We start from the raw sequence: 136,401 nt of genomic DNA, 5'->3' as shown, positions 1-136,401 counted from the left end.
TTACCATAGGTGTTCCACCTCTACTGTAATTGTCTTTTCTTAGTCTGCCCCTCCTGTTAGACTGTGAGCTCTTAGAGGGAAGGGCTGTTGGACTGTGACTTAGTCATCTTTGTCTCCCCAGCCACTGCCTCAATAAATGTGGAGTGAAAAATACTAGTGATCATTTATGACCATTCAGTGCATGTCCAAGGGGTTTGTGGTTTTTTTTTTTTAAGGTTTTATTTACTTACTCATGAGAGACACAGAGAGAGACAGAGACATAGACAGAGGGAGAAGCCTGCTCCCTGTGGGGAGCCCAGATTCAGAATTCGATCCCTGGGATCACGCCCTGAGCCAAAGGCAACCACTGAGCCACCCAGGCGTCGGTCCCAGGGTATTTTATACGCATAGTCTTTAATCCTTCCAACAGCCCTTTGAGGGAGGTGTCTTCCCTCATTTTTACAGGAAAGGAAACAAATTCTAGAGCTCAGTCAGTATTCAGACTTGAGATTCAAACCCACCTCCAAGCTGCCCTTGGGGAGCTGGTCAGATATGAGGATGCATGCTGCACAGAGCACCTGCCCATAAGGAGTCTGTGCCCACAGAAAAACTAGGTTACTTCCTTATTTGCCCAGATGAAATATACTTTTTTAACAGCCCACTTTTTCTCAAACTTCAAACACTGGTAACACAGACTCAACTCACTTTCACACACACACAAAACAGGAGTGTTCCTCCTTATGATGTCCTCTTACCTACTTAAGTGCTTACTTCGCTGCTTTGAACTCAGGTTGTTTTATGTATGTTTATTTGCTTCCATCAACCCCAGCTAGATGGTAAGAGGTGGGGCCCCATCTTCCATTGCCTTATTTCCAAGCACACTCACACTTCAGTAGCCCTCGTGACATTCATTGACCGCCTGGAAGAAAATCTGTCCCTTTCCCCCATGTTCATCCATCCTGTAATCTTGCTATAATATCTCTTGTATCGGTCCACCACCCGCTTCTTATCTCACTCCTGACTATCTTGTCCACATGTATCATTCACTTAGTAAAAGACTATGACCCCTAAAAGGCCTGCTTGGAAACAGCTTGCATTAAAATTTCAAAAAAACAGTTTACACTATAATTACAATAACACTTTATCGTTCTTAACCACTACCTAAAGAATCAACTGCTTCTTACAACCAGGCGGCACGTAAAGACAATGAATGAGTGAATATTTATTTTCCAAGAATCTCAAGTATCTCTGTCAACAAAGTTACAACACTAAAGAAACCAAAAACATATTAGGTGAGCTGCTACTTATAGGTAAAGTTAGGAAACCTTTAGTAAAGCATGATGGCGATGCATTTGTTACTGGATCCCAAAATGAAGAAGCCCTTTTTGTCAAACAGTCATCCCTTTCTGACAGATACACACACAATGGCCCAAGCTGGGTGTTGAGAGCTGCCAGGCCCCTGCCCTGGTCCCCACCCCATCTGCCTGCTTCCCTGGGGCTCCTGTCAGTGGAGCTGAATGGGCACAGTGCCAGGCCAGATGGCAAAGATGGGGAAAACTGCCAAAAAGGAGGCAAACAGGAAATGGAAGGAGGGCACTAGCTTGAGGGGGGGGGGTGGCGGTGAGGGGGAGGGACAGCCCAGGATCTCTCCCCAGTCCTGCCTTGAGAAAGAGGTCAGGTTGTAGAAAAGATGTTGGAAGAAAGAAACAGCAGCTGTCCCAGAAAAGAACCAACACCAGGGCTTCGTTTCACCAGAGAGGAGTGACATGGAGGTCCCATAATCTTTTTTTTTTAGGTCCCCATAATCTTAGCAGCCTCGAGCCCCATGTTTGTGGTAATGAGCACGCCACTACACACACATGCATGTGCAAAGACACACAGAGGTGTAGGTACACTGAGAGACATGCACACAAGATCCCTGGTAACGTACAATCACTATACATACACACCCACCAACGCACAAGTATGTGCACGCACGGAGGTGCAGACAGCTAAGGCCAGAGGAGGAAGAGAAGGCACAGCCCTTGCCTTAGGGACAATATTCTTGCACAGACAGAGTCATGCAGCCTCAGGAGCACATAGCCATACGGAGGGGTCGCACACACACTCGGGGGAAAGGAAGCACCCTGCTTATGGGGATGGCCCTGGGGACTGCCCAGTTCACACCGCCCGCCCCACCACCACCACTCACACACAGAGCAGGAGGGACATCATTTTCCTCTCCTCCCTCCAGTCTCTTCCAGCTTTCCATGCTCACATCTGAGGCCCGGGTTCCTGACAGACTCAGGGCCTATCGGACCTGTCCCATTGCCCTCTGAGCTGGGCTGGGCACTGCTCTTTGCTGAGATAAGCCAGAGGGGCAGAGCTATTTTCCGCCAGGCAGGAAGTGAAAATTGAGTAAAAATGAGCAGGAGGCTAGGTCATGGCCATCCCTCCCTCTCCTCCACACAACCTGCCCGTGATATCTACCCTTCTGGCGGCTGACCAGCAGTGCAGAGGGCTGGAGAGAAAGGAATAGGTGATTCAGGAGAATGGTGGGGGCAGTGAGGGGATAGAAATAACTTTTGTCCACCCTCCTCCTGTCTGTCACACTCTCCATGGACACCACTGTCCCCCCTCCACCGGCCGCTCTCGTGCGTCTACCAAATGCCTTGCTCTGTCTCCTCTCTTTCGTAATTCATATTCTCCAGGAGTTTGAAAAGGAGGGATCTCAGATTTCATCCTCCTTGCCCCAGAAGATCTGTTCTAGAACAGCTCCAAACTTCATTTTAGATTCTGGAGGCCACAGCTGAGAGTCATGGCCAGTCAGCCTGTCCCACACTTACACGGTATGGATTCTAACCACCACGTTAGCTGAGCCCACTTCTGCTGCTGTGCGTGGGTGGCTGTGGGAGGATACATCCTTGACCCCCAGACAGGCTTAATTCTCAATTATACCTCTTAATACGTGTATGTTCCAACTCCCCAAACAGATCCAAACTAGGCTGGAGCATCCAGCGGAAGCTTAACGAAGTCTGAAGGCTTTGTGAAAAGCTCTTAGAGCTGCTCTGAGGACACGGATGAACCCACTCATTGGAGGGGTCTTGGCGTGGGGATAGTACAATGTCACCATGGTGAGTGGATGGCCTCTTCCTAAAGGGGCCACAGTCCTCCCAAGGAGAGGAGCATCTGACACAGGCCCCTGGGGGGTGTTGTGTCCTAACTCCCTGTCCCTCTTCCTGTCCCAGGCTTGCTCTGCTTCCCCAGCCAGAATTCCTGCTCCAGCCTTTCTCCACCCTTCCCCACCTCAGCCTGTCTCTTCTTTCATTTCCAGTATCATCCTCAGCCATGTCTTCTCCCTCCCTGGGTATTCTGATCTCATCTCTCCCATTTTTCCCCCCAGGCAAAAGCAGAAAGTAAAGGTGGCCTACAGCTCAGTGATTTGTTTCCCCTATGTGTGGATGTCACCTTGCACCACCTGCCCATGTCCCTCCACCCTGCTTTCAAGAGCTTGAAAAACAGGAAATAAAGTCACAATCCAGAGAAGTCGCTTGGGCTGGACTAGCCCTCTGCTGCAGCCCTGTACTCTGCGTAGTCTGTGTGCCTCTTACCCTTGCTTTGGGGCCTGGATGGGTCCTGCCCCCGCAGAGAAGCCCGGAGGCTTTTGGCCTCTTTGACCTTGCTCTGAACTCGGGCAGCACTTCTTGCACACCCTGACTTCACCCTCACCCTTTCTGCTGCCCCTTTTCTTGTGGGCCTGGGCACACAAGGGGTCTGTGCTGCTGGGGTATACTCTGGGGGCAGCAGGCTGTGGAAGGCCAAGAACATCAGCCAGACAAGGAGCTGGGCCTTAGGGTCTCTGAATGGCCAGGAGGTAAGGCTTACGGGTACAGGCAAGTTCCTATTTTTCCCTCACTCCTTGCCTCTGTCTCCCTCTGGGGCTACAATTTTCTTACCCTAAAAGAAGCTGGAGATACAACCTGGTGGGAGTTCCCCTTCTTGTCACAGGGGCGACCCTAAACATAAGGGATGGGTAGGCAGCTGCCCTTAGTATTGTGATCTAAAGTTATCATAAGGCCTTGCTGACCCTCAAATATTTCCCCCACCTGCACTCAATATCGGAAATTTCATCCCCTTCATGCCACTCATGAGCCACATTCTATCAGAGTTATAGGGACATTAGAGACCATCTCGTCTAATCTCCTATAGAAGATGAATGCACTGGGTTTAAGCAGTATTTCTCAAAGACCCCATTAAAATACATCTTGGTTAGCTGGGAAGGATAACCGGAAGAACACATCTGTGCCACTAAACTCATTCGTAGAGTTTAATCGGGTTAGTTCATTGTCATCTAGCAGAGGGTTTGGCCTGGGGGAAGAGGGTGAGTGGGTCCAGGATTAAGTTTTATCTGAGAGTGGGAAAAGAGATACCATCCCCACAGAGCCCTCCTAAGTGGCTGTAGGAAGCCTAGGGTTCAGCATAACAGTGGGGGCCCAAGGGGTGAAGGGGAAGACATCTCCCCAAGGTGGTCCACTGTGGGGGCTTTGGGCTTCAGAGGGGCACTCCTGGGTGTGCCAAGTGTGGTGCCTCCCCTGGCTGGGTCTGAAAAGGTCTGTCTGCCGGAGGCAGCCCCTTACAGTTTTTTTCCCCTAAGATTTATGAAAGAGAGAGAGAGCACACATGAGTAGGGGGAGGGGCAGAGGGAGAGAAACAAGCAGACCCCCAGCTGAGCAGGGAGCCCAATGTGGGACTCATCCCAGGACTTGAGATCATGACCCAAGCCAAAGGCAGACGCTTAACCGACTGAGCCACCCAGGCACCTCCCACCCCCCTTTAGCTTTTTACTCTATTCAAAAAGATTTTCCAGGGCCCGTGGCCCTCCTCATCTCCATCCCCACCCACAGACCCCATTCTAAAAGAAGGCCACTGCCTCTTATGCCCCCTGCAAGGTTCAACCCCACCTGTGACAGCCCCATACCTGTGTTCTCTGTGGCTTCCGCTGCCTGCTCTGGGCTGGGCTAGGCTGGTAGGACCTGCTCCTGAGGTGGGTGGGGACACACTCTCCTGGCAGATCTCAGCGTGTCCCAGCTCCCTGCACTCACCCAACCCCACATAGGGCAGGGAGAGAGAGGAAGCAGTGCCCTCAGTGGCCTTCACCGCCGGCTAGGGAAGAAACCCCAGCAGAGAATGGCACTTAATCCAACCCCAACTCTTGCCTACTAATGCCTGCTCCCACCCATGGCTCACACACTCCCCAGCTTCCGGGAAGTTCAACTGACACACCCACTCACCGATGCTAGATGACTAACCCACTCACCTCTAGCTGTACTATACCAGTTCCCCCTGGGTGTCTCTCTTTGGGTTCCAGCAGGTGGTTTCATTCCTGCCACTCATAGCCCCATGCCACACCCTGTCCAGAGCCATTCCTCCTTGCTTCTGTCTGGCTCCCCTAGGCTGTGGGCTCTAGGGAACGGGGGACTCAGATGGTAGCCCCTCTGGCTGAGCCCGTCACCTCCTGCCTCAACAAGGCTAGGTGTATCATGCCCAATACACAAAAGCAACTTAAAGTTTTTGAGCATAGAGGAAAAAGGATATTGTGGTCAAGTAAGTCTGAGAAACACTAGGCTGAACAGGTTTCTCTATGACAGGGTTTCTCAGAGCGTTTACCCTGCCATTAGAAGATTGACCGTGTGTTCATAATTGAAGCTGGGTGAACGGTGCATGGGGTGCATCATACTATTCTATTTTTGTGCATGTTTGAATTTTTCCATAATAAACAGGTTTTTTTTTAATGCTGTTAATCACCATGAACCTGTAGAAGGAGAGACTACAGTTTCCCAAATATATGTGTCCTAGAACACATTTCTGGAGCTCCCAAGTTATTAAAGGCCAATGCTGGAGGCAGACCTGAATGTATGTTGTCAAGATAGGACCACCTCAACCTTCAGATCATCTGGCCCATCACTGGATGTTAAATCAAGGGTTTCCTGAGCTCTGGGTCCCAGGTTTCCCCTCCCTCCTGATAAAGTGTAAGTTTTGCCCTACTTTCCTGGGGTTGTTCCCCCTAGGACATAATCTCAGTCACATTCCAGCCTTGATCCTCCTGAGGGACAATCTTATACCTGTCTGAGGGCATAGGCTTTAGAAATGAAGACACACACCCTCATGACCCACACAATCCCTAAGACCCCAGCCATGGCATCCTTCAATCCAACTTCCTGATTCCTTAGGTATTTTCCTGGCAGGTGTCTACTTCCTTGAGTACAATTCATGAGGTTCTTTCATCTTCAGATGGATCCATAAATCCCAGGGGTTGAAGTGTTGATTCCCATGGGGTAGGATGGCAGTGCTGAGGATGGAATCATCACCAAAGTAGGCCACACAGATTGAAAATAAACACTTTATGTAAAGACATCCTTTAAGGCGAGTGGAGTGCCCATCATGGACCTCTCTGGGACTGCTGCCCCAACCCAAGGCAAATGTGAGTCAGGGCAAGGTGAGAGACCCACAAGTGGCAGCCAGGAAAGCAAACTGACAGATGGGGTCTAAAGGCAATGGAGAATGTGGGAAGGTAGGGCTGGGGTGGAGGTAGCATGGACCTGAGTTCATCCAGCTTGGCCTAGAGTCAAGGTGCTGAATTCCTGGCTCCATCGAAGTACAAGGTCCTCGCTTTTGGCCTGGCTTAAGACACTGTAAGTCTCATTCTGCAGACATCTCATACGGGACACCTACACAGGGGTTGGGGACACGGAGTCTGCATCACAGAGCCCAAGAGGCAAAGGTGTGGCAGAAGGGAAGTGTCAGAAGTCCCGCAAGAACCAGAGATGAGCAGGGATGGGCACAGGGCAGTAGAAGGAAGGAGGAAACAGATGTAGGTTTTTAAGGCTGCAAGAGACGCCAAGTAGCCCAATCTCTCTTTCAAGAAGTGAGGAGGCTGAGGATGGAAGAGGAAGTAACTTATTCTAGACTATTGGGTGAGTAAGAGTAAGAGGCAAGAAGGACACTTCAATATCCAATGCCTAACCCAGCTAGGGAGTCTTGCTGTGGTGCCTCTTATTTGTAGCATGCCTCCTAGACTCCCCTTTGTCCCTGCCTGGGAGGGCCTCACTTACTCCAAGACAGGAGGAGTGGGAGAGGAGGCTTTGGTGGAAGCTTCTGCCCAGAGATACAATTTGGGAACTCGTTCTCACCCCAGTAGACCCCCTGTGGTGACCAAAGGGAGGAGGAGGAGGGGGCAGGGTGAGGGGCTCACCTTCCGGTCCCGGCTTCTCATCAGGCACTGTTGGCTTTTGAAGGCACAGTAGTTTGGATACTGTACATAGTCTGTGTCACAAATCTAAGCCAGGATCCAGGAATTGGGAGGTGGGGAGATATCAGAAGCCTTCTAAGACACCCATCCTCCAGAGAGCCCATGATGGCAGAACCAGGGCCAGGGGCAGAGCCCTTGAGACCCAGCCCTTCCACACCTGGGGTGCCCCCTCTCTGAGGAATAGGCCTCTGTCGCCTCTGCTTTTCTTGCCCCACCCTCAGTCACAGCTTGGTGCTGAAAAGACGCCAGGAGCCAGAGAATGAAGTGGCTGCCTTGCTGGTCAGCTTGCTGGGAAAGTAGCCAAGGAAGAGGGAATGGGGAAGGGGGCCCAATTAATGGCCCAATCTCAGGGAGTCTTCTAGTGATGGTTAAGTGAGGGAGACGGTAGAAGAATCTCTAATGTGTGACCTTGGGTGCACCACTTCCCTCTGTGGATCTTGCCTCCCCATCTATAAATCCAGGGGAGAGGGAGGGATGACCTCTGAGACCCTTTTCAGGTCTAGGGGCCCGGGGATAAGAGCTAGGCAGGGGCCCTACCAGCCCTTTAAGCTGTCCTGGCTTTTCCTGGCCTTGATTTTTTCCTGTTAAACCACAGAAAAGAGGGATCTGGCTATTAGTGAACAACTGGTAGCTCCAGAAGGGAGGTAACTTTGGGCAGAGAGGGAGCAAAGTCGATCCCGCTGAGCAGGGGAAGGCCTGGAACCATAGGGCAAGGAGCCCTGCCAGACTGAAGCAGGCCAGCACTGGGTCACAGGTCAGTGACACCTCAGGCATTACCTAGTCATCAGTTGAGAGGTGAGTCTCACTTTGGGCCAGTGTGGGAAGTGACTTGACAGAAGCCCCACAGCAGGTAACAGGCAGAGCAGGGATCAGAACCTTGGTCTCCTGCCTCCCAGTCCCTGGCTCTCCCACCCCTCTGCCCCTCTGATTCCTCCTCCTTTGACCAACACAATCCTGCTCTTTTCTTTGAGAGGGGGTGGCAGGGTGTCTGTTGGAAAGAAGCAGGAGGGCTCAATGAGGGCCAGTTCCCTAGCCCCCCCGTACATCCTAGGGCTACTGGAGCAAGGAATTGGAAGGAACTGGAATAACTGGGGCGGGGTTGAGCTTTGGGGAAAGGCTCCAACCTTGGTGGGGAAATCCCCATCCTGGAAGCTAAGGAATTCTGTCTGGAGCCAGCCGGACACTCGAACATCTTCACAGCCCTTGGTGGCTAGTCGGGCACACCAGAAGTCCATGCGGAGTCCGCCATACATATCCAGCCCGTAGAAGCGGCCTGATGTTGGGGTCCCTACCTGTGGCACAAGGGACGGGGGAGAGGTGCACGCCCCTTTCCCCCCTACAGACCTCCCTTCCCACTGTCCAGTCCTGCCTGGAGCCTCAGGCCTCCCCACTGCAGGCTGCCCGGCTAGGTACCTGGGTACCGATGGACATGCTCTGGGCTATGAGCAAGGGGCTGATGAAGGGTGTTTTGTGGGAGCTGTCACACAGCTGCCGCTGCAGGATGGCCTCTGAGTGGCACTGTTCCAGCTTCAGGGAGCAGAAGTCACAGAGGTCACAGGTGGCTGAGTGTCGCCGCCCAAGGCTATCACAGACCTGGGGCAGGAGTGTGGTTGATAGAATGAGGCTGAAACACTTTGAGCCCCTGCAGAAAGTCTTTGTGTTAAGGCTCCTCCCAAGGCTTCTCCGGCTTTCCTCCCCGCCCCCTCCCCAAAGGCTCCTCCAGGACCTTTGCTCAGTGCTCTAACTCTTCACCCTCTTCTTCAATGATGTGCCTACTCCCGGCTAACCTTCACTTTCCTGTGGGCCACACCCAAATCTTTATCATCAGTTCCAATCTCTTTCCTGAGCTCCAAATCCTCATCGCCAAGTATCTGACAGACGTACGTCCTTAGACTCTGACAAGGACTCATGCCAGTCCCTTTCTCTCACTCTGTTAATGATAATACTAGTATTTACAGAGTCGACACAGTGCTAGGCACCACGGCCACAAATGCTCGCAGTCCAGCTAGCCTTCACCAGAGCCCTGTACTAGCCTAGGCACTAGAAACATCTCCATTTGACTGATGAGGAAACGGGGCTCAGTTGAGGCTGAGTAATCCACTCAGAACAGGAGCCTGATGACGGTGGAGCTCTCTCCCAGCTAACCCCCAAACCTACACTCTACTCAAGAACCCAAGTCTAAAACCTCCAAGTCCTCGGAAGATGTTCTTCAGAGTGGAGTTACCCATCTCCTAGCTGGGGTCCGTGCCCTGACTGGGCCTCCTCAGCATTCTCGGGTGCGTCTTGCTAACCAGCAAGTCCAGTCCACACCATCCTCCCCCTTGGTCACAGCACATGAAATCTCTATGTCACCTGTTTATTCCTCACATGTAAGAGATCATCATCATGTCCCTGACTCAAAATCGTTATTGGATTAGCTTTTCCTACCAAGTTAAATACAAATACTTCAGACAGCTGATTGAGATTTTTCACCTTGTGATCCTTCCTATCTCTCCATCTCCTGCCACCCTGCTCCCAGTAAAATGGGCTTCTGACTGTTCCCTTAACCAAAACCAGATATCCAGGGAGCTCTCCATGACTCCTGAACTTGCTACACTAGGGGAAAAAAAAAAGTCTCAGGGGCATCTGGGCGGCTCAGTCAGTTAGGCATCTGCCTTTGGCTCAGGTCATGATCCCAGGGTCCTGGATCAAGCCCCATGTTGGGCTTCCTGCTGAGCAGGGAGTCTGCTTCTCCCTCTCCCTCTGGTCCCCCCTCTGTTCCCCACTCACACCCTCCCACATTCATGCTTTCTCTCTCCCAAATAAATAAAATCTCAAAACAAAACAAACAAAACAAACCCTTGGGATGCCTCGGTGGCTCAGCGGTTGAGTGTTTGCCTTTGGCTCAGGGCGTGATCCCAGAGTCCCAGGATCAAGTCCCATATTGGGCTTCCTGCAGGAAGCCTGCTTCTCCCTCTGCCTATGTCTCTGCCTCTCTGTGTCTCTCATCAATTAACAAATAAAATTTTTTTCAACAAATAAAATCTTAAAAAAGAATCTCTCTCCAATGCCTACCACACACTTCTTTTACAATGCTATTGAATCCTTCATGGCTCTTGGACCCCTTAAGGCCAGGAGCAGTATGTTCATTCTGGGTCCCCTACTATTCCCTCTAGCAGGTATGTCCACCAAGCCCCTTCTTTTGCCTGCTTAACTTCTTTTATTTTCAGGTCTCTGTTCCTTCCCAAATGTGGACCATAGGGTCCCGCATCTGCTGCCTCTAGACTTTGTACTTATCCATGGCTGCAATTACCCATCATACTCTTCTGTCTCCTCATCTGTCTCTCCTACCAGACTCTAAGAAGATTTTACTCATCACCAACATCTCAAGTACCTAGCACAGAGTTGGTATGCTGTACTAAAAAAAATCAATTATTTGTTGAGCAAATGGATGAATGGATGGCATGTTCACTCTTAACACATATTTGCTAACTTGTCTTATCTGGAAACCTATAGAATACCTTCCTGGGAATAGGACTCACTGGGTGCTGAGGGCATATTGAGACTAGGATCTCTCTACAGATTGTTGGAATGGGTTCTGTGACCCCTTTGGAAAGGATCACTGCATCTAAGGCAATGCTAAGTATTGAAGATGGTGAACTAGATCAGGAGATAGCTCAAGCCTAACAGCTTAGAAAAGTGAAGAATGAACTCTGGACTGGAATGGGTTCCAGACTAGGTCTTGAGCCTTCTTCCTTTAAGGTGAACTGGAGATGTCCTTCCAAAGAAGGGATTCTCACTCATTGGAGAGACCAGCCTTTCCCCACACTCTCAAGTCCCAGTATAGCGCCAGGCCCAAAGGATAGCTATCACTGAGCATGTATCCATTAAACAGCATTGCAGTCGTACCGGCTTCCCAAAACCAAGGATCTCCTCCTCCACGTACTGCCAGGCCTTGGCTGTGGGGGTTATGGTGCAGGTGTTCTCCACAATCGAATAGCACAGCACCAGCAAAGCCTCTACGTGGGGCATCTGCAGGAGGCTGCAAGAAGACAGCACTGGCTGGTGAGGATGGGCCAGAGGGCTGGGACAGAAAGCCACATCCACTCTTTGCCCCTCCCCTTGGTGTCTGGATTTGGTCACACACATTCAGCATGCTGATGGGGCTTTAGAGGCCTCCAAACCAACTGCCTCCTTTTACAAATGAGGAACTGAGGTCCAGAAAGGGGAAGTAATCTTCCCCAAAGTTGCAATGCTAATCTGAGACAGAGACAAGAGCAGAAACCAAGACTGGTGGCTGCAGGTATAGGGCTCTTTGCCACTACATCACACAGAGAATGAGCATCTAGGACAGTGCTTAAGCCAGCGATGGTGACAGAACAGCTGAGGCAGACAGTTGCTAGACACACATGAAGCCCAAGCAGGTCTGAGTGGGTCTGGGAAGCCAAAGCTGGGAAATGGAGCTTCTCCTTCCCATAAAAGGCAGCATCAGGGATAGGGCTGGTGGTGGCGGGAAGGGAGTCAGGACTGCCTGTACCTGTCACGGGTTGGCTTTTTCCAGACGGGTTCTTCATCATACAGATCATTCATTTCATCCATCTCCTGGGCTGATCGAATGAGCTCCTGGATGTTCTCTATCATCATAGGCGTGGACTCCACTTCCCGCACCCGGGGAGTGAAGGAGAAAGGGTTGGAAGACACAAATTCTGACTGGAACTTGAGCTCTGGGTCTGTCTGCAGCCCTGCCATTGACTCCAGTCCCTCCTCTGCCCCCTGTCCTTCCTCTTGCTTTTCCTCCTCCAGCTCCTCCTCTTGCTCTTCTTGCTCTTGCCCTTCCTCCTGCTTATGTTCTTGCCCTTGTTCTTGCTTGTGCTCTTGTCCTTGTTCCTGCTTGCGCTCTGAACCTTGCTCCTGGCCCCCCAGGGACAAGGACGATTGCAGCAGTTCCTCCACATTGTTGTTAAGCCTCTCAGGCCACGGCTGGAAGGCCTGTCGTTCTGTGGCTGCACAAGGGTTTGGGAAAGGATCGAGAAAGAAAATGGAAAGGAACAGTCAGGCTTCTGCTCCCTGAGCATCTCTGCAGCAAGAGGGACATGCACAGAAACACAAAGGCACAGGAAAGCCGCCCAGACACTGATTCACACAGTCAAGCACAAAAAAGCATGGGAGATTAATACGACCATCAAAATAAAAGAAAAATTGCCAAAGCAATTGTGGTTCTTCTTTCCACCTCCCTTACATGTGCTCCTCTGCCCTAATTCCCACCTCAAATACTACCTGTTGGCCCTCTCACTTATGAAACCCCCAAGATTCTGAATAGCTAGCAACTGATCGTTCCTGGAGTGAAGATGTTAAGCCAGAGGACTTCCAGATGCAGGAATGTTTTGGGGAGCTGGGAAAAGTGAATTTTTCCTAGCCTTGGAAGTAATGTCAGAAAAATACCCTGAAGCCCCAACTTGTATTCATAAAAAGCAGTCTCCTGCCTTATGTAAATAGCTGCCTGCTGCCAGCCACCCCCCCACCCTGCTCAACATTCTTCCCCACTCCCTACACTGGTGCCTTAACTCCTGGGCTCTGGGATTTGTGCAACAGCTTGCAGGTAGCCTCCCAGGTACTGGGAGGGTCTCACCTGTGACGTGAGATGAGAGGGGGGAGGTCATCGTGGTGGGAGGGACATCGGAGGAAGCATCAATCTCCTTGAGAGTGTTAGGTGAGAGGATTGAGACTGGCTGGGAGCACCGGACCCTCTGCAAGAAGAGAAGGACAGTGGGCATGCCTTTCCCATGGGGCAGACTTTTACTCCAGTGCATGGCTCAGTCCTTTTCTGGCATGTCTCCTCTCTAACAGTTCCTGGGCAGGGATGAGGAGATATGGTCCCTGGTGGAACCCTCTAGACCTGAGAAAGGGTTCCCTTGTGAGATAAGACTCTGGGCCACACTTCTGCCCTCACTCTTGTGTTTGACTTGAAATCACTTGAGAGTTAGAGAAGAAATAGGAGGGCTTGTCCCTTTGCCCCTTCACTTCCCTCTTCCCTGATTTTCTTGTGGTAACAAGGTTGTTCCCGAAGGTCTGAATGCCCAAGGTGAGACTGACTCAGGTTACTCTTATCCCCGCATTGCAGATGACAAAACCAGGGCTTGGAGAGACAATCTAACCCAGGGGGTGGTGGCACCTTGGTGGGAACATTGGCCGGGTTCTGGGGCAGGCAGGGATGGAGTGGAGGAGCAAAGTTGGGGCCTACCTCATATGTAATCTCAGTAAACAACTGGCCAAGTGGCAGGCAGGGAGGGAGGATCTCAGGACAGCCCTCCTGGAGCCCATCCTCATTTCCTCACCCCTTCCACCTCTCCCCTGGTCCTGGGACACTGAATCCAACCTTTGTCTGGAGCCTCACCTTGGCGTAGTAGACGTGGTTGGAGCAACGATACTGAGTAAACTGGCAGAAGGATTCAAACCAGGAGGCATAAGGGAGGTCTGAGCAGACAGCGCCTGAGAATGGGCAGGGGTGGAGAAGGTGAACACAGACAAGGGGGCGTCGCCCTCCCTGACCGGGAGGGGCCGGTGGGCTCCTCGGGTCTGCAGAGTGGAGACTCTGGCTTCGGGGTGAGGAGCAGGTCATCCCCTCCGGTCTCAGGCGAGCACAGGCCCGCCCCCCTAGTCTGGCCCTCACCATCGGGCACCAAGCCGTGATTTTCATACTGGTCCAGCTGCACGAGGGTGGGGTTCCGGCAGCCGTGCGTTGCACGGAGACGGCAGGTAGTCTCTGCTTTCCAGGTTGGGGTTAGCAGCGCGAAGAAGCGTTCATACTCGGTGGAAGACAGAGGGCTGCCTGGCGTGGAGGCCGAAATTGAATCCTGGGCTGGGGCGGGTGTCGGAAGTAGGAGCAGCACTGCGGGGCCAGGAGACACACGGATGGATGGATGGACCAAACCCCGAAACCCGCTCGGGGCGCTGGACTGACCGACTGGCAAGCGGGCCGGTGGAAGGCAGCAGCTGGGGGCGTATGCCGGGACCTCGGCTGATGGAGTGACACACTCCGGGGACACAGGCTGAGGTCTGACCCCAGAAGCTAGGGAGCAAACCCAACGCGACCACCCAGGAAGGTGGTTCAGGACCACACAGCAAGGGCTTTGGGAGGCGGAGGCTGAACCCCGGGACAGAGCCGGCTCCGGTCGGCGGGGGCAGCTCACCCTCGAGGAGTGAGAGAAGGAAGCCCGCAGCTAGCTTCCTCATGGCCCCAGTGGATCTGCCCGCGTTTCCCGGACGGAAGCGGCCTCTAACGGGCCAAGCCAGGGAGCCGGCGGCGGGCGCGGGTCGCCCTCGGGGGAGAAGGTGCGGCCCCCACGTCACAAAGGGCGGGGCGGGGCCTCGGGCACTGACGCGCGCTCAGGGTTCACCCCCCCCCCCAACCCGGGGCGTAGGGGTCCCGCCTCTCGCGGATCAGAGGGCACGGACTCCGTACCTTCCATGGACTAGGCCCTGCGGTGTTCTGTGTATCAGAAAGGTACTCCCAGAGGTATTCCCAGAAAGGGGTTACTCTTATCCCTGCATTGCAGATGACAAAACCGGGGCCTGGAGAAACAATCTAACCCACGGGTAGTGGGGCCTTGGGAACGTAGGCCGGGTCCTGGGGCAGGCAGGGATGGAGCTGAGGAACAAAGTCAGGGCCTACCTGGGTGGGTACTAGAGGGAGCCTCCAGTAAGAAATGAGCCCAAAGGGGAAACAAGCAGGGTTCAGGTGAGGAAGTGGTTCCCAAGCAGGAGGTGAGCAAGACAATCCATCCAATTCGGAGAGAAATATTTTTGTTTTGTGTTTAAAATAAGAAATCAGGGATCCCTGGGTGGCGCAGCGGTTTGGCGCCTGCCTTTGGCCCAGGGCACGATCCTGGAGACCTGGGATCGAATCCCACGTCGGGCTCCCGGTGCATGGAGCCTGCTTCTCCCTCTGCCTGTGTCTCTGCCTCTCTCTCTCTGTGTGTGTGACTATCATAAATAAATAAAAAATTAAAAAAAAATAAGAAATCAAGCTAATAGTATGATAGTACATGCAGAAAACACAAATACATGTTTATTGGAAATTAAGTGAAAGATGTTTTATGGGGAAAAGATGCATGATCTTAAACGTTTTGGAAACCCCTGGTCTGAGGCCCATCCCCTAGCCGGCTCCATCCTTCCCAGGTTGAGAAGTTGTGAATTCTGGTGCAGAGGTACCACGTCTGGTTCCAGGTCTCATTCTACTTCTGGCATGTTACCCTCCCACCTCTAATCCAACCCAGAGGATGAAAAAAAAAAAAATAAAAGTTTAGCACATGTACTAAAATATGGTCTGTACAATAAACACAGCAGGCCAACATGTATAGCTTTTATTCACCTACTCAAATTCCTTTACACGTGAGTTCTGTGCATTCCACCTTGCCCCCTCTCCCATTCACAAGGCCAGGATGAATCCTCTTGGCACAGAGGAAGGGGTGCCCTTCTACTAAGGCCACAGCCCAGATGCTGTGGGAGAGCCCCTACCAGGGACAAAGTGGGAAGAGAACAAAGAGAGTTTATCACACCGTAGCCCACCCCCCCACAGGGGGAGGGAGTCAGGAGGGCTGGGGAGCACCCCCATGCTACTGCCCTAGTCCTTAATACAGAGCGAGGGGGGGTGAAGAGGACCATCCCTTGGAAATACAGCACCAACCTCAGCATGGAGGCAAAAGGACAGTGGGCAAGACCGCTTCCCTCTGAGGGGGGCAGGCTGAATGAGAGCACAGCCAGTTAGCGGCTGTGGCACCCCTCCCTCCTAGGGTTGGGGTGCAGCCTCAGCACCAGGAGCAAGAGGAGGGGAGGAGAAGAGATGACAGCAGTTGTGCCATCCACCCTCCCCGAGCCCCCAGGCCCCAGCACAGGCTCTCCTCTCCCCACTAGCCCGGGTCCAGGGATGTGGAAGAAACCGTGGGAATCCAAGGTCCCTATCTATTTCTTCTTGCGTTCCTGGGAGCAGCGTGGGCAGAACCTAGAGGGGGACGCGATAGAGAGGCGGGAGGGAGAACATGAGTGAGAGGGAGTGCCCTCCTCCATGCAGCTCAGGGGCAGCCCGGCGCCTGCCGCAACTCTCTCACTCACCACTTCCCCCGAGGCTTGGTCGTCAGCCCCACACAGGCAAAGTGGAACCACTCAATGGAACACTGAAAAGGAGGAAGATGGAAGAAGCGGAAGTCAGGGGCCCGGATGGAGCAGAGGAAAGAAAAGAAGTGTCCTCCACAGATTCTTAGAAGAGTTCCTATATTCCGTCCCTTTGGAGAAATCTTAAGAGGTCCCAAGGTCAACCAACTCCACCTTCCTCTTATTCTGGAGTCCCGCTATTCAAGCATTTCTTCCCCTCTCGTACCCACACCCTCATGGCCCCCAGAACCCCATCTGGAGGCAAAACGGTTGGTTCTCACATCAGGGTTGTCACAGCCAATCATCTCTCCATAGGAGACCTGGTGACAAAGGCAATAGGTGGGTTCGTTGGGATCCACAGGCATATCCAACACATCAGAGGGGTGGACACTGCCAAAGGTCACTGAGGGCATCCCATACTCAGGACTTCTGCATGCCGAGAGGAAGAGAACGTGTCATCTGCAAAAAGGGAAGCTACAGAGGTGGTAGAAAGACATCCTGGTGGGGCAAGTGATTTGTGCCTTCTCTTCTCTATCCAGCAAAGACTGCAACGATAAGGAGAAGTTGCTGGCACAGAAGACGGAGAGGGTGGCAAGGGGCAATGTGTGCAGTGTCTGTGTGTGTGTCTGTGTGTGTGTGTGTGGTAGGGTGCAGGGCAAGGGGAAAAACTAATTTGGCAAAATGCTCCCTTGTACACTCACGTGCGCACAAGCTTTAACTTCTTTTGGGTGGCTTTGGGAGCTTCTTCATCTGAGTTTTTCCCTTTGGAACGAGCACGGGCAGCTTTCTTCTCCTTTTGAGTCCGGCCTTCTAGGAAAGAGGGGGAAAGCCAGGAGGCAGGGAGACAGAAAGATATGGTTAAGTCTTCCTGCTTCCCCCTCCTTCCAAGCTGCTGCCCCTCCCTCTGGGCTGAAGAGCAGTAGCTGCTTCTCCCTTGGAGTCCTGGCCCACCTCTCAAGCCCCGCCCCCCTCCTCACTCTTTTTGCCTTTGCTGGACGAGCTGTCATAGTCACTTGATTCAATCTGCTTCTCCTTTAAATCAGCCTCAAAACGGGCCAGGTCTGTGTCCAGTCGCCGAATGTGTTTATCCACCTAGGGGCAAAGGAAGGAAAAGAAAGAGGTACACAGCTGGTTCCAGAAAAAGAAAATAAGGCTAAGGCATACTCTGTGTCTCTCCCAGACCCAGAACAGATCCCAACACAGCTGAAGGAGGGTTCTAGGACCCCGAGGATTAGACAGGAGGTAGGTGGGGAGCCATGAACAGGGCCATACCATCTCATAGGTCTGCATGGCAAGCTGCACCTTGTCGTCACCAAATTCCTTGCATTTGCCATAGGCTTCCTGGATCTGTTTGAGAAGAGCCAATTTTTCCTCGGAGCTCAGGCTGCGGGCGCTACTCATATACTCAGTGGCCAACTTGTCAATTTCAGCCTTCAGGTCTACAACAGAGACAGAGGCCTGGTCACAAAGGCCCCGGAGTGGCTAGGTGAAACACACTTCTTCCTCTTGTTTCTTGGACCTTTGCCATTGACCATCATCATAACCTTCGAACCAAAACGCCCCGAGAGTTCACAGGTACTGTGCCACTTACTCAAGAAACGCAACACATTGACAGTATTTGTTTTAGAGGTGCCTCCAGGTGCTGAAAACATTGCTATCAGAGTTGGAACTAAAATTCCTGAAAACCACGGAGGGGGTCTCTGCCCGTTGCACTAATCCGAAGGCTATTTTTGTTATGTCTGAGGATGCTTCTTCGCAGGGCTTGCTGCTTCTTGAACCATGAGTCTTGTCTAACAGGCTTCCTGATTTCTTGTCTCAAAAACATTCTGTGGCAGCTCTGAGTGCGGCAAAGCTGGCTGGGTCATCTGTTGCTGCTGCTGCCTTCCAGGTCTGTACATCTGTGACTCATCGTTTAAAACTAGGCCCTAGTTCATTTATGTAACAGTTCTTCTACCCTATTTTGCTCATCGTCTGCAACCTGCTTGTATTTCCCATCACTTTCTTTTCCTGTTTGTTCATCTTAGATGTTGCTCCAAACATTTTAATAGCGGAAGGCTGGCGACGTCCCCAGACACTGAGGCTGTAGATGTCTACTGCCTCCTATTTGGTAGGACTCATAAAAAATGTTGATGAAAAGAGGCAAAAGAATGACTATAACAAGGTGCCATGACAGACAACCAGAAGGCTCTGTGTACACACTATATTTGTGTCCCGTTTCATGTGATGCCTTGGGAGGAAGCTGAAAATGCATGTAGTTCAATAATCTCCCAACCGGTCTTCCTATGCATGAACTCAAGAGTAGGGACTGTGTTATACAAAGGAAGCAAGCTGGTTCTCAGCATTCAGCAGGCAGTTCTCGGGGGTCTAGACCCAGGATTTTCCATGATGTTCACCTTTTCATGAGTAAACTTACCCAGAGTAGCTGAAATCACAGCTTTAGGTATTATAACACCAGCCTGTCATATCCTTAAGCATGGCTACATAAGGACGGAAGATAAGACATAGGTCTTATATATAGATATCCTTTAGCAGGTATGGGGGACGGCTCCAAAAGATGATATCTTTGCCCCTGAAGAGACCAATCTGACCACTGTAGTGTAGTCTTAGGCTCTAAGTGAATGCCTCAACGCAGCCAGATTTGCTCAACATCCAAGGAAGGCCACAGATGGTATCTAGTGCTTCTATAAGGTTGAAGAATACAGCGTAGAGATCCTGTTGTTAATTGCTACTTTTTCTTCGTTTTTTCTTTCTCTCTTTCTTTCTTTCTTTTTTTTTTTTTTTCTCTCTTTCTTTCTTAAGAGCTTCTCTACCAACATGACTTGTGGTCTACAGCCACACTGAATTTTTTTTTTTCCACACTGAATTTTTTTTATAGTAACATTAACAATCCAGTGGGGTAGAAACATCCCAGTCTTCCTATAGATATATTGAATATAGAGAATAGAAATGATTCTAGAGTTGACTTCTTTTTTAATTCCTCTCGCAGATACAAAGAACATAGCATCCTTGAATTCTTGAGGCATCATCACAATACTCTACTTATTATGGAAAAGCTGATCTAGAAGTGCAAATCTTCACCGTTCTCCTTTTAAGAATATAAGAGAGTAAAAAAAGAGGAGCCACAGTTCCCCAGTTCAGACCAGATGATACAGTAACATCAAAGAGAAAAAGAAGTGATCGTACAATCTCATTATACACTCAAAATCCCTACTCTATACATACCCTCTGTTCTTTGGTCCAGGTCCCTCATGAGCTGAAAGTTTCTCTGCAGTTCGAAGGGAAGGTTTTCGATACCTAGGGAGAAGAAAAATTGAGAATCATGGCACTTCATAGGCCTGATAGCTGATTTTATTTTATTTTATTTTTCTTTTTTTTTTTAAACATATTTTTTTTAATTTTTATTTATTTATGATAGTCACAGAGAGAGAGAGAGAGAGAGAGAGAGAGAGGCAGAGACACAGGCAGAGGGAGAAGCAGCCTCCATGCACCGGGAGCCCGACACGGGATTCGATCCCGGGTCTCCAGGATCGCGCCCTGGACCAAAGGCAGGCGCCAAACCGCTGCGCCACCCAGGGATCCCCTATTTTTAAAAGATTTTATTTATTTATTCATGAGAGACACACAGAGAGAGAGGCAGAGACACAGGCAGAGGGAGAAGCAGGCTCCATGCAGGGAGCCTGACGTGGGGCTTGATCTGGGGACTCCAAGATCACACCCTGGGCCGAAGGCAGGCGCCAAACTGCTGAGCCACCCAGGGATCCTGGGATAGCTGCTTTTAAAGTACAGGTCCAGTGGGACTCAGTTTCCCTTCCTTGGAACAGTTGGATTTATCTGGAACAGCACCCATCATTGCTTTGTCAGTGGAGGCTGTGTTTGCATCTCTGCACAATTAACTCTGCCACCTCTTTACAGCTTTCCCATCACTTGCCCCTTCAGTGACCTTACTTTACCAATCAGTCCCTCCTTTTCTTGTACTCCTCCAAGCTCCTTGCCCTCAATCTTGTATTCCTCCAAGCTCCTTCCCCTCAATCCAGATACCTACCTGGTATCTGATGAGTGGAACCTTCCACTCATCACACACGCATACTTCTAATCTCTTTTCTATATAGTAGTCAGAATGTTCTCTTAAAAAAATGCAAATCTCACCAAGTCCCCCTCTTTGCTTTTATAACTAATAACTTCTATCACACATTTCCTGTTCCTATTTTGTACTTTCTGCCCCATGCTCACCTTACTCCAGCCTTGATTCAGGTCAATCCCCCTGTGTGCCGTCTGCTCTAATCATGCTGGCCTTCTCTGAGTGCCCTCAACCTGCCAGGGCTCATCCTGCTCCCCAGCTTTCCAAGCACTGCCTTCTCTGTCCAGAATGCACTGCTTGGTGTTCTTCATCCCACCTCCACCATACCTCTTTTCCTACTGAATTCCTGTTCATTCTTCAAAGTTCAGCTCAACTCTGACTTCTCCAGACTCCAAGTGCCCTGGATTATGCTGTCAAGTTATTCTAGCTCTACCCTTTTGGGCACTTATCCAGCTGTGGTTAAGGAATTAGTTGTGTAACCGGTTATTTGGTATCTATCTCCCTAACCCTCCAGAAGGACTGCTGGTTATTTGGTATCTATCTCCCTGACCCTCCAAAAGGACTGGACACATCTAGCTTCTCTCTCATTTTACTATGACTCGAGTACAGAGGGTCTTCAATAAATACCTGAATAAAGACATATATACTTAAGTCTCTCCATAAAAGAAAAAATCTCTTCCCATGACAGCATTTCAAACTTCTAAAATAGTTCCAGGGATCCCTGGGTGGCGCAGCGGTTTGGCGCCTGCCTTTGGCCCAGGGCGCGATCCTGGAGACCCGGGATCGAATCCCACGTCAGGCTCCCGGTGCATGGAGCCTGCTTCTCCCTCTGCTTATGTCTCTGCCTCTCTCTCTCTCTCTCTCTCTCTCTCTCTCTCTATGTGACTATCATAAATAAATAAAAAAATAAAAAATAAAAAAAAAGATAAAAAAATAAAAATAAAATAGCTCCAAAACAAATGATCTTTTATATGTCCTATCTTAAAAAATACATCTGCAGCAGTTGGCACCATCTTCTGTCCTTCAGTAACTTTCTTCCTCTTAGGATTCCAAATCTCACCCTATACTTTCTGATAATTCCAACAGTGACGTTTTGCTAGCCTGTCCCTTAAATGCTAATGTTTTCTTGGGCCTATACTTTAACCCTCTCATTTCCCACTTTGCTTGTATTCCCTGAATGATCTCGATCTCATTCACTCTCATACAATCACCATGCCTGTGCTTAAGTTTAAATTGAGTTAGGTGTATTGCTGTTACTCCTGAATTCCCTATCTTGCTGAAAGTATCCTATCTACCTCACCTCCCAAGCAGGAAATCAAGGAGGCACTTTGTATTCTTCCTTCTCTCTCAACTACCCAGCCATTTCATCTGTCCCTTTAGCTCCTAAAGACTTCGGTCACTCTCTGAGACCTGAACTTACCATACATCAGTTATTTTCCTTTATTGAAACCTGTTTTTAAAATCTGTTGGTTCCTGACTATCTACAGTGTGCAAGCCTCTTAGCTTGGCTTAAAAGACCTTGCACAACCTAGCTCCCACCTCCTTCTCCAGGCTCACTTGCCAATCGTCCACCGTAAGAGTCCTATACAGCAAGCACTGACTTCACTATTCCTTGACCTGCCACAAACCCACCACAATACCTTTGCTGATGCTTTCCCCAACCAGCAGTTTCCTTTCTTTCTTCACACTGGCAAACACTCGATCTTCAAAACTCTATTCAAACATCACATCCTCTGGTAAAGTTTTACCTACGTCCCCAAGTAATTTGCCCCTCTTTCTCCAGTGCTACCAACTGTCCTTGTAATGTACTTCTATTATTTCACTTGTCAGTTTTATAATTATTGATTAGCAGAATCTGTTTCCTCCTAAACTATAAGCACTGGAGGGCAGGGTCTGTGTCATCATTTTGGTATCTCCGCAGTACTTGCCATTATGTCTGACCCAGAGCAAGGCCTCAATAAATGAATGAATGAATGACTCTCAATACTAAGACAAATGTAAGCGCATAAGGGTGACAGGCTTTGTGAAGGGGTGGGTTACACAAATGGCATAAGCGTAGCACCAGATTTCCATTTGGTAGGAATTGGAAGAAGAGAAGCGTTCCAGTTTATCATCTGACAGTAGTCACTAACCACCCCCGATCCCCACTGAAAAACCGTTTCTGAGAAAGAACAGAGCAGAGAAGCTGCGAGCAAGTCTTTGGCACTGCTCCAAATGGCAGTGGGTGATACACTAAAACGACCGATCCTGAAGGATTGGGGGGGGGGGGGGTTTGGGGGATGGATATCCTGAGGCTGGAGACCCTGGAGATGGGGTCGGCAAATACCTTCCCGGCTCTGCCCATTAGCCCCTCAAGAGACACCCCCCTCAGCCCTACCGCGCAGCCCCTCCCTCGTCTACACCCAAAAGCCAGGCCTCGACCCTGCTGCCCCGCCCCCTCTTTCTTCACACCCTTCAATATTTTCTTTCACGGAACCCCTTCACAATTGGGACTTTCTGACCACCGGGACTTCGGGGCCGTACAGCAGCTCAGCCCCGACCCCCCCCCACCACTCTATGACCCCTGACCCCCTCCTCCAGCCTGCTCTTACTGTCCAGATAATGTTCCAAATACATCCCCGCAGCCATCTTGAAGCAAAACAAAGCAACTTCCGATCCGCCCCGGAAGTGACTGAAACGCAACAGGCGCTGAAGCTATTATCCGTGGGTTGGAGCCTTTCCGCCCTTAAAAGGAGAGCTTCCGCCCTCAGTCAATTATCCGCGGGGACACATCCGCCCGACGTTAAAACTTTCCCTTTTGCGTAGGTAGCCGGGGCTGCGGGTGCCGAGGCGCCCTGAGGTGGCTCTAGCCCGCTTCCGCCCTTACTGAGGCCCCGGTACGCGACCGAGGCAGGCATGACGTCACTGCGGGTCGCCATTTTGCATTCCCTATCAAACTTTTTTTTTTTTTCCCTCCAAAACAGAGATGTGGGGTTATGATGGGAAACCAACCCTCATCCCACCCACCCCCACCGCCCCCACCCCCGTCTCTTTAGGATTGTGGTCCAGAAATACCGCTTTTCAGCGAATGGGGACTCTTCTCCTTTTTACAGGATATTAATCTAATGACCACAGCAGGTCCTGGCTGAGCCAAGACTTCCTTCAAGGTAGCTAGTATCTTAACGAAGTTGGAGAGGCCTAGCTGGTGCTGCGAGATTGAAACCATTCGCATTTCTGTTCACTCGACTGAGCGTCAGCTCACCGGGATAATTTTTTTAACATGGAAAAAAAATAATTGTTTATAAAATCTACATACTAAGCCTTACACAATAAAGCTGTAATTCTCCAAGACTCTTGTCAGGGTTCCTGGCCTTTTATCTTTGATTACATTCTCGTATAAAGTGACATAGTACTTCCAGCCTTGCCCTCTTCTTTTCTTATACTTCCACCACCACCACCACCCCCCACCCCCCGCCACCCTTCCGCTGTTTTTGTTTTCCAGTTTATATCTGATGTTAACTAGCACCATGGCTGTCACAACCGGGCCAGCTCCCATCCTGGTACTAGGATGGGTACCAGGATGGGCTCCACTAGGGTACAGTGAGGAGGTCTCTATATGGGGACGGAAACCAGTCCAGAGCCTGACAGGCTGCCACCACACTGGAGAAGCAGCTCAAAGCCCATAGCCTAATAGTGGTATTAGTAAGAAAGCTTTTGGAGGCTGTTGTCCTTCCTAACTCACATATTCGTGACTGTTGTCAATGCCACAAGGCAACGTTTTAATGAAAGATTTTTCAGCCACCTGATTTGGGCCAAAAGTGTGAAGAAGGATAAGATGAAATCTCAGGTTTAGTGGTAGGATGCAGTAGTTGGATCTAGAAGACTTCACTCCAAGTGTCTTGACCCCGGATATGGTAAACTTCTGTGCTTATGTCCTGCTCTGTAAAATGGAGACTAGTAGTACCTACCTCATAGAGTTCTTGCAATGATTGTGAGTGAATCCTTTAGTAGATTCTGGTTCTATTACCTGTGGTGAAGACAGGGCTGTCAGGGCATTTTCAGTGATTGATGAAGAGCAGGGGGAAAAAAGTATTCAGAAGCTAGCAGACATTGACAGATTTCGTCTCAGGTAATACATTCATTAGACTCACACTGCAGATTGAGAGGTATTGGATGCCTCAATACCCAAGAGACCAGCTGAGCCCAAAACTTAAGTAGGCATGATTTCATGGACTATCCACATTCTTCTTGGTAATGGGCATGGTTGCCCAGCAGTATACAGAAGACAGCCATGTGAGTCAATGTTAGAGCTTTGTCAACCTTTTCAGTGCTTAATGGCTTTTAATATCCCAAAATGAACCTTGGAGGCTATCTAGTCTTGGACGCCTCTCAGTGACCACTGGTTGGCAGTAGAGCCAGGGCTGAAAAGTTGAGGTTTCCTGACTACTTCTACTTCTCAGCACGACTGTCCTGCATTGTTACTCAGTTCTGGTTATGGCTTCCATCATTGCAAACCTATGGATATGGATAACAAATGTATGCACACTGTGCCAGCTGGAATTAGCACTGAGCCTGGTGATGCTCAGGCAGGAGTATAGGCCCTTTCAAGAGAGCACGCTTCCGTTTCTTTAATGGGGAGCTTAGTGGTTTATTAACACGATTGAAATCTTGCTCTCATAATATGTAGGCATTGCAGGCCACAAACAAGATTTTAGAAACCCTCATAAACTGGGAATTCCTGGGTGGCTCAGCGGTTTAGCGCCTGCATTCAGCCCAGGGCATGATCATGGAGTCCCACATCAGGCTCCCTGCATGGAGCCTGCTTCCCCCTCTGCCTGTGTCTCTGCCTCTCATGAATATATAAAATCTTTAAAAAGAAAGAAAGAAATCCTCATAAACCAAGATCTCACTTGGAAGTACCAAAGCTTTCCCTTCCACATTTGGGGATACACACATAGAGCCTCATCAAACAGCATTCATTCTTCACATACACACATTCTAGTGTAAATCCTTGAACATCTCCCCAGGTATCTTCTTCCCATGCTCGCTCACATCAGCAGCTCCACTGCCTCTGATCCTTTTACACGAATTTATTTCTATACAAGGTTCTAAAAACACCCCTTGGTTTGTACATAAGTTTTTTTTTCTTCATTTTAAATTGCTTTATAACAACTGGTTTCCTGATTTTTTTTTTCATTTTCTCTTTTCTCTGAAATCTGCCATGATTTAAAAATAAGGACAAAAGGAAATAAAAATGCTGTTGGCCAGAAGACAGGGTGGAGAAAAACAAAAAGGACAAAAAAAAATAAAACATCAAATATGAAAATTCTGAGATAATGCATTTATAAACACAGAAATGGTTACAACAAAGATGGCCGTGATGAGTGGGTATATATATATATATTTATATATATATTTATATATAAATCCGTGTCCGGCAACTGACCGTGGCACCTAGGGAGCTAAGTCCAGTCCTTGTGTTTGCCCTGAACTCTCCCTTCTCTGCAACACCCCTTGTTTTGGGCTTTCATAAAGAACACAAAGCTCCCATAGCTCCTCTGGCTTTGGGATTGGGAGACTGAGTATAGGGTTTTGGCTGGCAGAGAAGGGGAGAGGCTCCAAGGAAAACGATAACCCACATTTCTAAGCCACCCTTGACCATTTTGGGGATCTCCGGCCCCTTGGGGACCACATCTCAGCCCTTGCCCCTTTACAAATAAAGGGGGTCTGACCCCCACCCCGATCTCCCTCTTCCAGCAGTAGGTAGGAAGTGAAGTGAGACCACAAGGGGAAGACAGCTCCCGGGGGTCGGGGCATTTGAAAAACCTCTGTTCTTTTGCAGGCAAGAAAAGAATGGGAGGCCGGTTGCATCTAGGGCTCCCTTCTCTCAGAGATCAGGGAGGTCGAGCCTCTACTCTTCCACCAGCCCCAACTTTGAGGATTATGAGGGTAACGAGAGGGTAAGTGCCCACACTGGAAAAGTTTCTATGAGGTCATAGCAAATCCCTCCCTTGAGCACCAACCCCCAATTTTGAAAAGCTATGCTTGGAAGGGGAGGCTGCTGGACTACACTAGCAGCTCATTATTCCTTTGCCAATCAGGAGGGCTGATGTTCCTTTTGAAGAAGAGGTGAGAATAAGCATGGTATCCTGTGTAGGAAGGCCGTGCTTGAGGCCCAAGGAGATGGAGCCGAGGCCTGTCAAGGAAGAAGACTTTTCCCACCGAGAGAAGTTGGAGAAAGAAGGGACCAGAACTTCTTTCCCCTCTTCCCAGTGGGTGGCAGCACAGGTCTCTACGAGCTGGCCAGGTGCTCCACCTGGATGGTGCTGGTGGTGACAGTGAGGCAGATGTCCTTATGATGCTCCGCCGTCTTATAGGGTGTCAGGTCAAAGGAACACTGGGGTGGAGGGTTGGGGTTGCTGTCCCCGCCACCCCCACCCTGGGGGGCTGCCCCAGGGGACTGGAAGTGTGGTGGCTGTGGCTGTTGCTGCTGCTGCTGCTGTGATGCTTGGGAGGCCTGGGCCTGGGCCTGAGCTTGAGCCTGAGCCTGAGCCTGGGCCTGGGCCTGGGCCTGGGCCTGGGCCTGAGCCTGGGCCTGGGCCTGGGCCTGGGCCTGGGCCACTGCTGCCGCTGCTGCCGCTGCCTGCACTTGTTGCTGGAGATCGGGAGGGTTGTGTTTGCGCATATGTTTCATAAGGTACGTTTCCTGAGGGAGATGTTGAAAAAGAGGTGAAGGATGAAAGAGAAGCAGAGGTTACTTATAATACACCTTTAAATACAACCATACTCCTTTCTACAAGGACATTGCGGAGCCGTGGGCAAGTTCTCCCCGGGAGCCTCTATCAGTGCTCACTATCGGGCAGGAAGGTGAAGGAGACTGTTAGGGACACGGTGGGCATTCACCGGCATGGGGAAAGCGGTCAGTGCCTCAAAGATCTTTGAATAAGTGGTTTTACCGCCTTTTCCTGGAGTCTATTGGAAAACTTCTAACTGAAATCCTTCTCCCCAAATTGCAAGTCACTCTATTTTACCTCATGTTTAAGTAAAATTAAAAATCCTTGCTTAGCAATCTTTCTCTGTGGGCTTGAGGGATCAGGCACCCCCTAAATTCCTCAGCTACAGATCTAGTTAACTTCTTCATTGATGCTGGGAAGTTGGCGCAAGGGCACTCGCATGTTCAAGGCGACAGCTCTTTATCTGAGATGACGGGGCAAAGACTGTAGTCTTACAGGCCCATGGGGGAAGTAAAGGGAAGCACTGAGCACTCACCGATGTATATGCCCGACTACAGATAGTACAGGTGTACACCTTGGCATGCTTCACCGTATGCGTAGACAGGTGCACCTCTAGGGAGGCTGCGTCCGTGTACGCCCGGTGACAGTTGTGGCACTTGAAGGGTTTATCTTTGTTGTGCTGCCGTCTGTGGGACTGGAAAAATGAGGAGAAATCAGGATGAGTGCATTGGATTCATCCTTCCTGCCTCTGTGACCTTAATGCCAGAGCCCTGAACTGGGTGTCAGCCTCCCAGGTTCTCTTTCCATCCGGAGGCTTTCCATAAAACTGGAGGAGGTACAGGCTATCTCCTGCAGCACACTCCAGGATCATGAAAAGTGAGAAGGAGGGGATCCCTGGGTGGCGCAGCGGTTTAGCGCCTGCCTTTGGCCCAAGGCGCGATCCTGGAGACCAGGGATCGAATCCCACATCGGGCTCCCGGTGCATGGAGCCTGCTTCTCCCTCTGCCTGTGTCTCTGCCTCTTTCTTTCTATCATAAAAAATAATAATAATAATAATAATAATAATAAAATAAAATAAAATAAAATAAAATAAAATAAAATAAAATAAAATAAAATAAACCTCACACATCCTGCACAGCCTGTATATTAAAAAAAAAAAAAAAGAAAAGTGAGAAGGATGGACATGCTGGCCCCACTAGCCCATGGTTCCCAAAGTAAAGCCTGGGGACACACTAGAGAATACCAAGACTTTTCCACAGGGCCCCCAAAGTCAAAATGGTTCCCCAAATGAGAGTAATAAGACCATGTTTGCCTTTTTGTTCTCACTCTCTCACATCTCTACAGAGATTACATGACATGTAATGTCGCAAAGACTGAGCGCAGCAGGTAGGAGCATCTAGCTGTCTTCTCGCAGGCTAAACATTAAAAATGTTAAATGTGCAACATGTAAAATGATGCCAGGGCGCCTGGGTGGCACAGTCAGTTGACCAATCTGCCCTGATTTCAGTTCAGGTCATGATCTCAGGGTTGTGAGACAGAGCCCGGTGAAATTGAGCCCTCCTTTGGGCTCCTCACTGAGCATGGAGCCAGCTTAAGAGTTTCTCTCTGCCCCTCCTCAACCCTGCTTGTGCACACAGTCCCTTAAAAACAAAACAAAACAAAACAGAACAAAACAAAACAAAACAAAACAGCCATTCTTTCAATTTTTTAGGTGAGGAGTATATTAGGAAATATGTTATACACGTTAGTGTGCAATGGGTTATTTTTAATTGAATTACTAAATATTTTTTTCAAGTTTTTCAGTTTCACGTTCTCTGTGTAGACAGACATTATACACATCAACAAAAACTCTCTGCGTTTCCCAGTAATTATTAAGAGTGTAAAAGGGTCCTGAAAAAGTTTGGGAACCACTGTGCTGGTCAAATGGTACTTTGACCCAAATCTTTGATACGAGGCCCCAGTGTGGAAGGTGAAACATTTACCTGCAGATTGGACAGCTGTGTGAAGGCTTTCTCACAGCCTGGATGTGCACATTTGTATGGTCTGTCACCGGTGTGGATTCTGCAGGGGATGAGAACAGAAGAAAGGGAAAGGATGTCAGCAAGGCCACTCAGGGATTAGTTCCTTAACAGACCTCCTCCAGGTCATGCCTGCCCTCCTACAGGAGTACAAGCTGGCTTTCCAGGAGGTCCCAGCCTCAGCATCTTTCTCAAGAGGATCATGCCATGGGGCCTGATCCCTGCTCACTGCCTCCATCACTCAGCTCGAGCTGGGCTCCTCTGCTCGGGGAGGAGGGACTGGTGGCTTGGCAGCCAAGAGACAGGCAGTCCAAACTATGGCAGACAAGTCAACTCCTATAGTAGCTGTCCTTAATGATGTTCAAAAACATTAGGTAAACACATGGGTAAGGAAAAAGAAACACAGAACACTTCTTCCTTGGCCCCCACCATACAACGGAAACCTCTTCCCTCAGCCTTGAACACCGCTCCCAGAGAAAGTTCTGGTATCAAAGAACAGAGTTATGCTAATTATGGAGAGTAGCAGTGATATTAATACTCATGGAAACTCCTTGGGGGATTTTCCCAGTCCAGCCTCCTAATGCCTAGTTTAGTACTAGTTTGACCTCTTTCCCAAACACGACAGGGCCCTCCACTGAGATGAGCCAAGGACTTGAGGGTCTGCAGACACCTGTTCCTCATCAGGGACACTTCAGAACCATTTTTGCAACCAGGTGCTTTTCTGGACCTCCAGTACAAAATCTTGGAAACCTCACGGGATGCATCTCTTTGTGAGGAAAGCCCGACTTCTCCTCTTCGCAAAGCAAGATGTCTGGCCACTTTGAGGGGAATCACCACATCCAGAAGCAACCACGTGAGAAGGCTTCTGACCAGTAGTAAGTCTAGACTCCAGCTCAACTTGAGCTACCGTTGAAGGACATCATCAACTCTTCCAGTTGTCTAGTGCACTTCCTCCTAGTCACTCCAGATTCGTGGGACAAGCAGTGCGCATCCTTATGGAGCGTGAGCCTTTTCATTTTGTTTGCCAGTTCCCTGTGACCGTTTCAGATGTGTTTTGTTTTATTCTCTACTCCTGTCATCCTTGGAGCCTTGCTTGATCCTGTTGGTGTCACCAGGCCGGTACCCAGCTAAAGTCTGATTGTATCTCCTATTTATAACTGGCGCCCTAAGGGCCAGAGGTATGGTCTTCTCCAATCAAATGCCCTTGCTTTGTTTGGCGTAAAGGAGAAACTCTTGCCAAGATGTGTGTGTTGGTATTTTCAGGGAGAGTAATGAAGGCAGAAGTTGCCTCTGCTCCAGGTGAGCTGAGTCTCTTCCTCCCATGGATCAGGGAATGTCATACAGTCATTGTATCTCCCCTGTGCTGCTTATGCCCCAGAAAGGTTCTCTCTGAGCGTCCGCTTGTGTCTCCAGGGTGGTTGTTGCTTCTTCTTCTCCCAGATGCCAGTCGTATTCTCCTCCAGCCAGGTCTCTCCCCCGCCCCCCGCATGCGGGTTGTTGTGTATGTCCGGGGCGGGGGGTGGGGAGGGCATGCCAGCGGGGGCGGGGGCAGTAGCCCGCCACTCTCCCTTACCGTGTGTGCTGCTGGAGGTGGGAGAGCTGGCGGAAGGCCTTCTGGCAGTAGGAACAGTTGTAGGGCTTGGCCCCCGAGTGGATTCGGAGGTGCTGGGCCAGGTAGGAGGTGTTGGCGAAGGTCTTGGAGCAGTGCGGGCACTTGTGGGGCTTGATGGTCTCCGTGTGCATCTTGGAGTGGATCCTGCCGGAGAGGAGAGGAGAGGAGGGAAGGGGGGAGGAGGAAGCGGTTCGACACCATGGGCTCAGCTCTCTGCTGGGTGAAATGATGTTGCTTGACGGATGAGAGCACCCCCTCCTCCCTCCTCCCAAACACACTCCGGCCTGGAGAGGCTAATGACGAGGACACCCAGATCTAGGTTGCTGCTGCTCTTGTCGGTGGCTAGGATGGCAGTGAGATGGTGAAGAACTGCGACCCCTGGCTCCTGGTAACCTTAACGATTCCAGTCTTGTCAACCCTCGGCTTTGTCCTAAGGTCACACAAACTCACCACAGATACCCTGCTTCCAAATAGTAATTTGAACAAAGGCCAATACCGCCTGCTCCCCATGGACCTGAGGTTGAATGCACACCTTGGCTCTGACCTGAAGCAGAGAGTATAAGCAGGGCCTGCTCTGCAGAAGATTTCCAAACACAGACACAGAGAGAAACCACAAAAACCGTTCCAGACCTTGGGATTGGAGACCACACTTTCCCAGGCCCCCGCAAGCTGCTAAAATACACACAGTTTATTTCTCACAGACAGTAACAAGAGTGGACTGAGGCTCCCCGAGGGCAAAGTCAAAAGGGAAAAAAGAAACCAGGAGGAGAGAAGAGTAGGCTCAGGTGACGTGGCCTCGGGGGCAGGGGCTCGCAGCTGGGTGGCAGGGCAAAACCAAGAGCAGCCTTACCGGGTGTGCTGCTGGAGGTGGGAGAGCTGGCGGAAGGATTTCTCACAGAAGTTACAGCTGTAGGGCTTGGCCCCTGAGTGGATTCGGATGTGCTGGGCCAGATAGGAGCTGTTGGCGAAGGTCTTGGAGCAGTGCGGGCACTTGTGGGGCTTGGTCTCGGTGTGTGACTTGGAGTGGATCTGCATCTCCGACTTTGAGTAGAATGTCAGGGAGCACATCCGGCACCTGGGCCAAGTGAGGGCAGCGGTTAGAACCTTCCCACTGGCAGTCAGCTGCTGCACCCGCCCCTCCACTTCCACAGAAGCCAGCCTATCTGATCTCTCTCTTACTGCAACAATGCCGTAAGGCCCCTAACAGGAGCATCTGTTCTACTTCTCTTTATAGTCTAAGTGTCTAATATAGACCTACACAATACAAATATTCAATACACATTTGAATGATCTGACTCCCTCAGTGTGTACAGAAACAAAACTCCAACCAGAAAAGACAGCTAAATCTTATTATCGGCTCTAGGCTCAGGCGGATTTTGTCAGGCCAGGAATATCAACTAACTTCTGCTTTCCTTCTGCCTAGAACTTGATTTCAGACTTTGAAAAGGCTCCTTTCCCCGACTTCCTGTGTATAAAGTACATCCCTTGGGTAGTTCTCAAGTTCCTGAGATGATAATGAGGACAAACTGACTATATTCCCCAGAAGAACTTCTCTTTCACGTAATTATCCTCTTAGATTCTCTCTTACTTCCTTTCTGCCAGCGATTTCTAGAGGTATGGGGGTACAGGATAGGAATTATTTGGAGGGCCTTTTCCAAATCATGTGTGTGTGGCCTCCACCCTAGATCCGGTGTTCCACTGACCACCTCCACCCTCGAGTCCCTTGGTTATCAACCACTACCGCAAAGAGCCGAGGTAAGTGTTGGGAGTGGGCCATAGCCCTCAAACATTTAGAAGGAAAAGACTTGTGAAACACTGAGCTTCCATGCTGAACCTTTCCTCTTTCCTAGCACATGGAGCCAAAGGCAGCGCTCTGGGTTGACATCCACAGCAGCTGATACACTTTCACCCATCACCTGAGTGGGCAATCCTTCCTGTTCTGACATTGCCCAAGAATATCAAATAAGGAGGCCTCTAAGCGAGATAAGCCACAACTATTCAGACTTTATCAAGTAGGAGTTATCTGTGTTGAAGCTGGAATGCTCTCGTTCCTGAACAACTCTGCAGTGCACCGTGTGAGCTAGTAGGAAGGGCAACACCTGGAAGCCAGGCAACTGGGGAAAAAGTCCCTCTGCTCTGGTTCCTCCCCAACTTCTTTCTAGAATCGGGGCTGGGGACAGTGGGGGTGATGATTTCGGCTTTTTCTTGGTCCCAGGAGAATTTTTAGAGGATAACGGAGATTATCCTCTGGACTAAAAAGAACTCTGTGCTTCTCAAAGAAAAAAAGACTACATTATTCAGGGGTATGATCTCTATATTAATGTCATGAAAATTCTAGTCATGGAGGTCAATTTCTATTTCTCTGGGTACTTGAAAACTCTGAAAGAAATCTGATTCCCAGTTACCAATTCCTGGCTGTTGTCTGGCATGCCCAACCATTATATGGGAGGTCAGAGGTTCTGTTTATAGTCAGTAAAGTCCAAAGGACACAGCCAATGGAAGTTCCGACACCTGGGCTCTACTCAGGGCTCAGTGGCAAGCTTGCTCCTCAATCTAGACCTCAATTTTCTGGTCTGTAAAATGGAGAGATAAATAAATATCTGCCCCTAGAAGGGACAACACAAACACCCAGCACAGTCAAAGGGAAGCCAAACGTTCTCTAATAAGAAAACTGCACTAATATTAACAGTACCAGTGCCAATGGATGAGCTCAGGCTACTATACGTTCCACTGAGGTTAGAAACTGGACACATTGTCACTAGGAGGGGAACATTACTAAAGTTACAAAATAATTTCCCTCAGTTGCTAAAATTTCTCCCACAAGTGGAACATTCATTTTAACTGGAACAAAAGCTCATAGTTTGTGTGTAAGTGTGGAACACACAACTGTACCTTTAACGTGAAATTAACAACACAAGAAAAAATAACTCTCTTTACCCAAGTTTTCAACTAGAGAAGAATCCGCAAAAAACAAATTCACAATGGACAGGAGCTGTCTCACAAGGTAGAAGATTTAACAGTGATGATCATAATAATGATAGTAATAGTTGCCATTTGTTGTGTGGATACTGCCAGCACCCACACGCCAGTTAGGTGCTTTAGACACATTGTTTCCACTCCTCACAACAACCTGGCAAGTATTATCCCTGGCTTACAGAAAGGAACCCCAAGGCTCAGAAAGGTTAAGTAATTTGCCAAAGGGCAAACACTTATTCACTACAAAGCTATGACTCTAACCTAATTTGAGATTCCTCACACTAGAGGCAGTCAAGGAGAGGCAGACTCATCTGTCAGAATGTCCAGAAGACTACAACTAGCGAGAAGGGGATAGCTTAGGTGACTATTAAAGTATTTACAACTCTGAAATCCTATGAAGCCAGATAAAAGAGCAGAGGTCCTTTAATTTGAAGTGTTGGGTGGATGGAAAGAAATCTGATTTAGGAGCACTGTGGCAGTGAGCAGTTAGCAGGACGCAGAAAAGCTACCACCTCATATCACTAGGTGCAAAATGCCAGAGAGCCATTCACATCCAACACAAGAATACGGCCCCTTTGGGGGCACGCAATGCAATGGCCCTGTTTACAATAACAACTGTTTTCCCGAAGATATTAAAAAATAATTTCAGATACTCTGATTTTCCCTCCAAAAAACATTTCCAAATGATAAATTGGGGCCATGACTGATCTTCCCATTTGAAAGATGGGATCAAAGAGCTAGAAATAAGTTACTTGTCTAGACTAATAGAACCCAAGTCCAACGATACCCAGTCAAATGCCACGGACCACAGGAATGGACGTGGTTGACCCAAACGTGCAGAGAAATAGGGTGTTTTTTGTTTGTTTGTTTGTTTGTTTTGTATGTGATTAAAAAGTATCCTTAAGAACTTCAGGGTTTTGAGTTTCTGAAGAAATTCCATTCACCAAGAATATAATGAGGTGCCCTTAATTTCAGAGTTCTCCTTAGTCACCTGGGGTCATGGGGCCAGTCAACAATCCCCAAAACACTGAAGGTATAGAAAATGCTATCAGGGCTTCCTTCCAATCGTATATTCACATTTCTGCCCACAGACACGGTTTGGGAAGTCCAGAGATAGCTTTAATGTGGGTCCAAAAAATATACAACCAAAATAAAAACAAACCCTTGGCAGAATCAGAGGACCCTGATCCATGTGCAAAGCTCCATAGGGGTCAGAGACCTAGCCCATTACTCTTACAAGAAATTTTCTAGAGGTGTATCTCCATGTCACAATGACCTCACTATAAGCAAATACATAAAAAATCCAAATTTCTACAAAGCAAGGGGATTTTCGTTTTATGAAGTGATATATAAAAGGTGCTTTTAAATGAAATCAAACTTGTCAGGTACCTTTATAAAATGGTATGATGTAAACATTTTCCAGGAACACTTTTATTGTATAAAATGGGATATACCTATAATAATAAAGCTGCAATGAACTTTCAGATTAGGAGCTGGAACTCTGTGGTGCTTGATACTTTCTGCATAGCAACACTCCCCTCGTTTTCACTTACAAGTAGGAATTTAAATACTCTGTGGTCTTGGCTACTCTCCACAGTAGAAGTGTATGACACAGAAGTAAACACTAAACGACGATGATTTCTTTTACAGTTCCCAACATTTCAAATCTCAGCTGATAGGTACTCCTACCAAATGGGAGGCATGAACAGAATTCTCCCCATTTTACAGATGAGGAAACTGAGGCCCAGAGAGGGGGGAAAGGACTTGCCCAGGGTCACACAGCAAGTTGGTGGTGGAGCCGGGGACTGAATCCATGAGCCCAAGGCTCTGTCCATTTCCTGTGCCGCAGTTCCCTTCGCTCCTAAAATGGGAACAACATTGCCCATCTCGGTACACTAAGGACAGACCCAGTCTCCCAGCCATGCACCTCTGCCCCTGTCTGCATCACAGCTGTGACCGTGGTTATCCCACTCTCTAACCTGGGACCAGACTTCCCAATCCCACTAGGGCCCTTGATAGTTTTTCAAGGGGATTAAAAGACTTCCAACTTTCAAAGGGCAGGGAGTTTGCTTCTGCAATTCTTTCTGTATCGCACCACATGCAAATATAACACTTTTTGGCAATGGACAACTTAAAGGAAGTGGAGAAACAAAATGACTTTCATGAATTAGAAAGTGAGCAAACAGGAATTTATAAGCATACAGTCCAAGGTGGAGGGGTGATATCCTGTTCCTCCCATCTTTTTATATAGACCCCTCCCATCATACCAACCATGCAGGGTCAGGCAGTCTCACTGCTCAAATATGGCCCAAGACCAGTAGATGGCACACAGGTTAAGGTTAGGGGCTTATCAGAACAGTGTCTTAGAAAAAACAGCAATCGAAAATGTAGAAAGCACAAAGGAGCTGGAGCTAAAACCCAGTCTAAAGCCTTATCATAAGGAAGAAACTCCATTAGGTCATTCAAAAATTAGTCAATGCTGACAACCCCAAAAAGGAAGGTGTAAAATGGGTCTGTATCCTGGGGAAGAGTCACTAGAGAAGTGTTATTCCTACTAGGAATAAGCTCTACCTTCCTACCCCACAACAGAACACTTGACATGCAAGTGGATCTGAGGTGGGAAGCTGTCAGTATAGAGCCTGATTAGGGGTAAGACACAAAGGGGGTAGGTAAGCTGAGACAGTGATCCTCACCCCTTGCTGCCCTGGCTCTGATCCTTACCTATAGGTTTTGCCGTCTTTCTGATGGTCATCATCATCCTCAGGGGAGAGGACATAAGGATCATTCATCTCAGGCAGCCCTGATTCCAGCATCCGCTTCTTCTTCCGGCCCCGAGGGGGCTTAGGAGCCACATTGCCACCTCCACCACCACCTCCGCCTCCTTCCTCTGTTAGGGTTGATGCTACCTTCTTGGAGAGGTCAGGGACCACCTGCAGGGCTTGTGAGCCAGGGGGAAGAGCTGAGACAATCATGGGAGCCGAAATGGGGAAGGTCTGAGCTGATGAAGCTGTGGTCACAAGGGAGCCTGAGGGGGACGTGATTACCAAACCAGGACCTAGGATTGGGAGAAAAAGGAGATGGCGTCATGTTGTCCGGTCCTGATCCTATTTAATTTCCCCCAGATCATTGTCTAATTAACCCCTCACCACCACTCCCCCAGCCCAAAGTATAGAGGAAACCCCAAACCCTGTAGAAAAATAATGGTCTCCTAACCCCTGTCCCCACCCCACCCCCAGTAACAGTGAGATTTACCCCTTGATTGACTCCCTTCTCTTCTCCACCTCTGAGAACAGGAGACTCCTTGATTCAGAGAAGGAAAGAATGTCACCTCCTCAAAGGCAGGGACCGCATCTTCTACTTCTTTGTATCCCCCACAATGCCTAGCGCATTGCTAGGCACACAGTAGGCACTTAATAAAAATGTGATTGAGTAATCAAACACATATCCCACTCCCCATGTCCTTGGAGCCCTCCAGCCTGGGGTACTGATCATGGAAGATCAACACCTCAGATTGGAGAAGAGCAGAGTGGCTCACCAGCAGTCATCAGTCCTGTAGACGGCACAGGGACCACGGTGATATTCTGGGTAACGGACGCCTGGCTATGTGGGGTCAGCTGGTCTGACTTGGACTCTGTGTCCATACTGATGCCTGAGGGCAGGGACACTGAGGCAGGCACTGTCAGCAGGGTGGGGTAGTGGGGTGGAGCCAGCCCACAGCCCTTCTCTGGCAGCAGCTGATCCTTCATCTTGTTGATGAACATCGTGTTCTCAATCTAAAAGAAATGGAAAGGGGAGGCAAGCAACCTCCTAAGAAAGTCTGATTCCGTCTGCTCCCTAAGCACTGTGCATTGTTGGTCCTTCTTGGCAGTCAAGGAGGGAATGGTTAGTATCTCTGTCTTCCAGAGAGAAGCCAAGAGAGAAATGCTATAATTCTCAGTGATGGGGGACCCTGGTGAAACGGCCAGTGATTTATCTTGCTTTAGTGTCCGCAATAATAGAATTTACTACTCAGAATTGAAAAAAAGCGCATGATAGGGAGGAGCAAACACAAACACCACCTACCTGTCCTGAGACTGTGGGGATAGAAGGCCAGAAGTACGGGTTAGAATTGAAGTGAGATTCTTCCATTCTACCTGAAGAAAAAAAGACAGACCACATCATATTCAGGAATAAATCTGAAGGAGCGATGATCTCGGGATCTACCATATTAGTCCTGGAGAGCCACTCAGCCTGAAATCCAACAGAGCCTACTATGTAAGATGCTAGTGAAAGAACTTCTACGCATCTCATTTACCCACAGAATGTCCCCTGTAACCCAAAGAAACAGACTTGGTACTGTTACTTTCCTTTGGTGACAAAAAGAGAAACTAGGGTCAAGAACAGGGAAGGGATATACCCAAGGTCATACAAAGTAAATCACCAGCTGACTTAAAAACAGCCAGGGGACCTATTCTTGCTCTTTTCCTTTATCCTTCAAATCCATCTTCCTTGAAATAAAACATTTTAAGATTTCCAATGGACAAATGTACAGTTCTCGGCAGCAAAAAGGTCCTAGGCCAAGAACACAAAATGCCCAAGAGAACTGAAGAGTGAAATTGGCAGGAATCACAATCAAGGTATTTTTCTGAGTACGAGATGATACCTGGGGACCATGCCCCACCAATCCCATTAAGGTTTAAGAACATCCAGGCAGCCCTGGTGGTGCAGCAGTTTAGCGCCACCTGCAGCCCGGGGTGTGATCCTGGAGACCCGGGATCGAGTCCCGCATCGGGCTCCCTGCATGGAGCCTGCTTCTCCGCCTCCCTGTCTCTATGAATAAATAAAATCTTAAAAAAAAAAAAGGTTTAAGAACATCCATGCTGCTACACTGGATACTATACATGCTGAGCTGAGCAGTGAGAATCTGGAATTACCAATTTAAAAAAGTGTTCTAGCTCCAGGAGTAGCAGCAGCATCCCAGATTTCTACTTACAGGGATTCCGAATAGGGACGAGAGCCGGCCAAAACACATACACAGTACTAGACTCTTGCTTTGTGATTCTCAAACACAATGCTTCTGAAGAGTCCAAGTTCTCCTCTGTTTGTAGATGATAACTAAGCTTACAACTTTGGGAGGGAGGAATAAGCAAGAAAAGTAATCCCTCAGAATCATGTTGTAAGCCACAGATGGGTACAGAATCTAGGCATCCCATCATTTTCCCACTCATTTCTCCTAGCAAGGTCGTATGTTAATTGCAGGTATTCAAGAGTAACGTCCCCAAATCCTGGATCCAGAGAAATCCAGCACAGCAGAAGGCAGGTAAAGAGGGAGCATGAGAGGGAGCAGTGAGGTTGTGCTGGAGGCAGATACCAGAGCCATTAAGTACCAGAGGGTACCCTGGGAAGAGAAACCAGTTTCAAAATAGATTAAGGAAATTAGGAAAGATCTGTAGCAAAGGACTAACAGTAGGGCCATCACTCTAAATGTAACCCTATTCCTTCTTCTCAAGAAATCTCATCTCATTTTTTGCTCTATTAAACAGCATTCTTAATTTTCATAAAGCCTATAAAGGCAAGGAGAACTGAATTGCAGCCTACTCTTTCCTAAAAAGTAACAAAGGGAAAGGAGAGGAATGCACCAAATCTGTGACTACAACGTCACACAAGTAAGACTCAATATTAACTGACTCGAGAATCAGCCACGGGCAAATCCTGCTCCCCAACTTATAAAAAACATCAGAACAGTCTCCAAGACAGGTACTAACCTTTTCTTTCCAGCACTAACTTTATAAAGGGGCCTCAGGTCCTTCTTAGGCAACAGAAATCAAGAGATGATCAGATCGCAGTTTTTAAAGGGGATCCAAACTTGCCAAGCCTTCTGGGAAGCAGGGATCACATCCTGGACCTCCCTATCATCTCTAACACAGAGCTCCTCACCCAGAATGCAATTCCATATTTAATGAACAGAATGACAGTGGGCTGTCTACATGCAGATTTTAAGTACAATGCTAGGGGCTCAACCCATAATCTACAACCCCTATCTGTCTAACCTTCTAGTCAAGAGAAATGACACAGTGGTGGCCTATGGTGGGAATGAAGTAGAGAACTAGGCTGGAGAATAAAGAAAGGAGGGTCTAATTATAATTTCTCCCTAGAGTCAAGGAAGTAAACACGTTAGGGATGTGAAAATTTAGGAGGGAGGAACTGAAAGCCTGAAAACAAGAATGTCTTCAGATAGGGTTCCTAAGCATGATGCCCCTCCCCGCCAATAAAGATTAGATCCATTCATATCGTCCTACAAGTGGCTCAGGTGAAACACTTTCTGAAATAGCCCCCATGGGTTCTTACAAAGGAGGCACACAAAGTGATGTGGAGGACAGGACAATGTCCCCACCACCAACACCATTAACATCTATTAAGTCCTCATTGTGTTCAGGGCACTGTTCTAAGCCCTTCTAAGTATTTCACCACTATTCCATCATTTAATCCCCACAGCAACTCCATGAAGTAGGGACTGGGATCCTCATGTTTCAAAGGAGGAAACTGAAATCCCAGAGTCAAACAGTAAATATCTGAGCATGGATCTGAATGCAGATACCAAAGAGCAAGTTAAGACCGGGGGTTCTACAAGAGACCAAAACCCTACAACTTAAGTATACACTCTCTGATACTGTGGCTTAATGCATCAATTAAAATTACAACATTTCCAGGAATGGACCATATGTTTCTGAGATAGTTCTCAATAAATGTTTCCAAAAAATGAAATTTTGTTAACGGCAAAAGTGCAGTTAAAGATGATACTCTCTGCCCACAACCTGGGAGACCTCACTTGGCCACCAAGGTAATTGATTTTAGAACAACAGAATCGAAGTAAAAAGGCCAGATCATCCAAGGGGGTACACTTAGAATAAAAGGCCCCTCCATTTCCCTGTATATCCAGTTTATCACTCTGCTTTGGTTCTTTTCTTTTTAAGATTTTATTTATTTATTCATGAGACACACACACAGAGAGAGGCAGAGACTTAGGCAGAGAGAGAAGCAGGTTCCATGCAGGGAGCCGGATGTGGGACTCAGTCCCGGGACTCCAGGATCGTGCCCTGGGCAGATGCTTAACCACTGAGCCACCCAGGCTCCCACTCTGCGCTGAAGATCAGAACCACAGCTGGTCTCAAGACACAGTAATAAATGCACCTTGTGGGCGTCCAATAAATATGCCCACCCAAGAGAAGGGGGTACATGGAGAGTTCTGCTCACTCAACTAGAAGCAATTATTTGCCTGCAAAACGACACCTATATGCCAAACTACTGTTCTGCAAAGGCTGACTTCAATCTCTATATCCCTGAAATGAGATCAAATGGAGAGTCAAGAAGGAAGGCTCCTGCCAGCATACAAGGTAAACAGTGCCCCCTGGAGTTGTGCAACAGGGTGCTTCTGGTGCCAGATCTCTTAATACCTCTTTACTGTCCATTAACCTTGTAACTTTCTATGTTTCATGGAGGGATTCTCCTCAAACCATCCCGATGTCCAAGTAGGCACATAACCAATATTCTTAAAACCTGAGCCCAATGACATTATGGGGAAACCTCATTTCTACAGAGTACCGGTTTTGATGATTATGCCAACAGATCAACGATAATAAAAAGAATTGGTTTACCCTGGATTGGGAAGGAAGTAGGTGGCTTTTATTACAGATTCAAAGAGCAGGAAAGATGGAAAAACATAGTAAGTAGAAAGAAGATCGCTGGCAGATTGAAAACCTGGGTTCTAATTTCAACTTTACCATCCCACAGCCATTCTGTTAATAAAAAGGAAAGTTTGCTATAATTAGGTTGAACAGTATTTTTCTCTCAAGAGGGTCAAAGCACTACATATTTATTTCCCAGTCTCAAAAGAAATCTTGGAAGCACTGAGGAGGTGAACAAAAAAGACAATATTAAGTAACACCCACAGAACATTTAGTAGGACTTGAACTCCTGCACCAAAGCTTTGTCCATCTGTCCATCCTTCCATACTGCTACCAGCCATCCAGGAACAAAGTTCTCAGTGCCTGCACCATGTGGTTTTCACAGACATGGCAAAAGACCACAATCTCTTTTCTGGTACTTACTGCATTTTTAAAAATTGTTATTTTTTCAGATAAAGCCCGACTTTTCCTCAGGAAAGCAATATTCTCTTAACGCAACAAGTCTTTAGAAAATCATGAAAGACTTGTGCCAACCAAGTGTAGTAGCTGGAGAATGAACCTAGAAATCAAGACTTCTGGAATCTAATTCTGGGTCCCACATCAGTGGTTGACTCTGAGTAATTTACTATTCTACTAAGTTTCTATTTGAGTAGAGAGAGAATGGAGGAGAATAAACCCCTTAAAACAAATTCATAAGGCATATGGTGATGGGAGGCAGCTCAAAAAAGAAAAAGAATAAAATGCTTCAAGTGCTCCCGAAATGAAGAGAGTTAGGGAAATACTTCCATGTGCCGAGGACTACTAGTGACAATTACTGACAATTACGTAAAGACCACATAATTACAAAGGTACTACCAAAAGTACCAGATCTATAGCCTCCAGCTTAGTAATCATCAACTGGAAGCACTAACAATAAATAAGAGATTCAAAGAACAATCAAGTCAAACTCAACTACAGAAAAGAACTTGACCCACAGACTTCAGACACTCTACAGTGAAAAACTGCTCCAAAATGCACAATTGCAGAAAGGCTGAGATATTAGCTAAGGATTTGAAATGAAGAAACAGAGTGAACCTTTTTTTTTTTTTTTTCTCAGTAAGATAACAAAATCTTCCTCAACTTCTAAGGGTATTCACGAAGGACCATCCCAATACAATCTGTGGCCTTCCTACCATCTGTGAACTCAGAACAGGTTTATCCCAATCCTACTGGGAAAGATCGTCACACCATGCTCAAACACACCCACAGGATCACTGTCACCACACAGTTTGCAATCAGAGCCAGCAACTTCTACCCTGGGTACCACTGGACCATGGTACCCAGTACCTTGTGGGAAGAAGAGCATAGTGGTTCCCCTGTCCTGCCCATTCCACTACAAATGATGGATCTGGAAAATACAAGACCCCCCAAAAAAGTGGGCAGGGGAAAGGGGGTGGGGCAGTTACAGAAGAGGAAATGTGCACTTAATATTTAGTTATCAACTTGGCTCAGAAATCGATGGGGAATAAGTTTTATAAACCAGACTGGAATCAGTTCTTACAAGACACCTCTAGGATTAGAGACTCTGAACTCAAACTCTGGTGGATCTCACATTGTCATTTCTAGACTACCTAAAATTCTACCACCATCAAACTTCATATTTTGAATTCTTCCAGACCTACTTCTGAAGTTCACTCCATACAATTTTATCCACTTGCCTTCAAAGCACCCACAGATGAAATTTGTTTTGTATTCCTTTCCTGAAAACTTCACCCTGACACATCAAACTGAAATAACCCTTTGTCACAGATTTAACTAACTCAACAGGTCCACTTGATACTAAGAATATAAACCCCACTCTAAACTCAACTCTGCTTGTTCCAAACACAGGAAAGCAATTCCATAAGCTAGACCACAAAGACTATACTGGCCACTGGGGCCCATTTGTCCCCAGAGCAGAATAAATTCCTCCTTTGGACACAGTGCAACTCTATTTAGTGACTTCACTTGGGCATTTCATAAATCATTTCTGAATACTAGTGGGAAGGGAAAGTGATGGGGATACAGTGCTAACTTTATACACAAAAACTTCCTGGGTATCTTCAAGAATTAATCTTCCTCTCACAGCAAACACCAGTATCACAATTGTTATTACTAGAAGGACTCTGTCACATTGTCCCCCAAGAAGCCCATTTAATTATGACCCCTTCTCCTCCCAAACCAGAAAAGCCATTAACCCAAAATTGTCTTACCCTCTCTCTCTCTTCCTCCTGTCGTCTTATTCCTTCTCCTTTCCAGGGCTCCTGAACTTTCTGTAAACAAATCGTCTGGGTTACAGGGGCCAGTAAGGGTGCAGCCACCAGAGAACTGCGGAGAACCTCAGGAATTCTTTCCACTGTCAGCAGTCAGTCTGGAAGGCAGGCAGACCCCGAACCAACAATCCAAAGGTGCAATGGTATGGTAAGGAGTGCAGTGCCACCCACTATGTGGATACAAGAGAAATAAATCCAATTCCCAGGAACTAAGGTGAACTCTATCACCCGTGTTTGGGTTCCACTCCTGGGCTGAGATACTGGCTCTTCTTTCTTCCCCAGGGCCACAGGTCACCAGGGGTCAGAGAAGAGAAGAGGTGGAGGAAGAGATGGGCCCCTGCCCTCTGAGGACTGGCTCAGAAGGCAAAGCTGAAGGCCAGGGGGGATGCACAAGCCCTTGTGTCAGGCACAGTGCCAGTTCAGGCCCGGCCACTTCCTCTGGCTTCCCCCCACTTGTGCGAGGACTTCGCCCCTGCCTACCCAAGGCCTTGCGCCAAGAAGTACCTCCCTCAGCCTGCACAGGGGTCTATCTATTGGAGACCCCAGCTGTCCCCCCAAAACCTTCGCTCCCCCGAGACAGCCCCCGGGAGCCTTCCCCTGATGTCGCCCCCCACCCCTTCCTGAAAGACCCTTCTTTGGGACGTCCCTCCTTCCCCTCCAGGGAGCTAAACTCTGCCACCCACCAGACAGACACCCGCCCCCTAAGCCCCCCCATTCCTCCCCATCGCCCGCTCCTCACAACCACTTCCGGTTCCGGGACGGACACACATACAGTCACACCGTGGACCCCCCCCTTCCACGCCCCCCCCCAAGGAAAAGGGGAGGGGGGAGGAGCAGAGAGCTTGGCGCGCGCCGGCTGCAGCGGCGCGAGACTCACCCGGCGGCGACGGCTGCGGCGGCGCCAGAGCCTGAGCCAGAGCGCGGGAGGGGCGGCGTTTGCTGGGAAAGGAGGGAGCCGAGTGGGGCGGGAGGACCAGCAGGGGGCGAGGGGAGGGGGGAGAGCGCGAGGCGGAGCGCGCGGGCACGCACTTTCGGCGCGAGACAGACCCACACACTCACACGCACGGAATGCGCGCGAGACACCCGCAGGGCGGGGGCGCGAGGCAGTGGGTGGCCCCCCTCCCTCCCTCCTCTAACACTCACCCGGAAGTGGTGCTGCAGCTCGTGCTCCCGAGAACCCCGATCCCTCCACGCCCCCTCCCTCCCTCCCTCCCCCCAACAGACTCGGAGTAGAGCTGCGGCGGAGAGAAGGCGGGAGCGCCGGAAACGAAAAGGGGGGGAGGGAGGGAAATGGCAATGCAGGGGGGGCGGTAATGGGGAAAGGGAGGGAGGGAATGCAAAGGTCGAGTCACTTCCGGGAGCGGCAGAGCACATCCGGCGCTGCCAGCGCTCTGGGAGTCTCAGGGCGGAAGTTACGAAAAGTAGGGGCGGAAGTGGCTTCTGCGGGGACGCGAGAGAGCCCTGTGTGGATGTGACGTCACAACGGAAGCGGAGGCGGGTTCCGCTAAGGGCAGAAGCTGAACCTTCAGAAGTGCTGTCCCGGGCTTCCGGAAGGGACTTCTGGGGAAGTGGGAGGGTGGAAGCCGACAGGTTTATGAATTATGCATCAGGTACGGGAGGCGATAGGGAGGTAGGGAGGTAGGGAGGTAGGGGTTCTTAAATGACGGTGGGTCCGTTTCCCTTCTCTCAGTGTAAAATAGACTGAGGTAGGAAGTTGCCACTGTTTTTCGTTTTGTTCTCAAGAATGTCTCAGTGCTTTGAATTGCAGGAAGGGATGAGGATGTGTCAGTTGTTTTCCGTGGTCCCTCAGTAGGGGCTTAGGCCCCCCAGAGTAACTGATGACCTCCCTGAGCACACCAGTGCTCTTGGCCTTCGGTCTCTGTGTTCTTGTTGCCCTCCACCCCCCAATCTCTATCTCCTCACCTTGCTCTACCTTTAAATACAGCACTCATCACCCCCGATAGATCGTTTGCTGTTCACCTCTTCCTGCTGGAATATCGGCTCCATGAGGGCAAGCGCTTTGAGTTGTTCACCCCTGTATCCTCAGAGCCTGGCATTTAGTAAGTGGTCAGGAAACGTTTGTTCCATAAATGAACACGATATGAACTCTTTTCAGGAAGCCTTACGGGATTGCTCGAACGCATAACGATTTCTTTCTCTGAATTTCCACAGCATTTAGTCTGTACCTTTTGTTGCTCTTTTAACTATTTCATATATTTGACTCTTCAGCAAACTTGTCAGTTCCTCAGGGAAGAAACAGTCTCGTACATGGCATCCTTCCCACTGCTTTGCTGAGTGCATAGTAGATGGTGCATAAATACATGCTTTTGAGTAAATGAATGCTGCCTTCACCGTGATCTGGCCAGGATCCCCTGAGCTGAGCTCTATTTTGGCTGAAGCAGAATTGAAGTCCCCCCTACTAACAGTAATAGCCCTTTGCTTAGAAAAGAAAATAAGTCAAAAAAAAAAAAAAGAAAAAAAAAGAAAGAAAGAAAAGAAAATAAGTCAAATAAAAATAAATTTATTTTTAATTATCTACTTTATGGATAATGAAAATTAGACTCTGAAGATTTAAATGGTCCTTTTTTTTTTTTTTTCCAAAATCACAGCAAGGAAGTACCAAGGATGCCTAAAAATAGTTAAGTTAAATGTTTAAATAGAAGATAGGTATCTTTGGTTTGTCATTATAGTTTGTATCTTTTTTTTTTTAGAAAGTGTCTACTGTCTCGATCACACTTTGGGGCTCTGTACTCAGTCTGTGTTAACTGAGGAGCAACAGTTGGCAGGATAAGATCTTAAGGGCTCAGATGTGACCAGACCTAGTTGCTGCATGGGTTAGAATTGCTAATTCCAGAAACGTCAATTTTGGAGGCTGAGATAGAGAAGTGAGAGCAAAATCATAGTAATCACTCTTAAGTCCTGGTTCTCCTCTTGTTCTTTTCCTATTTTCATTAACAGGTACTCGCTGAGCCTCCAAGTCTCCAACTGTCAGCCCTGCTTCTGCCCTTGCTATATAAGAAGCCAGATTTTAAAGTGCTTTGAACTCCTTAGAGAAGAGCTTTAGAGATAAATGTGGGGCGTAGGGGGAGGAGGGCTGTTAATTTTAGCCTGGGGTTTTCCAGCTGGCACACTGTTACCATCTTGAATCACTTCCACACCCTGAGCTCTGCCTGGGAGATCCCTCCTCCTGGGGGCTTCCCCATTTCCTGGTTTGGTCTGAGCCATAATGGTAAGCATTCCAGAAAAATGGGCTGAGTCATTTGATGCACAGCTCAGGAGGCAAAGAAAGCATAGTGATGAGAGATACTGGTCCCAGTGGTGCTTGTGATGTGTGGCTTCCAAGAACCAAAAAGGTCATATGGCCATTGTTTGTGTTCTTGGTCTGTCACTAAGCAGTGACTCTCTGCTCTACCACTTGCTACCTTCAAGGACCTCCAAAGGCCCCATAGTCTGTTTCAACTTCATGAAAGATAAAAGTTAGGATCTGTTCCCCAGGGCCTCCCAACTCATCCTGATTATTCTGACAATGTGATCTAGTTTGGGATAGTTCCTTTAGGACAGCTCAGGAGACTAGGACGTCTCCTTTCTCCTCTGTCTTTCCCTGCCATCTGACTTTCCACGGGGAAGGAGGGCATTTCGGGAGAAGGAACAGGTGAGGATTTCCCAGTGTCTTGCTGGTGTATTTTAATTTATTTAAATTTAGAGAAACAGCAGGCTAATCAGGCAATAATTAATTCCCTCTTCATTAGGGGCCTTCATGCATGCCTTTTGCATATGGATGAGCCTCGGGGTCACACTGTCCCTCTGAAGAACTACAGTTGCAGAGGGTGATAGAGCGGTGGTGTGCTCTCCAGGCACTTGAGCTCCTCCCCACCCCCCACCTGACAAGGACTAGATTCCTGGGGGGAAAGAAGGGAAAGGTTAGTGAGGCTTCTTCTCCCATCCACCTCAGATTCATACCTCACTGCCCCCGACCCATGTCCTCAGCACCTTTTCCTGCACCCTCCCATTCCATCCAGCCCTCTCCCTCTGCCAGCTGCCACTGGGCTCTCTTTAGGCCTCTCTGAGTTGACTCTGAGCCCTCCTCAGCAGTTTGTTGGCTTTACACCTCTGCTTTTGGTTGGCTCATCACTCCTTGCGCCTGCTCTGGCTTTTTCTTCTGTAGCACTGTTTTTCTCAGGGAGTCTGATACCCCAAATGTGCTGCTCTGGTCTTGAGAAATATGCTCCCTCCTCCCCTCGCCATTGTATGCTATATGGATTCACACACACTTCCTTGAGTAGACAGGAAAGTTCCCCAACACCTAAAACATACACCTACCAACACCTATACACTCCTAATTCCAGCTGCAAAATGCTTGGAGGCATTCAGAGTCTGGGATAACCCAGACTGCCCTTGGCTCATAACAGTATCCTCTCCTCCCAGGAGCTCCCCATTTCCAGGGAGCAAGTGGGGCACAGATGGGGGTGGGGGGAGAAATGGGACCTGGGTGGTTACCATGGCAATGGAACTTAGCAACAGCTGAGAGGCTGATATGTGGGCTTAAGCAGGGCTTTCACTAGAGCCAAACCTAGAATGGGGGGCTCAGAGGTGACTGATCCCAGCTGGGCAGCCTGTTCCCTCCCCCAAACATACCCCTTGATCCTGCCCTTGTACCCTAGCAGTTCCTTTCTCTTAGGGCAGAGCGGAGGGGGAGAAAGCTAGTGAGAGTTAACCACAGGGGTTCTAAAGCTGCACAGCTTTTGGAGGGCAGCTGTAGATGGGGACAAGTTCAGGAGCGAGGCTGAAAATACACCAAGAAGAGCAGCCTCCTTGTGGCCCCTCTCACCTCTTCCCCTTTACTCCATTTTTTCTCTTCCTTTCACCCTTTACCCTCCGTCTGTCTTATCAGCTCACTCCTTTTCTTGCTGGCTTCATTGCCTGTTCCTTTTCTCTGTCTCCTTTTTTTTTTTTTTTAAGATTTTATTCATTTATTCATGAGAGACACAGAGAGAGAGAGGCAGAGACACAGGCAGAGGGAGAAGCAGGCTCCATGCCGGGAGCCTGATGTGGGACTCCGGGATCACGCCTTGAGCCAAAGGCAGACGCTCAACCGCTGAGCCACCCAGGTTCTCTGTCTCCTTTCTTATGGTCTCTCTTGACCTTTACTGGCAAGTAACAAGCAAGCCACTCTTCTAGTTTCTCTTGCTCTGGCTGCTCCCTTCAGTTTCTTCTTCCATTCTGTTCCAAGTCAAAGCCCACGGGGCGCCTGGATGGCTCAGTAGTTTAGGCATATGACTCTTGACTTCAGCTCAGGTCAGAATCTCAGAGTCATGAGATCAAGCCCCATATCAGGCTCCCTACTGGGCTGGAAGCCTGCTTAAAATTCTCTTTCTCCATTTCCCTTTGCCCCTCTCCCCCCTTAAAAACAAAACAAAACAAAAACCCAGGAACCCTAATTCCAGGTTGGAGCAGCCCATGTCACACAGAGTCTTAAGGGGTTCCTTTCAAACCCCCATCCTTCTTTTCCTCCCTTCTTGGCTGCCTGTTGCCTGCTCCCTCTCCTCTCTTCAGAGTTCATAAGCAGAACTAACTCCAGTATCTTGCAAAGGCTTTATTTGAAAATTTTGAAACTTACATCCCACAAGAATTCAAGATTATCACCACAAGAAGAAAGATAATACAAAAATATATATCACAGCATAGGAGCCAGGTAAGAGAGGAAGAAGGGAGGAAGGCGGAAAAATGGTGAGAAGTAGGGACAAATATGAGGAGAAGGGAGACAGGCAAAAAGAAGGAGAGTGGAAGAACCAAGGAGGGAGGAGAGGAGGAGTGTGAGGGAGCCCAGGAAAAGGAGGGATAGATTGGGAGGCAGAGCTCCCGATGGCCTTGAACCAGTAGGCCCCAGTCCCTGGCAGCCTAGGTGGAGTTAGGGAGGCCCCCAGGGAGGCTGGGAAGTAGAGGACTGGCTCAGGGACTCTGAATTCCAGTGACCCACACACAGACAGCCAGACAGATAAGACAAAAGGGACTTAGGAGGAAGGGAAGGGCAAATGGGAGCCCCTTTCTTGTGTAGTGCAGCAGGTGACTCCCCAAAACCCATCTTCCAGACAACAGAATTTAGCAGTTGGGGGGGAGAAGCTTGGGGCCTCACTACCCCCATTCCCATGGGGGAGCCCTCAGGGTAATGAGCACGCCCTTGGAGTGGGATGGGGGAGACAACAAAACACATGATATGGAATGGGATGGGACCGTGACAGATGCGGGCAGAGAAGCGCCCAGCTCACCTCCCACCCACCTCTGGGGCAGCATGCAGAGGCCACAGAAACGAGATCAGTGGGTGTTCATGAGGGAGAGTGTGAGCACAACACACAACACCACAACATGGGCCAGGAAATGCTTGTGAGAGGTAACAGGAAAGTCACCCACTGACCACTGAGCAACTGAGCTGAGCATGGAGTGTGAGAGGAAGAGAGTGAAAAGTGTGAAACGAAGGGAGAAATGTGAGGGATTGGAAGGGTGGTGTGGGTGGAGAGAGGGTGCAGAAGACTGGCTGTACAAGAGCACAAGTGTGTGCGATGGCCTGGGAGGGTGGAGGTGAGTGTGCAAGGCTTTCATGTGAGTGTGCAAGGGTAGGGATGGGGGACCAGAAGCCACAAATATGTGAGGCCCCCACCTAGAGGAGGGTGAGCAGCTAGGATCACCTATGGGGCCAGTGAGGGTTCCAGGGTGGTGTGCAAGGGCAGGAGCCAGGAGTACCCGTGGCCCCAGCTCCCACAGCTGTCCCACCCTCAGTGGGATGGGGGCTATGCTGGCCCCTCGGCCTCCTGCTTGGCGGCACCCCAACATTGAGGGGGCATCACAGATTCACCAGGGGGATCCTGAGAGGAAGAGGGAAAGGGCACAGTCAGGAACCACTGGGTAGGCCAGAATCGAAGGGAAGTCCAAGGCAAAGAAAGGGACTCAAGGAGAAGAGGGCAGAGTTGAGTTAAACGACAACGTGAGAACAGGACAGAGATCCACAGAGAGTGGGAGAAGGAAGGGTCCCCTAGAGAGGATCTAGTCCAGTCCTAGGGAGGGCCAGGAGTTGTGAGGGGATGTAGGTCTACCTTCTCCCCGCCCACCCAGGAGGGAGCTCTCCCAACCAAGGCCATGGACCAAAGTTGCCTTACCTCCCAGCCCTCCCAGCCCTTGGCCCCTGCCCTCACCGGTTCAATTGGAAGGCTGGAGCCCCCTTGGGCTGGGGCATCCCAGGCCGGGGTCCCCCTCGGGGCTCCTCATGGTCAGGGGTGGGGGTAGGCGAGTCCCCGAAGGCCCCCAGCACAGTGACCCCAGCTGGGGACAGGTCTGTCAGCGGCTGCTGGCTCTCTTCCTGCCTCAGGGCACCTTGCTGCCCAGAGGGCCTGCGCCGCTTCTGACTTCGGTCCCAGCTGGTACACGGGAAGGAAAGAGGTTCTCTCACACATTTAAGAAACCCCCATCCTGGGCCTGCAGTGCTGGCCACCCCCATCCTCCCTCAGACAATATCCTCCCCCATCCTCCCCCAATATCCTACAGCAGAGAAACTGGCCTCTTAACAGTTCCTTATAAGAAATATCTGGAGACTGAGTGTTCATAAAGCTACTTTCTCTACCTCCAGGCGGCCAGGGGTGTAAACAATCCTCCAGACCTGGTCCAGATCCACAGAATCAGTACCTCCTCCCCACCAACACAGTCTCCCAGAATTGCCCCGTCCCCCATGCATTCCCAGGAGAGCCATTTCTCTCCTTAGCAGGTGCCTGGAAGGTTTGGTTTAGTTCTAGTTCAAAATCAGCTAATGACCTGGACACCTGAGTCTAATGATTCTCAGTAAAGTGTGAAGGACTGAGTGACCCCTTATTAAATGCATGCAAAGAAAGCTCCAGACTTTCTCCCTCCTCTCCAGGCAGCTCCAAAAAGGGGCTCTGCAGAATGGGTCCGTTTTCTCTGTCTTGGAGGAAATGGGGACAAGGGATGCCCGCGTAGGCATCCCTTTGCAAGCCCCCCAGTGCACATAATTCCCCTGCCTCTCCCATTATCCATGTGTTTCCTTGGGAAAAGGAATTTGCCCTAATTTCTGTCTCCCACATCAAATCCTTACCACCTTTTCCCAAGGTCTTCCTTGCCTAAATCCACCACTTTCTCTCCCACCTCCAGCAAATATGTGGCCCTTGCTCCTGCCCTTCTTCCAACCAAACACTACCAAACATTAGATCCCCATCCGCCAGCACCCTCCTCCCCGCAGCTTACCAGAACTTGAAGATGATGCCAGTGGCCACAAGAACAATAATGATGGAGATGGTAATTGTGACATAGAGCTGGGGATCCACACCTGATTGGGGTGGGGAGAAAATTTTAGGAGGCCTGAGGTGGTAGGAGCTGGGGGGTGGGGGGGATTAAGCTTCAAGTTCAATAAACTTGGAGCTGGGGGGTGGGGGGGGAATTAAGCTTCAAGTTCAATAAACTTGCAGAGTTGCTATTCAAATCTACATTGCCCAACTCTTTCTGCTTTCTTGAACCCCACCCTCCCCCCTTTATTCTTAGCATCAGCTTTCACTGAAGTTTTTAGTTCTCCTCTATGTTCCCAAATCTTCTGTATACATGCGGTGAGGAGGAGGCTCCAAGGTCAGAGAGAACCCCTCTATCTGCATAGAAACTAGGGGTAGGGGATCCCTGGGTGGCGGAGCGGTTTGACGCCTGCCTTTGGCCCAGGGCGCGATCCTGGAGACCCGGGATCGAATCCCACATCGGGCTCCCGGTGCATGGAGCCTGCTTCTCCCTCTGCCTGTGTCTCTGTGCCTCTCTCTCTCTGTGACTATCATAAATAAATAAAAATTAAAAAAAAAAAAAAAGAAAAGAAACTAGGGGTAGGAATGTCCATCCCTGTACTAGCCCCACCCCCAAACTAGTGGTCCTATCTTGGCATTCCTTGAGCTGAGATGTCACCCTGAAGATCCCTTTCATTCACAGTGTTCTTCTGCATGGAATACTCCCACTCCATTTTCAAGGTCCAGCTCCAATGTCAGTTCTTGGAAGGTGTCCTGATCCCCAGGCACCAGTAATCTCTCCCTTGCCTCTTTTGCTAAAAACATGCTGTGTGTGCCTCTATTAGAGCATTTATTATATTGACTCTTCCCTGAGCGTTTACACATCTGTCTTCTCCAGCCCTGAGTTCCTCCAGGGCTCAGAGGGCATTTCATCTCCGCCCCCCTGTGCCAGCACAGTGCCTGACACATTTGTAGGAGGAACTAGCAGACAAGATCTCTGTCGTGGCCCTTCAGCCAGCCTCCCTACACCTCGTACCCTCCATCAGCCTCTCCTGCTCCCACTCACCTTCCCCATGGCTCCCGAAAAGGAAAGGCCTCAGGGTGGCAGGTGCTTCTCCAAGGATGAGCCCATCTCCATCACCCCGCATGGAATCTGAGTTGGGGTGTGGGGTTGCCAGCCCATGGGGGGCTGCAAAACCATAGTCCAGGGGCAGAAATCCAGGATTGGCAGAGTTGGGGTCCCCCCCATCCTCTCGAGACACTGTAGGGCCCCATACAATAGCCCAGGGATACTGAGAGGAGGGTGGCCCCTCCTCAAAGCCAGATGGGGTGGCAGGGGGTGCAGTGCCCGGCAGGACTTGCCGACGCGATCTTGGGACCCGAGGGGATCGGCTCGGTGGGGGTGCCCGCTCCCACACGCACACATGGCGTGGGGCAGAGGGGCCTCCCCGGGCACAGGGGGGCCGGGCTGGGGCTGGTGGGGTTCGAGGGGAGGAGGAGGAACCTTGAGCAGGTGGTGGGAGGGGCAGCAAGAGCAGTGGCCAAAGAGGGAGGAGGTAGGACAGCAGCAGTGCAGGCCTGCAAGAAGGGAGAGAAAGGTGGTGAGACACAAGCCTGTCTCAGGCTAATATGTGGGGAGCACAGGCTCATACCAGAGATCCCGCTGCCTCCCTCCAGCGTTCTCTGGAAAAGCAGGTGGGCCTTGGAAAGACTGGCCTCATTTCCTCATTTCCTTCCCTTGGGTCTGGTCCTCAGGAGGGAAGGCCCAGGGCAGACATAGGAGGGAAGGGGCCCCAGACCCCAGGAGCAGTGGCCTCCAGGTTCCATCTGCTGAGCCAGACTTACCACATTTTGGACTGCATGTCCAAGCTCTTCCTCAGCTGTGACCCAGATTTTCAGCCTTTACTGGGGGAGAGAGGGGGTCGTCACATCCCAACTCTGCCCTGAGTGCTTTCCCATTTCATTCAGCCACCAGTCCTACCCGGATCTGTCTCCCAGGCTGCCAGCTGCCACTTTTCATCCTTGGGTGGGTGGGGGGCTCCCAAAGTGTTTCTTATCTAGCCCCCAGCCCCTAACTACAACTGCCCAGAGATCCCTGCAACTTCCCCACCTCGGAGTGTACTCTTATTTCTCTGGCTTCCTTCCTTCTCACTTCCTCTGCCCACAGCTCCAAGCTCTTGTTGGAGCTTAATTTAGAGCCAAGAACCTTGTGATTCCTTGAGCACCTACCGCTAGGGAGGGAGCCTGAGGGTGGGGGAGGGAAGAGGAAGTCAATCAGAGTGTCTGTGAATGTGTGCGTGGCATGCACACAAGGGGAGGACCCCAGTCTGTCCAGCCTGCTTGGAGTCCCCAGCATTTCTCTTATGATGAGCCCTAGGGAATCTACCTCTTCAGCAGTAGGGGAGTAGGGGATGGAGGGATGGAAAGCAAGAGACAGAGAGAGACAGAGGTGGGTGGGAGAGAAACTACAAAGTATAATTTTTGCTCAATGTTAAATCATCCAATGCATAGGTGCTCTCTGAAGGGAAGTGGAGCTGGGGAGAGGTCACCCCCTCAAATGTAGCTCTCCTGGGTAGAGTCCTGGGAAAATCTGGATGTTCGGTTTTTGAAAGAGAAAGGAAATGTTCTCAGAGCTGAGGGGGTTAGACCCAGGGGGGCCAGGCTCCTCAGAGTGGAGGAGGATAGGACACCCTGGATCCTCAAGATTCTGGTCTAAATCTGCACATTAAGTGCTCCCAGAGAAGATCAGGAGAATATGATGGGAAAATCTGGGGAAGGGCAAGGCTAAGAGGGCAGTGGGGAGAGGGGCGAGGGGTTAGAGGCTGAGAGAGGAAGGGCTGGTTAGGAGTGAAGAGAGAAGGAAGGTGAAGAAGTGAGTACAGAGCATGGGGTGAGGGAGAGGAGTCTGCCTGAAAGAGTGGACTGGGAAGGGGGTGGGTACAGAAGCCTGGAAGCCTGGAGGATGCTGCAGGGAGAATAAGAGTACAGGTGAGAGAGGGAAGCATCGAAGGCCAAGGGGTCGAGGGCCAAGGGGTCACAGGATCAGGGGAAGATGGGGGAAGGGCAGGAGGACAAGAAAGGAAAGGTCTAGACAGGATGACAAGTGGAGAGAGTGGAGGGGGAAGACAGAAAAGGAGTGAAGACCAGAGACCGGGAACAAGGGAATGGAAGAGGAGAGAACATCATGCTGAGGATAAAATGAGAAGAGGAAGGGACTGGGGATGACAGCTGAGCAGCAAAGATGGAGGAGTTGGAAAGTGCTTCTTCAGATGTAAAGGGATATGGAGCTCTGGAACGAGATAGGGGTGGGAGCCTGGTGGGCTAAGGGGGCGAGGGCCGGGAAGCTTAGGAAGCTGGAGGGAGGGAAGGAGGGAGGGAGGGAAGGAGGAGGTTAGAGCGAACCAGTGAAGCGGAGAAGGGCTCACGGGGACATCGGTGGCCAGCTGACTCCAGGACTCACTTGCCTCTCAGCGTTGTGCATCACCCCCCCCCCCAACCACCACCCAACGTCAACTCCAGTCCCGGGGCCCCGCACCCCCTTTAGCCACCCCCTCCAGGAAGCCCGCAGTCCCCAGCCTGGCGCGCCACCCCCACCCTCTCCTCGCTTCTCACCGACCTGTTGTGCGCAGGAGACGAGCTGGGGGTGGGGCGGGGCCTCGGGGTGGGGGAACCAGGCCCCATCCCCAGCGCGGCCCCGGGCCCACCCCTCCCACAGGCCCGGCTCCCCCGACAGGCTGGAGAGCGGCGGTGGGGAGGGGGCGGGGGGAGAAACGAGGACCAGGAGGTCAGCGAAGGGACTGCGAGGGAGGCAGCGTCGAGAGCAGAAAGGGAACCCGACACAGAAGGATGCCGGAGCCGACGGCTGAGCCGAAGGCGGGATGGAGGCAGCCGCGGGGACGCGGACCGCTGCGCCAGGAGGGCAGGATGGAGTCGGGACCCGCGGAGGGCTGGAGAGCACCGCGGGGAAGGCGCGCCGAGGGGCAGGCGGCTCGAGCCCGGGCGGGGGGCCGAGGGCGCGGAGTCGGGAAGGGCAGGGCCGGGCTCCCGCGGGCGGGGGCGGGGGGGTCCGGCTCTCGCTCACCTGCATGCCTGGCGCGGCGGCACCACAGCTGCGGGCGCTCGGGGCTGCACGGGGCTGGGGGGTCGCGGGGGCTTGTGGGGCACGGGGCATGGTCGGGGGGCTTGGCCGGCAGCCGGGGCGCTGGAGAGGTTGGGGGGGGCGCCCGGGGCGCGGGGCGGCGGCGGCGGCGGCGGCGGCGGGAGATGCTCGGCTCGGCTCGGCTCGGCTCGGCTCGGGCTGCGCTCGGCTCGGCTGGGCTCGGCGCGGCAGCTCAGAGCGCAAGGTCTCCGCCTCTCCCGCTCCCGCGGTGGGCCACGCACGGTTTAACCCTCCTACTGCCGCGCCGCAGGAGTTGCACTCGGCTGGGTCGCAGGTGGACGGGTGGAGAGGGGAGCAGAGGGTGACCGACAGTCTCATTCCCCGCGTCCTAATAGCAGCTTCTCCACCCCTTTGCCCCAACTCCATGGATACCCAAGGTCACTCCAGTCAGTTACCGAGATTCTGAGTCACCTAAGGCTCTGCATCCCCAACTCCGTTTCGCCCCTGGTGGACATTGCGGAGCGCCGGGGATCTAGGTGGGGCTGGGGCTGCGGCTGGGGGTGAATACCTCGAACCATCCTTGTATTATCCCAAAGGCTTGATATCCCCGTTCCATTCATTCCATGGCCCTGATACAGTGCATTCTCCCAGAAGCAACTCAAATGATCTTTAAAATAAGGAGATTAAGTTGCATTACTCAGCTTTTCTAGCCCAGGAATATCCAAATTCCTTATTGTCTTACAAGGCCCTTTGTGACCTGTCCACGAGATTACTTTCTGATATTCACTCCTAACACTCTTCATGCCCCTGCTTCGTTGGACCTGATCTATGTTCCTAGAACTAGAGGACCTTAATCTGCCACTGGGCCTTGGCACTCACTGTTTCCTCTGCCTGGAATGCCTCCCTCCTTTGCACAATGACTCACTTTTTTTTTTCATTAAAATTTCCCTGAGATCCAATGTCAGCTCCTCTGAGAGGCCTTCCCTAACCTCTATCAAAAGTAGTTCCCCAAACCCCACTCTCTATCCTACACCAACCCTCTCTACCATGTTTTATTTTGATTGCACTTCCAGGACACCACACTCTCCTAGTTTCCCTCCAATCTCACTGGCTTTCCCTCTCAGTCTTCTGCTCGACCTCTAAATGTTAGTGCTTGCTAGGGCTCAGTCCTTGGCTCTCCTCTCTTTCCACATTCTCTCTCCAGTGATGTCATCCAGTCCCAGGGCTTAAATACTATGTAAATGTCAGCGAGTCCTAAATTTATATCCAAAGCTCCAGACTCATTTATCCAACAGCCTGCTTGACATCTCCACTTGGATGTCTAATAGCCATGTGAAGTTAATGTGGCTAAAATAAATGGCTTGAATTCTTCCCCCGCCAATCTATTTCTCTCCTTGTGTCCCATCCTGGGATATGACAACTACTTGTTCAGGCTGAAAACCTAGGAAACATCTCTTTCCTCCTTTCCCTTTTCTCACTGGTTCTTGCCCTGTATCAACTTTGCCAGCAAGGTCTGTGAGCTCTGCATGCAAAATGTATCTTGAATCCATCCACTTCTCTCCACTTTTGTTACTTCCATCCTGGTTCAAGCCATCATCTGTCATCTGAAATAGCGCAATAGATTCTCAGGTGGTCGCTTGCTTCTGCTCTTGCTCTTTGCAAACTAGTCTTCACAATATCTAGTAATATTTTTTTTCTAGTAATATTTTTATAATCTAAATCATATCATGCTCTTCCCTGTGTAAAATATTTGAGTGGCTTTTCATTGTGCTTGGAATAAATCTGAACTCATTGTTAGGAAAGGCCCTTCAACTTGTACTCCTCCCCCATGTTCAAACAATGCTCCTGCCAGGTCAGATCTCTTGATGTTCTAGAATATCTGAAATGATTCCCTTAGCACCCTGGTACTTTTGACTACCTCTTCCTGAAATTCTTTGCCTACCCCTCACTCTCCTCTTCACCTGGTGGGCTCTCTCTTGTCATTCGGTCACCCACTCTGTTTCTTCAATGTTTCATTGTCTTTCCAACTCATCACTCTCTGAAATGATCTTATATTTGTTTACTGTTTATTGCCTCCCTTGCTCCATCCCCTGCTCCCCCATCCCTGCCATCATAACCTAGAGAACAAAGAGTATATTTGTCTTGTTCACCTTGTATCCTCAGAGCCTGGCACATAGTATATGTTCAATATTTATTGCTTGGTAAACTTCATCTGGGTCCCCTGCACATTCTCTTCTCTGCTCTCCACCTGCCTTTCCTCTCTATCTGCCTGCGTTCCCTAATCTCTGCCCTGTGCTGAATGCTTTAGGTTGAGTCTCTGCTCACACCCACATCCCTCCAAACACTTGCCCTTCATCCTTTGCATTATTACTGTGATTAGCCTGGCACTCCTGCCTCCCGGAAGGAAGCCTGCTGTTCTGACCAGCATCTGCAGTGGTTGCCCTTCTGCTTGTCTGTCCCTGACAGCCCTTCATTCACATGTCAGTAATAGTAGTGAGTGAGCCACCCTCCTGGTGTTTCCCAGTGGCCAGGGAAAGACAGTATATGTTGAATCCAAAGGAGGCTATGTGAGGCAGAGTGTGCAAATCATGCCATATCCTGGGCCCTAGTAGGCCCCATATCCTAAGGATATGCTGTAAGAGGACTCATTATGTGATGGGTGTGGGTCAAATTTTCCAAGTAAATATTCACTACCTATGTGAGTGCCTTTTACGCGGAGGACTTTGGATCATTATCAATTATTTCTAGTATTCCTGATTCATTAATTCCTTTGACAACTCTTTTTGGAATGCCTCCTACATCCCAGGCACTGTACTGCTGGCTGGGGATACAGCAGAGAGCAAGACCAAAGTCTTTACTGTCCTCGTGGAACTTAGAATTTAGTAAACGAGACAGTGAAATGCAGAGTGATAAATGTATCTTCAGATGATTTGAGAACCTTCCCACACTCCACCATCTAGAAATTCTCTCCCTGTGTCTGGCTCCACTGGTATCTTTATCATTATCTTTGTGCTCATTGGGGTTTCCCAGCATTTGTCAGAGTAAATTTCTGTCTGTTTCCTGTCCTCAAATTCCAACATCCTTCCAAACCCTTCTCACTCTCAGTTGATGATTTCACTTGCTGCTTCTCTGAGGGAACAGCAGCAGACAGAAGAGAGCTCTCTCAATTCCCCACTACCACCACATCCCAGTCCACCTCTCCTTCTTTTTTTTTTTTCTTAAGATTTTATTTATTTATTCTTGACAGACACAGAGAGAGAGAGAGAGAGAGAGAGGCCACAGGCAGAGGGAGAAGCAGGCTCCATGCAGGGAGCCTGAGGTGGGACTCGATCCTGGGACTCCAGGATCACACCCCGGGGCTGAAGGCGGCACTAAACTGCTGGGCCACCAGGGCTGCCCTCCACCTCTCCTTCTGTGGAGGATCCCTGGTCTTCTCAGCCACGCCAAAGTCATCACTCTGGTGGCTGTCCTCCCTCTTCTGCAGCATCACTCTCCTCTCTACTTGATTATCCCAGCAGCATGTGAGCACACTGTAATTCCTTACAGCCTAAAAACAAGCCTTCCTTAGCTCCACCTTCCACTCCAGTTATCTGCCCTTCTCTCCTTCCCTTTACAGCAAAGCATCTCAGAAAATGATTTCTACTCACCATCTCTTCCACTTCTCATCCTATTCCTTCTCTTTCCCTTTTATTAAATTAAATTAAACTATTTTATTTTTGCAATTCATTAATGGGTTTTTTTTTTTAGGGGTGGGAGGGGCAGAGGGAGAGGGAGAGAGAGAATCTTAAGCAAGTTCCATGCCCAGTGCAGAGCCTGACGTGGAGCTTGATCTCAAGACCCTGAGATCATGCCCTGAGCCAAAATCAAGAGTCAGATGCTTAACTGACTGAGTCACCCTGGTGCCCCTGCAATTCATTGCTTTGAATTGATAGTACATTCACATGTGCAAGAAAAGTTTCTAATATAAAAAAGTATATAGTGAAAGTTCCCATTCTTTCCCCTGTCCATCATCTTTCCCATTCCCATCTCTACCCTTAGTGTGACTAATTTCTATGCCTTCTTCCAGTTTATGCATGCACAAGCAAATAGTAATATAAATTCTTTTCCCCCGTGTATTTTCAATAAAAGTTGGCATACTGTGTATACTGTTCTACATCTTTCCTTTTTGACTTAACAATGTACCTTTGCTATTTTACAGTATCAGTGAATAGGGGTCTTCATCCTTTTTCATGCAGCCTCATCATATTCTGACATATAAATGTCCTCCTAACCTCCCAGCCAACTTCATTCAGGCTTTTGCCCCAGCCACTCTGCTGAAATTCCTCTTGTCAAGGCTACCTGTGACTTTTATGTTTCCAAATCCAAAGTTCAGTTGTCAGCTTCATTTTACTTGGTGATCAGCAGCCTTTGTTACCGTTGATTATGTCCCCTTCCAGAAACTTTCTTACCTGGCTTTTTTTTTTTTTTTTTTTTTTTTTTAAGATTTACCTACTTGTTTGAGAGAGAGAGAACATGAACCAGGGGAGGAGCAGAGGGAGAGTGATAAGCAGACTCCTCGCTGAGCCCCGAGTCCAATGCAGAGCTCTATCCCAACACCCTGAGATCATGACCTGAGCCAAAATGGAGACTCAGGACGCTTAACCAACTGAGTCACCTAGTAGTCCCCTTACCTGATTTTTTTTTTTTTTTTTCAAATCCCTTACCTGATTTTTAAGATACTACACTGTCCTGGTTTTTGTTGGACCACACTGATTCCTCCTTCTCGGCCTCCTTTCCTAGCTCATCTCTTGGACAGCTACACCTTGGCTCTCTTTTCTATCTATGATCATACTCCAGGGGATATTCTATATCTGAGCTTTTAAATATCATTTTTAAATAGGTAGATGGATATCATTTTTTTCTGATGACTCCTAAATTTTTATCTCCAATCCAGACTCTTCCCTCTTTCCAGACTTTTCAACTGCAAATCTGCCACTCCTTTAGCACTTCCTCTCTTTTAAATGGCACCTTTATTCTTCCAGTTGATCAGGACAAAAACCTTGGGGTCATCCTTTCTCTTTTTAAATGTCTATATAGCTGACTAGTATTTTTTTTAAGATTTTATTTATTTATTCATGAGAGACAGAGGGAGAGAGAGAGGTAAAGACATAGGCAGAGGGAGAAGCAGGCTCCATGCAGGAGCCCAATGTGGGACTCAATCCCCGGTCTCTAGGATCATATCCCTGAGCCAAAGGCAAGCTCTAAACTGCTGGGCCACCCAGGGATCCCCAGCTGGCTAGTATTTTATGTAACTTTTTAATCTTTAAGTATATAGATATACAAATATAATACATACTTATGTGGTGCCTGGGCAGCTCAGTTGGATAAGTATCTGTGTTCATCTCAGGTCATGATTCCAGGGTCCCGGGATCAAGTCCATCATGGGGCTCCCTGCTTAGCTGGGAATCTATTTCTTCCTCTCCCTCTGCTCCTCCCCTGGATCATGCTCTCTCTCTCTCTCTCTCTTTCTCTCAAATAAAAATTTTATTTTATTTTATTTTTTATTTTTTATTTATTTATGATAGGCACACAGTGAGAGAGAGAGAGGCAGAGACACAGGCAGAGGGAGAAGCAGGCTCCATGCCGGGAGCCCGATGTGGGACTCGATTCCGGGTCTCCAGGATCGCGCCCTGGGCCAAAGGCAGGCGCTAAACCGCTGCGCCACCCAGAGATCCCTCAAATAAAAATTTTAAAATATTTATATTATATATATATATATTTTTTAAAGATTTTATTTATTTATTTGACCCAGAAAGAGAGAGAGTAAGAGAGAGCACAAGTAGGCAGAGCAAGCAGCAGGCAGAGGGAGAGGAAGAAACAGACTCCTTGCTGAGCAGGGAGCCCCATGAGGGGCTTGATTATGACCTGTGATTATGACCTGAGCTGAAGGCAGATGCTTAACTGACTGAGCCACTCAGGTGCCCCTGTATTACATATAAATATAACTTTACATATATATAAAATTTGACACACAAGATATTATATGTATGATAATTATAAAGTAGGAAAATAAAATGAATATCTGTAAACCCACTGCCCACCCCAAGGACTAGAAAGTTGCCACTAACTTGTATCTATGGGATTCCCCTATCCTCCCATCCCCTTGTAATCACTACCTCTCCGGATTTTTTGTTATTCCATTGTTTTTTAAATATTCTTTTCTTACAAATGCATATAACCTTAAATATGCTTTTAGTCTTGCTTATTTTTAGGTTTGATTAAAAATGGTATTATATGTTGTCTTCTGGTACATGTTTGTTTTTCATTCAATATGGTGTTTCCAAGATTTATCCATATTGTTGCAGGTAGCTGGAGTTCATACACTTTCGCTGGAATATAATGAGCCATTGTGTGAATATGTCAAATAAATCATTGTCTATTCTCCTGTTGATAGATTTATGAATTCTTTCTTTCTTTCTTTTTCTTTCTTTCTTTCTTTCTTTTTTTCTTTCTTTTCTTTCTTTCTTTCTTTCTCTTCTTTTCTTTTTTCTCTTTTTTAATAAAGATTTTATTTATTTATTTAACAGAGGGAGAGAAAGAGAGAGCCAGAGAGCACAAGAAGGGGGAACAGCAGAGGGAGAGGGAGAATCAGGCTCCTCAATGAACAGGGAGCCCAATGTAGGACTCCATCGCAGGACCCAGAGATCATGACTGGAGCTGAAGGCAGACACTCAGCTGACTGAGCTACCCAGGTGCCCCACTTTTTTCCTTTTATATAAACATTGTTGCTATGAGCATTACTGTATTTGTTTCTTGCATATGTGCAAGAGTTTCTCTGGAATGTATATCTAGCAGTGAGGCTGCTAAGATGTAAGGCATAAGAATAATAATCTTTGAGAGAGAATGCCAAATTGTTTTTCTAATCTTTTTTTTTTTTAATTTTTATTTATTTATGATAGTCACAGAGAGAGAGAGAGAGAGAGAGAGAGAGGCAGAGACACAGGCAGAGGGAGAAGCAGGCTCCATGCACCGGGAGCCCGATGTGGGATTCGATCCTGGGTCTCCAGGATCGTGCCCTGGGCCAAAGGCAGGCGCTAAACCGCTGCGCCACCCAGGGATCCCCAAATTGTTTTTCAATTTACACTCCTACCATTAATTTTTGAGTTCCCATTGATTTACATTCTAACACTTGTATTTTTAGATTTCTTAATTTTTGCCAATGTAGTAGGTGTATAATAGTATCTCTTTGTGGTTTTATTTATTTATTTAGTAAAGATTTTATTTATTCATTCATGAGAGACACAGAGAGAAGGCAGAGACACCGGCAGAGGGAGAAGCAGGCTCCCCACATGGAACACGATGTAGGACTCCATCCTAGAACTCCTGGGTCATGCCCCTAGCCAAAGGCAGACGCTCAACTGCAGAGCCACCCAGACGTCCCTCATTGTGGTTTTATTTGGCATTTGTATAATTACTAAGGCAATTGAGCATCTTTTCATATGCTTATTAGCCTTTTGAATTTCCTCTTCTGGGAAACGCCCAATCATTTGGGTTGTTTGTATTTTTCTTATTGATTTGTGGGAGTTCTTTTTTTCTTTTTTTAAAGATTTTGTTTATTTATTCATGAGAGACACAGAGATAGGCAGAGACACAAGCAGAGGGAGAAGCAGGCTCCATGCAGGGAGCCCGACGTGGGACTTGATCCCGGGTCTCCAGGATCACACCCTGGGCTGAAGGCAGTGCTAAACCGCTGAGCCACCCAGGCTGCGCAGTAGGAGTTCTTTATATATTCTGGATACTAATCTTTGTCAGCTTTATATGTTGCAAATATTTTCTCTTTTGTGACATATTTGTGACCTGTCCTTTACTTTTTTCATGATTGATTATCAGAAGTTCTTTATTTTAATATAGGCATAGTTATGAACACTTCATTTATGATCATGGTTTTTGTATCTTGTATAAAAACATCACTCTCTACCCTCCTGGTCAGAAAAACATTTTCTTACATATTTTTCAAAAGATTTCAAACTTTTGCTCATTATATTTAAGTCCGAAGGCTACCTAGAATTGACTTTTTGTGTGTAATGTTTTTTGATAGTCTATTTTACAATGTTTAATATGGAAAATTAATTATCTCAACCTCATTTATTAAATATTCCCTCCTCTCTGCTTGATCTGCTTGGCTGACTCAATTATGTGTTGAAGTTCTATACATGGATCTGATTCTAGACACTTTCTTTTCCACTAGACGACTTTTTAAAAACTGCACCAATAACACATTGTCCTATAGCTTTTTAAAAATTTTTATTTATTTGACAGAGAGAGAGAGAGCGCGCAAAAGCAGGTGTAGGAGCAGGCAGAAGGAGAGAAGCAGGCAGGAGAGGAAGCAGGCGGAAGGAGAGGAAGGAGAAGAAGCAGGCTCTCCCTGAGCAGGGAGCCCAACATGGGGCTCCATCCCAGGACCTTGGGATTGTGACCTGAGCCAAAGGCAGATGCTTAACTGACACCCAGACACCCCTGTCCTATACCTTTAAAATAAAACTAGATATCTCCAGAGCAAACACCACTTTGTCAATATACTTTTTCGGGAATATTTTGCCACTTCTTGGCCATTGCTGTATTTGAGAATCAACTTGTCAAGTTTCATAGGATTTTGAATTTTGGAATTGCATTGAATCCAAAGTCCAATTGGAGTCAAATTGACATCCTTTTGATATTGAAATTTCCACACTGGGTGTTATACTGTATGTTGGCAAATTGAATTTAGATTAAAAAATGTAGGGATCTCTGGGTGGCGCAGCGGTTTAGTACCTGCCTTTGGCTCAGGGCGCGATCCTGGAGACCCAGGATGGAATCCCATGTCGGGCTCCCGGTGCATGGAGCCTGCTTCTCCCTCTGCCTATGTCTCTGCCTCTCTCTCTCTCTCTGTGTGTGACTATCATAAAAAAAAAAAAAAAAATAGATTTAAAAAATGTAAAGAAAAACAAAAGAAATAATATTGACATCTCCTACCATGGACTTGGATATCTCTTCATTTATTTAGGTCTTTAATGCATTTTGATGATGTAGTACTATTTTCTTCCTGCAGATTACGTATATCTTCTGTTATCTATTCCTAGGCACTTTATTGCTTTTCTGTTTATGGTAAATGGTATCCTTTTTGCCCCCCCCCCCCAAATGGTATACTTAAGGTGACATTTCAAATTGGTTTTTGCTGGTACATAGAAATACAATCGATTTTCAATATCGGTTTTAGAGCCAACCACTTTGATAAGCCCTCTCTTCTGCATAGTTTTTCTATAGACCTCTTGAATTTTCTAAAAAAGACAATCATATCATCTGCAAATGATGGCAGTTTGTTTTTTTCCTTTCCTTTTCTTAAAGATTTTATTTATTTATTCATGAGCCACACAGTGAGAGGGGAGGGGTGCAGAGACACAAGCAGAGGGAGAAGCAGGCTCTGTGCAGGGAGCCTGATGTGGGACTCAAACCCAGGACTGCAGGATCAGGCCCTGGGCTGAAGGTGGTGCTAAACCGCTGAGCCACCTGGGCTGCCCCATTTTTTTCCTTTCCAATAAATACTATGCCTATAATTTCCTTTTCTTGTGGTGGCCAGGACCTTTAGTACAATGTTGAATACAAGCAGTGATAGCTGGCATCTTTCTTTTGTTCCCAGTTTTAAAAGAAATACTCCCAATGTTTTCCTGGTAAGAATAGTATTTGCTGGGCAGCCCTGGTGTAGGACTGTACATCCTAGAACTCCTGGGTCATGCCCCTAGCCAGGAGCCTGCTTCTCCCTCTGCCTCTCTCTCTCTCTGACTATCATAAATAAATAAAAATTAAAAAAAATAAAATAAAATAGTATTTTCTGTGTTGGTTGTTTGTTTTTTTTTTCTAATGACTTTTATCAAGTTAAGAAAAGTCCCTTTTATTCCTAGTTTGCTAAGAGATTGTCAAGTATGGATGTTGAATTAAATAATCTTTTAAGCTTATTTTTGTGGTACCTCAGTGGCTCAGTCAGTTGAACATCTGCCTTCAGCTCAGGTCCTCAGGTTGTGGTCCCAGGGTCCTGGGATTGAGCCCTGCATCAGGTTCCTTGTGCAGCGAGGAGCCTGCTTCTTCTCCCTCTCGCTCTGCTTGCTGCTCCCTGCTTGCGCGCTCTCTCTCTCTTTCTCTTCCTATCAGATAATCGATAAAATCTTTTTTTTTCTTTTTTTTTTTTTAAAGCTCATTTTTGGGCAGCCCAGGTGGCTCAGCGGTTTAGCGCTGCCTTCAGCTCAGGGCCTGATCCTGTAGTTCCGGAATCCAGTCCCACGTCAGGCTCCCTGCATGGAGCCTCCTTCTCTCTCTACCTGTGTCTCTGCCTCTCTCTCTCTCTCAATCTCTCTTTCTGTGTCTCTCATGAATAAAATCTTAAAAAAATAAAATAAAATAAAAAAGCTCATTTTTATAGTGAAATACAATACACATAAAGACAAATGCAACAAAACATAAATGTAAAATGTATTGAATACTTATAAAGGGAATACTTACAGAGAGAATACTCATGTGACTACCAACCAGGCTAACTAAAAGACCCTTAACAGTATTTTTTTTTAATGTATTATGCTTTTATTTTTTTTAAAGATTTTATTTATTTATTCATGAGAGACGGGGGTGGGGGGGAGAGAGAGAGAGAGAGAAAAGGCACAGACACAGGCAGAGAGAGAAGCAGGCTCCGTGCAGGGAGCCCAACATGGGACTCGATCCGGGGTCTCCAGGATCAGGCCCTGGACCCAAGGAGGCGCTAAACCGCTGAGCCACCCGGGCTGCCCTCCCCTTAACAGTATTTGAAAAGGACTCGTGTATCCCTGCTCGCTCATACATCATTCCCTCCTCACTGTACATAAGCAATGTTCTGATTTTTTTTTAAATTTTTATTTATTTATGATAGTCACACAGAGAGAGAGAGAGGCAGAGACAGAGGCAGAGGGAGAAGCAGGCTCCATGCACCAGGAGCCCGACGTGGGATTCGATCCCGGGTCTCCAGGATCGCGCCCTGGGACAAAGGCAGGCGCTAAACCGCTGCGCCACCCAAGGATCCCTGTTCTGATTTTTATGATAATCACTTCTTTGCTTTTCTTAATAGTTTTCACATGTAAAAAAATAGTTTTCACATGTGTTTGTGCATTCCTTAACAATATAATTTCTTTGGTCTGCTCTTGAAGATATATGCATAACAATGCTGTATGTATTTGCTATGTGTGTAGAAGTGGGATTAATGCATCATAGGGCATCTTCCGCATTATTAGATAATACTAACCCCTTTTCCAAAGTGGTATAACCACTTGTACTCTAACTGTATATGAGAGTTACTTTTACTCCGTATTCTTGTCAACACTTGCTATTTTCAGACTTTATTTTTTATTTTTTTAAAGATTTTATTTATTTATTTGTCAGAGAGAGAGAGAGAGAATGAGCAGGGAGAGGGGCAGGCAAAGGGAAAGGGAGAAGCAGGCTCCTGGAAAAGCAGGGAGCCAATGCAAGGCTCAATCCCAGAATCCCAGGATCATAACCTAAACGGAAGGCAGACACTTAATCAACTGAGCCACTCAGGCACTCCTATTTTCAGACTTTAATTTTAGCTATTCTGGTGCATACAGTGATATCTCATTATGGTATTAATTTGCATTGGTTTGATTACTAATGAAGTTGAGCACCTTTTCATATGTTTGTTGATCTTACTAATTTCCTCTTGTGCTAGTTTAAATCTTTTAATGCTTATAATGTTTATTGTTACGAGGTTCTTTTTTTTCCTACTAATTTGCAGGTGGACACAACCTTTGTTGGTTATATATGTTATAAACACCTCCTTCTATTCTGTGGCCTGTCTTGAGGAACAGATGTTCTTGATTTTAATGCAGTCAAATTGATCAATCTTTTTATTTTTGATTTTTTCTTCATCTTTTTCTTTTTAGTTCGTATATTTGAGTCTTAAGAAATATTTCCTTACCCTAAAATCACAAATATATTCTATATTATCTTCCACAAGTTTTTTTTTTTTAAGATTTTATTTATTTATTCATGAAAGACAGAGAGAGAGAGAGAGAGAGGCAGAGACTTAGGCAGAGGGAGAAGCAGTCTCCATGGAGGAAGCCGTATGTGGGACTCGATCCTGGGACTCCAGGATCACACCCTGAGCTGAAGGCAGGCATTTAACTGCTGAGCCACCACCCAGGTGTCCCTTCCACAAGGTTTTTAATATGCCTTTTACATTTAGCTTATAGTACAGTGGAGAATTATTTTTGTGTATGGCTTAAAGTAAAGTTTGTTTGTTTGTTTTTTAAGATTTTGATTTTATTTTTTTATTCATGAGAGACACAGCGAGAGAGGCAGAGACATAGGCAGAGGGAGAAGCAGGCTTCCCGCAGGGAGCCAGATGTGGGATTCAATCCCAGGACTCCACGATCACGCCCCGGAGTTGAAGGCAGATGTTCAACTAGTGAGCCACCCATGCGTCCCTGGTTTTATTTTTTTATATAGATACCCAATTGTCACAGCAACATTGAAAAGTGTCCTTTTTCTCCTGCTCAAAAGTGCAAACTCTATCATGAATCAAATGTCTATACATGTGTGAATCTGTTTTCGCTTCTATCGTGTCCCAGTGGTCAATTTATGCATCTTGTGTCAATACTACACTGTCTTAATTATTATGGTTTTGTAATTATGTCCTGGTATTTGGTAAGGCAAATCTTTCCACTCTGTTCATCTTCAAGAGGCTGTTCTTGGACATTTGTTTGTTCATGTAAATTTTACAATCAGTTTGTCAGTTCCATATATTCACAAAAAGCCTATTGGGATTTTGATTAGTGTTGCACTGAATTTGTAAATCACTTTATGGAGAATGGACACCCTCATGATACTGAAATTTCTAATCCACGAACATGGTAATATCTCTTCATTTATATTAGTCTTCTTCAGTGTCCCACAATAAATTATAATTTCCTGCATACAAATCTTACACATATTTTGTTACACTTATACTTTGGTGTTTGGTATTTTTCATACTATTACAAGTGGTAATTTAAAAAAATATTTATCATTTAACCGTTGTTCATATATGGATGGATATATATATATATATATATATATATATATACTTGATTTTGTATATTTTTGGTCAAGCAAACTTGTTAAGCTTTTATGCTAATAATTTATTTGTGGATTCTCTTGAATTTTCTACATATGCTATCACATTTTTATATTTTCTGTGAATGATAACAGCTTTGTTTATTTTTTTATCTAACTCTTTTACCCTTTTTTTCTTGTCTTACTGCTGTGGATCCCCATTACAAGACTGAATAGGATTAGTGATACCAAGCATTCCTTTATCAGATTAACAAGTTCCCTTCTAGTTTTCTAAAATATTTTTATTTTTTTTAAGATTTTATTTATTTATTCATGAGAGACACAGAGAGAGAGAGACGGGGGCAGAGACACAGGTAGAGGGAGAAGCAGGCTCCATACAGGAAGCCCGATGTGGGACTCGATCCCGGGTCTCCAGGATCACACCCTGGGCTGCAGGCGGCGCTAAACCGCTGTGCCACCGGGGCTGCCCTCTAAAATATTTTTAAACCACAAATGGATACTGATTTCATCACATACTTTTTCTGAATTTATTGAGAAGATCATGTGATTTATACCTTTAATCTACCAATATGATGGATAAAATGAATGTATTTTCTAACATTAAGCTACCTTAAATTTCTTTCATAAATTCAAGTTAGTCTTGGTGTATTATTTTTTTGCACATTGCTGGATTCAATTTCCTAGTGTTTTACCGAAGATTTTTGCATCTCTGTTAAAAAGTGAGATTGTCCTATAATTTTCCTTCCTATTATTGCCCTTTTCTGGTTTGGTTATGAAAGCAATGCTGGCCCTATATGATGAGTTGAGGATAGTCCTTTCTTTTCCTATTTTCTGCAAAAGTTTATATAAAATTAAAATGAGGGCAGCCCCGGTGGCGCAGCGGTTTAGCGCCGCCTGCAGCCCGGGGTGTGATCCTGGAGACTCGGGATCGAGTCCCACATCGGGCTTCCTGCAGGGAGCCTCCCTCTGCCTGTGTCTCTGCCTCTCTCTTTGCTCTCTCTGAATGAATAAATAAATAAATCTTAAAAAAAAATTAAAATGATCTGCACTTTGGCAATTTGATGCAATTTACTTGTATAATGTTCTCAGCTCCTTTTTCTTTCATATCTCACATCTAATTCATTTGCAAATTCTGTTTATTCTAGTTTTATTTTATTTTATTTTTTAAAAGACTTTTTTTTATTTTTAAAAGAAATTTTTATTTTTAAAAGACTTAAAAGAATATTTTTAAAAGACTTTTTTTTTAAAGACTTTATTTATTTATTCATGAGACACACAGAGAGAGAGAGAGAGAGAGAGAGAGGCAGAGACACAGGCAGAGGGAGAAGCAGGCTCCATGCAGGGAACCTGATGTGGGACTCGATCCCGGGTCTCCAGGATCACACCCTGGGCCAAAGGCAGGCGCTAACCCACTGAGCCACCCAGGAATCCCCTGTTTATTCTAGTTTTAAATTAAATTCCAAATCCAATTACTTCTCACCTCCACTGCTACCACCCTCATCTAAGCCACCACCATCTCTCACTTGGATAATTACCTTGACCTCCTAATTGGACTCATTGCTTTAGTCCATGCAGCCATCATATTAAAAAATTTTTTAACTAATCTCTACACCCAATATAGGACTTGAGCTCACAACCCTGGGATCAAGAGTCACATGCTTTACTGACTGAGCCAGCTAGGTGCCCCGCAGTCCTACTATTTTAAAAATATGGGTCAGATCCTATTACTTGTCTACTCAAATCTTCCATTGGCTGCCCATCTCACTCACAGTAAGTACCAAAGTCTTACAATGGTTCATGAGGCCTGATAGGATTTGGCCACCTTGTTCTCTCTCTCTGACCTCATCCCTACATCTGTCCCCTTGCTCAATCTGCTCTAGCCACACCATCCCCCTTGATGTTCCTCAAACACATCAAGTATGCTCTCGTCTCAGAGCCTTTGCATTTGTAGTTTTCTCTGCCTGGAACACTGCCCCCACAGAAATCCATATGACTTGCTCCTTTTTCTTTTTTCTTTTTAAAGATTTTACTTATTTATTTGAGAGAGAGAGAGAGAGAGAGCGCGCGCACACAAGCGGTGGGGAAGGGCTAAAGGAGAGGGAGAGGCAGACTCCTTGCTGAGCAGAGAGGCTGAGCAGGTAGCCAGGACCTGGGGCTCAATCCCAGGACCTGAGCTGAAGGCAGATGCTTAACCAACTGAGCCATCCAGGGGCCCCTACTCCTTTTTCTTTTTTTAACATTTCTGCTCCATTGTTCTCTTATCAGAGAGGTCTTTACTTACTACAATATATAAAATAGCAAATGTCTCCTGCAGTCTCACTCCTCTTCTCCTTGCTTTGTTTTTCTCCATAATATTTATTACCTCCTGACCATTAATGTGTGTGTGTATGTATGTATTTCCTGAGTCTCACCACAAGAATGCAAATACCAAGAAGGCAGGTATTTTATCTATGTGCCTAGTAGTTAGAATGATGCCTGGCAATAAGAGGTGCTCAATATATTATACCTTTTGAATCAACGGTAAATGTTTTATTATGTGTCTGACTCCTTGATGTCAGTCTCTCTAGCTTTATTTCCATGCATTTTGTTTTCTATCCTTAGCATTTAGAACAGAGCACCTAGGGACACTTGGGTGGCTCAGTGGTTGAGCGTCTGCTTTTGGCTCAGGACATGATCCTGGAGTCCCAGGATCGAGTCCCGTATCAGGCTCCATACATGGAACCTGCTTCTCCCTCTGCCTGTGTCTCTGCCTCTCTCTCTCTCTCATGAATAAATAAATAAAATCTTAAAACAAAAACAAAAACAGACCATCTGGCACATGGCTTTGTATATAATTGTCACTTTGTAGCAAGTGAATGAATGAATGTCATATCCTAGGCTTTACTTAAGTTTTGAATGAGCTCCCATCCTCCTGTTGGAGAGCTTATTTTTCTGCACTTTCCCTCTTCTTTCCTCATCTCTATTCCTTTCTTTTCTTTTTCACATTTCCTTTTTTTAAAAGATTTATTCATTTATTTTTAGACAGAGTGAGGGGAGGGGCAGAGGGAGAGAATCTTCAAGCAGACTCTCCACTAAGCACGGAAACTAACTGGGAGCTCCATCTCATGACCCTTAGATCATGATCTGAGCAGAAACCAAAAGTCTGCTCAACAGACAGAACCATTTGAGTGCTTTGCTGTTTCTTTCTTTCTTTTTTTTTTTTTAAGATTATTTATTTATTTATTCATGAGAGATACAGAGAGAGAGAGGCAGAGACACAGGCAGAAGGAGAAGGAGGCCTCTCGCGGGGAGTCTGATGCAGGACTCCATCCCAGGACCCCAGGATCATGCCCTGAGCCAAAGGAAGACACCCAACTGCTGAGTCACCCAGGCGTCCTATGCTTTGCTCTTTCTAATCTCACTTTTTTTAGTCCATCGTCCATCCCTTTTCCTTTATTTCTCCAAATTTTCCTTTTCTACTTATTTATTGTTCTCTCATTTTCTCTCCTTATTCCTCCTTCTCTGTTTCATAAACATAAAAATCAAAATTGGCTTTAGAAAGTCTGTTGTTGGGATGCCTGAGTGGCTTAGGGGTTGAGTGTCTGCCTTTGGCTCAGGGCATGGTCTCGAAGTCCTGGGATCAGGTCCTGCATCGGGCTTCCTGCATGGAGCCTGCTCCTCCCTCTGCCTATGTCTGTCTGTCTCTCTCTCTGTGTCTCTGATGAATAAATAAATACAAATTAAAAAAAAAAAAAAGAAAGAAAGAAAGTCTGTTGTCTAGGGGTGCCTGAGTGTCTCAGTTGGTTGGGCAACCAACTCTTGATTTTAGCTCAGGTCATGATCTTGGGATTGTGGGATGGAGCCCCCTGTGGGCTCTACACTGAGCATGGAGCCTGCTTGAGATTCTCTCTCTCTCTGTCCCTCCCCCCTCCCAATCATTCACACACTCTTCTTCTCTCTCTCTCTCTCTCTCAAAAAAAAAAAAATACTGCTGTCTAAGGGCACTTGGCTGGCTTAGTCTGTGGAGTGTGTGACTTTTGATTTTGGGATTGTGGGTTCAAGTCCCACGTGGATGTAGAGATCACTTTAAAAATAATAAAATCTTTTTTAAAAAATTCTGTTGTCTGTTCTCTCACTTTGAAGATACAGTAGAGGATGGCACAATCTGCTTTAAGCTGGTTTAAGGATGAATCAGGACTAGATCTCAAATTATCATTTCTCCCTCTTCTCTTCTCTCTTTCCTTTCTGCTCTTCCTTCTCTCTCTCTCTCTCTCTCTCTCTCTCAGATTTTATTTTTTAAAATAACCTCTATATCCAATGTGGGACTCAAACCCTGAGATCAAGAGTCTCATGCCAGCCAAGCACCCTTTTTTCTTTTCTTTCTTTCTTTCTTTCTTTCTTTCTTCTTTCTTTCTTTCTTTTTTTTTATTTTTTTTTAATTTTTTTTTTTAAATTTATCATAGTCACAGATTGAGAGAGAAAGAGAGAGAGGCAGAGACATAGGCAGAGGGAGAAGCAGGCTCCATGCACCGGGAGCCCGACGTGGGATTCGATCCCGGGTCTCCAGGATCACGCCCTGGGCCAAAGGCAGGCGCTAAACCGCTGCGCCACCCAGGGATCCCCTCTTTCTTTCCTTCTTTCTTTCTTTCTTTCTTTCTTTCTTTCTTTCTTTCTTTCTTTCTTTTAGGTTTTATTTATTTGAGAGAGAGCATGAGAGAGAGCACAAGCAGGGAGAGGAGCAGAGGGAGAGGGAGAAATAGATTCCCCGCTGAGCAGGAAGCCCAACAGGGATCATGGGATCATGACCTTAGCTAAAGGCAGATGCTTAACTGACTGAGCTGCCCAGGTTCCCCTTTTCTTTTCTTTCTTTCTTTTTTAATATTTTATTTATTTATTCATGAGAGACACAGAGAGAGAGAGTGAGAGAGAGAGAGGCAGAGACACAGGAAGAGGGAGAAGCAGGCTCCATGCTTTGTTTCCGGGTCTCCAGGATCAGGCCCTGAACCAAAGGCAGGTGCTAAACCACTGAGCCACCCGGGCTGCCCTTCTTTTCTTTCTTAACACAGTGTTAAAATCAGACAAACTTGCATCTGGATCTCAGCTCCATCACTTATATTGGCCATCAATAAACTATTTAACTTCTGTGATTCTCCGTGTCCTCACAGGTTAACTAAGATATTAATAAACACCTCAAAGGGTTGTTGTAAGGATTGAATATCAACAACAACAACACCCTACAGCTAACATCATACTTAATGGTAAGAAACTAGCATTCTCACTAAGATCAGGTAGAAGGCAAGGATGTCCCTTCTCACCATTCTTCTTCAACACTGTATTGGAAATCCTTGATAATGTATTAAGGTTAAAAAAATAAAGGACTACCCTAGGACCCAGCAATTGCACTACTAGGTATTTACCCCGAAGATACAAACATAGTGATCCAAAGGGGCACCTGAACCCCATTGTTTATAGCAGCAATGTCCACACTAGCTAAACTGTGGAAAGAGTTGAGATGTCCATCAACAGGTGAATAGATAAAGATGTGGCATATGTATACAATGGAATATTACTCAGCATAAAAAATTAAATCTTGCCATTGCAATGATGTGGATGGAACTAGAGAGTATTAGGCTAAGCAAAATAAGTCAACTAGAGAAAGACAATCATCCTATGACTTCACTCATATGTGGAATTTAAGAAACAAAACAGAGGAGCATAGAGGAAGGGAGGGAAAAATAAAACAAGATGAAATCAGTGAGGGAGACAAACCATAAGATACTCAGTCATAGTAAACAAGCTGAAGGTTGCTGGAGGAGAGGGAGGTAAGAGGATGGGATAATTGGGTAATAGGTATTAAGGAGGGTACATGATATACCCTGGGTATTATACACAACTTGTGAATCACTGAACTCTATTTCTGAAACTAATAATACACTATATGTTAATTGAATTTAAAATAAAATTTTATTTTTTTAAGATTTTATTTGTTTATTCACGAGAGACACACACACAGAGAGAGAGAAAGAGAGAGAGAGAGAGAGAGAGGCAGAGACACAGGCAGAGGGAGAAGCAGGCTCCATGTAGGGAGCCTGACGTGGGACTCGATCCCGGGCCTCCAGGATGAGGCCCTGGGCCAAAGGTGGCGCTGAACCGCTGAGCCATCCGGGCTGCCCTAAAATAAAATAAAAACTTAAGAAGAAAATAAAACATTTACAGATTGGGAACAAAGACATCAAACTGTCTTTGTAGATGACATAATCATTTATGTGGGGAATCTGAAAGAATTGATTAAAAAAAAAAAAACCCTCCTGGAACTAATAAGCAAGTATAGTAAGGTTTGGGGGACCTGGCTGGTGTGGTAAGCAGTTCTTGATCTTGGGGTTGTAAGTTCGAGCCCCGAGATGGGTGTAGAGATTGCTTAAAAATAAAATCTTAAAACAAAAAAACTCAAAAACTCAAAAAAATCAATTGCTTTTCTATACACCAAGAGTGAATTACTGGATTAGCACCCCCCAGAGTGAAATATTTTGGTATAAATCTTACAAAATATACATAAGAGCTATATGAAAAAAATATAAAACTCTGATGAACTGGACACCTGGATGGCTCATGTATGATCCCAGGATCCTGAGATCAAGTCCCACATCAGGCTCCCCACAGGGAGCCTGCTTCTCCCCCTGCCTGTGTCTCTGCCTCTCTCTCTGTTCTCTCATGAGTAAATAAAATCTTTTTTTAAAAAGCTCTGATGAATAAAATTAAAGAATTAAATAAATGTTGAGATAATTCATGTTTATAGCTATGAAGACCCAATATTATCAAGATATCAGTTCTTCCCAATTTGATCTATAGATTCAATGCAATCCCAATCTCACACTTAGCAAGTTATTTTATGGATATTAACAAAGTGATTCTTTTTTTTTTTTTTATAGAATTTTTTTTTAAATTTTTATTTATTTATGATAGTCACAGAGAGAGAGAGAGAGAGAGGCAGAGACATAGGCAGAGGGAGAAGCAGGCTCCATGCACCGGGAGCCTGACGTGGGATTCGATCCCGGGTCTCCAGGATCACGCCCTGGGCCAAAGGCAGGCGCTAAACCACTGCGCCACCCAGGGATCCCGTGATTCTAAATTTTATACGGAGAGGCAAAAGGCCTAGAATAGCTCATACAGTACTGAAAGGGGAAAACAAAGTTGGAAGACTGACACTATCTGATTTCAAGACTTACTATAAAGTTATAGTAATCAGGGTAGTGGAGTATTGGTGAAAGAACAGACGAAAAGATCAGTGGACCAGAATAGAGAGCCCAGAAATAGACCCCTATATATATAGTCAAGTAACTTATGACAAAAGAGTAAAAGCAAAACAATGGATCAAAGATGAGTTCTTCATTTTCAATAACTGGGAAGCTGAGGATGTCGAATCTCACTGTGCTCCAACTTCTTTGACCTTTCTCTGAAGCCCTTCATTATTTTTTTTTAATTTTTATTTATTTATGATAGTCACAGAGAGAGAGAGGCAGAGACACAGGCAGAGGGAGAAGCAGGCTCCATGCCCTGGGAGCCCGATGTGGGATTCAATCCCAGGTCTCCAGGATCATGCCCTGGGCCAAAGGCAGGCGCTAAACGGCAGCGCCACCCAGGGATCCCTCTCTGAAGCCCTTCAATAAAATGGTTTGATCCCCCCCAAAGACAATCTCTTCAAAAAATGATGCTGGAACAACTGTATATTCACATGAAGAAAGAAAGAAAGAATTCAGGCACAGAGTTTATATTCTTCACAAAAATTAAGTCAAAATGCATCAGAGACCTAAACCTAAAATGCAAAACTGTAAAAAACTCCTGGAAGATAGCATAGGAAACAACCTAGATGACCTTGAGTATGGTGATGCCTTTTTAGATACAACATCAAAGACACAATCTATTGAAGAAATAATTGATAAGCTGGATTTAATACAAAAAACTTCTGCTCTGCAATAGACCAATTAGAAGAAGAGAATTAGAACACAAGTCATAGACTGGTAGATAATATTTGCAAAATACACATCTGATAAAGGATTATTATCCAAAATAAACAAAGAAGTCTTAAAACTCAACAAATAAGAAAACAAACAACCCAATTAATCTTAACATATACTCTACCAAAGACCCACAGATGGCAAGTAAGCACATGAAAAGATGTTCCACATCATGTCATCAGGGAAATGCAAATTAAAACAACAGTGAGATACCACTACACACCTAGTAGAATGGTCAAAATCTGGAACACTGACAATACCAAAAGCTAGCCAGGATGTGAAGCAATGGAAACTATAAGGGGTGCCTGGGTAGCTCAGTTGGTTAAGCATCCAACTCTTGATTTCCGCTCAGGTCATGATCTCAGAGTCGTGGAATCGAGTGGAGTCCAGTCTCCACACTGAGCACGAAGCTTGCTTGGGATTCTCTCTCTCCTTTTCCCCCTTCCTCTCCCCTCCCTGCTCATGCTCTCTCCCTCTTTCTCTCTCTAACAATGAAAAAAGCAAAAACAAAGAAACTTTCATACATTGCTGATGAGTACAGACACTTTTGAAAACAGTTTGGTGGTTTCTTACCAAACGAAACATACCCTTGCCATATGGTCCAGTGATCATGCTCCTTGATGTTTACCCAAAGGAGCAGAAAATTTTGTCTACACAAAACCCTGCAGGGATCCCTGGGTGGCGCAGTGGTTTAGCGCCTGCCTTTGGCCCCGGGTGCGATCCTGGAGACCCGGGATCGAATCCCACGTCGGGCTCCCGGTGCATGGAGCCTGCTTCTCCCTCTTCCTGTGTCTCTGCCTCTCTCTCTCTGTGACTATCATAAATAAATTAAAAAAATTAAAAAAAAACCTGCACATGAATGTTTACAGCAGCTTTATTCATAATTGCCAAAACTTGGGAGTAACCAAGATGTCCTTTAGTCAGTGAATAGATAAATAAACTGTGGTACATCCAGGCAATGGAAGACTAGTGCTGCTAAAATGAAATGAGCTATTAAGCCATGAAAAAACATGGAAGAGGGCAGCCCCCGTGGCGCAGCGGTTTAGCGCGGCCTGCAGCCTGAGGTGTGATCCTGGAGACCCAGGATCAAGTCCCACATCGGGCTCCCTGCATGGAGCCTGCTTCTCCCTCTGCCTGTGTCTCTGCCTCTCTCTCTCTCTATGAATAAATAAATAAAATTTTAAAAAAACATGGAAGAAAAAAAAAAGAAAATAAAAAACATGGAAGAATCTTGAAGTGCAAAAAGCCAACATGAGAAGGCCACATATGGTGTGATTTCCACTCTATGACATTCTTGAAAAGGTAAAACTGTGGAGACAATGAAGAAAGATCAGTAGTTGCCAGGGGTTGTGGGTGGGGTGAGATGAACAGGTAGGGCACAGAGAATTTTGGGGGCAGTGAAAATACTCTGTATGATATTGTAATGATGGATATATGTCACTATACATTATCCAAACCCATTGAATGTACACTACCAAGACTGAAATCCTAGATAAATTATGGATTTCCAGTGATTATGATGTAGTCAATATTGGTTCATCTTTGGTACAAAAATGTACCATCCTGGTGAGTGATGTTGTTAATGGGGAGGTTATATACGTGTGGGAGCAGGAGTTAGTATGAGAAATCTTTGTACCTCACTGTCAATGTTATTATAAACCTAAAAAAAATTACTCTAAAAAAAATTCTTAAAGAAAAGTCGAACAGATAGAAACATGGTACATAATAGAACATACGTGGGCTCTTGTTCTTTCCTTGCATTTTTTTCCCTTCCCTCTTTAAATTGAGAAGATTGGGGCACCTGGTGGCTCAGGCAGTTAAGCACCTGTCTTCGGCTCTGGTCATGATCCCAGGCTCTTAGGATGGAGCCCAACACTGAGCTCTCTGCTCAGGGGGGAGCCTGCTTCTCCCTCTGCCTGCCACTCTGCCACTCTGCCTACTTGTGCTCTCTCTGTCAAATAAATACATAAAACTTTAAAATTAAAAAAAAAATTAAATTGAGAAGTTTGGACTCATTAATTCTTTGGTTCTTTCAAATTTTGGATGTTTTATAATGCTTTTGATTCCTTCTCCTCACTTTTATGTATCATCTCTCCCATTCTTTTCTTTTTTAAAAAAGATTTTATTTATTTGAGAGAGAGTGAGAGCCAGAGATCATAGAGGGAGAGGCAGAGGGAGAAGCTGACCCAATGCTGAGGAAAGAGCCTGATGCAGAGCTTGATGCCAGGACCCTGAGATCATGACCTGAGTGGAAGGCAGATGCCTAACCAATTGAGCCACCCAGGTGCCCCTCCCATTCTTTTCTTCTTTACTTTTTCCTCTACCTCTTCCTCTCCTTTTTTCCTCCTTCTCCTCTCTCCATCTCCTTTGTCTGTTTCTGCTTCTCATTTGCTACCATAAACTCAGCCATGTGGACCATAAACTTTGAGTTTAAGGTCCCTTCCTCTTCAGCAGTCTACCAGTCCTGTGATACTTTCTTCATTTATGTTCTCTTTTTTTCTCACTTTCCTTTCTTTCCATTGTTTATAAATTACTTAACTTCCCTGGGCCTCAGTTTTTCCATCTAGAAAATAAAAATAATAGATTGTTATAAGCATCAAATGAATTAACTAAACCTCTTCATTCAGCATCTAACACAAAGTCCTCCAAAACGTCATTAACTTTATTCTTATTTGACCTTCTGCAAGCCCGTATGATGTAAAATACTATAGAACTGTTAGTTATTTATTATTTTTCCTAAAGTATCATGGTAACGTGGAAAGATAGTTTCCAGCTTGAAGAGACATGAGTTCCAGGCAAATCTCTAACTTTATTTTTTTTTATAGGTGTTCAATTTGAAATCTCTAACTTTTTTTTTAAGATTTTATTTATTCATAGAGACACAGAGATAGAGGCAGAGACACAGGCAGAGGGAGAAGCAGGCTCCATGCAGGGAGCCGGATGTGGGACTCAATTCCGGGACTCTAGGATCACGCCCTGAGCCAAAGGCAGACGCTCAACCACTGAGCCACCCAGGCATCCCGAAATCTCTAAATTTTTATGAGCATCAATTTCCTTATCTATAAAGTTAAAGTAATAACAGATACCTTCCTTACACCTTGGGGTTTTTCGTCTCGCAGGAATGAAAAGACTCGATGCGCACGAAAGCCTCACTCTACAAGTACTCCCGGAGTCACACTGGGGATGCAGTATAGTTACGAGGATTCAACGGGATGCAATTTTAAAAGATGCCTCACCAATAGTAAGCAATGTTACTACAATGTCAGTGTTACCTATTATTACTTCCTGTACTTTTCCCACTACTTTCCTCTTGCTCCTCAAAAAAAAAGGAGTGGTTAAAATAGCCAGGGGATCCCTGCTGCGAAACTTCTACTATTGATTCTTGTCTTCTTCCTGTCTCTCATTTCCCTCCCTCCCTTTTTTCCTTCTCCAGGCCGCTCTTTCTCATTACAGCTTTCCTGCCGCCTCCAGCGCCCTGTGCAGCCCGATCTCCAGGTTTCAAGCAGCTTTGAACAGACACTTAACCACCCGGTACCTGCTGCAGACAAGGGGCTCCCTTCGCATTTACCATCTAGCGCTCGTCGGACAATAAAGTTTTATTGAAACAAAGCAGGAAAAAAAAAAGACGCCGTCCTTCTTCCTCAACAGCCAATCAGAGAGTAGAATGACTGGCGCTCGCCGGAGCTTCAGCCGTCGGAAGGCGGGGGAGGGGCCTGGCCTCGCCAGAGCGGAAGTACGAGCCGGAAGCCCGCCATAGAGTGTAGTGGCCAGAGCGACTCTGCGGGGAGGTGGCAGGAAAGGCTTGGAACAGCTGCCGGAGGTGACGGAGTGGCTGCCCCGCCCGGTGTGCTGGAAGACGAAGCTTCCAGGTAGCGGCCCGCAGAGTCTGACCCAGGGTACGACGGGGCAGTCGGCGTGAGCCCGCGGTCCCTGGGCGGCCTCTTTAAGGGAGGGGGCGGAGCCACGTGGAAGGATCGTGAGGGTGAGGTCACGTGGTTGGGGGTACTTGTGCGGCACCGTGGAAATTTGAGGGAGCGTGTTGTTAGGGTGGACGCCATGTGACACCCCTTCCCCCACCGCATCCTATGCCTTGGGGTTCAGTGGGGTGCACGTGGTGGGCCTTGGGATCAGGCCCAGGGATGGGGGAGGGGGCCTGGCAACTCTGTCTCAGCCAGGCGTCCGTCAAAGTGGCCGGTTTTCGGATTTCTAGAACCGAGTTTTAGACAGCCCCATCTCTCGTTCTTCATTTGTAGATGTGACTCAGTGCCTCTGCAGTCCAGCCCCTGGCCCCTGTGCTTCCCGCCCTCCCAGGGTTCAGGGACTTCCAGCTTCACATTCTCTCTCCTTGCAGCTCCAGATATCCTGAGCCCAGGCTCTCCCAGCTCAGTGCAGCCATGAGTGCCGAGGTGAAGGTGACAGGGCAGAACCAGGAGCAATTTCTGCTCTTGGCCAAGTCGGCCAAGGGGGCAGCGCTGGCCACACTCATCCACCAGGTGCTGGAGGCTCCTGGTGTCTACGTGTTTGGGGAACTGCTGGATATGCCTAATGTTAGAGAGGTGGGTTCCTGGCCTAGAAGGCACACATGGAAGCTTGGGACTAAGTCTGAATTTGAGAATGGGTGGGCAGGGCTCATTTGCAACCGCATAACCATTCGGTTGAACAGGAATATGGTGATGATTAATTAGCAGCTGGCAAAATAAGTAGGCAAGTAAACCTCTCACTTTCCTTTGCTGATGAATCATCTGTAAAACCCACTGTTTTTCATTTTTAAGCCAAAGAGTGATTCAGAAAAGGAGACCTAATTCCATCCTGTCTCCTCCAATGTAGTACCTCTTAGTAAGATCATGTTGCCTTGATCAGGTCACTTTTACTTTAAGACCTCCGTTTAAAATTGAAACTGATACTGCCCCTCAGTGTCAATTATAGGAATCAGGTCAGATTATGGGAAGTGTAGAATCTGGTACAATTGGGAGGAATGAACATGAAATTGGCAGCCCCTCCTCTCCTCACTTTGTACCCTTTGTTCATTCACTTAAGTTAGATAAGTGCCTAGAAGTGTTAGAAGGTGGCTTTCTCCCCGAGACATGTGGCAAGATGCTAGGGACACAGCAGAGAGAACTGTTCACATAGAGTTAAGAGTTTAAAGTCTAGGGGGTGCTGGATCACCAAGATGTGTGACATCAGCTCAAGTCCTGAGGTGCTATGGCATTGATATGCAGGCAAACTGTGTTAGCTTTTTGAGAGCCAGTAATTGATGGAGTCAATGGATTTAGCCTTCAGGAGTCACTGGTATATGGAGAAAACTCTGGCTGCCTTCTTTCCCTACGCTTTCTTCTACAGTGGAACTAAAGAGGGTCCGTTAAGGTGAAAAAAACAAGCATTTGTTGAGTGCTTGTTTATCTCTGCGGGTCATCTGGGAATACCAGAAAAGTGTAAGACACAGTGCTTATTGTCCTCCTAAAACTTATATTCCAGTTGCAGAGATAAGATGAATGGATATGGCCATGTAAATTACTCATTTAGCAAGTATTTTCTGAGAGCCAAATAGCTCTGCAGACCTGAATAGCTCTGCAGACCTAACTGGATGGGATACCAGGGCCTGGAGCTGTTATCATATTGGAAAGAAAGATATTCTTCGGTAACAGTCTAAGGGTTTGATCGATTAAGTGCCAGAATGAGTGATCCGTGATTGGAGAGGAGATCTGAGTGGGCTGGCCTGGATGATGAAAGCCTCCTGGGTGCTGCAGGTCTGACGTAGAGGCCATGCAGCTCTCAGAGATGAGTGAGGGTAACGCAGGAGTGTTTGGTGAATTGGGAGGTACGGCAGACTGCCTACTCAGATTCAGAAATATTAAACATGCTCTAAGGACCAAAATGCAGTTTACAATGTCTGAGTGCGTGTGTGTGTGTGTACATGCATGTGCGCTCACTACCAAACACTCTGAATGTGCTCAGTTCTGAATTTGGGGTAAGAATGAAGACGTACGGAGAAAGAGGGCATGGTGGATTGGGGGGAGTAGTGTAGACAAGGGCCTGGAGGTGGCAATGAGGCCTTCGTATAGGGAGAGCCATCAGAGAGGCAGAGAAGTCCTGGGGGGGGGGGGGGTTGGGGGCTGGGAGAGCTGATGGGAGAAGGGAGAGATGGGGCCAGAAAGTGGAATTGAAAACAGAATGAGGCTAGGGAACTGGAGAGACGCCTGTCCTGTCACCTCTTCCTTTGTATTTTTGCAGCTAGCTGAGAGTGATTTCGCTTCCACATTCCGGCTACTCACTGTGTTCGCCTATGGGACATATGCTGATTACTTAGGTAACCAGAGGGTTAGAGCTCTGGAGTAGTGGTGGGAGAAGGGCAGTTTCTGGAAGGACTTCAAAGAAATTCCTGGGAAACCCTCCTGGGGTACACAGGGTCAGGGTCAAGACCTGAATTGACATGGAAGACTAAAAAAATTTTTTTAAGTAGAGGGTAGGAAGCTAGGGCTTCCCACGAAAGTGTAATCAAGATTTCCTCTGCTTTGTCCTTTTATCCCAGCTGAAGCCCGGAATCTTCCCCCACTCACGGAGGCTCAGAAGAATAAGCTTCGCCACCTATCAGTTGTCACCTTGGCTGCTAAAGTCAAGGTGAGTGACAGTCCATCACACCCCCCCCCCCACACACACACACACACACACCCGCCCCAGTCATGAGGTAAAGAGGAATGTCCCTTCACAAGGGATGGTCCAAAGGGAGTTTGCACTTAGACAGCCTTGGCCCACACTTAACCAACTGAGCCACCCAGGCATCCCTGAATATTCTTAGTTTTCGGTTTTGTTTGGTTTCATTCAGCATTTTTTTGCATTTTGGGTCAAAATAGCAACCAGGATACCATTTACTTGTTTAGCAATCACCTGCCTCCTCACAATAGGAAGTCCCACACAGGGGTGCCTGGGTGGCTCAGTCGGTTAAGTGTCTGCCTTTGGTTCAGGTCATGGTCCCAGGATCCTGGGATCCCCTCATCGCTGCTCAGCAGGGAGCTTGCTTCTCCCTCTCCGCCCCTCCCCAGCTCATGCCCACTCATGCTCTCCTGCGTGTGCGCTTTGTCTCTCTCTCTCTCTCTTTCTCTCTCCTTGTCAAACAATTGAATAAAAATCCTAGGGATCCCTGGGTGGTGCAGCGGTTTGGCGCCTGCCTTTGGCCCAGGGCGCGATCCTGGAGACCCGGGATCGAATCCCACATCGGGCTCCCGGTGCATGGAGCCTGCTTCTCCCTCTGCCTGTGTCTCTGCCTCTCTCTCTCTCTCTCTCTCTCTCTGTGTGACTATCATAAAAAAAAAAAAAAAAAAAAAAAATCCTAAATAAAGTCCCATACGAATGCCCTCGGCTTTCAGATTTGGCAACAAGGCTCTCTTTTCTGGCGAAGTACTAGGCTTCTATATGCTAGAGTCAGAAGTATTTCAGTTAGTAGTTTCAGTTAGGTTCAGTTTTTTATTAAATATTCCTCTCCCCCCCCCCACCTACGTTCTCTCAACTGTTACTTGATTCTCTTGTCATTCTCATGACTTTACCTAAATCAGGCTCCCTATCGTGAAATGCCGCTTTGGAAGGAAGTGGGAGATAAATGATAAACAGTAACACCAGAGCCCTCCCCCACCTCTTCCCGTTAATGCTAGGCTTGTATGCTCCAAGGTCTGTGTGCTGTCTTGAGCTGTGGCTGGAGGATTGACATCCAGGCAGATGTCACTTTTTTCCTTGATGGTGTGGGAGGTAAAGGGTGGTAGGGGAACGTAAATCTTCTATTTTATTTATTTATTTATTTTTAAGATTTTATTTATTCATGAGAATGCACAGAGAGGAGAGAGAGAGAGAGAGGCAGAGACGCAGGCAGAGGGATAAGCAGGCTCCATGCACTGGGAGCCTGACGTGGGACTCGATCCCGGGTCTCCAGGATTGCGCCCTGGGCCAAAGGCAGGCGCCAAACCGCTGCGCCACCCAGGGATCCCCAAATCTTCTATTTTATTTGCAGTTTTCCTTCTTGGAATGTTTTCAGGTGGCAATACTTTCCCTTATTTTGCCTTAGAACCAGCCTCTTAGGGGCACCTGGGTGGCCCAGTGATTGAGTGTCTGCCTTTGGCTCAGGTCGTGATCCTGGGCTCCTGGGATCAAGTCCCACACCAGGCTCCCTGCAGGGAGCCTGCTTTATCCTCTGCCTATGTCTCTACCTCTCTCTGTCTCTCGTGAATAAATCAATAAAATCTTTAAAACAAACAAAAGAACCAGCCTCTTAGAGGAAATCATTTAGGGGTAGGAGTGGAGGATAGGCAGGGGGGATAAGGAGGGAAGAATCTTGGGAGCCCTTCTATGCTGCAGAACCTCACAAATCCCAGCCTGACCTCCTTGGGCCCCAGTGTATCCCATACGCAGTGTTGCTGGAGGCCCTTGCCCTGCGTAATGTGCGGCAGCTGGAAGACCTCGTCATTGAGGCGGTGTACGCCGATGTGCTCCGCGGCTCTCTGGACCAGCGCAACCAGCGGCTGGAGGTTGACTACAGCATTGGGCGGGACATCCAGCGCCAGGACCTCAGTGCCATCACTCGGACCTTGCAGGAATGGTGAGAACTGGGTCCTGGCCCTGGCTCTTCTCTTCTCACTCTTGGGGGGTTGGGGGGAGGACTGGGCTGGGCTGCATAGGTGGAATCCCAGAGGAAGAAGGGAAGTGAGCTCATTCCTCCAAAAGCTTCCGAGGGCAGAAGGGAGCAGAGGAGGGCCTGGAGAGCAAGAGGCTGGATGCAGTGTCCTTGGCCTAGTAACTGGGGGATGGGAGAGGGAGCAGTACTCTGGAGAAGATCCTCACTGGGATGTTGGAGCCTCACTGTCTTCAGTTGGATTCATCCCACTGGTCTGTAAGCAACACTGTAGGCCATGGGTCTCTTCCACTTCTGTTTCTCTCTTTATATTCTTGTCTAACATGCTTTTTTGTTTTTCCCTTCAGCATCCACCTGTTGTTATATTTAATTAATTTATTTTTTTATTTTTTAAATTTATGATAGTCACAGAGAGAGAGAGAGAGAGAGAGAGAGGCAGAGACATAGGCAGAGGGAGAGGGAGAAGCAGGCTCCATGCACCGGGAGCCCGATGTGGGATGCAATCCCGGGTCTCCAGGATCGCGCCCTGGGCCAAAGGCAGGCGCTAAACCGCTGCACCCCCCAGGGATCCCCCTGTTGTTATATTTAGTTCCTCCTCACAACATTGCACATTATTCCAGGCACTTCCCCTACCTCTCTTGTCCACCAAGTGTCTTTGTGGCTTCTGGGACCCTTGTTGCCCGTGATCTCCAGGTGCCCTGGCTAGGGTTCCTGAATCAGGACAAGGGTTTGGATGCAGGATATTCCAAGTCTGTTTTTTGTGAGTATGTGATCACAGCCTCCCTTTGCTGATGCTTCTCCTTTCTTGATTCTTGCAGGTGTGTGGGCTGTGAGGTGGTGCTGTCAGGCATTGAGGAGCAGGTGAGCCGTGCCAACCAGCACAAAGAACAGCAGCTTGGCCTGAAGCAGCAGATCGAGAGTGAGGTGAGCAGACCAGGGATCCGGATGGGCCCAAGTTCGTGCAGTCCAGGCCAGCTGTTCTGTGCGGGATGGGGGTGTGTGGTGGGGGATGTGGGACTGTGGCTATAGCAAAAAGACAAGGTAGGCAGGGACTGGCTGATTCTGGGTCTTCCGTCATCCTCCCCCATTTCTTTCATTCCGGTAGGTCGCCAATCTGAAAAAAACCATTAAAGTTACAACAGCCGCAGCTGCCGCGGCTACATCTCAGGACCCTGAGCAGCACCTGACTGAGCTGAGGGAACCTGCCCCTGGCACCAACCAGCGCCAGCCCAGCAAGAAAGCCTCAAAGGGCAAGGGGTGAGCCACTATGGCAGGAACTGCTTGCTTCCGGGGTACCCTGCTTTTATTTCAGTGACCTGGCTGTCCTCACCCTCTTTAATTATTTGCATGGGGGTAGACATGGTGGGAGCCCACAGGGGTCAAGGGATTCCCTGCAGCCTCTCTCTCTCTCTTCCCTTTGCCAGGCTCCGAGGGAGCGCCAAGATTTGGTCCAAGTCGAACTGAAGGGACTGTCGTTTCTTCCTTGGGGATGTGGGGTCCCAGCTGCCTGCCTGTCCTTTAGGAGACCTCAGAGAGCCTTCCTGTGCCCCTGGCCAGCTGATAATCTTAGGTTCATGACCCTTAACCTCCCCTTCTCTCCTGACCCTCCTCTAGGGAGGAGGCAAGTACAAGTCATGTTTTTGTTGGTACTTTTGCTTTATGTGACTTTCTTGTGTTTCCCATTGTCTCCCTCCCCCTCCCTGCTATGCTCTCTCCCTGTTTCTTTAAGCGGGGGGAGGGTGGCCAGCATCTGTCCCTGTTCGTTATACGTCATGGAGTAGGTGGGGCTGCTGCTTCTGGAGCATAACCCACGTGTGTTTCTTCTCTTTCTAACCCCCATCCCTGCATGCCTGATCCCCAATTTGTACTCCTTACCCCCAGCCTTTTTTGGGCAGCATCTGAAGAGCCATAGGGCTTCCACCTTTATTCCCACCCAGAGAATTCTGGGAGCCAGTCTCCCATTCTAGGAGTCACTGGACACTTTCATCCTAGAATCCCATCACACTACAGTTGTTTCCTCTCCTCTCTTCTCCCCTTGGGTCCTGGGAATGCTGCTGCTTCAATGACCCCAGAGCCTAAGAACAGCAGCTGTCTCTTGAGATGTTGAGAGATGGTTCTTTCTTAGCCCTGGCTATCTTGGAAAGCCTGATGGCAATCCTGGAAGGATTTATACTTCCTTTTGTGAGTTTGGGGAAGAGAAGGGGATATAGATTGTATAAAAAAAAAAAAAAAAATTATATATACATATATCTATATATAACATGAAACAGAAATAAATCTATGAGAAGTCTATCTACAAACATGCCCTGAAATGGGTATCTTCTGTCTTTGTTATGTGTGGATGGGAAGAAGGCTCATTGTCCATTCTAAAGCAAAGTGCTGGATAAAGAGGAGAACCAGATACTATGTGCTGAGTCCTGGCCTAGGAGCCAGGAGACCTAGATCTTGAGTCATATGACTGTAGACAAATTGCTCAGTGTCCCAGCACTCATTCAGAAGCAGCACATGCTTTCTGAGCACCAATGTGCAAAAAGCACTGACATGGAAAATGACTGTCGCTGGTTCTGCTCTCAAGGAGTTGGAGTTCAGCTTGTTGTTTTCCTTCTTACAGAATTATGAGGGGGAGGAGTTTATAATAACCTTCAGTTTTTACATCAGGACCACACAACTCTTGAGAGCTGCTGTAAGAAGCAGCAGGCTCCTATCCACTATCCAAGGCAGAGCTTCCCATGCTGGGAGAGTTGGTCTCAGTCTAGTGGACTGCTGCGCACTTTTTAGAATTGAGAAGCTCTAGTGTAAGGGATGGTAGACCGCCCCCCCACTACCCAACTTGTACGTGAAGCCATTGCCTCCCAAGGGGTGCCCCCAAGGGTCCCAGTGTTGACTGAGCGGCTTTCCAGAGATTGTGTTTTTCTCTAGGTAGAGATTTAGTACAGACCGCTCTACCAGTGCCAAAGGTCTCAGTCACAGAACTAGAAAGTGGGGTGAGATCCTGGATTTTGGTTAAAAGTGGGCTGGGTGAGCCTCTGGTTTTGAGAGGGCAATGGAGACTTCCCAGGGCCAGTCTAGTGAGCCCTACTTGAGGAATTGACACTCCTGAGTTCTCAGTTTAGCTTTGCTCTTGACAAGTTTGTTGAGCCTCTTTTGTCTTGGTTCTCAGTCTCTACCTCTTCAATAAAGCCCTTCCCTCCACACCCTCCATTGTGTAGAAGTTGCTAATTCCTGGCACTTTGAGCCTGTCCCCTTGCCCCCCCTCTCCCGCCACCCCAACTTTTCACTTGAACTTAGTATCTTGTTTTCTTGTAAGCTAGTTCCAGCCAGTGGCACGCCATAATTCTCTGAGCTCTCTAGTTCCAGCCTTCAGTGGATGGCTCTGTGTCCAACTGTGGGCTGAGTCGGGACTGCCTGGCTTAACACCCAGAGATGGAAGGGGACCATTCACATGTTCCTGAAGACATGCAAATGCAATTTGTCTTTGACTTAGAAAGACGGGGCTCTTGGCTACCAAGGCATGAAGAAGGGGGAGCAGATTATTTTGGGACTCAGTTTTTGACCATGAAACTTGGTTCAGGATTTAGAGACTTCATGTTTGACCAAGCTCGGGGCACCAGAATATTTCTAATCAATCTTACCATCACTGGCACACACTGATCCCTAATGTACAGCAGTCTTAGGTAGTCTTACGGCTGGACCACTATGGTAGGAGGAGAAAGAGGATTTGCCTTTATGAGAATTCAGAGTTCATGCACATGAAACTAGTGACACTTAAAATACTAAGCCATAGTGTCTGAAGCTAAAAACAGCAACCAGACTGTGTACATCTTTATGCATAAGAAGAGCAAAGACAACGTCTACAGTCACTATTCATGAAATCCTGTTGAGGAGAGATTGGAAATTCTCCGTGTAGATGTGTCTTCCAACATGGGTGATAGAAGGGAGCTTTGGGCAGTCTAGGCAATGTATTACCTATCTGATATAATGTAACAAATTACCCTAAAATTTAGTGGCTTAAAACAACACATTTATTGTCTGTTTCTGTGGCTTGGGAATGTGGGGCACACTTTTCTGTCTCAGAGTCTCTCACAAAGTTGCAATCAAAGTGTTAGCTGGAGCCATACCTCATTTCTGGGCTGGCTGTTGGTCAGAGGCAACCCAGGTAGTTCTCCATCAGAGCAAAAGCCAGAGAGACTACATCAGGAAAGCAGAATTGGTCTTGTTATCTAGTCACAGAAGAGGTATCCCATTAGTTTTACAAGTCCCCCGTTCCAGCCTATTGACTATCAGAAGGCAGGGGTCACTGTGGAAGTCATATTAGAAATTTCTTACCACAGGCAGTGTTTCTGTGGGCCACCAGCATATCATACCAGCATCTGATGCTGGTAGCCCACAGAAACACTAGGGGATTTTTTGAAAATGCATATTCCTGGACCCCACTCCCACCCCAGTTCCTACTGAATTAGAATCTCCAGGATGTGGACTAGAAATATGCCTTCACTGTCCTCATTGACTCAGCTGTGAGCTGAGAAGTCCCATTTATATAAGCAGACTTGCCCAGATTAGTGCCAACTTGGATCAGCTAAAAGGCAATGCAGGGCCTTGGAGACAGGTAAGGAGGCCTAGGGTCACCATCTGGAACAGAAGGATGTACAAAGGTGAAACTTTGAGTACAGGACAAGAGAGAGGACTTGTCTCATGCTTTGAGGTTCTTAAGTATATGGCTAAGTATTTAAAAGTGTGATAAGTACTAAGATGTATAGGGTGACATGAAAGCATTTAACATTGGGATCTATATCTTACCTGGGGTCAGAAAAGCCTTCTTCAAGGATGTGACCTTTCAACTGAAACTAGAAGCTAAAGTGGCAGTTAGCCTGATGGAGGATGAGCATTTTTTTTTAAGATTTTTTTATTTATTTATTCATGACACACAGAGAGAGAGAGAGAGGCAGAGACACAGGCAGAGGGAGAAGCAGGCACCGGCAGGGAGCCGGACGCGGGACTCGATCCCGGGTCTCCAGGATCACACCCCAAGCTGAAGGTGGTGCTAAACCGCTGGGCCACTGGGGCTGCCTAGAGGATGAGCATTTTGGGTGGGAGGAAGAGTGTGATGAAAGGTTTTATCCTGTAACCTACTGCCTCTACCCTAATAAATGCATAATTTGGGGAGTGGGGCAGGGAATATAATTCTATACTTAGATATTCATTTGTTATTCAATGAATTTGTAAATATATCTTGACTGAAAAATCTGAAATAATATTAAACCATAATGTATATGTTTTATGTGTTGGCAATAGGGGTTTTGGGTGATTTTTGTCTTTTTTACCTATCTCTGTTGTCCCATCTTTTTTACAATAGTTTAATATTCATTAAGTGCTTACTATAGTCAAGCGTTATTGTAAGTGCTTTACATATATAAATTCATTTAATCCACACAATAGCCTTTTGAGGTTGATACCACTATTATCCTCTTCTAAAGATGACAGAAAAGGCACAGAGACGTTATGTAACTTGTTCAGGACCACACAGATTATAGATGGAACAGGCGCATCCCACTCCCATCACTCCCAATGCTCCTGGACAGAATGCATGGGGCAATTGTATGAGATCTCAGAGAAGTAAATGGTAACAGGGAGGAAGAAACCAGAATTTGAAGTTCCGTGAAACCAGTGGTGTTTGCCATTTCCCTCACCTCCGTTATTGCCCAGAGTGGACTCAAAGGTGACCCCAAACCTGTACATCATTCAACCTGAATGAACTCCTCTTGGAGCCATCTATTGCAAGTCTGAGGAGCAGGAAAGGGACTCCTCAGGGTCAGAGAATAGAGGAATCACCTGTTGTTTTTCTTTTTTCCTTCTCTTCCACCTCTAGCCCCAGGCGGTACCATGGTGGTGTAGGTACAGCAGCAAAATGACAGCAGTAGTGGCTGGGCAGGCACTGAAAACTGGAGGAGGAGGATTCCCCTACTACAGGACCTGTGGTCCCAAAAGTGTGAGGCCAATCTCTTTGCTTTTTTTCTTTGTTCTGTTGATGTTTAGCTCAGACACATAATGGGAAATACTCAGCAGAGTAGAGAAACTAAAGCCCCCCACCCCCCTCTTTTGCCAGAGGATTGGGAAAGGAAGACCCAGAGAATCAAAGTGTCAGGACGATCACAGAGAGGAGGGAAACTGAGAGTCCTATAGAGTTGTGTGTGAACTCCTGGGCTCACTGCAAAGCTGCACAAGCATGCATCTGACCTTAAGCATCCTACCAAAGCTTTATGAATTGAGCTACAATGTGGACCACTATCCAGGTCTGATTAATCATTGGGCAGCACACATTCAGGATTGATTTAAATGGCATCACAAACTGAAAGTTAAACTCACATTGGAACCACAAGGCAAAGAAGATAAATTATTGCCTGAACCAAACTGGTCAATCGTGTGCTAAAACGAAAAACATTCCCATTAGGATTTTAGTAAGATCCAGAGTCTTAAACAATATTCAAAGTATCCAGAATTCAATCTAAAATTACTCAGCATACAAAGAACTCTCCAGGGAAAAGACAACCAACCCCAAGACAGAGATGTTGGAATTTAAAGCAAAGACTTCAAAGCAGTTAGTATAACTATACTGGAAGAAGAAAGAGAGGAGGCTTTTGAAACAAATGGTAAGATAGAAAGTTTTATCAAAGAAATAGAAGACCTAAGGAAAAGCCTAATGGAAATTTTAGAACTGCAAAGTAGGAGTAGCCAAAACAAAATGTTCACTGGATAGCAGAATGGAGATGACAAAGGAGTGACTTTGAAGATAGTTAATATGTAAGTTATAACAAACAAAAAAGATAAAACAGAATCTCAGAGACCTGTGGGACAAGACCAAAAGATCTGACATTTGTGTCAACAGAGTCCCAGAAGGTGCAGAGAAAAAGTATGAAATAGGAAAATTATTGGCAGTTCTTATGGCTAAAATGGTCCCAAATTTGGCAAAAGCCAAATACAGATTCAAGAAGCTTGGTGAAGAGCAAACAATATACTCAAATCTATGACCAGACACAATAAATTGCTGAAAATTAAAAACAAAAATATCCAAAGAACATCTAGAGAAAAACAACCAATTTCATTTAAGGGAACAATAACTCAGATTACTGCAGATTTCTCATCAAAACTATGGAAACCAGAGGGAACTGGAATCACTTAAGGTGCTGAAAGAAAACTGTCAATTCAAAATTCTATATCCAATGAAAGCGTCACTCAGAAGTTAATGTAAAATAAAGACAGTCTTGGGGATGCCTGGGTGGCTCAGCCGCTCTGCCTCTGCCTCTTTCTTTCTCTCTGTGTCTCTCGTGAATAAATAAAATCTTAAAAAAAAAAAGAGAGAGAGAGAGAGAGATTCTTAGGTGAAAGAAAGTATAAGGATTTGCCATAGCAGAGCTGCTGTAGAAAAAATGCTAAAGGGAGTGCCTGGGCAGCTCAGCTGGTTAAGCAGCTGACTCTTGATTTTGGTTCAGGTCATGATATCAAGGTCAAGAGATGGAGCCCTGAGTCAGGGTGGGGAGGAGGGGGGTCCATGCTCAGCAGGGAGTCTGCTTCAGGAGTCTCTTCTCCCTCTACCCCTCCCCATGCTTGCTTGCTCACTCTCTCTCTAAAATATTTTTTTAAAACGCTAAAGGAAGTTCTTCAGACAAAAGAAAAATAGTGACTGAGGAAACTTGGGACATCAGGAAGGAAGAGCAACATGAATGGTAAATATAGATTGTTCTCTCTCTCTCTCTCTCTTTTTTTTTTTTTTTTTTTTTTTTTTTTTTAGGATCTTATTTATTCATTCAGGAGAGAGAGACAGAGAGAAAGAAAGAGGCAGAGATGCAGGCAGAGGGAGAAGCAGGCTCCATGCAGGGAACCCGATGTGGGACTCGATCCAGGGTCTCCAGGATCACACCCTGGGCCGAATGCAGGCACTAAACCACTGAGCCACCCAGGCATCCCTAGATTGTTCTCTTAAGTCTTTAAAATGTCTGCAACAGTTGAAAGTAAAAATTATAAAACTATGATAGGTTTTCAGCATTTGTAGATGTAATACATATGACAATTATAATATAAAGAAGAGGCAATAGGGATACCTAGGTGGCTCAGCAGTTGGGCAGCTGCCTTTGGCTGAGGTCCTGATCCCAGGATCCAGGATTGAGTCCTACATCAGGCTCTCCTCATGGAGCCTGCTTCTCCCTCTGCCTGTGTCTCTGCCTCTCTCTCTGTGTGTCTCTCATGAATAAATAAATAAAATCTTAAAAAAAAAAAAAGAGATAATAAAGCAATCTAACGTGGTAGTAAAGTCTACATTTAGAAGTGGTGATGTACAGATGGGTTTTTTTTTATGTACAGATTCTGACTGAACTATGATAAGTGTGTATTTTCTTTTTTTAATCTTTTTTTTAAATTTTTATTTATTTATGATAGTCACAGAGAGAGAGAGAGAGGCAGAGACATAGGCAGAGGGAGAAGCAGGCTCCATGCACTGGGAGCCCAACGTGGGATTCGATCCCGGGTCTCCAGGATCACGCCCTGGGCCAAAGGCAGGTGCTAAACCACTGCGCCACCCAGGGATCCCTGTATTTTCAAATCCCTAGAGCAGGAATTAGTAAGACACACACCACAGGCCAGATCCAGCCCATTACCTGTTTTTGTAAATAAAATGCTATGAGAACATAGTTATCACTTACTCATTTACATATTATCTGTGGCTGCTTTCCCATGATAGAACCACAGGCCCAGAGGTTTGCTTATGGATTCTTTGTTGTTTTTCTGGTCTTTGTTTTTTAATTTCATTATAGATGACCTATAGTGGTATATTAGATTCAAGTGTAAAATATAGTGATTCAACAATTCTGTACATTACTCAGGGCTTATTATAAGTGCACTTCTTAATCCCCATCACCTATTTCACCCATCCCTCACTCACCTCCTCTCTGATAACCATCAGTTTGTTATTCGCAGTTAAGAGTCTGTTTCTTGGCCTGTCTCTCTCTTTGCTCATTTGTTTTGTTTCTTAATTCCACATATGAGTATTATCTTTCTCTGACTGACTTATTTTGCTTAGGATAATATTCCCTCACTCCATCCTTGTCATTACAAATGGCAAGATTTCATTCTTTATGACCGAATAATATTCCTTTGTGTATATATACCACATCTTCTTTTCCATTCATTTATCGATGGACATGGCCTGCTTCCATAATTTAGCTATTGTAAATAATGCTGCTATAAATATAGGGATGTGTGTATCCCGTTGAATTAGTGTTTTTGTATTTTGGGGGTAAATATCCAGTATTACAATTACTGGGTCATAGGGTAGTTCTATTTTTAACTTTTTGAGGAATTTCCATACTGTTTTTCCACAGTGGCTGCACCAGTTTACAGCACCAGACTTGAGTGTTGCAACAGACATTGTGTGACCTGCAAAGACTAACATATTGTCTGGTCCTTCACAGAAAAAGCTTGCCTTTCCTGCCACAGAGCAACCACTTTAAAAAAAAAAAAAAAAGAAGAAGAAGAGAAAAGAAAAATTTAGTGAAAAAAAAATAAAGTAGAATACTAAATAATATCCAAATAGGGGTGCCTGGGTGGCTCAGTTGGTTAAGTGTCTACCTTCAGCTTAGGTCATGATCTCAGGGTCCTGAGATCAAGCCCTATGTGAGGCTCCCTTCTTAGTGGGCTGTCTGCTTCTCTCTCTCCCTCTGCCACTCCCCCTTACTTGTGCAAGCATCTTCTCTCTCTCAAAAATCTTTAAAAATAGGGATGCCTGGGTGGCTCACCAGTTGAGTGCTTGCCTTTGGTCCAGCGTGTGATCCTGGAGTCCCGGGATCGAGTCCTACATTGGGCTCCCTGCATAGAACCTGCTTCTCTCTCTGCCTATATCTCTGCCTCTCTCTCTCTCATGAATAAATAAATAAAATCTTAAAAAAATAATAATATCCAAATCAACAACAAAAGCTGAAAAGTGGAAATAGCTGAATTATAAACAGGACCAAACAATAATAAAATGATGAGAAGTAAATTCAAACATATTAATACTTATATTAAATGTAAGTAGCCTTGGGATCCCTGGGTGGCGCAGCGGATTGGCGCCTGCCTTTGGCCCAGGGCACAATCCTGGAGACCCGGGATCGAATCCCACTCGGGCTCCCGGTGCATGGAGCCTGCTTCTCCCTCTGCCTATGTCTCTGCCTCTCTCTCTCTCTCTCTCTGTATGACTATCACAAATAAATAAAATTTAAAAAAAATTTTTTTTAATGTAAGTAGCCTTTATACACCAACTAAATGACAGATTATCAAAATGGATTTTAAGTGACGCCTGGATGGCTCAGCAGTTGGGCTCTGCTTTTGGCTCAGGGTGTGATTCTGGAGTTCAGGGATCGAGTCCCACAACAGGCTCCTGTGGGGAGCCTGCTTCTCCCTCTGGCTGTGTCTCTGCCTCTCTGTATCTCTCGTTAATAAATAAATAAAATCTTTAAAAACAAAGAAAGCTGAAGTAGCTATAATCGTATCAGGCAAGTTAACTTCAGAACAAAGAAAATTACCAGGAATAAAGAAGAACATTACATTATGATAAAAAGTTTGGTTTTTCCAAGAAGATTTAATTCTAAATGTCTCTGCATCTAACTGCAGAGCTTCAAAATGCATGATGCAAAAACTGACATATTAAAGGAAAAAAACGGACATATCCAAAATTGTAGTTGAAAATGCCAAAACTCTTTTCCCAGTAACCATCAGAACAAGTAAACAAAATTAGCAAATGTATAGAAATATGTAGAACTGAATAATGTCATCAACTGAAAGGATCTAACTGGGAGATCCGTGGGTGGCTCAGTGGTTTAGCGCCTGCCTTTGGCCCAGGGTGTGATCCTGGAGTCCAGAGATCGAGTCCCGCATCGGTCTCCCTGCATGGAGCCTGCTTCTCCCTCTGCCTGTGTCTCTGCCTCTCTCTCTCTCTCTCTCTGTGTGTCTCATTAATAAATAAATAAAATCTTTTAAAAAAATGAAAGGATCTAACTGAAATTTATAGAACACTTACCCAACACAGCAGAATGACAATTTCTTTTCAAATGCATATGGCACATTTACCAAGACAGATCATGTCCTGAGTCCTAAAACAAACCTCAACAAGTCTAAAAGGATTGAAGTCATACAAAGTATGCTTTCTGACCATAATGAAATTAAAACTAGAAATCAATAACAGAAAGATAACAGGGAAATCTCCAAACACACAGAAACTAAACAACCTACTTGTAAATAATCCAATGATCAAAAAGAAAGTTCCAAGAGGGGCACCTGGGTGGCTCAGTTGGTTAAGCATCTGCTTTTGGCTCAGGTCATGATCTCAGGATCCTAGGATTGAGCCTCATGTCAAGCTCTGCACTCAGTGGGGAGTCTGCTTGTTCCTCTCCCTCTGCCTCTCTCCTCTGCTCATGCTCTCTCTGCCTTCCTCTCAAACAAATACATAAACTCTTTTTAAAAAAGAAGGAAAATACAAAATATCAAAATACGTGGGATGCAGCTAAAGTAGTGATTAAAGAAAATGATCACATCAAATGTTTTTATTAGGAAAGAAGAAAGGTCTCAATGTCAACAATCTCTACTTCTACCTTGAGAAGATACACGAACAGCAAAAATAAACACAAAGCAAGCAGAAGGAAAACATAAGAGCAGGAATTAGTGAAATTTATTTATTTATTTTTTAAGATTTTTATTTATTCATGAGAATGCACAGAGAAGAGAGAGATAGGCAGAGACGCAGGCAGAGGGAGAAGCAGGCTCCATGCACCGGGAGCCCGACGTGGGACTCGATCCCAGGTCTCCAGGATCGCGCCCTGGGCCAAAGGCAGGCGCCAAACCTCTGCGCCACCCAGGGATCCCTGTGAAATTCATCTTTTAAAAAGACTTTATTTATTCATGAGAGAGACAGAGAGGCAGAGACACAGGCAGAGGGAGGAGCAGGCTTCATGCAGGGAGCTGGATATGGGACTTGATCCCGGATCCTGAGGTCATGCCCTGAACCAAAAGCAGACACCCAATTGCTGAGCTACCCAGGCTTTCCAGGAATTAGTGAAATTTAGAGGTGCCTAGCTGGCTCAGTCGGTAGAATATACAACTCTTGATCTTGAAGTTGTGAGATTGAGGCCCATGCTAGGTGTAGAAATCACTTAAAAATAAAAGAATATTTTTTAAAAAAGAAATTAATGAAATTGAAAATAGAAAAAAATTAATGAAACCCAAAGTCAATTGTTTGAAATGATCAATAAAACTGATAAACCTCTAGCCATACTGACCCCAAAAAATTTTTAATTAAAAAAAAAAGACGCCTGGCTGGCTCAGGTGGTAGAGCATATGACTTTTTTTTCTTTTTAATAGCATGCAACTCTTGATCTCAGAATTGTGAGTTTGAGACTCCCATTGGATGTAGAGAGTACTTAAAAATAAAATATTTTTAAAAAATTTTTAAAAAGACAACAAGAAATACCTATATCAGGATATCACTAAACTGCCCCCACAGACATTAAAAGGTTAGTAAGGGAATATGACAAATAATCCTACACATATAAATTCAACAATTTAGATAAAATGGACCAACACCTTGAAAGCCATAAGCTACTAAAACTCACCCAAGAAAAAGAAAGAAGTAAATATCAAGTGCAGAACTATAAAGCTTTTAAGAAATAACATAGGAGAAAATCTTTTAGTTACCCAGAGTTAGGCAAAATGTTCTTAGATATGATACCCAAAACATATTTTTTAAAGATTTTATTTATTTATTCATGAGAGACACACAGAGAGAGATGGAGACATACGCAGAGGGAGAAGCAGGCTCCTCACAGGGAGCCTGATGCGGGACTCGATTCTTGGACCCCGGGATCACACCCTGAGCCAAAGCAGATGTTCAACCGCTGAGCCACCCAGGCATCCCAATGACACCCAAAATATGATACAAAAGAAAATGATGGTAAGTTGGACTTCATCTTAATTGCAACTTTTGCTTTGAAAAAGAAGATGTTGGGACACCTGGGTAGCTCAGTGGTTGAATGTCTGCCTTTGGCTCAGGTCCTGGGATCGAGTCCTGTATTGGGCTCCCCACAAGGAGTCTGCTTCTCCCTCTGCCTGTCTCTGCCTCTCTCTCTGTATCTCTTATGAATAAGTAGATAAAATCTGAAAAAAATTTTTTGAGGTAAAAAAAAAGAAAAAGATGTCAAGAGGAGGAAAAGACAAGCTACAGAATGGGAGAGAATTGTTTGCAAATCCTATTAGCAAAGGACTTCTAACCAGAATATGTAAAGAACACTCTTGGGGATCCCTGGGTGGCTCAGCAGTTTGGCACCTGCCTTTGTCCCAGGGCGTGATCCTGGAGTCCCGGGATCGAGTCCCACATCGGGCTCCCTGCATGGAGCTTGCTTCTCCCTCTGCTTGTGTGTCTGCCTCTCTCTCTCTCTCTCTCTCTCTCTCTCTGTCTCTCTCATGAATAAATAAATAAAATCTTAAAAAAAAAAAAAGAATGCTCCAAACTCAACTGTAAGGAAATAAACAGCCCAGTTTTGAAAAATGGCAGGAAGACTTACAGACACTTCATCAAAGAAGCTATAATGATGGCAAATAAGCACATGAAGAGATGTTCAACATCATTAGTCACTAGGGAAATACAAATTAAAACCATGACAAGGTATCTATTAGAATAAATAGAAGAACACCTACGCACTTAATAGAATGGGTAAAATAAAATAAAAACTGACAATACTAACTGCTGGCAAGGATGCAAAAAGCAGCCAGGACTCTCTTACATTGCTGGTGAGAATGAAAAATGGTGTAACTGCCCTGGAAAAGTTTGGCATTTTCTTGTAAATCTAAATATACACTTACCATATGACCTAGCAATCCCACTCCATTTCATTCCTAAAGAAGTTAAAACACATTCACACAAAAGCCTGTACACAAATGTTTATAGCAACTCTGTTCATAATTGCCCCAAACTGGAAACTAGAATATCCTCAGACGGGTGAATGGATAAACAGACTATAAACACACAGAGGGACGCCTGGGTGGCTCAGCAGTTGAGCGTCTACCTTGGGCTCAGGGCGTGATCCCGGGGTCCAGGATTGAGTCCCACATCAGGCTCCCCGCAGGGATCCTGCTTCTCCCTCTGCCTGTGTCTCTGCCTCTCTCTGTGTGTCTCATGAATAAATAAATAAAATCTTTAAAAACAAAAACAACCCCACACAGAATACTACTCTGCAATAAAAAGGAGTAAATTATGAATAACATGCAACAAACAGGGCAGCCCCGGTGGCGCAGCGGTTTAGCGCCGCCTACAGCCCAGGGCGTGATCCTGGAGACCTGGGATCTAGCCCCGCGTCGGGCTCTCTGTATGATGCCTGCTTCTCCCTCTGCCTGTGTCTCTGTCTCTCTCTCTCTCTCTGTCTCTATGAATAAATAAATAAAATTTTTTAAAAAAATGCAACAAACAACATGAGTGAATCTCAAAGGCATTATACTGAGTGAAAGAGCTACTTTCATATATGATTTCATTATATGACATTCTTGAAACGGCAGAGTTACAGCAATGGAGAACAAATCAGTGGTTGTCAAGGGTTAGGATTAGAGGAAGGGTGTGACTACAAAGGAGCAGCAGGAGGGTGTTCAGGGTGATGGAACTGTTTTGATCCTGATGGCGGTGCTTACACCAATCTGCGTGTGTTAACACAGAACTGTACACACACACATACACAGCAATTTTATTATATGTTTAAAAAATACAAGATTAAAAAAACATGTTCTGGGCTGCTGGCATTCATCATTTTAAATATGATGTTATTACTGGAGTAAATTTTAATATGAATTAAAACTTTGAAAGGACTCCCATGGTGAATCTTTATAGCACATTGGTATCATTTGTGTCAATCTAGATTTTGAGTCCTGGCTCTTGCAGTGCTGCTAGGTAGCTAGCTGCCTGATGATGTTCAACAAGTCACCTCTGTTTCTTAAGCAATGACGCAAGGGGGTTTGGATATGTGTAATTGTTGCTAAGCTGCGTTGGAATCCTCTCTAACCTCGAGATTCTGCTTTAGTAAGTCTGGAGTGGTGATGCCCATCTACTGCCACATTTGGGAAGGTGCAGGGAAGGTGATCTAACCCTAGAGATGTTATTTATATCATATACTGGGGTGGCTTAAACTAAGGGTCTATCTGAATTGGGAATCAGTGTCTGTCCTTGCCTGGCATGTTCCCTGCCCCTGACCCACACAAATCCAGTATATCTTAACTAAGCTCACCAGTAGTTTTCTAAGAACCTTGCCATCAAACCACTTCCCACCTCAGTGTGACCTTGACCTTTCCTAAGTGTATTTCTGCTTCTCCCTTTTAGAGACTCAATGCGATATCTACGACCCTTTCCCACGCCCTCTCTCTTATCCTCATTTCATGTGTCCCAATGTCCTAGGCCCCACCCTTCAGACACATGGTTGGCCTCTTGGCTGGAGAACACTTACGTCTTAGAGATGATTGTCCAGAACCTGCAAGCTGTCAGGTGGCAGGTGACAGCAGATGAAGAGGATGGGATGGATGCTGAGAAAAACTTGGGCCAGCACCCTATTCCTATGCAAAAAATAAGGTCCTCAGGGAAGAAAAGAATCATAAAAGGCAGAAAAAGGGCAAAGAACTCTGAGTACTAACTTAGCTTGTCTCATCCCAGGGACAGTCTAGGGCTGAGAGGGAGAAGTATCACCTGCTTGTCCTGGTCTCCCTGGAGACCGTTTATTTTATTTAGAGATTTTATTTATTCATGAGAGAGACAGAAAGGAAGGCAGAGACACATGCAGAGGGAGAAGCAGGCTCCCCGTGGGGAGCCCGATATGGGACTCGATCCCGGGACCCTAGGATCACAACCTGAGCTGAAGGCAGACGCTCAACCACTGAGCCACCCAGGTGCCCCTGGAGTTACCATTTAAGGGTGGACATTGAGGATAGGAGGCTCGGAGCTGTCGGCACTCTGCCCACCTTCCACAGCAGCTCTGCCGGCCTCCTGCATCCCGGGCCCCACACCATGCCAGCTCCGTGCCTTCCGTAGGCTCTCCCCAGGGACAGAGGCTAGTGGAGAGGCTGCTTAGGAGAACCACCTACCCTCCCCCCCTGCCCACAGTCCCCAGTTTTTTCTCTTGTCTCTTAGCATTTCCTATGCCTAACTGTCCCCATTTTCACCTCCCCAGCTTCTAGCACAACCTTGCCTGGATCCACTGCTCCTATCTGAGGTCCCCGGTGATATCTAAGAGGTAGAGAGGTAGAGGCTACTTTTTTTTCTTATTCCTATCCCAACTGGAATGGTCTGGAAGAAGAGTCCTTGGTCCCTGCTGCTCCCTCAGCCCTCACAACGACCTGTGCCCAGGACTGGGAGCATCATGGCAGGGCAGATATGTGGAGTATTTAAGTGGACTGGGAATATGTGGGTTGGGAGACTTGAATACTGGGTTTTTATTATGGATCAACTCCTGGTTCTCTGGGTAACCAGTTTGTGAGCTGGGTATCGGATTGCAGAATGGTGGAGAAAGGGGGCATCAGGTAAAAGGTGTTAGTAGGACTCAAGGCTCTTGGTTATCATAGGAAGGAAAACATCCCAAACTGCAAGCAGGGCTTGCAAGAGTGGCCCAAAACTCTGAACCAAACGTTTCTTACAAAACATTTGTTTCAACTTTTTAAGTCTCTAAAGCCGAGGCATGAAAAGTGTGAAAGATAATAACTGGTAGCTGGGAGAACAGAGGGCTGGAGGCCAGGATGATGATTTCCAAGTTATGTCTGGAAGTATTCTAGGACCCCCAAGGATGGAGTCCAGAGAGAAGGACCACCAGAGAACACTGAAGGAGCAAGACAATAATCAGGGAGAAATCAGTCATTTATATCTCATGTACTGTGTCACATGCTTTCTCTGTGCTCACGGATTTCTCATCGTTCCAAAGTATGGACCCATGTCCCCACTGCCATCAGCGCCTAGAAAGTTCCATTTTACAAAATGGGAGACTGATGTTGAAAGATTAAGAATCTTTCCCAATCGTAGCTAAGCGGTGGAGCAGGTCTTGCTTATGGCAGGCTGTAGTCATCATTTCACTCCTCTAGGTAATTCAGTCTCCCACCAACTATCAGCCGTGGGGGAAATAATGAGTCTGACATGTCCTCTGGACGTCAGGCCAAAGGCTTGAGGGGATGGCTATTGTGAATGAGGCCAGCCCAGTTGGAGAGCTGACCAGAAATAAAATGTCAGCTTTCTTCCTGAGAGTTCCTTTTCTATCTCTATCTTCTGGCCCTCACCCTACTGACCTGGCAGACAGGTCAGTACATGCCAAGGGGCTGGTTCCTGAGCTCCTTACTCGGTGGCTGCTGCTAACTAATTGCCCACAACATCTCGCTGCTCACAACTAGTCACAGGCCCTAGGAAGGAGTGCTGGGTTGAAGGGTGGTCCTCACCCAAGAGCAGGGAGTAGGGGTGAGAATTAGTTCATGTGTCTGAAAGCCAGGACCTGCATGGGAGATCTTATGCAACACTAGGTTGACTCACCTAGATTGAAATCAGGGCAACCCTTGCCCTGCTCCGGCCCCCACTCAGAACCATACCCGCCAGTGTGGGCACTATGATTGAAATCCAGGTTGGCAAGTTGGGGTGTGAACTGTAGCCTTAGATTTTATGGCTGGTAAGACACTTCAAAGCTGAGGTCCAGGGAAGTGAATGACCTGCCCAAGACCACTTGGCTATAGTTGATGACAGAGCCAAGGACTCAGCCTCTGGGCATCTTTTATACAAGTCTTGTGCTCTCTTTCCTGTGGGCTCCTCTGAAGATCCACTCCCAGAGGAAGGAAATATGAGTCTATTTGAACAGAGCCCAGGGGACACTTGAAACTGAGGGGAGCTGTGCTCAGAGTCCCATCATTTACAGTTCAACAACACAGGTGGAGATGAATTATCTATATAGGCACCCCACCCAACTCTTCAAAAGTTCATGTTACGCCACTTCACATTTACAAAACACCAACGTTAATACCAGTTTTGGCCAACACAGAGAGATACAAAGAGATTTTTGCTTTTACGAGACAGGTGAAAATAGCTATCAGCATTTGTTTTGCAGGTTATAGAGGCGACACACACCGCAAGGGTGGCACCACCAAGCTCCTTCCCCCTGAGCTCTATGCAGCTTCTCTCCATCAAACCGAACTTTGGAACTGTCTGTGAGCTCTAGTTTGTGCGTCCCTTAGCAAGATGGTTTCAGGAAAATCCAAGAGGTTCTATTTGGAGTCTGGGAACGCTTGAGAGCTTTTCCATGTAAGTTAATGGCAATTGGTTCACCTTCTGCCATTTCAGCTTGTAAAAGATTTTGCAGGAATGCTCTGCTTTTGGAGAGAGGGAAATCTGTGCCTATTTGACTTCTGAGATTCCTGGATTCTCTTAGCCACTCGGTGGGTTCCCTTAACCCTGGTCATGCATCTTCACCAGGCCTATTTAATGAGATTTGGCACCTGCCCTAAAATAGAGTCAGCACCTGGCTGTTAAACTCAACTTCATCCCTCTACTCATTCAGCAACTAGACAGATCTCTGGAATCTGTTCACAGAGGACATGGGAAAGATCCCCCCTTCCTTGAGAGGAGTTATTTTTTGTGTATGTTATTTTTTAATAAAGATCTACGTCCCACATGGGGCCTGACCTCACAACCCCAGGATTGAGGGTTGTGTGCTCTACTGACTGGGCCAGCCAGGCACCCATTACTTTGTTTTTTGACTTCGATTTACCACAAACTGCAAGGAACTGAAGATTTTCATAAAGAAGAAACCATCACCACTCTTTATAAGCATCTGCCATCATTAAATAAGTTCCCAGGAAGAACAGGGTGACCCCATTTGGCTGAGCCAGGTCAAGCAAGAGTGAACACCTTGAGAAATTTGAGCACCTCATGCCCTTCCAGTACCACTCCGGTTCCAGATTAGTTTTCTTCTCTGGTCTCCTTCCCTGGGCTCAAATTCTCAACCACTGAGGGTGGAAGAACATTGCTGAACTGGGGGTGCGTTCCCCTTGAAGGCCTGTGCCTTCCTGCTCAGTACAAGTGTTCCCACCCATAGTCCAGGGGAGACACTCACCCCAGGGGGCAAGGGGCAACAAATTCCTCAGATGCCTCTGAGATATGCTCTACGTTCCCCCCAGACGTGTGAGGTGTAGCAAAAGCAGGGGAGACAGCCAGCAAGGCAGCTGCTAGTGTTCCCTACCCCCTGCCCCCCGCCAGCCTAGTGCAGATGAGTGCTGCCACTGTTTCTCTTCTGCTGGGGCTCCGGCAGTCCCACTGTCATTACCACGGAGGTACTGGGCTTGAGCTCAAGTTAGGAAGGCCACACATGGAGACAGAGGGAATGTAAGAAGGGGCCTGGGGGACAGCAGGCGAGGTAAAACCGAACAGGGTAAAGATCAAAAGTAAAACAAGAATCCCACTTGGTCTTTTTTCCATTCTCCTTTATTCCATAAACACCTAGTTACAAGTTGCACGAATCAAAAAATAAAGGCAGAGAAGGGTGTGGGGAAGATTTCTGTGATGTGCAGGGGGTGGGTAGGGAGGAAGGGTGGGGAGCCAGTCCTCTCCCTCCACACAGCCCTAGATGAGGGCTATGGACCCTGCAGCAGGGGATCTGAGGTGGAGGTGGGCAAAGATCCAGGGTGGGTGAAGGATGGAGTAAGCCCCTAAACCCAGAGCTCACCCCCAAAGCCCCTCCAATGCATGGCAAGGGTAGAATGGGGCAGGTAAGGAGATTCAAAGATGGAGCAGCAGAATGAAAAATCAAGTTAGCAGACACAGGAGAAATGGAGTCATCGTGGTAGGGGATTAAAGAAGGAGAAAGTAGGTAAACGGGGCAATGAAAGGTCCTCCCTGAGACCCCCAGGGAGAGGTGGGGGCCAGCTTGCCTGTTAATTTAATATTAAACTGGGAGTGGGAGTTGGAAAGGAAAATGTTATTTCAGGGGATGATTCTTCAGCCTCTCAGCCTGTACCTGGAAGAGGAAGAGAGAAGAGCACAAGTCAAAACAAAGACAAAAGCCGGGAGTTGGGTTTAATCCCCTGTTCCAGCGAGAGCATTCTTCTTTCCACACCAGTGAAAACTTGTACCACTAAAGGCAACACCTCCCTGCAGAGGAAGGTGCACAGGTCGGCTCCTCCACCCCCTTCCGTGCTCTACACCTTACAAGTCTCCCCCTCGGTACTTACAGGAGAGGCTGAAGGCCTAGGGCCCTCACCAGTCATAGCGGCGTGACTGTCGGGAGGGGGAATCCTCGGGGCCCTGGATAGCCAGGCGGGGCGGCCCCTCAGCCCTTCGTCCCCCACCACCTGAAGCCTCATGCCTCCGAAATTCCAGGGGGCGCTGCTGCCGGAATCGGGATGTCTCCCTCCGCCATTCATCATCGAATGCTGCGGCTTCACCTGAGGAGCACAGAGACCAGGCGTGACACTTACTAAACGCACAGGCTGGCTTCTGGAATCAAGTGCCAAGAGTGAGCCATGGCCTTCTCAGGTGAAGAAACAGGGCAAAGGCTGAAAGTGTTATGTTGTGGGGGGGATATGTTGAGGGGGAGCAGCATAAAGAAAAATTTCTTTTCTCCCTAACTCAGGGTTCAATATGGTTCTGCTAGCTGAGAGCCCATAGCTATCCTAATATGGAAGCCACCAACAAGCCCAAGATAGGGCTACTGAAGAAGGATATCAGGAAGGGGATATTATTAAGTTAAGGAGCATAGTCCCATGTACACATTTATCAAGTATTTGATGAATATTTGTTGACTTGGAAAAAAAAGGGGGAGGAGAAAGGAAAGAACTGACCCTGCCAGCATCTGACTTAGCCCCTGAAGATGACAAGGCTCAAGCGAGGTAAGAAGTGGGCCCCCCCCAATAACTTTGCCAAGAAATATCTACAGAGGTAGGGAACAAAAGTTTTTATCTCCTAGCTCACAGGAACTGGACCAGTGGCTACTGGTCCAGAGGTCAGAAGGGTGATGTGCAGGAAGGAGGCTCACTCTCATCCAGGTTGATATAATCCTGCCGCTCCTCCTGGTCCCCCGTGCGGTGGTTTCGGGAGCGCTGGAGGATGTGGGCCCGGTCTCGGATGTGGTGCCCAATGGACATCTGCTCTAGCCCACTGTCTGAGTCCCGCACGGTCCTCCGAGTCTCCCGGATCTGGGATGGGGGAGAACACAGCCCTCAGCCACCCCTTCCGAAGCCCTGGCCACACCACACCAGGACAGCAAACCACCCCCAGCCCAGTCCTGAGAAAGGAAGGCAGGGCTGCTGCCTGCAGCCTTCAGTGCTGCCTTCTCTGGGAGGTGAGAAGCTGCCCAACTCACCCCGCCTGGTGCCGAGCGCATCTCTGATGTCTCCTGGTAGACCTTGGGGGCGCCATCACCCGTATTGGAGTAGGAGATGACAGTGGAGGATGAAAAGGTCTGGCAATTGCCTCCTGCTGTCATATGTTCCTGAGGAGGAAAAGGTACCACAGGACTGAATGGTCCCTCTGGAGAAGGAATCCCACACCACACTTCAGCTGCCTGTTCTTGTCCCTGTCTTTCTCACAGCACGGGGGAGCCAAGAAAATGTCAGGACTCATCAGTAACCCCCAAATTCCTTGGAGCCCAACAATAAATAAGACGGAGCCTTAATTGCACACTTCATGAGACTGCTGCTGCTGCTTCATACTCAGGCATGAGAGCAGATAAGGGAACCCAGTGCTCTCCGGGCTCCATGACTTTATCTAGCTCCAGCCCTTCCTTCACCAGCACACTCTTCCCTGTTCCTGCCTCAAAGGACTCAAGGTGTTGCCAGCTATCACCGAGAACAAGAGTACAAAAGCATATGGGGTAAGAGCCTCACCATGTTCCCAATCATGTCATTCATCATTCCAAACATGTCCATGAAGCCACCCGACTGCAGCAAAGAGATGGAAAACAGAGTCAGGAAAGCACAGTCAGAACTCAGATTATCTTTAGGTACCCGCTAGACAGACACGTGGCTACACATTCCCTTTCTCTTCTTCACATGGAGCCACTGCTCTGTCTCTTCCTCAGCGCGACCAGAACAGGGGGTGTTCCCCTTCACATCTCCCTCCCTGCGCATGCTGCCTTCCTCCTCAGTCTCTACAGCTTCTCTGATCCAATCTGCTTTCTCCCAACTGTCCTATTTCCTCCTATCTTTAGGAAGCACACCCAAGTAAATAGATTCTAACCCACAAAAGGGTTGGGCATAAAACCATAAAAACAGCAACAGCAAACTTCTAAAAGCCATCTCGGTTGGCCCTTCGACTCCATCTCCATCCTCAGAACGACAAACTTTGCTAGGCAATTACATTTTCCTAATAGGTGTGGCTCTTAGAATGGAGGAATCAGTAAGTTAGCATCTTTAACCCACAGAACTCAGCACACAACAGACCCAGAGCTTTATGAACACTATAAAAAGATTTTAGGGTTACCCATAAGGCTGTTCCAGAGAGCCACATTTGGAAATAACATCTAAGGATATAGAGTGTGTCTGAGAATGGAAGGACACGAGGACATTAGGACTCACCATTCCCAGCATCCCAAAGGGGGAGACAGCCCCAGCCTACAGGAAAACATAAAGAACAAATTAAAGACCACGTCCTATGTCACTACAGTCCCAAACCAAGTGCATGGTCTCAGCTTTTTTTTTTTCTTCCATCCTCCTCTCAAAAGGGGATCACAAAGCCCTTTTGCCAGACCCCTTCCCCAACTCCTAAAAATGATCATTCCACTTGCTAAGTTGGCTGAAGTGCAAGAGAAATCAAGGACTTTATTAGCCACCCTCCAGCATTTCCTTGGGTGTTGGGTATGTCTCGGCATCATTACCTGCATCCTACGGCTGGCAGGCCTGGCCCCGGGCATGTTGCCATCTGTGATGCTGAGGAAGGGGCTGTATCCAAAGCCACCTGACAACATTCGGTTCATATGCTGACGGTGAATAGCAAAGGGGTCCCTGTGGAAGTGAGTATACAGTGTAGATGGCAGAAGGGACAGTCAACACCTTCCTCCCCCACAAAAAAGAAAAGTCCAAGGGAGAAGGTGGCACAGATGCCTATTTCCTCCCCTAAGCTGGAGCTGAAGCAGAGTATCCAGCTAGTTCCAACCAATGCCAGCAATGGGAACCCAGATGTCTGTCTGAACTACTTAGAGACCCGAAGTGGAGTAGGATGAGCGCTCTAGAACAGGAGGGGGAGGGAATACTCACATCAGGAACATGGGATCCTCCGGCTCCACGTCCCTCATGAAGCGGAACATCCTGATTTTAGCTCCAGGGGGCTCCACACTGTAAAGATGTGGAGGCTCAGATACTCGGAGGCAGCCAGGCTTTTGCACACCCGGCTCAGTGTAGGGACTCTCAGAACACTGTCCCTTGCAAATGCTGTAACCGACCCCCACAAACTCCAGTGAGCCCCTTCTCCAGGCGGTGTTGGACACCACCCTCAAGGGAGATTAGGGCTCTTCAAACCTCTCGAGGAGGGCTGTGGAAAATTTTTCCCAGCCTCGCAGTTTTCTGCCTCCCCCACTCAGCCAGCCTCTCCCCGAAGCCCCGGCCAGAAGCACGCCCCCTTCCCCGACGCCACGGCTTCGGATGCGAATCTCGGGGGCCGGCCCTCGCCCCAGCAATGACCCCGGCCACCTCGCCCCCTCCTCACCCCAGCCGCAGCCGGGCCTCCCCCCGGCGGGCCTCACTATCCCCACCGCTGCCCCCGGCCCCCGGCCCCCGCCTCCCCGCCCGGCGAGCAGGAGCGGCAGGCCCGGCCCCCTCCCCTCCCCGCCTCCCAGGCTCCCAGACCCGCAGCTCCGCGGGCCCGCTCCTGCCGCCGGCTGCCCGCGCCGCTCGAGCCTCACCGGTCCCCGATCCGGGCTCAGCGGCCCATCCGGCCGGTCTCGCCTCTCTGTGCGCTGCAGGCTCGGGGGTTGCGGCCCGGGACGCGGGATTGGTCCGGGCTGGCTCTCCTCGGCCTCCCGCGCCGCCTCCTCCCACGGCTGCCACCTCCGTACCCCCCCACGGCCCGCGGAGCCCGAACCGCGGCCAGGCCCGGGCGGAAGTGACGTCACGGGGGGACGGCCCGCCCCGGGGCCGGGCCCGCGGAGCTCCGCCCACCGGCGAGCGAGGGGCTGGGGCTGGGGCTGGGGCTGGGGCTGGGGCCGGGGCCGCTCGGGCGGCGGGGTCCTCGGGGGCTAGGGGAGGGGGCCTCATCCCCAGCTGGACTCGGGCCCTGTGGCCAGGAGGAGGCGCCCCGTGGGGGTGCGGGGAAGAGCGGGGCGCCCCGCCTCGTGAGGCTCGGGGCGGGACGGGGCGGTGCGGCACGTTCCCTGCGGGGAAGGAAGAGCCCGGGGGCAGGTGCCGGGGGGAGGGGCGGCTCCCCGCGGGCGACGACGTGGGGCGGATCCTGGGGGGAATATTAAGCAGATTTTCTCCCCCGGCGGCGTTCGGCCCGGGGGGGAGGCAGGGCAGCCGCCTCGCGGGGGAGGCGCCGCGGCCCGTCCTGTCGGGGGGAGGCGAGTTCCAAGCAGGGGCGGGGCCCTCGGGCTGACGTCGCAGGGGAGGTGACCGCTCGGCCCCTGTCTGGCTCCGGCTTCCAGAACTCGGCGGGCGGGAGAGAATGCGGGGTGGGCGGGCCGGCCGCCAGGTGGCGCTCCTCGGCCGGTCTGGAACGGCGGGGCTTCGGGAGCTGCCGTTGGCCCTGCTCCCGGACCCTCGGTCCTCCGCGCGCAGGGTCGGCCTGGGCAAAGGTTGTCGTTCTGAAATCGTTTCGTGGAATGCCGGTTTCTCCCCTTGCTTTTCTCTCACTGCTGTGTTCCCAGGAGCTCCCAGTCCCGCTCTGATCTTTCCTGCCTCTAGTCAGGTAGGTGGGTCGAGGGTCTAAAGTTTGGGAGAAGGAAGGGGTGGAGAGCTCCGTTAACCAGGATCACCCAGGGGCGGAGCTGGAATCAGACCCAGAAGGCCAGGGCCAAAGACTGAAACTTTGACATACTAAATGTCTTGCATAAAATCTGGCCCAACTGGAGAGAAGGGCCCTCCCCCAGGGTGTCAGGAGAATTTGGACGGTCTACGATGGACTTTAAACCAGACTCATCCAAACTCTAGCTCTCCCTGGTTCTTTACTCTGGCTGCTAGCCATATTAGCGCTCTGTGGAGCCCAACAATGCCAAAGACTTGTTCCCAATACTTCCCTAGGGGTGAAGGAGGAGGGGGGTCCCAGGTGACTCAGGAAAAGGTACCGGGAGCAGGGCTTCTCAGGTTTCTTTGGACGCGATCATTATTAGTGAGGGAAAAACAATAGTGGAGACAGAGGGGAACAGTGATAATTTGGAAGCTGCCGGGCTGGCAAAACCAAAGAAAGATAAAGACAGGATAAAAGAAAATTTGCTTTTCGTTGATATTTCTGGGGGAAGAGACTTAGTCAAGTCTTTTAAATTTTTTCTCCAGATCCTTTATCTCTGGACATTCCACTCTGCATCTGCCCCTTTTCCTTTTGCCTCTAAGGCAGTTGACATGTGATCAGGTTTTCTCTCAGAGTTCTGTGGCCCAGACTCAACTAAGTGTGATTCCTCACCTTCCAGCTTCTTCCTTCTCATTCCATTATGTCCAACCTTCACCAAATTGGGTAGGAGATAAAACTCAGCTTCTGGCCTCCTCCTTTTTTCTTTTTCCATTGCCTGGTGCTGTCTACCTACTGCTTTTAGGGACCTAGAAACCTTTATTTTATTTTTTTTAAGATTTTATTTATTATTTATTCATGATAGACATAGAGAGAGAGAGAGGCAGAGAGACAGGCAGAGGGAGAAGCAGGCTCCATGTAGGGAGCCCGATGCAGGACTCGATTCTGGGTCTCCAGGATCACGCCCTCGGCTGAAGGCAGCGCTAAATCGCTGAGCCATCCGGGGCTGCCCCCTAGAAGCCTTTCTTCTCTTCCTTGGAAAACCAAAGAATCAGATACCAGTCATATTTACCTTTGCCTGATTTTAAATCAGTGTATTACCTCTCCTAGGAGAATTTACAAATTACAGCTTAGCTTCGAACTAGAAGGGAAAGCTCCAAACCTGGGCTTTGTCTGAGGTTAAAAAGAAATTCTTGACTGGGTGGGGATGAAGAAGGAAGTGCAAGAGCTCATTTTCAGAGTCCCCAGAGACATAGCACAAAGTCAACCATCCACTCCAAAAATGGAAGGAATATAATTTTACGAGTAACCTTTATGTCCCTCACAACCAGAGTTTGTGTCTGTCTCCCTTTCTCTCTTGCCTTCCGTCCCTTCCATTTCCTGTCTCTCTCTCCCGTTCTTCCTTCTTTCCTTCCTTGTCCGGTGAACTCTGAAGAACAAAAATTTCTCAGTCACTGGAGTGTCCCGTATATGAGAAGATGTAGGATGGCGAGTGAGCCCTGCCAGGAGTGAGGTTTAACACAAGGAGGATAGGATTTGGGGAAGGAAGAGGAACAATGTGTTTCTTACGTGTTCACTGCTCTATCTGATGGAGCCAAAGTCAGAAAGTCCTTGTGAGAGTAGAGCTGGGCCAGAAGATGAACCCTCTTTTATTTTTTTTTTTATAAATTTATTTTTTATTGGTGTTCAATTTGCCAACATATAGAATAACTCCCAGTGCTCATCCCATCAAGTGCCCCCCTCAGTGCCCGCCACCCAGTCACCCCCACCCCCCTGCCCACCTCCCCTTCCACCACTCCTAGTTCGTTTCCCAGAGTTAGGAGTCTTTCATGTTCTGTCTCCCTTTCTGATATTTCCACTCATTTTTTCTCCTTTCCCCTTTATTCCCTTTCACTATTTTTTATATTCCCCAAATGAATGAGACCATATAATGTTTATCCTTCTCCGATTGACTTATTTCACTCAGCATAATACCCTCCAGTTCCATCCATGTCGAAGCAAATGGTGGGTATTTGTCGTTTCTAATGGCTGAGGAATATTCCATTGTATACGTAGACCACATCTTCTTTATTCATCTTTCGATGGACACTGAGGCTCCTTCCATAGTTTGGCTATTGTGGACATTGCTGCTATAAACATCGGGGTGCAGGTGAGATGAACCCTCTTTAGATGTGAGGTCACACATTTAGGGCATTCCCAGGATAGTTGGATATTGGAACGGCATGAAGAAGGGGCAAAATGATGTGTGAGTTAGGGGAGACTGGATTTCCTGCCTGAGCCAAAGTGAATGGGTGTGACTGAGTGTATGTGTGTATGTAAATGGGCATAGGTATAGGGGAAGAGAGGAAAAGCCTGAAAATTAGTGCTAAGGTACCCTTAGAGTGAGTTTTACTGCGGACACCAGGTAAGTAAGATTAAAAAGTGACTTGAAGGGCACCTGGGTGGCTCAGTGGTTGAGATGCTGCCTTCGGCTCAGGTCGTGATCCTGGGGTCCTGGGATCCAGTTCCACATCGAGCTCCCCGCAGGGACCCTGCTTCTCCCTCTGCCGATGTCTCTCTCTGTGTCTTTCATGAATAAATAAATAAAATCTTAAAAAAGTGACTTGAGGATTTTTAAAAATCAACTTTTCAGCTTGTTTTCATATCCATATCCACTCAACAAATATTTATTGAATGCCTACTATGTGTCAGGTAATAATCCTGGCTCTGGAGATACAGTAGTGACATAGAGAAAAATAAAGCAAGGTAGAAAGAGGAATAGAGTAATAGGTAAATAGTTGAGAAGTGGTGATTGCTTTTTAGGATGATGAGGGAAGTCGTCACTGATAAGATTACATTGAAGAGGAGAACTAATAAGCTCAGAAAAGCTGAGGTGAGAGCATTCTGGATAGAGAAAACAATAAGTACAAAGGCCCTGAGGCAGAAGTATGTTTAGTGTGTTCAATGTGTCTAAACTGATGTGAATGAAAGGAAGAGCAGTAATAAGAGACAAAGTCACAAAGAAGGAAGCCAGATCACGTGGGACTTTGTAAGACCAACAAAAGGATCATTCTGGCCGTTGGATGAAGAATAGACGATTGGGGGGACAACAGCAGAAACAAAGATCTATTGGCATGCTGTTGCCATAGTCCAGGTGAGACCCTGTGGCACCTTACTTATATTTTTTTTAAGATTTCATTTCGGGATGCCCTGGTGGCACAGCGGTTGAGCATGTGCCTTCAGCTCAGGACGTGATCCTGGGGTCCTGGGATTGAGTCCTGCATTGGGCTCCCCACAGGGAGCCTGCTTATCCCTCTGCCTCTGTCTCTGCCTCTCTCTGTGTCTCTCATGAGTAAATAACATCTAAAAAAAAAAAAGATTTTATTTCATAAGAGACACAGAGATGTAGAGACAGAGGAAGAGGGAGAAGCAGGCTCCCTGTGGGGAGCCCAATGCAGGACTCAATCAATCCCAGGACCCCAGGATCATGTCCTGAGCCAAAGGCACGTGCTCAACCGCTGAGCCAGCCAGGGGCCCCCTCTGGTGCCTTAAAGTAGATTGGAAACAGCAGAGGAGAGATGCCTGGGTGCTCAGCAGTTGGGCCTCTGCCTTTGGCCCAAGGTGTGATCCCTGAGTCCCAGAATCCAGTCCCGCATCCGGCTCCTTGCATAGAGCCTGCTTCTCCCTCTGCCTATGTCTCTGCCTCTCTCTGTATCTCTTGTGAATAAGTAAATTAAAAATCTTAAAAAAAAAAAAAAAAAAAAAAAAAGGCAGCAGAAGAGGAGTGGTCAGATTGTAGATATATTTTGAAGACAGAACTAACAGAATGTGCTGATGGATGGATGCAGTGTGAGGAAGAAGAGTCAAGAAGGACTCAGATTTTTTGATCTGGGCACCTAAAATGAGAAAGAAATGATCATTCTTCCTGCCACACTGTACTGAGAACATACAAGTAGGGGTTTGAGAATATATCGAAATTGTGTCTAGCTGTAAGATAGATGTGGCTACACAGGATAACTGACTCAGTCTTACTTTAGCAGTTACCTACCTCAAGTAGGAGGAGATGTAGAAATAAGTGAATTCCATGCGCAGTTTGATCATATTATAGTAGTTGTTAGACCACCTTGAGTGGATATGCTAATGTAAGTAGTCTGCATTAGAATGGGAAGTTTTAAGTTTTAAGAACTTCTTATTGTCTGATCTTTTCAAGAAAACATCCAGAAAGAGGCAGAACACATTGTGTAGAACATGGACATTAAGGATCAAAGTTTGTGCTACCTGTGTGACAGACCTGGGATCCAGCCCCGCATTGGGCTCCCTGCTCAGCAGGAGAGTGCTTTTCCCTTTCCCTCTGCCCCTGCACATGTGCTCTCTCTCTCTCTCTCTCTCTCTAATAAATAAATACTTTTTTTTAAATAAATAAAATCTTTTTTTTTTAAATAAATAAAATCTTAAAAAAAATTTTATGTAGAGAAATGACAACAGTCTATTTATATTATATTTAGTTTAGTTTTTAGTCTATTTGTATTTTAGGAAGAAAGTCAGCTTATGCATTTCCGGAAACATTTTTGAGCTTCTACAATATACCAGGTAGAGAGATAAGTGCTGAAGATACAAAAATTCTTTTTTTTTTTAATTAAAAAAAATTATTCATGAGAGACACACAGAGAGAGGCAGAGGCAGAGGGAGAAGTAGGCTCCCTGTGGGGATCCTGATGCAGGACTCAATCCCAGGACCCCACGATCACCACCTGAGCTGAAGGCAGATGCTCAACTGCTGAGCCACCCAGGTGTTCCGATACAAAAATTCTTTTTATTTATTTATTTATGATAGTCACAGAGAGAGAGAGAGAGAGAGAGGCAGAGACATAGGCAGAGGGAGAAGCAGGCTCCATGCACCGGGAACCCGACGTGGGATTCGATCCCGGGTCTCCAGGATCGCGCCCCAGGCCAAAGGCAGGCGCCAAACTGCTGCGCCACCCAGGGATCCCCCGATACAAAAATTCTTAAATCATGGGTGAAAACTGTCATGAAGGGACGCCTGAGTGGCTCAGTTGGTTGAGGGTCTGCCTTTATCTCAGGTCATGATCCCCGGACCCTGGGATCACATCCCACATCTGGCTCTCTGCTCAGCGAGGGGTCTGCTTCTCCTTTTCCCTCTGTCCCTCCTCCTGCTTGTGTTCTGTTTCTCAAATAAAAAAAGAAAAGGAAATAAGAAAGAAAGCCCTCGTGAATTTAAAGTCAGCAAGTGAAGTTGACCCCTGGAGCAGAGACAGGGCTTGAGTTTGGAGAGAAGGGGAACACTCAAGGAATCTTTAGAAAGTCAAATGTGGAGGAGCTGGGGAGGGATAGAAAAGGTGGTCTTGGATGACCCCCTGGCAGGAATGAATGGGTGGAGGACAGTGCCATTTCCTGAACTAGAAAGTGAGAGAATCTCATCTGGGTCATGTGGGGTTTGAGGAGTCCCAGGGGATCCAGGGATTGATGACCAGCAGGGAAGGAGTCCCAGGCCTAGAGATAGAGGTTTGAGAGTATTGGTGTTGGAGGTTTCTCCTGGCAATGGCGCTGAAAACCAGGCAAATCCATGTGGAACCGCTAAGGGAGAGTGTGAAAAGTAAGGACAGGACCTTGGAGACTGGAGTCACTGGGAAGGATTCAGGCAACACTGTCATTGCCTTCTCTTGGTTACTGCAGGCTTTTACCCTCTGGGCAAAATGAGTATCTAGCTGGCACTCCTGGTAGCCTCTCCTCTAGACTTTATATTTCTACTTTCTGTTCTCTGCCTCAGCCACAGAGTCTGTTTAATCTGTAAAACTTTGGAAACCCTGAACAGACTCGCACCTATGGTAAAGTACTGGACAACACTGGCCCACGTGACCTTCACGGCAGCCAGAGTTGCTCTTGCCATTCTACCTGCAGAACACGGGGGATGGGGCAGCCCGGGTGGCTCAGCGGTTTAGCGCCGCCTTCAGCCCAGGGCCTGATCCTGGAGACCCGGAATCGAGTCCCACGTCCGGAGCCTGCTTCTCCCTCTGCCTGTGTCTCTGCCTCTCTCTCTGTGTGTCTCTCATGAATGAATAAATAAAATCTTAAAAAAAATTAAAAAAAAGAACAAAGGGGATGGAGAAAGGTAAGAATGTGGAAAAAGAAGAGACAGTTTATGGTGAGGTCTAAAGCGGTGCTGTCCAATATGGTGGCCAGTAGCCACATGTAGCTATTTAAATTTATTTTTTTGTAGCTATTTAAATTTAATTAAAATTGAATAACATTAAAAAATGCAGTTCCTTAGCCACATTTCAAGTGTTCAGTAACCACACGTGGCCAATGGCCACTGTACGAAAAGTGTGGATATAGAATATTTCTATCATCACAATAAGTGCTATTGGAGAGAGCCAGGAAACACCTATAAATGTGATCTTCCTTCCAGACTTTTCTGAAGGCCTGTGAAGGCTTTCTGAAGAGTGCACATGGAGGAGAAATTGAAAGGAGGGCAGTAGAGGGTTGGGCAGTGGCAGCTATGCTTCATCTAAAAGTGAAGGAGGTCAGGAAGAGGGCATGGAGAATTATAAAGCCAATCAGCAAATCTGGAGGAGATGTAGGATGGCAAAACCAATTCTTTTCGTTGGGGAGAAGATTCATGGGGAAGTAGGCAAGCCATACGTACAACGTCTGGTTGTGACGATGATAGCATAAAAGACAGTGGCCACCAGGACATCACTAGTTAGAAGATCCCAAGTCAGAGAGACAAGCAAGTGTTTTCCTGGCCTACTCAAAGAAAGAAGGTTGACAGGGCACTGAGAATGAGTCCACCATGGTGTGTCAGAGGTAGGAAGTCAATGATTTATTGAGCTCTTCCTCTTTGGTGCCTGGCATCTTGCTAGGTATTAGGCACAAGAGGAGACAATCAGTAAGGGTGGAGGAACCAAGGGAGGCTGTTGGGAGTTGGGAACAATGGATAAGGATTTGCGAAATCAGGAGAGATCTTGGAGGCTTTCTAGAAAAGTGTATGGTGGAGACAGTGTGCTGCCTGGTGGAAAGAGTGCTAGATACATGTCTCTTTTTAGGCTGTACTTTGAGCTGTCTCCACCTATTCCTTAAGGGCAGGGATCATCTCTCTTTCAGCTATGTCTCTGTAACATAGCACTGTGTCTGGCACAGAGGAAGAGCTCCCTGTTTGTTGAAGTCCAAGAGTTCAAGCTTGGTAAAGGGGCAAAAAGAAAGCTTAGCATGAAAAAAAGCTCACCTCTACTTAAAAGTGCATGGAATGTGGTGAGGATGTGTACAATGTGACCCCTGATGGACGTGTTATGAAGAGGCTTTCTTAAGGAACATTCCTGCAGGCAACCAACTCAAACATGATCAAACTTGGGTGGGTTTAGACCTCTCTCTAGGGGTCCCTCAACTCTCAAGTCCACTGACTTGAGTTTTGAAAAGATTAAAAAAGAAAAAAAAAAAAGGAAAAATGAGGAATAGAAAATAAGTTATACTGTAAGTGGAAAGGGGCTACAAAAGTACAGTGAGGAGCAGGGAGGTTCAACTTTCAGGCTTCTGCTGTCCCATGGGCTTCAGGGATCACTAGGCCTTCCCTAGCACTTATCAGATAAATAGGCAAACTGCAAAAGCTCCTCCGGAAGCTGGAGATAAAGAAGAATTCACTTAAGATGAGATGGCAGTAATTAGAATTGAACACCTTCCACACGGGAGTGAAGGAAATTTCTAGGAGGTCAGGCCAGAAGCCACGGTTTCCCTTGGGGGCTCATGCCTCCTTTGTTCTCACCTGGCTTCCTTTTCCCCACCTCCAGAAAATGTGTAAGGAGCACCAGCTTTCCCCATTCAACTACTGGGAGAATTCTCAGTTGGACTGAGGAGGAATGGAACTCTAGGAACAGGCAAGCCTCTACAAGGTCTCAGAAACAGTTCTCTGTAAAGAAGTAAAAAAAAAAAAAAAAAAAAACCAAAACAAACAAACAAAAAAAACGAGCTAGCATCATGTTACCCCACTGGCCCCAGAGGCCCAGAGACTAACCCTCAAGAGTATGGGGTTAGGCTTTCAGCATCCCACTTGCTTCAAATTCATCCCAAGTTCCACTTCTAGCTTCTTTCTCAGGAAGCCAAGACTTCAGGAGACCCGGTCTGCTGTCCAGTCAGGCGGGAAAGGAGAAGAGATGCTTCTCTCATGGAGGAAGGGAATTAGATCCAAGCCTTCTGTTTCCTGGATCTTTTTCCTGTGGTCTCCGGGGACCCTGGTGTCCAAACTCTTAGATTCTCAAGGCACTCCCTTGGGCCTTGGGGCAGGATTCCCATTCTCTGCCTCTCCATCTCCCTGGAATTTTCCACTGCAGCTGCCTCCGCTCCCAGACACCCCTCCCTGGGCAAAATTCCCGGCTCCCTCCGCCTCCCCTTCCTAATCACACCTCATTCCCACCCCCAGCCCGGAGGCTCAGCCCACAGCCCGGCCCCTCTCCCCACACTGACCCTGGTGGTCCCAGTTAGGGAAATGGGAGGCCAGGCCTTATACAAGGGTAACTGGGAGGGTCCCAGCCTCTTTCCAGGGCGGGGAGAAAGCACAGTGGACCGGCTTGTCCCCTGTGGGGCTGGATTGGGGGGAGTGGCCCTCCTCAAATCCCCATATAAGGCAGGGCAAGTAGTTAGACTCCTGGATTGGCTGATTCAAATGAGCATTCCACCTGGCAACAGGGTTTCTATTGGCTCTCAGGAAAAATAGGAGGAAGGTGGATGGAGGTTGTCCGCGGCGGTGATTGGAGGGGGGGAAGGGAGTGGAGGTGACCGGAGTGGGGGGCGGTTACCAGGGCAACAGGGTAAGAGCCCAGCAGGGTGTCCGAGACGGCAGGCGGGGCTCGGAGGTAGAGTAGGGGAAGAGGAAAGGAGGGTGGGAGGGAGAGGAAAGAGACTGACAGGAGGGAGCCAGACAGGGAGACTGGGGGGGGGGGGGTAAAGGAGAGGGGAGAGGGAGAGAAATGAAGCAGGAGAGTACGGAGATGGAAAGGGTCAGAGATTGCTAAAGACATCACGGAGTGAGTCAGAGAAACATTGAGATAGAGATGGAAAGATCTCAGAGAAAGATGTTCAGAGTCCAGCTAGGAGAAACCTGGGTGGGGCTCCAAGATTTTTGAGGAGATGGGGACTGAGAAACTGATGGGAAGAGTCAGAAAGAGAAATTGGGAGGTGTGCACACCATAGGGCCAAAAGAGGGTATATTTAAGCACTCAGATACCAAATGATGATGATTGATCAGAGTGTCTTTCTTATTAAGAAAATGAAAATGATAAAAAGGATGATAGGGCGCCTGGGTGGCTCAGTGGTTGAGCATGATCCTGAGGTCCTGGGATGGAGTCCCACATCAGGCTTCCTGTAGGGAGCCTGCTTCTCCCTCTGCCCATGTCTGCCTCTCTCTGTCTCTCTCATGAATAAATAAATAAATAAATAATTTTAAGGACAGTGATATACAAATATGGGAGTGCACACACACCAAAGAGATCTTTTTCCAAACCCCAGTCTTCCACTCCCATCCACCTTCCTGTTAATACACCCAGCTCCTGAAACCCCTAAACTTCTCAAGATGATCCACAGATAACTGAGGATGAGTGGGATGGAGTGAGGTTGGAACTCCAGGCCTGAACCCCTTGCAAAGGAGGCAGATAGAATCCAGAAAGGCTGGGGAAGATGGCAGCAGAGGAAAGAGAAAAGCAAAGAGAGGGAAAATGTAGAAGATCAGTCAGGAACCTGAAGAGGAGTTGGGGGAAACCAGTGAAAGGTACAGGGCCAGGTGACAGACTCAGAGGACAGAGGAAGTTGGTATGGGAGAAGGGAGAACAAGGTCAGAGATGGAAGGGAGAAGAGACAACAGATGAACAAGAGATGTAAGGGACAAATGGTTGTGACAGAGGGGTCTGGGTACAGATGAATGAGCAGGTATGAGGAGAAAAAGAAAGACCAGGCAAAGATGAGTGAGATGAGATGGGCGAATAAGAGCGGTCCAGGATGGAGGAAGAAGGAAAGAGCCCGAAGGGCCTCTGACTTCTCCAGATCTCTCCGAAAGATCCAGGAAGGGAGGAACCCAGCAGGGTTCACCAAAGTCAGCCTCGGGCAGGACCGAGGGTGGGCTGCCCGCTTGGCCCTCCCATCCCCTCTCAGGGCCACCGAGAGAAAGGAGATGCAAGACGGGAGGGGAAAGCCAGCGTGATGTGGAAGAAGCTCCGCCACCCTCTTCCTCTTCTTTAAGCTTTTGGTTTCTCAGATACCTGCCCGGTCTTTCCATCTGCTTCTCCCACCCCATCCCTTGGCGAAATCTCAGGGTTTCTTGGGGGTGTGTGTGGGGGGGTAGGGTCAGTAGGATTCTGGCCATCCCTCCAGTCCGCCCCCAAAAGACAGACTCCACTTCGGCAGGCGGTAGGTCGGGATTCGGAGAGGTCCCTCCCCGCAGGAACCCCACCCCTTCCCACCTCCTCGCCCCACTCCTTTCTCCGCGACCGTCAGTCTCTCCATCTCCCCCTCCTGGTCCTGTCCTCCCTCCCGCCTCTCGCGCGCTCCCTCCCCTCGCTTTCATCCTCCTATCCCCACCTCGCCAACCTCCGCTTTCATCCCCCTCCCCTCTCCTCTCCTCCCCGCTCCCGCCAGCCCCACCCCTGGGAAGCCCCTCCCGTCGGGCAGCGCCGCCTTTATAAGCGGGTTCCCTGCCCGGGGGCGGCAGCGGCTGGTCGGCGGCAGCTCTGCTGTGCGGGGGCGGCGAGCCGAGGACCGAGCGACCGCGGCCGGAGCGCGCCGGCCACCGCCCGCACCGCCCTTCCGCCCGCCCTCCGGACGGCCGCAGCCCTGCGGGTCTCCGCTCCAGACCCACCCCCGCCCCACCCCGCGCGCCTCTGCCGCCTCTTCCAGAGACCCAGCCTGCTGAGCGGCCGCCGCTGCCGCTGCCGCCGCCGCCGCCGCCACCGCGCCAGGTTCCGGCCGCGGCCCCCCTCCGCCGTCCAGGGCCCCTCCGTCCCGGCCCCGGGACCCCGGCTCCCCGCCAGCCCCGGCCCCGGCCCCGGCCCCGGCCCCGGCACCATGTCGGAGAAGAGCGTGGAGGCAGCGGCCGAGTTGAGCGCCAAGGTACGGGCGGGGACGGCGGCGGCCGGGACCCGGCGCGACCCCCGGGCTCCGCGCGGCCCCGGGCCCCACGCCGCCCCCGACGGCCCCACGCTGCCCCGGCGCCGGGTCCCGGCGGACCCTGCTCCGCCCTCCCCCCTCTCCCCTGCCCGGCGCTGCCTACCCCGCTCCGCGCGGCTCCCGCCAGCGCCCTCTAGCTTCCCGAGCGCCGCGCGCCGCGGCCCCGGCCTGGCCGCCCGGCCCGCGCCCGGCCCCCGCCGCCGTCCCCACCCCTCTCGGGCTCCGGCTCGGGCTCCGGCTGCGGCTCCGGCTGCGGCCCCGGCCCCGGCTCGCGCGCCTCTACCCCGTCCGCTTCCCGTCGGAGCGCGCCGCAGCTCACTTTGCCGCGCCCCTCCCCCGCCCGCCCTGTCCGCGCCCCGTGTCCCCGTCTCCCTTTCCATTCTGACCTCACCTTTCCTCTGCTAAGCGGTTTGAGATTCTCCAGAGTAAACAGGACTCTCCCGGGAGGCTGCTGCTCCCGGGCCCCTCCCCTCGAGGCCCGGCCGCCTCTCGCCTCTCGCCTCTCGCCTCTCTCCTCGGACGGCCACTGCCTCTTTTCTCCTCTCCTTTCCTTCCGTTAGAACCATTTCTTCCCCCACTGGCCTTCAGCTCTTTTTTCTCTCCATAGCCCCCTACAGCCTCTCCCCTTCCTCCCACCCCCAACCACACACACTTAAAAGACTCTTGGATTCCTAAAAATCGGAAGGGGGGGTGGAGCGGGAATAGCCTTCGAGAAAGCCGAAGCTCGCGTTGCATGGCACTGCATCGAGCCGTCCTTGCTCTCATCAGCTCCCTTCCCTGGCTCCATCCCTTTGCCCTTGCTTCTCTTCCAGCCTTCCTCTAATTTCCCTAGGGAACCTGCTGAGTGTCGCTTTGGGAAATTAATTCGGCCAGCGTTTGGGGGCTGGGAGCCCGACTTTGGGGGGGGTCGGTTGTTGAGGAGGTCACAGAGGTCTCCTAGAGGCCCCCCGAAATGTGAGTGGGGGTAACTAGTGGGATTAAAGGCAGTGGCAGAGGGGCTACGTGTGAGAGCTGACAAGGTGTGCGGTGTGGCCCTCCGATGGGCTGTGCAATGGCATGTGACTTCACTGAGTAGGTGTCTTTGTATGTCTGAAATCCAGCGAGTGTGTGGGACTGCCCGTGTCAGTTACATGTGTGCATGTGGAGACGTAGATGTTTCTGGAGCCATGTTGCTGCTTTGTGAGTACCGAGTGGCTCCACTGTGCTCTTGTGCTGTCTCAAGAGTGTGTGTCAGAATGCCCAAACACCCAGGCCATGTGTCTCCGGATCTCATGGGCGCTCCTCTGTAGCTGTGTGTGTGAATCGGTGTCAGCCTGTGGCAGTGTGTGTGCCTGTGTTGAGTAAATGAGGCCAGAGAGCTGCTTAGCACAAGACCTAGGTCACATACCCTCCTGGAAAAGGGATCATGGAAGGACAGTGACCAGAAGGACAGGACAGGACAGGGGAGGCGAGGGCCCGGCCCCTTGGACTTTGGTCTCTGGTAGCCTCCCTTCCCCCCATTCCCATAATTTCCCCTCCCTCCCTCCCTCTCTCTAGCAGCCCAGATGGGAAACTCAGGCCAGGGCAGCACAGACCTGGTGCTGGGGCCCCCAGAGAGAAGCTGACTAGCCCCCCTGGTTCTCCAGGCCCAGAATGCAGGGGAAAGCCCACCGGGTAGCAGAAATGCCATATCAACCATGTGGCAAAGAAATGAGGACAGGGAAGGGGCATGAGGAAACCTAGCTGTAGTGAGAGGGTCCTGTGTTCTGTGTTCCTCTTAAAGGAAAGAGGGAATCAAGTGTTCCTCCAGGTCAACCATTCTATAACCAACCCCTTGCCCAGAAAGGACACACCCTCCAGGGTGATCTACTCGCACCGAAAACTTCATCCACATGGTATCAGATACACAGAGTTGTACGCCAACACCAGATCAGATCACACAGGGACATCCACAGTTGATCTGGTGCCTGCCATGGGCTTTTGGGGTGGGGTGGGTGGGAAGAGGACTGGAATCTAAACTGGAAGGGCTGGTGTGATGTCCAGAGAGGAGGGACCCATGAGCATCTCCATCTGCCATGTCAGAATAGGACATCACAGGTGTGTCTGCTGGGCTCCTGGGGTGGAGAGGGAGGGGGGCAGTGGAGGGAAGGTCCTCCACACAGGTATCTGCTCCATCTGCATTCTCATCCCACCCCAGATACAGACCTTGTTTTCTCTATCTACAATGTCCAATACCCTCTCCCTTCCATGTTTCCTTTATCCTCCTTTACCGATACCGCCCCTGGAGAGGGTTACTTCTACCCTTGTACCACACCAGTGTGCGCATGGCAGGGTCAGGGGAGAGGATGTAGGGAGGAAGAAACTACTGAACTGGTTTGGAGTAGATGTGCATCATGTTGGCGTTTTTGGCCAAGTAGGAGCCTGAGGAGTAGGGGGATCCACGGGCGGAGAAACAAAGGCATTTGAGGCTGAGGGGGAAGCTGGGAGGGATGCCCAGGAGAGTGAGTACTCAGGAAAAAGCCCCAGAGGTAGACAAAAGGCAGAGCAGGGCAGGCAGCGGGAGGGGACAGGCCAGGAAGGCGGGAGGGGACAGGCCAGGAAGGCGGAGGGACCTCAAGAGGGGGTGGGGCATCGGGGCGGCAGAGCAGATGGAGGGGATTTGCTTTGCTGAGCTGAACTCTTCAGCCCGTGAGGTTTTGGAGAACTTGGTGGGAGTGATGAAGAGTTACCTTGGCTGTCCATTCCTCTGTCTTCATCACTTTTGCTCCTCCCTTGAGTCTTGGGGAAGGTCCCAGCCCCTTTGTGGCCTTACGGGCCCTGGGGCCTCCGTTCTGCCTCTGGCCAACTCCTTCACTCCTCTAGGCTCACTGCTGAGGGAGAACGGGGCGAGGGAGGGAGATGGGGTGACGGGCCAGCTGCAGCTCGTTTGTGGTGCCAGGAAGGTGACCTCTTTCTCTCTTGCAGGACCTGAAGGAGAAAAAAGAGAAGGTGGAGGAGAAGGCAAGCCGGAAAGAGCGAAAGAAAGAAGTGGTGGAGGTGTGGAGGGGACCGGTGCGGGTGCGGGCGGGTGCTGGCGCTGGAGACTCGGAGCCCCCCTCCCACCTTCCACTTACCTGGGGGCGGGTCCTGCCTGGGCTCTGGCCCCGCCCCTCAGGAGGCCCTCCCCGTGCCCCCTGACCCCGCCTGACCCCGCTCCTTCTCCGGCTTCCCGCAGGAAGAGGAGAACGGAGCCGAGGAGGAAGAAGAAGAAACTGCCGAGGACGGAGAGGAGGAAGATGAAGGGGAAGAAGAAGGTGGGGAGGGGCGGGGGAGGCAGGGTGTAAGGGAAGAGCCAGGGTGGGTTTGAAGACCTGAAGCAGGGGGTCTGTGCCAGAGCTTCCTGCCCTTCCCCAATGACCCGTTTCTGGCTCCTCAGATGAGGAAGAAGAAGAAGATGACGACGAAGGGCCCGCGCTGAAGAGAGCTGCTGAAGAGGAGGTTTGGGCTGGGTTGTGGGGCCTGAGGGGCTGTCAGGGATGCAACAGGGGCTGGGAGCCCTTTGGACTTGGACCTGGATCCCTGTGGTGGGCGGGCTGGAGCAGGGCAGGGACAGAGGGAGGTCCTGCTCCCATTTTGCAGCTACCCCAACTCTCCCTCCACAGGATGAAGCGGATCCCAAGCGGCAGAAGACAGAAAATGGGGCATCGGCATGAGCCCCCCTGCAGTTGGGCTGGGGGTGGGAGGCCCCTCAAGGGCCTGGAGGTGGGAGTGGGAACAGACGAGTGCAGCCACTCTTCACCTGGCTCCTGGCTCTGGACACTGCACCAGAGCTGCCACCCTCTTTGCCCCCAGCCTTTCTCATGTCCGCCTCTCCAGACACTGCCCCTTCCATCCTTACTCTGCCATTGTTCCACCTCCCGACCTGCTCCATCTGAGCTCCCCAGCTGGTCCCTAATTGCTCCTTTCCCTGTCTTTACTCTCCTCCTCTCTCCCCATTCCCTCTGGTAGCCTCTTCCTCCTCACATCTGCATCCCAGCCTCATGTCCTGTCCATCCCTACCCTGCCTGATCCCTGGGTCTCCCTCAGATCCCCTCCTCTCAGACAGCGCCAGGCCGGGGTGGGGCCAGGGTTGGGGCCGAGCCCCACAGCTGCCCCCCTCCCCTCCCCTTTTTGTATAATTTAATAAAGAAACGGTCGCGCTTCTGTTTTTAACCTGTCTCCTCCTTTCCCGGGGCAGAGGGAGGAGGGTGGCTGACATCACATTCCATCAGGACCCTTTTCTTCTATAAAAAAAAAACAGCTGTACCCTCCTACCACCCACCACTCAAGAAAACAAGATCAGCACTCCAGGGGTGGACACGGAGGGCACAGCTTCTTTGAGAACTAACTTCTTTCCTGGTTTTGGAGTCTTGTGAATGTACCTCCCCAACAGAACACACACACTTCCCTGGTAGCCCAAACCAGGTCTAGACACTGCTGAGCCCAGTGGAAAGCTACTAGCTCTGTTGTGCTGAACCAGGCAAAGAAGCAGCTTCAGAAACAGGAAGTCCCGCCCCTGAAGTGGGAGAGGGCTGGGAGGCCTGGGTCTCAGCCTCCTGGGACCAGAAGTGAGAGCTGTTGGGCGTCAGATAGATGTGTCCTCCACTTGGCACTGAGGAAGTGAGCACTTGGTCCGGCAGGGGAGAAGTCCAGGGCTCTTGTGGCTCCCAGGTGTGGTGCAAGTTCTTGGTGCCCTGTGTTCCACCTCTCTGGGCTGGGTTCCTCAGGCTGGGTGGGGTGGGGAGCTAGAGTTCCCCTCTGTCAGCCAGACTTCCTTCCCTGGTTCTGTCTCGGTTTTTCTTGAGTTTGCTCTCTGTTGCAGGATTTCTGCATTTCTCCATGTCACCCTTGCCCCGTTAGAGCAAAACCTCTTGATTGGGAGAAGCTGCTGAGTACACAGGGCTCTGAACTGGAGGAGGGAGTGTGTGTGACTCCTTGACCACACCATTCTTCAAGGGGACACCTGTAACACACAGGGTCAGGACTACAGTCACAGACAGACAGACATACACACCTTTTGGCTTCACTCTCCCTAACTGACCTTGGCCAATTAATTTTTGAGCCTGCCTCAGTTCCTTCATCTCTACAATGGGAGATGTTAGGTTTCATGAGTTACTGTATGTAAAGTGTCCGATACAGTCTCCACCTCTTATCGTCAGTAGTATATAGTGAAGGCTTCGATATCATGCAGCTTTTCTTTTCCTGGGACATGGGGTGCCCTTCCCCAGACCTACCCTCTTTTATGTCTGCATTATCCCCAAAACTGAGGGATGAGTAGGGAGGCAGGACTGATGCTAAGTGGAAGTCCTAGGAGGTTAAGGGATTTAGGGGGGAGATGAGTACCAAGGGAAGGGCTTTGCCAGGAAGAAAGTGGACTGGAGTGGCAGCTCCAATTTTAATTTTGGGACTGGAGTGGCAGCTTAGAGGTGGGTGAGCAGTAGGTCCAGGCAGAAATGGCTTGAAGAGAACCGCAGAAGGTCCCCAGAAAGAGGAATAAATAGGAGGGGGGGGGAAGGGGGGGTCGGCGGGGACACCCAGGACTGAGGAAATAAACAAGGGGAGCGCCACCACAGAGATGGAGGGTAATGCTGCTGGGAATCAACCCCCTCAGACTTTCCACTGCGAAACGAAACCATGAGCCCTGGGGTGTGTGTGTATGGGGGGGGGCAACGGGGAGGGGAAGTGGGGAAGGTGGAGGGAAGGCAGAAGGACAGGGGTGAGGGCCCTGGAAGCAACAGAACTGCCTCCCAGCTCTAGACAGCCACCTTGCCTCACTCTGCTCTCTACCACTGCCCTGCCCATTTGCTGGGACCTGCCCCCCCCCCCCCCCAACTCCTGCTGCCTGATCTGGCCAGCTTGCCTCTGGATTCCAGCCTCTGGTCATTGGTTCTTCCCTCCATCTCCAGGTCTCTGTCCTCGTCCCTCTTCTAGACTCCCTTCCTCCGCCCTATATCTTTGCAGAACTTTCTTTTGCCCATTGTCCCTCCCTTCTTTCTGACCTCTTCCCTTTGGGGGGCTCAGCGTGGCCCAGGCCTAAGGGGAGATGTGGGAGGTTCAGTTCCTGGTTCTGCTGCTTCTGCAACTGCTGTGGGTGGCTCCAGGTAAGATGCGGCTGACTCCCTGGGAGGGTTGCCCTCCAGATCCACGGGTGGGGTAGGGGTGGTCAGCAGGGATGCCTGGACCTCACAGATGCTCCAGTCCTTAGCCTGGGTGGATTCTTCTAATGCCTCGCTTGGGCATCTTTCTGCCCCCAAAGCCTCTCCTCTGTCCTACCGTTAGGTGGGGAAGGGGCAGAAACCCAAGGTCTTCCTCAGCCCTGATTATCCTTCAGGTAACTGAGGCTCCTCTACTCCTAAGTCTTTTGGTTCATGGCCCCTCCCCTTGGCCTCTTTTCTCCTCCCAGTGGCAGCTCCAGGGTCTGGGACAGAGGTCCAGGTGGTGTGGGCCCAGGAGGGGGCCCCCGTCCAGCTCCCCTGCAGCCCCACAATCCCTCTCCAGGATGTCAGCCTTCTGCGAAACGCAGGGGTCACTTGGTACCACCTACCAGAGAGGTACGCACCCAAACTTGGGCATCAGGACCCCCAAATCCAACAGCAATGGCATCCAGACTCCTAACCCCAGGCCCAGGCTAGCCCCCCTGTCTCCTCCCCTGAGCTGTCAGCCCCTCTGAGGCCAGCGGCGCGACCTCCCCCGCCAGCCGTCCTGCCTTTCCTCGGGAGACCGCCCCCCTCACACCCGCATCCCTTCTGCATCTGCCTCTCCGAGTGGATGGCGCGGGCCCAACCCGAGGGGAGACGGGGCTGGGGACGGTAGGCGGTCTAGGGATCGTCCTTCTGGGTGGGTTTCCGCATCCTCGAGGTGGGGTGGGCCCGGGGCCTCTTTCTCCTCGAAAGTCTCAGTCCCGTCCCTCTCTCCCGCGCAGTGGCCCGGCGGCCCCGGCGCTCAGCCTGCGGCCCGCCGCGCCCTCCGCCCGGGGCCCGGGGCCGCGCAGCTACGTGGTGCTGATGCGGGCTCCCGGCGGCCTGCGCAGCGGGCGGCCGCCCCTGCAGCCCCGCGTGCAGCTGGAAGAGCGCGGCCTCCAGCGCGGGGACTTCTCGCTGTGGCTGCGCCCGGCCCGACGCGCCGACGCCGGCGAGTACCGCGCGGCCGTGCACCTCCGGGACCGCTCCCTCGCCTGCCGCCTCCGTCTGCGCGTGGGCCAGGCCTCCAGTAGGTGGGGGCGGGCCGCAGGGAGCGGGGCTGGAGCTGGGCGCCGAGTTCCCCGTCGTCCCCCGAGGCAGGAAGGGCCGGGGCCTCCCAGTTCCCGCCCCGGAGAGCGCCCCCGGCCCCCAAGGGGAGCGGGAGGGGGTGGGGAGCGGAGTGGAAGCGCCCCCCGTCCCGAGAAGCACGTGCGTGTGGGGGAGGTCTCTGGAGAGACAGTCTCCCCGCCGAGCTCCCCTCCCCCACCCCCGCTGGGAGCGCCAGGGTGGAGGAGGGGAGGCACCCCTGGCCTGGGGGTGAGCGCTGGGCTGGAGTGACTCATTTCAGACCTCTGTAGCTCGGGGGGTGGGCTCAGTGGGGATCCTCCCGCGAGGCCTGGAGAAAGGGAAGGGGAGACCACGCCGAGTTACCTGGAGGCAGGGCATTCCTGAGCATCCATTTTAAGCACCTCCAGGTACCAGGCACTGGGCTCCAGTAAACGTTTGCGGGGAGGTCATCCGAGGAGGGTTGGGGGGGAGAAGACAAACCTACCGCTGGGGCAGGTTTCTAGCTTCGTTGACCTGCTGCGTTTGAGAAGTGTTTGCGGCGGGGCTAATCACATCTTCTTTATCCACGGGCAGTGACTGCCAGCCCCCCAGGGGCCCTCAGGATCTCCGACTGGGTCATTTTGAACTGCTCCTTCAGCCGCCCTGACCTGCCAGCCTCTGTTCACTGGTTCCGGGGCAGAGTCCCAGTCCCGGAGTCCCCCCATTACCACTTAGCTGGAAGCTTCCTCTTCCTGCCCCAAATCAGCCCCTCAGACTCTGGGCCATGGGGCTGCACCCTCACCTACAGAGATGGCTTCAATGTCTCCATCATGTACAACCTCACTGTTCTGGGTAACTCCCCCAGTCTGCCCCCACACCTGACCACAACCCCTTCCTGCCCCCTATCCTCTCCTCCTGACTTACAGGTCCCCAAACTAGGTCTCCAGTAGCTGGTGCCCACTGTGAATGCCCTGGCCCTTAACAGTCCTGGTCCAACTCGCTTTTCCCTCGCATTGCAAACTGTCATTTCACTCCCCCACTCCTGGCTTTTCCCTGGGCCATCCAGCCTCCCTGGGCAGCCTTTGGCCTCCTGCTGGCCCAGTCCACATGTGGGGGTGGGGTGTGTGTGTGAGCATCCTCCATTCATCCACCTGACTCTGCTCCCTTGTGCTCTTCAGAGCCAGACAATCTCCTTTGCTCTTTCTCCTCCCTTCCCTGCAACCCCAATGCTCAGCCTCTCTGTATCTCTCCCTCTCAGCTTCCACTTTGGCTTCTTCTTTTCCAGGTCTGGAGCCTTCAGGGCCTCTGACGGTGTACACCGGAGCAGGTTCCAGGGTGGGTCTACCCTGCCGCCTGCCTCCTGGGGTGGGGACCCAGTCTTTTCTTACTGCCAAGTGGACCCCTCCTGGGGGAGGCCCTGACCTCCTGGTGGCTGGAGACGATGGCAACTTTACCCTCCAACTGGAGGTAGTGAACCAGGCCCAGGCTGGGACCTACACCTGCCACATCCATCTGCAGGGGCAGCAGCTCAGTACCACCGTCACTTTGGCAGTCATCACAGGTCAGCCTCAAGTGGGAATGGAGTAGCTCCCCTCACAGGGGAGGGGGCATAGGGAAGGGAAGGCCAGCTGGGGAAACACCGGGCAAATTGCCTCAGGATGCTAGGCCACCAGGCACAAGTTGCAGAGGCTGCCCTGGTGGCCTCCTCTTTTCTCACCCCCACATATAAAAAACTGAAACTGAAAACCTCCCCTGAGTCACTAGGTGAACATTCCATTCTTCTCTGAGGGACTCCCCTGCTCTCAATTGGGAGGGGGGGCGTCTAAGATGTTACAAAGAGAGGTGGCAAAAAAAAAAAAAAAAAAAGACAAAGAGAGGTGGCAGATAGTCGAGTGGCTCAAACAAATATATCTCTAGAATCTTTGTCTACTTTGGGACCAGTGCTTGGGGGGAAAGTTGCAGGAAGTGGCCTGGATTTGGGAGGAGCTAATAAATCAGTCCCTTGGTCAGCAAATATTTACTGAGCGAGAGCTTTTTTTTTTTTTTTTAATAGTGTAAAACAAACACAGAAAAAAAAAAGAGAACAACCACCAAAAACTCAGAAAGTACATGTTGATTGATTGGTAACTATGAGCCACGACAGCTCAGCTGTGCCTGTAACACTCAGCAACTAAACAGTAGCATCTCATAGTAGGTGCTTAATAATGTATATTGGGGGCAGCCCGGGTGGCGCAGCGGTTTAGCGCCGCCTGCAGCCCAGGGCGTGATCTGGAGACCCTGGATCGAGTTCCACGTCAGGCTCTGCATGGAGCCTGCTTCTCCTCTGCCTGTGTCTCTGCCTCTCTCTCTCTACATCTCTATGAATAAATAAATAAAATCTTAAAAAAAATAATGTATATTGGTTAAGCAAATAAATGAACATGCTAACAGGTTATATCTCTCCTGGGGGCCCATGCTAACTTTCTGCCTGCTCCAGGATATCTCTACCTAGACATCGTACCCACACCCCAGCCTCGCTCTGAATCCATCCTTTCCTCATACTGCATTCTCTTGCTGACTTAGCCACTCTCAGTAACTCCGTTTGCATCCCACTCCCCCTGTGGTTTCTTGTTAGTTTTCTAGACTCTGCACTGTAACAGGTGACCCCTGTTTTACAGGAAAGGAATTTCTTGAATCACACAGTTGGGAAGTGCCAGCCTCGAGGTCTGAGGCCAGGTGTCTGCATCACCAAATCCTCAAGTGCCTCCACCACTCAGCTTGGCTTAAGACCCTTCCCTGTGGGTGTCCTCCTACCCAACCTATCTCTCATGTACGGCTTTGAGGTGCTCTTGTCTGTAGATCAGTGGGTCAGTTCATTGTTCTCCGGACATCCAGAAAAGGGGGTAGAGTTCATTTGCAGGGCACTTAGAGGCAGAGGGCATGATGTGAGCCAAGTCATGGAAGAAAAAAAAAAAAAAAAAAAAAGCCGGGTGTATGGGGGTGCCAACACACCTGACTGATGATATTGGGGTTTCTGAGCATTTGAGTAGAAAGTCATGTAAAAGAATCCAAGGTAGTATTTGTTATGTGATCCTTCCGGGGCCAATGTGAGTTTGAACAGTCCCCATAGGCTGTAGAGAGCCTGGACAGCTTTTGAGTTGCAGAGTGATCTGCCCAGAGCTTTGTCTTGATAAGATTAATTTGGCCCTGACTCCCCCCTCCCATGTCCTCCCCTCAGCCTCACCCAATCAGAGCCCAGGTGACTGCAGAGACCTAGGAGTTGAATCTATGGTTTCAAGTAAGGGGGTCGGCCCCCAAAGATCTCTTCCCTTTGATTTCCTCAGTGACTCCCAAATCCTCCGGGTTACCTGGCAACCTGAGAAAACTGCTTTGTGAGGTGACCCCAGCGTCTGGACAAGAGCGCTTTGTGTGGAGCCCTTTGGATAAGCAGTCTTGGCGAGGTTCCCCAGGACCCTGTCTGGAGATGCAGGAGACCAGACTCCTTTCCCAGCCTTGGCAGTGCCACGTGTACCAGGGGGAGAGGCTTCTCGGCACAGCGGTGTACCTCATTGACCCTGCTGGCCCAGGTCTGAGACCCCATGACACCACAGCTCCAGACCAGCCCTCTTGATCCCACTTTCCCGACAACCCCCTCCCCACCACCACATTCCAGATCTTTTCTTTCTAACTTCCGGGTCTTCTCTGGGCCTGAACCCACTTCTGCCATTAATTAGTTAACGACCCTGGATAAGTCCCTAAACTCTGGGCCTCATTGTACCTGTAATGGATGAGGGTGTGGCAAGATAGCCTTTCGGCTATGACCTTGTGCCTAACGATATTCTTCTATAGGTGCCCAGCGCTCTGGGAGGGCCCAAGGTGTCCTGAAAACAGGCCATCTCTCTCTCCTTCTCATCCTTGGTATCCTCTTTCTCCTCCTTTTGATGACTGGAGCCTTCGGCTTTCAACTTTGGAGAAGACAGGTAAGTGGGCAAGGGGGAACCCCCCATCCCTAACTGGCCACTGGCTTCCCCTCTCTTCAGGTGTCTGAGTGCCACCTGGCATCCCTTAGAGGAGATGACCCAGGTGGACTCTTCATCTTGCCTTCAGAGCCCTGTCTTCATGAGTCTCTCCAGGGACTCTGGAGTCTCCAGGACTCTGAAGGACCTAAGGGAGGCTTGAAGGTGCTGAGAAAGGCCTGGGACCAGATGGGGTGGGCAGGGGGCTGAGAGAGAAGAGCCGCACTCTGCACTCTGCACTCCCTTTGCTCCTTATTCTCTTTCTCTTCATCCTTTTCCCCACCCACCCTCCCTGTCTTCCCGCAGTGGCGGCCAAGAAGATTCTCTGCCTTGGAGCTTGGGACTCACCCACCTCAGGCTCAGAGCAAGATAGGTGAGCTGGAGCAAGAGCCAGAGCTGGAGCTGGAGCCGGAGCCGGAGCTGGAGCCGGAGCCCGAGCCTGAGGAGCTCTGACCTGGAGCTGAGGCAGCCGGCAGATCTGCATAACTCTGTCCAAATAAACTCCCCATCAGCAGCAAGCCGCGTCTGGCTCCTTCTTGTCCAGTACAGGTTCTTGTCTCTGCCCCGCCTCTGGGGGCTCCCTGCTTCCACCTCAGCCTTCCGACCTACTTTCCCCAGCCAGTCTCTCTTATCTTCATCTTTTCTGTTCCTGGCCTCTTCGTGATTCTTTCTGTCTGGTCTTTCTCCTGCTTCTCTCTCTCTCTCTCCCGGCTAGTCGTTTCTCTGAAGCTCCCAAAGCCCTGTCTACTTACCTCTACAGCTCTCATCTGGGTCCTTCGTCATATTATGCTGGCTGCCCTGGTTTCTTTTGTATTTTTGTTTCCCTGGCCCACCCCACTCCACACTTGGCTGCATCTCACATTGTCCTTGGCCCTTTTGGTGCAGCGCACGCGCGCAGACACAGACACACACACACACACACACACACACACGGAGGAGCCCTGCCTGTCACGTCCTCCAGGGGATCAGGTCTTGTAACCTTTCTGGGCAGCTGGCTGAGGTTCCTGCTTGCCTCCGCCCCACCCCCATGTTCCTTGGCTCTGGGCAACCTGTCTGGTCCCAGGCATGAGAACACACTGCCATCCAGTGGTCCCTGATTGTCATACCATGGGAGGTCACTGGGCTGGCTGGGGCAGGCTGGAGGAGATTAACAGTGTAGTGGTCTAGACAGGCACAGATCCCTGCGTGCCCACATCACCTTTGCGGTGTTCACTTTCTATGGTTTGCGTATGAGTGTGCACCAAGGAGCGGTCACACACCCAGTGGACCATCCAGGAGAGGGGCTGAGCAGTGCCTGCCTCAGGACACATAGCCCTAGTCTTGGCAAGGTTATGATCCGAGTCTGACAAAGGGGAGTGCAGTGAACAAAGGCCCCACGTGGGAAGAAAAATGGCCAGTAAGACAGCTGGCCATGGCGCAGCTCTGGGAATCCAGAGACCTGGCTTCTGGTTCTATCTCTGCTGATGTGACTAGAGCTGATCTCCTCTGCCTCAGTTTCCTCCTATTAAATGGAATAATGATAAAGACCCATTAAAATGGGTTGCTCTATCAGATGGTAAAAGGGCTTTGAAAACTGAGGTGCTCCATGTATGTGATGTGCTTTTCTGATGACCCATTTATGAAGGAGGAAGCCAGTCCTTCTGGTCATGCCAGGAAGGATACAAAAGACCCACAAGCCCACCTTCCTCTTTGTCTGTCTCCCTCTTGGAGAGAACATTCACCTGAGCCAGGCGGACTGTCCTTTAGCAGAACACACACACAGTCTTGGCCTCCGGGGACCCCCCGCCTCAGAGATCTAGACCTCCATGTGCAATAATGCATGGGGCTCTGGACTCAGCCACAGACAGTTCTGCTGGGGAATTTTAGGAAAAAAATATTGAAAGGGAATGGGAGTGACCTGCAGGAGTGGGAGGCACGTGTTGGCACATACCCACAGTGTGGCACACACCCTACTGGATATCCCACTGAGCCTGGGCTCCATGTGCACAGTGACACGAACCATGAGGCTGAAGATATATCCTTGTGGAGCCACAGTGGCCAGAGACCTGGGGACAGAGAACACTTGGGGACAGAGGGTTGGATACCTTGGTTCTGGGCAGAGACTTAGAGGGAGAGGGGCACCCTCTGAAGCCTGAATAATAATGAACCACTAAAAGCAATCTGAGGTTCTGAGCCTTAGGGTGGTGGTAACCTCTGAGCCTTGTCACAGTTAGAGAAACAGTGTAGGCTCTGGCACTCACCAGAGATAATCACACTGTCAGCTGAAGTCCTGAAGTTCTTTTGAGTAGCCTCAAAACCATCATCCCCACCCTTTGCTGTGGGCTGGGGGTAGCTGCTGAGAAGACTCCTCAAATATGCCCTGTGACCCTGTTCTCCATAGCTGTGGTGGAAGCCCCCCTGTTTTAATGGAGCAGGGGTTTTCTGGAAAGTTCTGTGGGTGGCAATTTTCCTCTCTACTGGGTAACATCCTATGCCCTTTGGGCTTATGAGAGTAGTCATCAAAGATTCACCATCACCTATATGGGGACTTCCCCATGCTCCTGAATGAAGGGGACAGGGAGGGGACAGAGGCAGAATGAAAGGCCACCTGGTTCCTCTACCCACTCAGGAAGAGAAGAGCAAAGAAGGATAGAAATAAGAGGGGACATGGGGCTCATGCATACAGGGCTTCTTTTATTCATTCATTTTTTTTTAAGATTTTATTTATTTATTCATGAGAGACACAGAGGGAGAGGGAGAGGCACAGACAGAGGGAGAACCAGGCTCCCCATGGGGATCCCAAAGCAAGATTCGATCTCACAACCTCAGAATCACAACCTGAGCCAACGGCATATGTTCAACTACTGAGCCATCCAGGTGTCCTCCTTTTATTCATTCTTACCTCTTTCTCTGTGGGATTTCTCCTAGGAGTGACACATTCCTGTTCCTTCCCAAGCACCGTTCCCCAAAACCCCACTCCCCATCCAGCAAAAGAGAGTACTTTTGCCGTCCTCTTAAGGACCCCCAGGAAGCTAGATGAATTCATCTTGCATCTCCAAGTTCATTGGCAAACCAGTGTTCCAGGTTGGAGTTTTGAAGGGGAAGGGGCATTAAGGAGGCTGGGAGCTCAGGCCTTTACTCGGGGCCAGGGTGGGAGATCATCTTAAACACTTGTTAAAAAAAGGAAGCAGGGGATGTCTGGGTGGCTCCGTGGTTTAGTGTCTGCCTTTGGCTCAGGGTGTGATCCTGAAGTTCAGGGATCAAGTCCCACATCAGGTTCCCCAT

The 136,401-nt window shown here is 48.6% G+C and overlaps 9 protein-coding genes and 4 long non-coding RNA genes across 47 annotated transcripts in view; 7 read left to right on the top strand and 6 right to left on the bottom strand.

Annotated features, from left to right (window-relative positions):
* LPAR5 (lysophosphatidic acid receptor 5) overlaps positions 1-2,327 on the bottom strand; it is a 9,902-nt gene extending 7,575 nt beyond the window's left edge. Inside the window, exon 1 of the mRNA XM_077871311.1 lies at positions 2,171-2,327. The gene's annotated coding sequence lies outside the window, so the exon portion shown is untranslated. The remainder of the gene's footprint in view (positions 1-2,170) is intronic.
* The window catches only part of LOC144297350 (uncharacterized), a 21,532-nt gene extending 17,930 nt beyond the window's left edge, over positions 1-3,602 (top strand). The window contains exons 5-7 of one of the 3 annotated variants that reach the window (XR_013364382.1): positions 1-9; positions 2,952-3,092; positions 3,362-3,602. The exon at positions 1-9 is cut by the window's left edge and continues 180 nt beyond it. This is a non-coding gene — a long non-coding RNA (uncharacterized LOC144297350). The remainder of the gene's footprint in view (positions 10-2,951; positions 3,093-3,361) is intronic. The other 2 variants (XR_013364381.1, XR_013364380.1) reach the window with 2 other exon arrangements.
* Positions 3,603-6,344: 2,742 nt separating this feature from the next.
* On the bottom strand, positions 6,345-14,594 carry ACRBP (acrosin binding protein). The gene is made up of 10 exons (XM_077871310.1): positions 14,437-14,594; positions 13,917-14,135; positions 13,641-13,735; positions 12,876-12,993; positions 11,784-12,249; positions 11,156-11,288; positions 8,681-8,860; positions 8,392-8,559; positions 7,211-7,294; positions 6,345-6,686 (listed from the first exon to the last, which is right to left on the bottom strand). The coding sequence occupies exons 1-10, from the start codon at positions 14,477-14,479 to the stop codon at positions 6,564-6,566; spliced, it is 1,629 nt and encodes a 542-aa protein (XP_077727436.1). The 5' UTR covers positions 14,480-14,594; the 3' UTR covers positions 6,345-6,563.
* A 20-nt stretch (positions 14,595-14,614) lies between these two features.
* Positions 14,615-35,830, top strand: LOC144297349 (uncharacterized). Of its 5 annotated transcripts, none has more exons than XR_013364376.1 (6): positions 14,640-14,750; positions 25,691-25,841; positions 26,296-26,413; positions 32,241-32,377; positions 32,503-32,572; positions 32,668-35,830. It is a non-coding gene; the product is annotated as an uncharacterized LOC144297349 (long non-coding RNA). The 5 variants fall into 5 exon arrangements; XR_013364377.1 differs by lacking the exon at positions 14,640-14,750 and adding an exon at positions 17,323-17,971; XR_013364375.1 differs by lacking the exon at positions 25,691-25,841 and having other exon boundaries at positions 14,615-14,750.
* Positions 15,595-23,213, bottom strand: ING4 (inhibitor of growth family member 4). Of its 5 annotated transcripts, none has more exons than XM_077871319.1 (8): positions 23,066-23,213; positions 19,619-19,690; positions 17,669-17,835; positions 17,383-17,488; positions 17,098-17,206; positions 16,678-16,825; positions 16,358-16,419; positions 15,595-16,247 (listed from the first exon to the last, which is right to left on the bottom strand). In XM_077871319.1, exons 1-8 carry the CDS (start codon positions 23,100-23,102, stop codon positions 16,208-16,210), a joined length of 741 nt encoding a protein of 246 aa, XP_077727445.1. In that variant the 5' UTR covers positions 23,103-23,213; the 3' UTR covers positions 15,595-16,207. The 5 variants fall into 5 exon arrangements, with proteins under 5 accessions (XP_077727445.1, XP_077727443.1, XP_077727446.1 ...); XM_077871317.1 differs by having other exon boundaries at positions 17,374-17,488; positions 23,066-23,212; XM_077871320.1 differs by having other exon boundaries at positions 17,098-17,203; positions 23,066-23,212.
* Positions 25,529-45,033, bottom strand: ZNF384 (zinc finger protein 384). Of its 12 annotated transcripts, none has more exons than XM_077871294.1 (13): positions 44,892-45,033; positions 44,626-44,687; positions 43,689-43,846; positions 37,856-37,926; positions 37,329-37,566; positions 37,046-37,093; positions 36,515-36,848; positions 35,562-35,654; positions 31,668-31,892; positions 30,779-30,961; positions 29,170-29,248; positions 27,723-27,881; positions 25,529-27,159 (listed from the first exon to the last, which is right to left on the bottom strand). In XM_077871294.1, exons 4-13 carry the CDS (start codon positions 37,919-37,921, stop codon positions 26,746-26,748), a joined length of 1,839 nt encoding a protein of 612 aa, XP_077727420.1. In that variant the 5' UTR covers positions 37,922-37,926; positions 43,689-43,846; positions 44,626-44,687; positions 44,892-45,033; the 3' UTR covers positions 25,529-26,745. The 12 variants fall into 12 exon arrangements, with proteins under 12 accessions (XP_077727420.1, XP_077727421.1, XP_077727423.1 ...); XM_077871295.1 differs by having other exon boundaries at positions 43,689-43,748; XM_077871297.1 differs by lacking the exon at positions 44,626-44,687 and having other exon boundaries at positions 43,689-43,748; positions 44,892-45,025.
* A 68-nt stretch (positions 45,034-45,101) lies between these two features.
* Positions 45,102-49,591, top strand: LOC144297352 (uncharacterized). Its single transcript, XR_013364384.1, has 2 exons — positions 45,102-45,358; positions 46,707-49,591. It is a non-coding gene; the product is annotated as an uncharacterized LOC144297352 (long non-coding RNA).
* Positions 49,327-56,243, bottom strand: PIANP (PILR alpha associated neural protein). 2 transcript variants are annotated; one of them, XM_077871314.1, is made up of 6 exons: positions 56,094-56,243; positions 53,858-53,917; positions 53,079-53,590; positions 51,996-52,077; positions 50,936-51,157; positions 49,327-50,608 (listed from the first exon to the last, which is right to left on the bottom strand). In XM_077871314.1, exons 2-6 carry the CDS (start codon positions 53,872-53,874, stop codon positions 50,587-50,589), a joined length of 855 nt encoding a protein of 284 aa, XP_077727440.1. In that variant the 5' UTR covers positions 53,875-53,917; positions 56,094-56,243; the 3' UTR covers positions 49,327-50,586. The 2 variants fall into 2 exon arrangements, with proteins under 2 accessions (XP_077727440.1, XP_077727441.1); XM_077871315.1 differs by lacking the exon at positions 56,094-56,243 and adding an exon at positions 54,123-54,192.
* A 6,319-nt stretch (positions 56,244-62,562) lies between these two features.
* Positions 62,563-69,090, top strand: LOC144297336 (uncharacterized). The gene is made up of 2 exons (XR_013364372.1): positions 62,563-62,842; positions 67,024-69,090. It is a non-coding gene; the product is annotated as an uncharacterized LOC144297336 (long non-coding RNA).
* An 11,831-nt stretch (positions 69,091-80,921) lies between these two features.
* Positions 80,922-108,515, top strand: COPS7A (COP9 signalosome subunit 7A). Of its 10 annotated transcripts, XR_013364369.1 has the most exons (12): positions 80,944-81,108; positions 81,564-81,768; positions 83,444-83,519; positions 83,742-83,830; positions 85,573-85,796; positions 86,648-86,753; positions 86,935-87,086; positions 91,696-91,815; positions 93,478-100,967; positions 102,050-102,120; positions 103,955-104,148; positions 105,830-108,515. XR_013364369.1 is itself a non-coding variant. In XM_077871272.1 (8 exons), the coding sequence occupies exons 2-8, from the start codon at positions 81,607-81,609 to the stop codon at positions 91,736-91,738; spliced, it is 852 nt and encodes a 283-aa protein (XP_077727398.1). In that variant the 5' UTR covers positions 80,922-81,081; positions 81,564-81,606; the 3' UTR covers positions 91,739-93,110. The 10 variants fall into 10 exon arrangements, 7 of the variants coding, with proteins under 7 accessions (XP_077727398.1, XP_077727399.1, XP_077727403.1 ...); XR_013364370.1 differs by lacking the exons at positions 93,478-100,967; positions 102,050-102,120; XR_013364368.1 differs by lacking the exons at positions 93,478-100,967; positions 102,050-102,120; positions 103,955-104,148; positions 105,830-108,515 and adding an exon at positions 91,933-93,110.
* Positions 105,407-109,879, bottom strand: MLF2 (myeloid leukemia factor 2). 2 transcript variants are annotated; one of them, XM_077871278.1, is made up of 9 exons: positions 109,739-109,879; positions 109,095-109,172; positions 108,716-108,842; positions 108,417-108,452; positions 107,727-107,780; positions 107,204-107,332; positions 106,877-107,036; positions 106,074-106,286; positions 105,407-105,859 (listed from the first exon to the last, which is right to left on the bottom strand). In XM_077871278.1, the coding sequence occupies exons 2-8, from the start codon at positions 109,142-109,144 to the stop codon at positions 106,099-106,101; spliced, it is 744 nt and encodes a 247-aa protein (XP_077727404.1). In that variant the 5' UTR covers positions 109,145-109,172; positions 109,739-109,879; the 3' UTR covers positions 105,407-105,859; positions 106,074-106,098. The 2 variants fall into 2 exon arrangements, with proteins under 2 accessions (XP_077727404.1, XP_077727405.1); XM_077871279.1 differs by lacking the exon at positions 107,727-107,780.
* PTMS (parathymosin) lies at positions 109,513-126,089 on the top strand. Its single transcript, XM_077871798.1, has 7 exons — positions 109,513-110,392; positions 110,477-110,626; positions 120,997-121,862; positions 124,863-124,934; positions 125,113-125,191; positions 125,314-125,375; positions 125,540-126,089. The coding sequence occupies exons 1-7, from the start codon at positions 109,513-109,515 to the stop codon at positions 125,588-125,590; spliced, it is 2,160 nt and encodes a 719-aa protein (XP_077727924.1). The 3' UTR covers positions 125,591-126,089.
* Positions 126,090-127,591: 1,502 nt separating this feature from the next.
* LAG3 (lymphocyte activating 3) lies at positions 127,592-133,655 on the top strand. 3 transcript variants are annotated; one of them, XM_077871268.1, is made up of 9 exons: positions 127,592-128,017; positions 128,320-128,467; positions 128,839-129,125; positions 129,737-129,994; positions 130,428-130,703; positions 131,800-131,919; positions 132,466-132,708; positions 132,971-133,101; positions 133,444-133,655. In XM_077871268.1, the coding sequence occupies exons 1-9, from the start codon at positions 127,960-127,962 to the stop codon at positions 133,588-133,590; spliced, it is 1,668 nt and encodes a 555-aa protein (XP_077727394.1). In that variant the 5' UTR covers positions 127,592-127,959; the 3' UTR covers positions 133,591-133,655. The 3 variants fall into 3 exon arrangements, with proteins under 3 accessions (XP_077727394.1, XP_077727396.1, XP_077727395.1); XM_077871270.1 differs by lacking the exon at positions 129,737-129,994; XM_077871269.1 differs by lacking the exon at positions 131,800-131,919 and having other exon boundaries at positions 127,594-128,017.
* The last annotated feature ends 2,746 nt before the right edge of the window (positions 133,656-136,401 follow it).

This window comes from Canis aureus, chromosome 25 (genome assembly GCF_053574225.1).
Source record: "Canis aureus isolate CA01 chromosome 25, VMU_Caureus_v.1.0, whole genome shotgun sequence".
Taxonomy (NCBI): Eukaryota; Metazoa; Chordata; class Mammalia; order Carnivora; family Canidae; genus Canis; species Canis aureus.
The sequence above is the reverse complement of the archived record's forward strand: the minus strand, read 5'-3'. Positions and strand labels throughout refer to the sequence as shown.

Excerpts from the sequence above, each read along its gene's own strand:
- ACRBP (XM_077871310.1), bottom strand. The coding sequence starts at position 14,479 with ATGAGGAAGCTAGCTGCGGGCTTCCTTCTCTCACTCCTCGAGG. Across the intron at positions 13,736-13,916 it reads TCACGGCTTGGTGCCCGATG|GCGCTGTCTGCTCAGACCTC; the intron begins GTGAGGGCCAGA and ends GCCCATTCTCAG. Across the intron at positions 11,289-11,783 it reads AAAAAGCCAACCCGTGACAG|CCTCCTGCAGATGCCCCACG; the intron begins GTACAGGCAGTC and ends GTCTTCTTGCAG.
- ING4 (XM_077871317.1), bottom strand. The coding sequence starts at position 23,102 with ATGGCTGCGGGGATGTATTTGGAACATTATCTGGACA. Across the intron at positions 19,691-23,065 it reads TTTGGAACATTATCTGGACA|GTATCGAAAACCTTCCCTTC; the intron begins GTAAGAGCAGGC and ends TCTTCTCCCTAG. Across the intron at positions 16,248-16,357 it reads ACCAAGCCTCGGGGGAAGTG|GTTCTGCCCACGCTGCTCCC; the intron begins GTGAGTGAGAGA and ends GTCCCCCTCTAG.
- ZNF384 (XM_077871294.1), bottom strand. The coding sequence starts at position 37,921 with ATGGAAGAATCTCACTTCAATTCTAACCCGTACTTCTGGCCTTCTATC. Across the intron at positions 37,567-37,855 it reads TCCCCACAGTCTCAGGACAG|ATTGAGAACACGATGTTCAT; the intron begins GTAGGTGGTGTT and ends CATTTCTTTTAG. Across the intron at positions 36,849-37,045 it reads AGAAGGGAGTCAATCAAGGG|GTCCTGGTTTGGTAATCACG; the intron begins GTAAATCTCACT and ends TCCCAATCCTAG.
- PIANP (XM_077871314.1), bottom strand. Across the intron at positions 52,078-53,078 it reads TTTCGGGAGCCATGGGGAAG|GTGTGGATCCCCAGCTCTAT; the intron begins GTGAGTGGGAGC and ends CACCCCAATCAG. Across the intron at positions 51,158-51,995 it reads GGCATCATCTTCAAGTTCTG|CTGGGACCGAAGTCAGAAGC; the intron begins GTAAGCTGCGGG and ends CCCGTGTACCAG.
- COPS7A (XM_077871272.1), top strand. The coding sequence starts at position 81,607 with ATGAGTGCCGAGGTGAAGGTGACAGGGCAGAACCAGGAGCAATTTCTG. Across the intron at positions 83,831-85,572 it reads CCTTGGCTGCTAAAGTCAAG|CCTGACCTCCTTGGGCCCCA; the intron begins GTGAGTGACAGT and ends CACAAATCCCAG. Across the intron at positions 86,754-86,934 it reads AGCAGCAGATCGAGAGTGAG|GTCGCCAATCTGAAAAAAAC; the intron begins GTGAGCAGACCA and ends TCATTCCGGTAG.
- MLF2 (XM_077871278.1), bottom strand. The coding sequence starts at position 109,144 with ATGTTCCGCTTCATGAGGGACGTGGAGCCGGAGGATCCCATGTTCCTG. Across the intron at positions 108,843-109,094 it reads GAGGATCCCATGTTCCTGAT|GGACCCCTTTGCTATTCACC; the intron begins GTGAGTATTCCC and ends TCACTTCCACAG. Across the intron at positions 108,453-108,715 it reads CTGCCAGCCGTAGGATGCAG|GCTGGGGCTGTCTCCCCCTT; the intron begins GTAATGATGCCG and ends GTTTTCCTGTAG.
- PTMS (XM_077871798.1), top strand. The coding sequence starts at position 109,513 with ATGACCCCGGCCACCTCGCCCCCTCCTCACCCCAGCCGCAGCCGGGCC. Across the intron at positions 110,627-120,996 it reads CAGGGTCGGCCTGGGCAAAG|CTTTTGGTTTCTCAGATACC; the intron begins GTTGTCGTTCTG and ends CTCTTCTTTAAG. Across the intron at positions 125,376-125,539 it reads AGAGAGCTGCTGAAGAGGAG|GATGAAGCGGATCCCAAGCG; the intron begins GTTTGGGCTGGG and ends CTCCCTCCACAG.
- LAG3 (XM_077871268.1), top strand. The coding sequence starts at position 127,960 with ATGTGGGAGGTTCAGTTCCTGGTTCTGCTGCTTCTGCAACTGCTGTGG. Across the intron at positions 128,468-128,838 it reads TGGTACCACCTACCAGAGAG|TGGCCCGGCGGCCCCGGCGC; the intron begins GTACGCACCCAA and ends TCTCCCGCGCAG. Across the intron at positions 130,704-131,799 it reads CACTTTGGCAGTCATCACAG|GAAAGGAATTTCTTGAATCA; the intron begins GTCAGCCTCAAG and ends CCTGTTTTACAG.